Below are 106166 nucleotides of genomic sequence, written 5' to 3'. Positions count from 1 at the left end.
CAAGGAAAAATAAATACTACTCTATATACTCTAGTGAATAAAAAGGCTGAATCAGAGACATGCTTTGACGTATCATTTTGAATAAGTAAACAAGGCAAGAAATAAAGGGTATAAATCTTAGAAATGACTGATGAATAGTAACACCACCAGACTCATGAACAGTTTATTCCCAAAAGCCATCCACTCTCTAAACAATAAACACATCATAAACACCAGCACCAATACTAATATATGCAAAATGAAATACCGTCTCTTTTTAAATTCCTCTCTTTTCTAATATTTTATAGCCATGCACATTTTTACTGATGATTTTTTTTTATTCTGACAGGCTTTTACATTGAGCAGTGGCTATCAATACATAACACGTGTCAATATACCGGCATTCTATCCGTACGCAACACTCCTCATTGGCCAGTTTAGGTAATGTGATGGGTGCACCACGTGACCGAAACTGGCCAATCAGACGCTACACACTTGTACTTCCGTTTGTATTAATACGTCAACTACATTAACCTTAACCCTAAACTACATTATGGACTAACTAACCCGAACCCTAAACTATGTTACGGACTAACTAAACCTAACCCTGACCGTAACCCTAAACTACGTTACGGACTAACTAACCCTAACCCTGACCGTAACCCTAAACTACGTTACGGACTAACTAACCCTAACCCTGACCGTAACCCTAAACTACGTTATGGACTAACTAACCCTAACCCTGACCGTAACCCTAAACTACGTTACGGACTAACTAACCCTAACCCTGACCGTAACCCTAAACTACGTTACGGACTAACTAACCCTAACCTTGACCGTAACCCTAAACTACGTTACGGACTAACTAACCCTAACTGCACGGAATGGTCACCTGACTTCCAATAACGTCATTTTTCATACGGATAGAACGCTGGTATATGGATTTGTATTACGTACTAGGAGATACTTCCTTTACTGTACTTTATGTTGTTTTTATGATGATTGTGTCTGTGTAACTTGAATCTTTGAAGTGTTTTTGAATGTTGTTGGGAGGGGCATGTGCAATTTTGTTGTACTTTGTGCAATGACAATAAAATGATTGTATTAATCATGGGTGGAAAGTTGTTCAAGTCCAAGGAGGAATATTCCTTTAGTTCAGACACATCAGTGCCAGATTGGTATTTTCCAAACCAGAGCTCTGAAACATAAAATGTATGATCCCAAACCAGCCTGGGGTCCAATAGGTCATCATCGGTAGGTCTGGAGTCAATAAGTACGAATAGTGCCGACATGAATGAGTACCCGCTTAGTCCAGCTGTCTGTTGCCACCATTAGGATAAGTCTACATGGAAGTATGGATCAAACATACACAGGTTTAAAGATATACTGTGTAAGAATGAGGGAAGTGACACAATAACCTGTTACTAGGTGTGTAGCGTTAGCAAATCAGGAACAATCTCAGTTTACTTCCTAAACAGCAGACATTCAAATGGAAAAGTTTAAGGCAGACATAGGCAACTGGCGGCCTGGGGGCCACATATGGCCCTCGGTCAATTCCCCAAAAATTGTATTTCAAGAAATTGGAAGGAATATAAACCCCAAAATAATACACAAGATAACTTCTAAAACACACAAATCAACAGCAAATTAAAAAAAAAAACAAAAAAAAAAACACTTAAACAACCAGAGTTACTATGAAAACACACAAAAACAACACATTACAGAATAGCTTCAAAGACACACAAATTGTTAACAAAATTACACAAAATGACATTAAATTACAGAAACACCAAAAAGACAGAAAGTGATCCCAAAAACGCACAAATTGACGACACAAATGCAGAAAATGACAGAAAAACACACAAAATTGCATCAAAAACGCACACAAAAATATATATAATGACTCCAAAACACACAAAATGACTAAAAACTGACAAAACCACAAACAAAGACAAAAAACCCGATAACACCACATTGCACTCTCACCTTAAAACAGTCTACTCCTAACCACCCCTTCTATTCTCCTACCCTGACCCCCTCTTCCCTGTTCCCTTCCCCCTCACCATAGGTGTAACACTGCCCTCTCTTTTCATACTCTCCCTTTCGTAAATGTTACTTACCCTTCCTTAGGGAGCGCTGGTGATGGTCACAATTATGCAATAAAACTAATTCATTTATTTATTTGCAATAACAAAACATGCATGAAAATATTGCGCTACATATATAGTGTTGACCGTCAACAGCATGTGCAGACAAGGTAGGAATAAAACAAAAACATAAAAAATAAATGGAAAAGTACTAAATCCTGCTAAACTGAAGGCAAACAATTAATTTAACAACAGGCAAGGTGACTATGAAATATCTGAAGTCTACATCAGATTGAGGGCTTTGTTGTCCTTCATTGACCCAGCACAGTTTCTAAATAAACTGTCTGGTACACACTGTGCCTTTCTAGAAAAGAAACAGCAAATGTCATAGAATGAAGAAGTATCGAATAGAAACCTTTATCTGAGCAGCAGCGGATACTTGATGTGTTGTAATCACACTATAAACTTATGGATCCCACCCAGTTAACAGGAAAACCGATATCTAACAGTCACCGTTATCTCAGTGACGGTTAAACGTTGAAGTTCCTCTGAATGGGGGCTCGGATTCTCCTGCGTTCATTTACTTTCACTCTTTTCCCGCCTAAAGCAGCCGCCGTGCTGGGCTTAAAGTAATCCAGTAACCATTAACCACCTCACAGACTTTCTTATCAGCCTAATCATGTGTGAAAAACAACACTGGCCTTGCCTGCCGCCTTTCACATAGCATGACCTCAACTCTTTTTTGTCTTTGTCTCCCACTAACACACCTCACTGATCAGCACCAGCAGCAGCCAGTAACTGTCCCTCTCCATGTGAATCAGGCTGATACGGCTGCTTACCAACTGTTGTGTGATACAAATGTGTGCACCAACTGTGCAGCAACAACAACACTGTGTCACCCAATAATCGTACATTCATTCTAGTATCCAACATACTTTGTAGACTTTAACACAACTGATGAAGTTCCTTTGGTCTCGAGTTTTTTGGAGAATGAATCAACTCAGAAAGATCAGGAGAAGCTGCTCCATGCTTTTATAACCAGCGGACTGAACTACTGTGGTCTTCATCGAACATTTACAGCTGGTTCAGAAGACTGCAGCTCAGGTCTGAATCAGAACAAAGAGGTCAAAGAAGTCTTTACACTGGCTCACAGTCAGCCTCAGAATAGACTTTAAAGTTCTGCTGCCTGTGTATAAATGTGTGAATGTGTTTGTTCCAGAATACATCAGTGAGATGTTAGTCAGGTATGAACCCAGCAGGTCTCTCAGATCTATGGACACAGGTCGTCAGTGGTGGACTGGGACCAAAGTTAATCCCTGGCATTTTCTCTTTATGTCTTAATTTTAATTATTATTCCCCCAGAAAACCTTAAAAGGGGAAACTTTAACTCCTTTTTACCCTTTTTCTTTGGCCATTTTGCAACTTCCTTTGTCCCATTTTTGCCCCTTTAGCTACCGTTTGCCAATAAATATATTTTTTTTTTGTCCATTTTTGCAAGTTCTTTTTGACACTTTTATCCAATTTTTGCCCTTTCTTTATTTATTTTTTTGGGAACTTTTCATCTTAATAAGCTACCTTTTGTCCAATAAATACCACTTCTTTCCTTTTTCCCTACATTTTGCCTCTATTTGTTCCACCCTCGTTTCACCCTTTTTCGCTATTGTTTGCCACATTTTACTCTTTTAAGCTATCCTTTGCCATTACATCCCTCTTCATTTGCCCATTTTTTGGCCACTTATAGTATCCTTTCTTGCCACGTTTTTGCCACTTTTGGACCATTTTTGGCTAACTGTTACCATGTCTACCTTCACTCGCTCGTCACAAAAAGCAACAAAAAAATGTGGTGGACCGGACCGGCCAAGTATGGGTGGACGGCCCACCAGGACGATACCCGGTATGTCAGATGGCCTGTCTACCACTGGACACAAGTCAGATAGGAGCCCAGAGCTCACAGTAAACATGGTGATGCTGCTTTTAGTTGTTATGCTGCAAAGAAGTGGAACAAACTTCCAACCGTTCCTTGGAAATATCGAGCACAGATGAGGATCTGAAGAAGTGACGCAAACGTTGATGTCTTTCTGTTGGACAGGGAAGTATTTGCTTTGCTTTTAGGGGGCGTGGCTTTTTTGAAGAAGCCCGGACGGGAGCATACGGGAGGGGGTGGAGCTCAGAGGAGGTTTTGCTAGCTCAGACCTTGCTAGCTATCCAAAGCTGCGGACTGAACCCAGATTGAGGTACCTCACTGTTGAAGCTTGCATTAATAAATTCATTCATTTACAATAAAGATATTTATTTTATGGATAAAGACACACAGAAAGTTAAGTTCACAACACTTGGATCTAATCCCAGCCGTTTCTGGAGCCACCTTCAGCACTTTCCAGCATTTAAGAAACATCTGACTCAACCATCTTTACATTCACTCGTCTTTTTCCTGTAAGTGCACAAAGTCTGTAGTCTTCTCATCCCAACACTAAACCAGTCAAGCTGAAACCAAAGCCAAACCCAACAACGTACAGTACATGTTTCTGGATTGGAAAAAGGGGAACCCTGGAAAAACTAATGCACGTGCAGGAAAAGGTGCAAACTGTGCGGTTAACCCCGCAGAACTCAGGCTCCATTAACTTCTTCCCCAAGCTTCACACACACACACACACACACACACACGATGTGACTAATAATCAATAGGGCCCATTATGCAACTTCTGTGCTTTGGATCCAATATCATACATGCTGCATTTTTTTTTTCACTGTCGTCTGGGAAGAGCGTCACCAGAGTTGATCCATCCTTCAGCTGTGTGAGTGCAAACCAGCAGGATATGTGAGCACTTCTTTAGCCTGTCTCTTTTTTTGCTAACATGTTGAAACACCCGTGAGCTATAACAGCGACCTTTGTTACAAAGGGGTAGAGCCGGGTGTTATGCGAGCGCACACATATGTGCGCACAGCAGCTGCTATTGGTCTACATACCATCTTATGTTTCATTAAGTTACATAACACACTGAAAACATGAACGAGCCATGTGCTGTGGAACATACACACATCTGTTTTACAATGCCTGTAAAAAATGCTCACTCCGAAAGAAAGAAAGAGAGCTTTGTGCAGAAAGAGACGCAGAATCACACCAATGATTTTTTTCTACTTCTTCATAGTCTTTAAAATGAACAATAGCAAGGAGAGCAACACAGGACAGTTGTGCTGTTGTACTGTATGAACTCTCTAATATACATTTGTTCCACATTTTATATATAATACATCTATCTATCTATCTATCTATCTATCTATCTATCTATCTATCTATCTACCTACGTATCTGTCTATCTATCTATCTATCTATCTATCTATCTATCTATCTATCTATCTATCTATCTTTCTATCTATCTATCTATCTAGCTTTCCAGAACAGCTCAATGTTGACAGGTTGTCATGGTAACTCAGACAGGTAGTCAACATATGCAGAGTTTGTGGGGGCAGGGGGGCATTGCCCCCCACCCCCAGTGATCAAAAGTTTTAATTTAAGTTGTCCCAAATTCATTCAAAAAAATACACATCTTAATGTATATAATACATACATAATATTAAAATGTTTGAAGTGCCTAAAACATGGTGACTGGGAAATGATAAAAAAAATCGTGATATAAAATTCAAAGGTTCACAAAATAAAACCAAGTAAAAAACTTTTAAAGGACCAGCAGCCGATGACTGTTGACCCTCCTGCTTCCTGTAGCAGCTACGTGCTTTGTTTACAACATGGAGGACACTGCGGGTGCTCCATAGACTCACTAGTCTGGTGTTTGTAGTGATGCACTTAGAAAACAAGCAAACAGAGAATGAGGAAACCCATGCGCTCAGTGTCTAGATAAAAAGCGGTGGATTGAGCAGTGTTGTGATAATCTACTCGACCACCTCCCCGCGACAAAATCGGCATCCACAGGCCACGGAATCACATAGACAATCGGCGAATGTGGAGTTACGTTGTTAGAGACTTTTAATGCCATAATCTACGTTGTTGGATTTTGAAATGCTTTTAATCCATATGGATCATTTTATTCTCTCCTACCTGTTGTTTAACTTAGTGATTTACAACTGACAGAAAGTCTCTCCCTCCATGTTAAAGTGTGTCTCCCATATTAAAACATATGTATCGAGTGTTGTATGACATATCATGTAAAACATACTAAATTATAACACTGCTTAATTTGAGCAACTGTACTCTCTCATTCTTTAAGTTACAGTGGGGGCTGAACATTTCAAGCATTTCAAGCCATTTTGGATTTATTTTGGCAGATCCATAAAACAGCTTTAGAAATTTATGTTACAGAAATGAAAAATAATAAAAATAAAAACAGTTTGATTGGTACATTTGTTTTAATTCCTTTTTTGTGAAGCGAAACTGGAGACGTTCTATATATTTTATATATTTCTTGGTTTTTTTCTGGTTTTTTTTTTGGCAAGTATCAATGTAACTATGGTGAGTAATAATAATAATTAAAAAAAAAATGTGTGTGTGTAATTCAGAATAACAGGCGGGAAGACGCAGCTCTTTGTTGCTGCTGAGCACGAGCGAAACCCCTCCCACTAAATACTGCACTGGCGGGAAAACTGCCGGCTCCAGCTCTTACAGCTATGACAATGGAGAAACACACACACACACACACACACACACACACACACACACACACACACACACACACACACACACACACACACAAACAGGTATGTCAGCTGATCTGTGATTAGAGCCACATTCCATAAACACACTTGGCATCACACATCAGATGAAGCCATTGTTTAAAATAAGCCCACTGCGTACAATAGGGGGCTGAATAATGATACACCCTGTCTATGTATGTGCATGTGTGTGTCCTGGGAAATGAGTTCACAAGCATGGTGGGAAAAAAAACAGGAAGGCATGTCAGGCAATGAATCCAGGAGGGTGGAAGAAGAAAAGAAGAAAGGTACCAGACGCCCTCGCATTACATAAGCAGACATATGCATGGGAGAGAGAGAGAGAGAGAGAGGAAGGCATATGCATTGCATACACTGCAGCCATGCAACACTCCTCATAGGCTTTTCACTTCTGATCACATCATTTCCGTCTTCTGTCACTTTTCCAACTGCAGCGACCGCAAGAGGAGCCAGACAGTGTGACAAAGAGAGAGAGAGGGAAGCTGCATGAACCCATTGAACCTCATTGTCTTCATCCCCACACACACACACACACACACACCTGCATCAATAAATAATGGCTCTGGATGCGCACAGGACGCAGAAAACATTATCTGTGAATCAGACTGGTTTAGGTTACACCACAGTCATGCTTTCTACTGCACAACTGTGCATGTGTCACAGTCATGGTAAAGAGCAGAGTTACATTTAATTAACAGCAAGTTTTGATTCAGTTTTAATTGTAGTCTTTTTACTAAAATGCAACTTAGTTTTAGTCAAGATTCAGTCATCCGAGGGGTATTCCAGAAAGGAGGTTAAAAGAAACTCTGAGTCCATCCATAAAGTCAACACACAAAGCTCTGAGTATCCGGTTCTATTACAGCTGGTATAAAGTGGGTCAATCAACAACGAGTATGTAAACTTTGAGTTAGGCATGAGCTCAATAAAAAGCCATCATCAATGGAGCAAAGATACCACGAGGTACCATGGCAATGGGCCGGAAGAGAGCGATTTATTTTACTCTGATAAGTGAAATAAGCAGGTGTTTGAAGAATGAGAGCCTGTTCTAAAGGTGAGTTCACACTGAACGTGACTTCAGTGACTACAGTCGCTTAAAATGCCAGTGATGAGTCTCTTGAACATTGTCACACTTTTTGGTCGCTTCATTACTTCTTCCCTATGCTTTCAAGTGCATTTCCTTACCCGTAGCATTCACATTCACATTCACATCAGAGTATTCCCACTTTCTAGAATTCCCTCCAGGACTATTTCAGTTATAGTCATATAGCACAAGAGTTATTTCATTTGTTTTTTGAAGATTCAACTTACATTAATAAACCTGACATGGGATGGTATTAATGTTTGTAAATACAGACAGATTTGTTGTGATCAATGCGTTCAACCATTGATCACGTACTTTACATTCTGGCTGATTTCATCCCAGTACTGCACAGTTTGCAGAGCATCAGCACCCATGTCACTGAAGTTGGTACAACCACAGAAATTCCGGTGGAGGACTCCACCCGGCCACAGAGAACATCAAAGGAAGAGGTCAAAGAGCAGAACTTCAAAGGGAGTAAAAGGTAAAAGGGTACATACTGATTGTGAAGTGGCCAGTTATGGGACGCAAGCTCAGGCTTATTCACCTTGTAGCTGGCCACCTTTGATGAGGGTGTCTAGGGCAGTGGTGGCCTAGGGGTTAAGGAAGTGGGGTTGTAATCAGAGGGCCACTGGTTTGAATCTCACCTGGGCCATCACTGTGGGATGTTGAGCAAGTCCCTTAACCCTAACTGCTTCCTGGGCGCTACGCTGTGGCTGCCCACTGCTCCTCAGGGATGGCTTAAATGCAGAGAACACATTTTGTGTGTGTGTAGCTGTACATATATGATGAAAAGGCTTAATTATTATTCTTAGTTTTAAAAAAGACCGAAACACCCCTTGTTTCACTACTGATGATGCGTCTCCAAATTTACATCCTTCCCATATCTGAGACACAACTCCCACATCACTCTCAAATGGTAAACCTTATGCTACTACCATCTTTTGGCACAAAGGAGGGTTTAACATCATGTCCCGTGTTTATTGCTTCTCATTTGACAATATGATGATTCCATTTTTATTAGTTAACAAAAATATCACTATATTTTTATATAATTTTTGTTCAGGTTTTTTTTTAAAATAATTAAGTCTTATTCTAGTTATTGTCACTTAGTCAACAAAAATAACACTGCTGGGCAAACACACACATGCATAGACTCGGATATGATCCAAATCTGTGTGTTTGTGTCTGTGGTCAACAAACAGGAAAAGACAAACACAGCAACACAATGCTGCTTCATCTGATAACGCACACACCTGCTAGCGTTAATATCTGAACCGTCTTTACTTTAGCGTTAAAAACAATAACCATGAGTGAGTGGAAGAGGATCCTTTGAGGAAAAAGTATGTGAGACCGACGACTCAAACGTGAGCCCTCAGGAAGAGACTCAGACACTCAGCTGTGCCGTTGACCTTTGAGCGCTCATAACATCGTCGCCTTCAGTGACATCTTTACATTCCTCACGCTCAGACGAACGCATTGTGTCTAGCAGTGGAAGCACAGACAAACATTCAGCTGTGTGGTGCGCACAAGAACAGACAACAGCCACAGAGGATACGTTTGCTCATGTACGCGCCATCAAAGTGGGCTCTATCTGATTCGCCCCTCGCACGTCTCAATGTTTGTGTGTGTGAATATTTTCCTGGTCTCGCCAGGACCAGATGGCAGAGAACGTTTAGTCAAATGGGATTAGAGATTAGGATTAAGTGGACTTCAAATTACTGAGACGCACAGTCACTGGATGACACACTACTACAGAGGAGGCCCGACGTGGAGAGCAAGTCCAAACACACAGAAGCAGAAATCCTTTTAGCGTAATTAAATCTGCAAATTGAGACATTTTCGATGAGAAAGTCCGAAACATAAAGAGACCCTGGACCCAATCTGAATGCACACGTTTTTCAGATTGGTGTGGAGAAGGATATCCAAGCTTTTAGTAAAAGAAAACTAATTTCTGAGCTTCTTGCTGGATTTATGTTGACGTTTTATTGCACTTTTTTATAAACTGTATGTGGAAAACAGGAGAATATTGAGCAATCTGCATTTGCTCCTAAATCTGGTGCATTTTGTTCAAATTCTAACAATGCATCCCATGCATTGGAAAAATCTTTGTATTTTTCTCACATTTTCTGCCAGTTGGCCAGGTCTTCATTGCAAAGGAGAATTGGTTCTCAATGATTTACCTGATTAAAAGAAAAGTGTGAACCAGAATTGACATTAATCAGAGGGTTTTCTGTTCATTGATTTAGAAATTTTTAAGTAATGTTTTGGGAATCTTTTTTGACCATTTCTTGGAAATCTTGGAAATGATCACTTTATTGGTGTTACCCAATCACGTTTACCACTTTTGTTTTTGAAAGTGTTTTCACGAGTGTGAGCAGTTTTAGAGAGAAAGTGCGAGTATCTAAGTTTGATTGTCTATGCGCAAGTGTAAGAAAACATAAAGCTACTCATGTGTCTTCCTCTATTTGGCTTCCTGACATGATATTGAAATATTGAAATGGATGAAATGTTAGCTCTCATTACTCTACCTTTCAAAAAAAAAAAAAAAAACATTGCATATACTGTATGTGCATTAAAAAACTATACATTAAATTGCATCTAAGGACATCTAGAAAGCAGATTTATTAGAATAGAAAAGAGTGATTTATTGTCATTGTTCAATAATATGCAATTAAATATACAGTGCTACTACAGTCATGGTGCCAAAAATAGACAAATATGTTTAAGCAATTTTAAAACAATAAACAACCAGCACTGAATTAAAATCGTGAAAAACACCAAGAAGTTTGATGGTAGTGCTAACTAGTGTTAATTTTGATTGCAAATATTTATTTAGTTTTAATCATAGTCTTTGAGTTTTCATTAGATTCAAGATTTTTATTTGTCACATACTCATACAGATGTGTAGTGAAATATAAAGACTGTTTAGTCATCGAGACTATATCAGTTATTGTCCAGTTTTGGTCGACTAAATCATTTACAGATATAGTCGACATAATATAAAGCAGAAGAGTTCATGCATTTTTTAAAACTTCAATTAGTATTGATCAACCTGATATTGGCTGGTATTAATGTTTATAAATACATACAGACAGACTTGATGTGATCAATGCGTACGACCACGAGTCCATTAGTCAACGGCTATTTTTCATCTGTTTATTAGTAGATGAAACTAGAAATACATTTGGATGAAGTTTTTGTGAACATGTATAAAGAAATAAAAATTAGCCATAGTCTAGTTAATGTCACTTTTAAAATTGTAGTCAACAAAAACTATGACAAATATTTAGTTGACAAAATCAACACTGCTGCCAACCCAAGTTATCCTATTTATTTTTATTTGGCAATAACACAGTTGTTATAATTGATTTATTGCTAGATTTAATGATGTGTCCGTTTAAGTGTTTTAGATTTAAAGAAAAGACTACAAAGTGTTTGCAAAGTTGGTGGATTAAAAAACAAGTTCTGATGAACTACGGCCAGGCCCACGGAATGTCTCCGCATCGAATAGCACGTACCACATTCTCGAGAATTCAGTCAAATGACTCAGTTTTACCGAGTAAAACAAATCAAATTGTGCAACGTAAAATCGTAATCTACGTTGATTTGCCTTTGAAACGACATATCACACGACTATGTATGTTCCGATAAATTTAGAAATGACCGCAAAAAGGTTTCCGAGAGGCTCTTGACATCCGCTCATAGAATATCCATGTCAAATTACAGCTTGATTCAACAAGCATTAACAAAGGGGTAGCCATTTGAAATTGGGGCCTCCTGGCACCCCCATGGCACATACGGAGTAATGGGCCCCATTCATATATTGGTATGTGTCAATGATTCGGTACCACCGATTGTCACAATATTTGACTCACAAATAAATAAGAAAACGACTTTCATGGCAATTGCAGAAAAAGGGGGAGTGGACCCCCGGGCCCCTAATCGAATTGTGTGAGGCATAATCGCAATCTACGTTGACTTACCTTTAAAACGATATATCACACGACAATGTTCCCATACGTTTGGAAATTACGGGAAATGGGGGGTGGGCCCCCGGGCCCCATTTCAAGAAAAGGGCACAGAGCGTCTCATCATATTCATGCCTCGATTCTGTCAGTCTGCCCCAGGGCACCCGTGGCTACAATAGTAGCTTACCACCACTAAGTGTGGAATGAAAGAATAATGCCTTAATTTTGTAAAGCACTTTGAGTGTCTACGACAAAGCGCTATATAAAATCTAATGCATTATTATTATTATTATTATTATTATTATTATTATTATTATTATTATTATTATTATTATTATTCATAGAGTATTCATACCAAACTGCATTCCAATCTAACGAGAACTAATGGAGGAGTAGTCATTTGAAAAATTGGGTCCCCCTTGACGGCCCTGTGACAGATGTGGGGTAATGGGCCCCATTTCTATATTGGTATGTGCCAATGATTCGGTAACACCAACTGTCGTAATACTTTTGGTCGATGCGTAAACATCCACAGATGATAGCTACCAAATTTCAGCCGGATCTGTTCATGAATAACAGATAGTAGCCATTTTAACTAGTGTTTTGAATCCAGTAACCTGGTCTCAAAACACCCTGTGTATGTTTCAATCAGATTACCAGTTGCTAGGAAATCTAAAAAAACACTGTTGTCCAGTTCTAACTGGTTTATGCCCAGTACTGACTGGAGATGTTGAATGCAGTGTCAGTTACCACCAACTAAAGCTTTGCATTCAAACAGGGAGCATGTATGGAGCACAGTATGTGTTACATAAGTCAGCCTGCAGCTCCCTGCGCTGGGCCTCAGGCGTAAGACAGTGTGGGCTCTGTAATGGTCCGTAGGCCTGGGTAGACTGGGAATGCTCATATTGGATGAATTAGTCTGTGGTCTGATGCAGCTATACATGCAAACACAGGGGGAGAGTCAGAAAAAGAGACAACGCGCGCACACAGAGCGTGCACAATTCACTGCACAGCTGCGTGAAACCCTAATTAGCCTTTTGACCGAGCACACTGCCCTACTTCTCTACACTGTCGGAGGTTCAAGGAGCTTTATGTCACTGGATTGTGCAAGCTCAGAGTGAGTCAGCAGTGCCTGGAGGTGCCAAGCTACCCAGATAAGAACATACCAACACATCCAGATAGGAAACTATGCAAGGCCCTAAATAGATAGTGATGAGCGGGAACGCCACACCTCTCCTGATGCAATGAAAACTCCCACTGTTCAAAAGGATGGTTCATATATCTGATCCCACACAGTGACCTTTGCTTCCACTGCCTCGTAATAAGCCTCTAGTAAGCCTGAGCTCTGACCCAGTTCGGAAAAGAAGAAAAAAAAAAGAATGTGGGACACACACTTCCAGCTATTATATAGAAGGGAATATTTTTAGTCAAGTGGATGAGGTCAAGCAGTGGGAGCCTGTGAACCTCGTGTGTGGCGAGAGTGGAAGAGTCCAAGGCTCAGAGCATAAAGAAATGAATGATGGGAGTGTTGATCAAAGATACTGGAACTACTGTGCGATCATTAAGAGGTGAGGGAGTATTAAAAGAAAGGAGATTTAAAGGAAGCCGTAGAAGTGGTCTAACAGCTGGATAGAACAAAGCAAATACATGCACACCAGTGTTCATTTTGTTGACTGAATATTTTTGTTGACTACGCTTAAGGTGACAAATAAGTCTATGGCTGTGTTTGTAATGTCATACTAACGTACTACTCATACTAAGTCAAAAAAAGTATGCAGTGCTTTCACATTAGATAGTATGCAAAGATTAAGTGCACAAGAACTATCCGGGTGTTTACTATATCGGCACATTTTTCAATACACTACACACTCAATGAGTATAAACTGTCTACTAGGGATGTAACGATTAATCGTAAGGCAGTTAAAAATCGATTAATAGGTATCACGGTTCACATCGATGCTCTGAAAATTGAATCGCAGTACTTTTTTAAACAGCAGAGGGCGCTGTTTATCCTTCTCGTCTAAAAGTGTAGGCGGCATGCAGAATCTGCTACTACTTTCTTTCTGGCCGCCATCTACTCTTAAACATGTTCATAAATGATTCTTTACCCCTTTAGCACCGAAAGAATACCTGTAACATTACGTGAATATCTGCTAGAATAACTGCATACCACCCGACCACTGGGTTACCAGCGCCCTCTGCTGGTCCAAACAAATATCTGACGTAAATACAGTGCAGACTGTTTTTTTTTTTTTTCTTTTAAAGTCCAATTGTTAAGGCATAAAATACATTTTCAGTTGCACTTTTAAAAAGAAAAGGAACTATTATGTAGTTTTGCATTGTTTACTATAGAACCAGAATATAAATTAATAGGCTTCTTCTTCATTTGTATTATTCCTTTATTTATTTCATTCAATATTTATTTTAAGTTCAATTGCATTGTTTTGAATAGTTTATCATGGGATTCTTTTGACAATTAAATATAAAAGGAAAATAGTAGAGTATTTTTTTCCCAAAAAAATAACAGAATATTTGTCTACAGTCCGATTTTGTAAAATAAATCGTGAGAGAATTGTATCGTGAACCCAGTATCGTGAATCAAATCGTATCGGGAGTTGAGTGAATCATTACATCCCTACTGTCTACTATACACTATTAGCATGGTTAGGATGATGAGCATTCCCACTGAAGTCTACTTCCAAGTTTCCCTAGAACCTAATTTTTATTATTGTTTTTCTTTTTCTTTTTTAAACACAAAAAGCATAAATGTACATCCATTTCACGTGTTTTCAAAGTCTATGAATATAGGGAAAACAAACAACAATCAGCAGAGATATGTTGTGAAGCAATTACACAGGTTATTACTTTATATCCAGTTGCAAGTACAAATTCCAAGTCTCACTGTATTAGTAAAGGCAGCACACGGTTCCAACGTTTTGCAAATATTCCTTTTTGAATCCTCAAGGAATATGTTATTTGCTCCATTTGACAAATATCCCAAACCGTCTGAATCAAAATGCTGCACGACGGTGGGTGTGGTTTGAACCAGTTAATAGTGATGCATTTTTTTGCAGCAGTATGTTTAGCAGGTCATTTCCAGCTCGGTTGATGACACCAGCTGGTATTACTCCCAATAGAGCAGTTTGGAATGTCCCGTTTGAAAATCACCTTCAGAGCATCAAACACCTCTCTCCAGAATAAAGCTAATGGGACATTTCCCAAAAAATGTGCGTATGATTAGCACTAACATCCCCACAGTTTCTCCAGTTTGGTCCCATTTTAGCAGTGATTTCTGTTGTTCTGAAAAACCTGGTTATCATTCTCCATTTGAATTCTCGCCAAGTGTTGGAGTTTGTTTTGAGATGTGCCTCTGTGCAGATCTCTTCCCATACGCATACCTGTCAAGTTTTGGATTTCAAAATAAGGGAAATTTTCTGGCGCCCACTACGAGCCGTCCCACCCGTTCAACCAAGCTCCAGTATCCTTTATATTTTAAGATAGGTATACAATAAATCTAAAATACCCACTTGTCAACCACTTACTAAATACAATTATGTGATTAGAATCTGATTTATTAACATTGAAATGCTGTGAACATTCCTACGAGGACTGGGTGATATGGACCAAAACTCATATCTCAATATATTTTCTCAAAATGGTGATATACGATATAAATCTTGATTTACACATTCCGAGATATCTTTAGCTCTGCAACACTTGAGTCTCTAAATCCTCCAAAATGTCCGTGAGGAGGTTCTGTGTCCAACACCAGCTAAAGCGAAAAGGACACGTTTCAGATGCACAGTTGGAAGCAGCCGAACTGCCGTTAGCATAGCCGTTAGCGTCGGATGAGAGTACACATCCGGGTCACATACTTTGGCCAATCGGCAATGGAGAAAACGAATGAAGGTGTTTGTTTTCTGTACCGAAGCAAAATGAATTGAATTTGAAAAACAAGGCGTTTTCCGTTTTTTCATTTTGGTTTTGGAAACAAATATCAAATAATGAGTGTTTTTTTCGTTTTTCATGTTTTTGTTACATAAGGAAAAATGAATGAACAAATGCTACTCGGATTCATGTGGTCCATGTAATTTATTACAAACATTAATATCATCCCATATAATTGAATTTTTTAATTATTAAGTATATGTGTAACAGATTTAGACTAAAACTAGACTATAACTGAAACAGTCCTGCTGACTAAATGTTTTTCAACTAAAACTAAGTTTCATATTAGCCAAAAGACTATGATTGATGACTAAAACTATAGTTTAAAAATTGCGGTAAAAATTAACACTGACACACACACAACTGGAGCTGTTGGTTATTACTTATGTTAGAGCTGAAATGATTAAAAAAGTGTTTTTGATGAGCTTGAAACAAAGCACAACGCTGTAAAGTGAGCTCTGCCAGATAGAGCTGGATGAGATGAAGGAAAAACCAGTGCTGACGTCATGTGGAAAAGCACTTCTCAGGGTTTTATTTTCTACTTTGTACGCTGCAACTCCCAGGAACTTCTTTATATAAGAAAGAAAAAAAAAAAAAAAACATTAACCTCATTTGGCACTCACTTTAAGGCACATTATGTAAAAAGAGAACAAAATTTCCTTTTCAAAATAAAACTTCAATCAGTTGTTTGGGGTCATGAATCCAAAGACTTTTCCGTATCAAAGCATGGGGGCAGTTCATCATGTTGGAGGGCTGCATAGCACATACAGTATATTCATTGTGAGTCCACATATATATTTAAAATGGTAAAAATAAAAGTGTCCCTAAATAAGTAAAGGCCGACCCTGTAGGGGCTGTAAACATCCAATCATCAGAGCTGGGACATGTCCAAAGTCTGATGCACTTCAGCAGGAACCTCCTCGTGTGCCGTCCTTGTGTTTTCGGAGTGATCCTGAGCTGTTTCCCTGCACCCCGAGGCCACCGGAGCACACAAATGTTTGGAGAGCGTCTCCTCTGTGTCAGTACTCTTAGACTCATCACATGATGGATCATACTTCCTCTTTTTCCTCACATGATGCTGGTGCTTCTTGGACTTTAGGTGAGCTGCAGGGGGGAGGGGCATGCAGAGTTACGTGATGAGAATAATGAGACATTTATCCATTGTGAGGTCATGACACGCGTAATAAACACAATTAAAAACCCTTTTTTTTAAGTTTTTCACTGTGCTTCATTAACTTTGTTAGATATCGTAGAGTGTGTCCAAATAGTCCCTCCTATCATCTTTCCTATCCACTTTTCCTTAAACCCGGAAGTGTTTAAGTGGCGGCCATGATAAGGAGCATTTGAATTCTCTTAAAGTTAAGGAAAGGAGGCTCATGCTTCCTTTATAACCTCCTTTAGCCTAGGAAACACTGATGCATACTTGACCAAAGTAGACCAGATAATTCTGACCCACAATGCCTTGCGGTGACAACATTTAAAGGGACCAAGCTCATCCGAGTGTTCACGGAAACTCACAATGACTGAAAAGAGATGCAGATTATGTAAATTGCCAATGCAATAATGTGCCATGAACAACTTTAAATAATCTAAAACCCATATTTTACATTATACAAGCCATATTATCAAATTATAACTGACATAAAACAGAGCACTCGTTCAAGAAAAAGGGATCAGAGACATGTTTAGCTACATTATGTTTTATTCAACATATTTCATTCACCTAGGAATGCTTTGTGAGGTTGCACATGTGTATGTAGGCCTATATCTTGCATAAATGTAACAATTCCATAAAATCATACTTATTTTGGATTAATGTTGATGTGTGAGTGGAAGGTGAGTGTGAGCATCCATTCTCAATGTGACGTTCTTTTGTTCCTCGTAGCCTGGTAGCCTCTTTTCCTTTGATTTACATTCAAACCTTGTGATATTTGAGATTATATCAGCGGAAAGTGTTATTAATGCACGTTTATTAGTCCATTTTTGGGAATTTGTAGTTTTTTCAGCACGGCAGACGTCGCTAACGTTCACCGCCGTTGGATCATTACGTCACCTAGTGGAAGTGCGGTCAGATTCTCAGAACAGAACAACATAATGACCTTTTCCTAACTCCTTTAGGAAGTCTCTTAACACCTAAAAATCCAAACTTAATTTAAAATGTCCTACTGTACGTTGATGTGTGATGTATTTTACAACCATTTAATGACAAAATACGTAACACATTTATATGCCGCACCCCTTTCCACCTGCACACTTGGTAGCTTCCATCCCCACACACGAAGTCCCGCCTCCTTTCATCCTCACTCAATCACAGGTGCAGGGAGGGGTCAAAAGTTTGCTGTAGCTGTTGCTCAAATTAAGTCGTCGTCAAAATCTCAACCAACCAATTCTAAGTTGTTGGGTGAAAAAAATAAAGGTGTGTGACTTATTATTCTGGAGGTTTGTATTACTGATGTCTGTGTAATGTTAGCTTGGCATTCAGCCTAAATGTGTTGATTTGGTGATTATCGAGTAGCTAGTATTGTAAGACAGTTTGATGTGAATGGAATGAAATAATATTTCATCTTACATGAAATATGCGCTGATTTTTCTGCATTTGTGGCATTAAAATATAGTATTTGGGCATTAAACTTAAAATGGCATTAATAAGCATTACATTTGACTTGCTTCTGCTTGTATCAACCCTGTAATTCTGTGATTTATTTGTTGCAACATGAAATAAAAAGTAAAGAAATACAGTTTGTTTATTCATTACACACTGTTGTGACAGAAGTGTGATTGAGTTCAGTAAGATTGTTGTACTAACGTTTTTATTAAGATTTTTTACTTGTTCATGAGGCTAAAATGCAACAGAATGCAGGAAATTGCACGAATTCTGTGACCCCCAGACCGCCCAGTGGGAATTCATTCTCGACCCCACCAACATTCGCTGTGACGTGATCCACAGGGCTAAGGAAAAGTGGATAGGAAAGGAGATAGGAGGGACTATTCAGACGCAGCCGTATTATTTGTGTGTCCAGCGTCCTCACCTGTCCACTCTAAATCACCGATCACCACTCTGTCACAGGCCTCACAGGTGTGGTAACTCCGTTTGTTTCTCGGGTCACTCCCCTCTGCTCTGATTGGTGCAAAAGCTGGCTCCTCCCCCTGAGAAGTTCAAGCAAAACATTAAGTTAAATTTAAATGTCATTGTTGGAATGGCTGTCAGAAATGATTGGCTTAACTGGTTAACTTTCTAAAGTAATTAGATATTAAAAATATATATATTAGAAAAATAAATATAAATAGTAGTGGGTATTTGATTTTCAGTTTAAAATTCAAAAAGTTTAAGTTCAAGGCATTTTTCTTTCTTCATTCTTTGTTTGTTTTTAAATGTAATGTTAAAAGTCAGAAACAAAAAAACAAAACGCAAGTTGCCGTTTTCAAAGTAAGAGCGCGTTTCTCCAAAGAAATGCATTTGGAGTCATTTATAATTTGGTAGGTTGGCATCCAAATTAGTGCCGACTGGCAGTCCCGTCTCCATTAACCTTTAACTTGTGTGTTAAATTGTAATGTGCTTTACCGTGAGTTATTGTCCAACTTTCTGTGGTGCTTTTTCATCATGATTTATTGTCTTTTGGCCAAGCTTTACCTTATATTTCAGAGGACTTGACAGCCTTATAAGTGTGAGCTCTGATATTCAACCATAGACGATGCACGCTCACGAGGAAGTGAAGCTTTTTTTTTAGAGCACCCCCTGCTGACTGGCTGCAGTAATAGTCATAAACCCCGCCCCCTCAATGATAACGGATGGGATTTTGGTCAAACTGTAAAGTTAGTGTTATGATGCTATTATTGTTTAAGACAGTGTATCTCAAATAGGGGTATGTGTACCCCTAGGGCACTACAGGGGGGTACTAAAGAGAGAGAGAGAGAGAGAGAGAGAGATTATTTTTAAAAAAAAAAAAAGCACAATCTTAAACAACTGAATTTCTATCAAATAACTTAAAGTTAGTTAAGCTAAAATGCTGTAAAAAGGTAAATAAATAAAAAGATTTAAAAAAAAATGAGCTCAAACATTGTCAAAAACTAATTCTAGATTTTTTTTTAAATTTTATTCTTGTTATCAAAATGGGTCAAGATCCAAAAAAGGATGGGAACCCCTGCACTAAATACTGTTTCTTTCCACTAATTTACAAAATGATACTATTTAAAATGTGTTTTATCACTTGTTTATTCCATTATTATGATCTATAGATGTTTTTAAATAGTTTTGTAAGCAAAATGTTGTAGTCGGGCAAAGGGGGTACATGGATTCAGAAATAGGAGAAAGGGGGCACTTGAGCCAAAAATGTTTGAGAACCACTGGTTTAAGATACTAAATTAGTACAAAGAGGGGACTTCTTTCTGACAGTACTGTATTTCAATGAACGTTAAAAATGAAAAATGGTAACAAGACAGTGATCTAAAAGAGGGAGGGGAAAAAGAAAGTGAAGAATGGTAACAGATCAAGAAGGAAGCAAAACTCCAGTAAATAATTGACAAAAGGCAAATGCGAACAAGATGAAAATGGATCAATGATTGAGCCCAGAGGAAGACAAAGGAGGAAGAGCTTTAGAGCCCCACCTTACTGAGGCTGTCCAGTATCTGCAGTGCAGGGTTCAGCACCGTCTCCTCCCATCTCGACACATCCGTCACATCCAGGCCGTACACGGCTGGGATATTATCCCCTGGCCCTGCACACACAGGAAGGTCCAGCACACGTTATACACTTTACAAGGCCAGTACAGTGTTTTAATAAAGGTATTGAAAGCCTTTCAAGGCTGATATTTCTCCACAATAGATGTTTATTGACTGGGTGAAATGGACTGGACCAACCACACTAAGAAAGAAAAAAACAAAACCATTTGCTGTAGACTGACCATTTCTTCTATAATCAGAGTTTGTAACATTCTTAGCATTTCTTCAGTGCTTTGGTTGCACATGAGAAGATGCACGGCCGCGCCCTGAGGCTCCGTCAACCTGCTGACTCACACCCGCTCGATAATGTCTCTCCCACTCTTCCCTCTGTGCACCATCTCTCCTCCTGCGGCCATCACTCACTCGCCCTCTCCCTCATCCCCCCACCCATGTTTCCATTTAGCATCAGTCAGCAGTCTGCAGGCCAGACCTCAGCATTAAACGCGCTCCACGCCCTTTCTGTCTGACCCCCACATCTGCATGGTGATACTGAAATGTCCAGCTATTACTAATAGAGACGTAGCTTCTACACAAAGACAGGATTTCACATATTCAGTAATATGTTAAGCAGGGTTGGGGTCAATTACATTTTCAATTACCCATGTTCGACTACAATTCAATTACAATTGATCACAAATACTGAGCCTGAAATAAACAAGCTATTAAAAGTGAATCTTCCTCTTGTGTTAGCATCTCTTACTGGGTCCTAAATCAGCTGTAAAATACATAAAAAATATTATCTATCATCTAATTTCTTTCCTATCTATTGAATCCATGTAGCCTTTGTTCTTTGGTTATTCCGTTTTAAAACCAAATCAAAATAACAAATAAAGAGTGTGGTTATTTTGTTTGACTGATTTAAAACCAAAACAGAAATACATAGACATCAAAAACCAGATAAACATGCAGCAGTTTTTAAACTTGTTCTGTTTGTGAGATATTTGGATATTTACGGGGAAATTAGAGCGAGAACTGAAGTCTGGTGCACATCGTTTCGTTACCCACCCCAGGTCCTGGACCAGGTTTTCTCAAACAATAAGAGTGTTTAGTATTGATTTCAGCAGTTTTCTTCTCCTGCTTTCATGCAGTCTGTGGATGTTTTAGCTCATAAAAAGCTGCTCACGCTGTACTTTTGTTTTATGGTGTTACAGTCCAAGTAGTATCCAAATAAACTGGTGACTGACTATCAACTGTGAGGCTGGTGTGAGGAACAATAGACGTTAGAACTTCTACGATTTGACACTTTTGCAAAAACAGGTACACAGCTATTTTGAGGGCAGTAAAATGTTTATTTTGCACGTTATAATACCGCTAGCTACTAACAGCAGCCGTCAACACACATGAAAGTTGATCACAAGAAACGAGGAGCATCAATAGACTAATTACACCACATTTGTTTTCTTTAATCATGTGTTATGTAACACCCATTTTTTTGTTTTGATTCATTAATGTGTTAATACATTTTCAATTCACCAGTTCATCAGTAATGTGACTTATCGCTTCTTTTTTTGTCCAGGAGTAAAAGTCTGTGTGTACTCTCTGTGTGGTGAGATTAACATGAAGCAATATTTACGTTTCCCGTAAATATCCAAACATCTCACAAACAGAACAAGATTCAGATTTGATTTTTCTGTATTTCTGTTTTGGTTTTAAGTCAGTAAAACTAAATAATCACACTGTTTTTTTATTAATTTGATTTGGTTTTAAAACGGAATAACCAAAAAACGAAGGGTACTTGGAATCTATTGGTTGCTTTGTTAGTCTTCCTAATCAATGAAGAAATAGGTTTTAATATTTTTGGTGTGGGCGTCTGAGCCTTTTTTGTGTCAGTATTGTTTACTACATATGTGTAGAACTGTACATAGAACTGCAACATGGTTCCCCAGTTTTGTGTTAAATTATAATTGACAATTTTTATAGAATTTTCATGGCAATTACAATTACAAAGTAAATTATCTAAACTCAAACACAGTGTAATTATGATTAAGACAGCAAAAGCTTTTAATTAATGATCAGTTACGTGATTAAAATTATAATTGTCCCCAATGTTAAGGTTTCATTTATTCAGACAACTGTTCCTCAAGAAATCCACTTTGATCTCCAGACATGTTTCTACTGACAACTGCCAGTCTTCGTCAGAGGCGTCTGCTGATTGCTTTGAAGTTTTCTTGAGTCCCGCGTGATAATTCCAGCAAGATTATTTTTGTCTTCTTTTTCAATAATATGTTGTGGTTTAATTTATTCAGACAACTGTAAAAGAAGACTGCTGGAATTATTACACGACTGCTGGAATTATTACACGAAAGTTAAAAAAAAAAACATCAAAGCAATCAGCAGACGCCTCTGACAAAGACTGGCAGTTGTCCGTCGAAACAGGAGTCAGGAGATCAAAGCGGATTTCCTGAGGAACAGTCGTCTGAAAAAATGAAACCTTGACACATTTAGGTTTAATTCATATTTACCAGGAGAGGAAACTGATAAAACAGAAGATATTGCATAGTTATGGCTGGATAACTGTTAACAGTCACCTCTGAACGGACTCATTCCTCTCACGTTAGGCAGTGGATTTAAAGGCAGCACACAGCCTACAGACTGAGGCATTAACTCAGCTGGGAACAGTCTGGGCTTCAATTTTTGGATTTCACTGAGGTACAAAATGTACCCATAATGCAGCTCATCTGCATCACAAACCGAGCTGACTTCATTAGTGGACAGGCCATGAGTGGGAACAATGAGCCACAGCTGATTACTGGCCAATGTGGGCTCCAACAGTCTGCAGAAGTTTCACTTTTAACACCATCATCAAAAAGTACTAAAATGATGAACATTTGTGTGTTTTAGCATCGATTACAGTACTTTGTGAAGTTTGATGTTTAATATAAAGCAGCCATGATGTTTCTATGATGACTCTTTACAGATGTCAGCGTGTCAGTATACATGTAAACATCTGTTGGGACAGTTGGTTATGTGTGGATGATATGGATTAAGTTGTGCGTTCAGCTTAGACTGAACTGAAGTTTGCAGTTGCATGAATCAACAGTTTTTTTTTTGCTTACAAAGTAAAAAAAAATGTGAGTGAGTGGGTAAAAATGGCATCCTTGGGAGAGTTCCAAGGTGAAAACCACTGTTGACAAAAAAGAACAAAGGCTCGTCACAAATAATCCAAGAAACATCTTGATTATGCCTAAGACTTTTGGAGAAATATTCTGTGGACTGATGAAACGAAAATGTTACTTTTTGGAAGTTGTGCGGCTCATTACATCTGGTGTAAAAATAACTGCATTTGCTTGAGGACCGGAGGGGTATTCCAGAAAGGATGTTCAACAATAGAGAGTGAACATACCCCACGATGGGAAACTCTAGAGCATCCGGTTCTATTACAAAGGGTATGAAGTGGGTCAATCAACTCTGAGTATCAAAACCTTGAGTTACTCACGTGCACAAGCACAATAAAAAGCCATCATCAATGGTGCAAAGATAACACGAGCTACCATGGTAACCAGTCGAAAGAGAGTGATTTATTTCTACCCGATGGGTGAAATAAATAGGTGTTTGTATTTGTTCTAAAAATGCGTTCTCACAGAATGCCACTTCAGCGACTATAGTTGCTTAAATCGCTCGCGATGAGTCGCTTGAACATTGTTGCGCTTTTTGTCGCTTCATCACTCCATCACTACAGTGACGTGACGACCGGGGAATGGTATGAATAATATGTGTCAGAGGAGCCGGGGCAGCAGCGCTAACAGGGCTGCTCATTTCTTCTGCGGCCGTACGTTTAAAGCACTTATAGACAGAACACTTGTACTTACGGTTTAAATGATCAACTTACGGAGATACTAAAGGATGAGTTCACTCAAAGTATACTTTGAATTTAAGGAGTATGCCATTTTCATTTGGCCCCAAAAAAGATGACCCAGGTTAGATTCGAACCCCTGACCCTACACTTTCAAGCGCACTTCCTTATCGTTGCGCTAATATCAGTAACATTCATACAGTTAAGTCCATATACAGTATAATTGGACACTGACAATTATTTTCTTATTACTTGTTTATAAAACACATTTCAATTATAGTTATATAATGAACATGGACATTAAGTGCAGACTCTCAGCTTTCATTTGAGGGTATCCACATTCAGATTGAATGAAGGGTTTTAATTTTCAGCTCCTTAACATGTGCTACCCTGTTTTAAAAGGGACTAAAACCTCTGCTCAAATCCAGCCAAATTGATTGGGCGGCATTTCACGATACAAATGGCCAATGACCCAATGGCCAAGTCAGTAGCTTGATCCCAACCCAAGTGAGCGTGGATTTTACCTGTTAAAGACTAAACTTAAGAAAGAAAGCCCCACAAACAAACAGCAACTGAAAGCTGCTGCAGTAAAGGCCTGGCAGAGCATTAAAAAGGTAGAAACCAGTGTCTGGTGATGTCCATGAGTTCAAGACTTCAGGCAGTCATTGGCAACAAAGGGTTTTCACAAACTATTAGAAAAGAACATTTTATCTTCAGTTATTTAGTTTGTCCAATTACTTTTGAGCCCCTGAAAAAAAGGGTGTGTTTAAAAAATGCTTTAGTTCCTCAGATTTTTATGCTATCTTTTTGTTCAACCGCAATTCAACTGCATCTGAATTGTTTAATTTAAAATGAATTTTAGGGACCTAACTGTATATTGCTCTTGGATCTTTATAGGAAGCCTGAAATGTGTATTCCTTTAAAGTGACATATCCCCCTTTTGCCACAGGTTTGTATCCATGGAACTTAACAAAATATGGCAGTATGGTGTTTTAATGCAGTGCAACATTTCTGATTGCTCTGAATCCCCAATGTTGTAAAGAAAACTACCGTTTGCGAATAAACGTAAAGCAGCACACAATATTTGTGATGATTGAGCACACGTCTGTGTCGAGGTAAATTAAAGTGTTCCTTGAGAAGTGGTGTTCGGGTGGGCGGAGCCAGGTAGAAACCCAGGGTTTCTTAGACAAAACCTTCCAGCGAGCAGGTTCAGTTCACGGAGAATGTTACCATGGGAACATACTCTGAGTATAACTTGCCACGCTTTCAGGAATCAGATACTCAGAGTTTGCCTCATTTGAGCCCGAACACACTCAAGAGTTTGAACAAAACCTGCTTTCTGGAATACCACTCTGGACAACTTGCTGTGATTGATAAAAGAGTGAATTGTGCCTTCTAGCACAAAATCCTGAAGGTGAATGTCCGGCCATCAGTTTGTGCCTTAAAGCTTAAGTGCTCTTGGGTTGTGCAGCAGGACAATGGACCAAAACATAGTAGCAAATCCACCTGTCAATGGTTTAAATAAAATTAAATGAAGTTTTTAGAGTGGGCAGGTTAACGTCTGTCTGATCCTTTCTTTTTGTCTCCAGCAGCTTTAATCTGATCATTTTTCCTGTCCAACGGCCTTCTCTTGTGCTCCTTCTCCCTTTAGTTACTGTTTATACGGGTTCACGTTTCACACCCGTCTCTTTGTGTGCGTGGCACAATTGTTGGCAGGTGGAGGCGAGTGCCACCTGGCTGACTCACACCAGCTGCAGAGTTGAAAGAGTTCTGTGAAGAACTCCACCCTTTCGTCCACCATCCTGTACTATCTCGTTGTCATTATCTCTCTCTTTTCTTTTTTTTTTTTAATCTTTCTTTCACCCTCATTCAACACCACGGTTCCTTCCACAGTCACTAACCTCCCACTTGGCAGAGAATAGACGAGGGACGCTGGACGGAGGGTTGCCATATGCTGTTAGCTGGAGCTCCACCTCCCCCCTTTGCAAAGTCTTTTCACCAATCTTTGTTTGGGATCTGGTGAAATTTAACTCTGCTAATCCAGTTTCATTAACGAAGGTTGATCGCTTTGCCAACAAAACTGAGGCTAATCTGTTGCTGGGCAGCAGCCTGCCACTGCTGCGTGTGTGTGTTCAAACAGTGGTGAGCCTGTTACTTTGCTGTTTGTTGTGTTTTTTCACCTGTGTTTGTTTGTGTGCTTTTGTAAGTGGTTCACTTGCAGTTGAGTATAATAGGAGGGTTAATGGCAAAACAGTCCGAAGCCAAAGTGATAAGTTCAATACCTTGATGTTGAAGATCTAAAACCTCTCTGTGGGACATTTTACATGCTCTTCTAATGCCTGAATGGGTTCGTCTCATTGACTAAGTTCACCTGGAGGTTATTTGGAGTCTTTAAATTGCCTGTGGGAGTGTGTGTGTGTGTGTGTGTGAATAGATGATGAATGAAAGTCTCTGTATAAAGCATTTGTATTTTAATTAGCCTTTTATGCATTTATGAGATAATTGCACAGGGAGTTTGCACTTACATTCAGGAAGTAGCAACCCCTTTAATAAGGTGGCATGGAAAACCCTGTCAAATCATATGAAAACTAATAAAAAAATTAGTTTTGGGCGCATCTATTCATTTGTTCTCTCCATTATTTACAGGTTAAGCCATTGCTTTTTCAAATTATAATTGAAACAGAAATAAACGAACTTTGGTAAATGAAAAGGTGATTAGAAATCCCACAAATCCCATATCTGTATCAGTAATACACAATCTTGCTTTAGTTAAGGTTTGGTTTTTTAGTGTGTTGGACAGCTGCCTTTATACTCTCCTCAGTTCCTCGTTTCTTTTTTTTCCGTTAATACTTCCCTTCATTAACTTCCTCATCTCAATGAAATTACACTCCTATAAACTGAGTAATTGATTCTCCATAATTTACAGTTTCTTAACCTTTCTGCCATTTTTATTGAAAGACCATACTTGTAAAATACCAAAAACCTCAAGCAAGCACAAAGATTATTTATTAGTGTTATAAAACGTCATCCATTTATCTTCATATCTGCCTAATGATAATTTAGCTTCAATGTCTGTACAGCTTCATAACTGGCTTCTTCCTATGCAGCTCTACTTCGAGCTCCTCTCAAAGGGATATTTCCAGAGCGATTACAACATTAGCTCATCACTTGAGTCCACAAAATCCACTTAGAACTGAGTAAAAAGACTTTTCCCTGATGCTGCACCTGAATAACATTCACACTACAGCTTTAGTATCCATTTCATGTCTCTGTTTGAATCCAAAACTGCTGACAAACTCTTTCAGAGGAGTCAACTTGGTAATTATTTCACAATGTACATTTTTAATCTATTTGTGCCACTGTGATTTACACTGAAAATTACATTTTATTTTAAGGGACTTCATGGAAAAACCAATGGGAGCTTCTGCAGTGGAAATAGACATTCTCCTGCTAGCAGCTATTTTCCTTCCTTTTAATTTACTTAATTGAAATACTATTCTAGGAAACCACTGGCTTATGTTGTCTGTACTCATTTATGTACGCATTAAAAAAATAAAAAATAAAAACTTGCACCCCCCCCCCGCTTCCTGGACGGACATTCGTCAAAACAGCTGCAGTCATAAGCCACCTGCTTTTATGTTTTAAAAATGCCTTCAATGAGAAAATGTGTTTTTTGGATGCGACAAAAACAGCCCTCGTTTTACACTTCCCAAGGATGAAACAATTCATCGACAATGGTTGGAGTTCATCTTTGGAAATGGCCCTCGTTCCAAAAAGATCTGCTATGTTTGTTCCAGGCACTTTTCAGATGACTGCTTTCAAAACAAGAGCTTATTTGAAAGTGGATTCATAAGTACACTGACACTAAAAAACAATGCAATCCCTACTCTAAAGAGGACTACTTCTTCAGAGCCAGCAGCATGTGTAAGCAATACTGCAACTCAACATTGATGTGTACGTTCACACACGCGACTGTAGCGACTGCAGTCACTTCATTCGCCCGTGACGAGTCGCTTGAACACAGTGGTGCTTTCTACTTTCTACTTCTACATCACTTCAGTGACGTGATGACCAGGGAACTGTGTGTGTGTGTGTGCGTTGTTTGTGTGTGTGCAAAGCCAGTGACAGGGGAGAAATCACTTCTCCTCCGGCCGTACGTTAGCGTTCCTCATTTTGATAACCATTCTAATGTATTGTAGCGATGTAAAAATTTAGAAAGCGGCCAAATACAGCGCACAAAAAGATACAAGTAAACAGCATCCGTGTGTGTTGGGATGATGTACTGAAGGGAGAGTGTTCATGGGCGTGTCAGATCGAAGCATCATGAACAGTGTTGTTACAGAGGGAAATTTCTTTTAGGTTTTTTTTTGCCACATTTCCCAAACAATTTTGGGTAGCATAGTTATTTGAGTATGCTATAGAATGGTACCTGAAATAAACATGATACCCCCTTTAATAGAACTTTGCACAATTAAACACCATACTCCCTGAAGGTCTCTCTTATCTATCCGTGCGCAGTGGGAGGCAGCTGTGGGTCCGTGCATGAGTGAATGTTTTTGCACTTAATCGAAGACAAAAAGTGTAAAGTCGCCTGACACCTGTTCACCCGGCTCGGTCACATTACCCTCAGTGGGTATCCGCCCAGTCTCCATGTGCTGTTCTCCTCTTTCCTGTCTCTGTCCCTCCCTGACTCTGATCCTCTTGGGACTGAGAGTTACCTACACAACTGTTACTTAACACTCACAGGGGCCCGGTTGATCTACACCTGCGAATACTGTTTACAGGTGGAGAAAGGGTGAGTGAGCGCTTATTTATACCTTAGGGGAGTTTATACAAATGATGCACACGTGCACACACACACACACGTACATACACGACTCCCAGACAGAGCTCTCTGATTTAAAATTTAGCTAAAACAGCAGGTGCTAAAACTGTTGAAGGAGCATAGGGCAGAATTTGTGAAAAAAACGGCCGTCGTCTCACTATGGAGTCTTATTTCTTGATCCTGTCCTTTAAGCAACGTATTTCTGATTTTTATCTGAGTATATACATATATAGCAGCACTTCAGTTCTCTCAGCTTCCATTACTGATCTCAATGGGATACCCTTTCAGAATCGGTGACTGTCACTTCAAATTGCTGCTGGTGTTGGTATGCTTGGACTGGTCTGTGTGGAGTTTGTGTGGTCGGGGGAGAACTCCCAGCGGCTCTGTAATGATTCAGGAGATTAGCCCTCTCAGCTGAGGCCTGTTGGCATGTGTGTGAGTGGGACACAAGTGAAATAGAAAAGAGGTCAGCAGTTATAGCAATGAAGAGGTATTTGGAGAGAACGTGGGATGGAAAGTCTTCGTAAGAACGACCGTGAAGGGTGGATACACAAACAAAGCTGTTCTTTGCCAAACCGTTGTTCACTCACAATGTAAGGTTACGGCACTATAACTATAATCCTGATGTGTCCACCTCGGTAGTAGCACTAAGCACACTACTTAATACAATACAATTGTTGGCTGGGAGAATGACCGAGGATTCAAAAAGAGGCAAAATTAACTTGCTGGAATTGTTATGCAGAAGTCTTGGACAATAACTATGTCAAAGCATTGGACACGTCAAAGCAGTCATCAGACACCTTTGAAGAAGACTGGCACATTCGAAACATGTCAGGAGATCAAAGTGAACTTCCTGAAAAAAAGTTGTCTGAATAAATGAAACCTTAACATATTGTGAAACAAATAATTTTTGGTGGTTCCTAAAGGGTTCCTGTGTTAAAGGTGCAGTCCGTGACTTTCAGATCCCTCTCTCAACCTCTCTACCCGCTGCTCTCTTGCCCTGCCTCCAAACTTTCCAGTCCCTCCCTCAGAGGAGCTAACAAGCTAACGTTAGCCAGACAGCAACATCACAGTAATATAACACGCTCTGTTAAAAGCATATTACTGCAGCACTTCTCTCTCTCAATGTGCACACACCTCAGCAGCAGCAGCAACAACAACACAGTGTCACTTACAGCAGCCCACATGGAGGCTGCTGCGCGCACATGAACAACACATGCACTACAGAGTTCTAGTGTAACAATTACAAATCAAACATAATGTAAATCAAGCAGCAGTAATTACCTTTCAAGCAGAAAAATCACCAATTCCATATTCTACTCCTCCAGGCCATACACTGTAAAAAAGACAGTGCTACAGGCCCGGAAAAGGGGCGGGGTATGTGAGCAATAGCTGTCAGACAGTCTATCAAACACAATCCTGGCTCTGATTGGTTCTTTCTGCTCGGTCGCGGTTGCATTCTTGCAATCTGCCAAAGGAGCAGCAGGGAGGACTCAATGAGTCTGTTTTTTTCACACAAACTACTAGTTTGATGTAAAGCTGTCCTTACATAGTGACAGCTTTAGATAATAAGCAAAAAGTCACTTTCATAAGGTGACTTATAAAGACTGCACCTTTAACTAAACATGTTCATGATGACATTGTCACCTATTGCAATTTTTCTTCATTATAAAATAACTATAACTAACAATTATAACTAACAAAAATAACTAACAATAAACATTTTATTGAATAAAGATATATTGGATTTTTAAAATATTTTTAGAAAGCCGCTATTCAAAATATATTTTTAAAAGTCATTTTCATCTTGTTTAAGTTAAACATTTGTTTTTTCACAGGCTGTGCATGATTATTTTCCCCCACCAAAACATATTGGTATTTTGGTTCAAGCTTTACACACTTGTTTTTGTCTAATGTGGTAAGAGTTGTTATTAAATTAACTAGTACAGTGCCCGTCGGAAGTATGTATTCATGTGGGAGCTTAAGTAGAGTTGTCAATTATAACCAAATAAGTATGTGTTTGAAGGTTGGATGTACAAAGAGGTGTACATACTCTGTACTTTGAAGTGTTTTAAAAGGTTATAATTGCGGGTGCAAAGTAAAATAGCATGTGTGATTTCCCTGGTTTAATTCAATGGGACATGTGCATGATGAATTGATGAATAAAGTTTGTCCCAATGCGGCAGTTTAGGTAGAATCTGATAAATGACATAAATTTGTACAAATAATACTATTTATTTAGCATTTAACATTTCTTAGTGCAGGGGTGTTTATCGTGTGTGTGTGTTATTATTGTTAGTGCTGTTTATTGTAGGTGTTAATCTTTCCTCTTTGTTGTGGTACCGCGTAGAAAGAACAGGCCGGCACTCTCACTCTATGTGTATGTGTGTGTGTGTGTGTGTGTGTGTGTGTGTGTGTGTGAGATCATTTGTATAAACTCCCCTAAGGTATAAATAAGCGCTCACTCACCCTTTCTCCACCTGTAAACACACACATGCATCAGCCGCGCGCGCGCACCCACTCCTCACATCAGGTTGAAATGCGTGAGACTTGAGAGCTTTGCCAGTATATCACTGAGAGTGTGCGGCTGCTCAGACAATTTTTGGGAACTATTTGAAACTTCCGGGCACTCTTCCGTTGTTGCAACTCTCTCTCTAAACGGCTCTGTGTGCGTTCAGCATGTATCTGTATATCCAAGGTGCACATTAGATAAGTCCAAAACAACGGATGCACACCCTCAGACCTCGGGCAGGCTGTTAAAAAAGTTTCAGGTCGACCAGACACCGCGTCAGCTCCACAAACACTTCTACTGGTTGTTAGAGGGTGTAAATGAACAGATTGGTGCACTAGCGCCCCCTCACACTGAATAGGTTTCATTTTCTGGTAAACCGTCCGGGCTAATCCACGTGCAAAATAAAATTAAAATGAATGTTTTGCAACACCGAATAAGTCCAGGATTATTGTGTACTGAGTTTGTTGTGTGTTTACTGGTATCAAAGCTGTGTTTAGAATGGTTTGGGTGGGTGTCAGACTCCGTATAGGATGCATTTAAAGTCTGTGTAAAGCAAATTCTGCCATTTTCTTTTGAACACATTAAATAGGTCATAAATGTATTCCTTAAAACATGTGAAAAGCCATTCAAACATTTATAATGTAATGTGGAGCTAGGCTTCACTAACTGTGTTTCAAATTTCTGTGTACAGGATTTAATGAGCGGGTCATAAATCACAGCTGTGTTCATTAGCATGAACCTGACCCTGCTGCTGAAGCACACCAAACTGTAGCAGCCTCCAGCGGGCGCAATTCAACCCCTAGCTGTAAACAAACCACATATTCAGACTCGGGGGGAAATAAAACGTGTCTGTTGGTGCCACAGTTTCCATGAAATTAACACTTTTTTTGCACCGCGATTGTGTTTTTCGCAGTTCTGACTCGGGAGAGATGCACATATTGGGACTTGGGCGGAGCAGACCTTTCCACTGACACCTCATTTGGCCCAATCCGAGAAATTGGAGAACCACTATTGATGCTGGAGCTGCTTTCACACTGCTCTCACCCATGGACACAGTATACAGAGGAGGCGCCCTTCCCGTGTGTGGGCGTGGTTCCAGTGCCTCTAACTGACACGTCCACAGCGTTTCAGAGCAGAGATAAGTGCTTGTTTTTCCATGATTTTGAGACTGAATTTTATATACTTAGCATTTCATATTCTAAATTTGGCTCAGTGGTCAATGACACATGTTTCTGTGGTGTGACAAACTCATTTATTTCTGCTTTACACGGACTTTAACATTTACTCTTGTGTAAAGTTTCCTATGATGGGGTAGAAAGTTTACTCTTCAAAGAGGAGCTCAAAGTAGAGCCAATAGTCCTCTGGATTAGCAGGCACTAGCTGAGGTGGCCAGGAAGCCTCTTCATCACCTTTGTTAGGAAATGCATCAGGAATGACCAACTGGGGTCGGTTCAGGACTCGCTGGAGAGATTAAACCTCAGCTGGCCTTGGAATGGCTGGTTTGAAAATGCAGCAAGGCGCTTGTGTTTTTGCATGAATAGCTGTTATTTACAGCTGATATGTAGAGGGTATTGTAGCAGCTAGAGATCAAAATATGATATCAAATTATGGGAATTAGACTATAGAAATAAAATGATCTAAAATTCAGATTTCAAAGACTTTGGTTTCGCCTGTTGCCATTTTAAAATTCAGACGTAGTATTAACGCATACTTTTTTTCCAAGATGGGTCACAATAAAACATGCATTTGCACAAACATGAGTCAGACTAGGTTGTATAGAAGACATAAGTGACACAGACACAGATCAGTGACATATGGTGTGTGCACTGGTGGAGAGGCAGTCAGAATGAGGGGCAGTGAGGTTTAAGGTCCTGTGGTGGCCTTAAACCATTTGGGCCTAACAGGATTAGGTGGCTGGGTTACTGCCGGGCCGTCTGCAATTGGTGAGACGCACTCTGCCTTACTCACACAGCGGAACTCACAGAGGGTTGAAACCAGACCTGAGAGGGCTTAGAACACAAGCAGGTAAAGGCTTTGAGGTATATATACAGTATGTGTCTGCGATAACTTTCTGTGCAGTACTTAGGCGGTAAGATACTTAGTTACTAGTACAAAGACATTTGGGATGTGTTACTGTAGCAGCACATCACAGATGGACTCGGAAACATTATTTCTATTAGCTAACATTCACATCAGTAGATGGTAAGTGGTCTAAAGCAAACACAGGCAACTGGCCCTCAGCCTGATTTTGTATGACCCCAAAACAAATCCCAGAAAAATGGTAAATCAAGATGTTGGAAGGAACATAAAAGCCCAACGTAATACACCAATTAATTCAAAAAAAAAAAAAAAAAAGATTAAAAAGAAAACATACAAAACAACAACATATATAAAAAAATAATCCAAAGACACACAAATTTCCAACAAAAATGCACAAAACAAAAGCACTCAGAGAGCGCAACCCTTCGCCAAGAGCCAAATCTCCTCTTTGTCAGGTATCTGCAGTTATCTGAATCAGTTATCCTGATCATGGTACCACGATTAAAGGCTTGAAAGACATTTCCAGCCCCATTAATAACCATACAGTAGGTCAAAATGTATGGGCACCCCTTATTTTTCATAAAATTGCAACAAAATGCACAATCGGGAAATGCAAACTCGGTGGAGTAATTGAGGAATCAGTCTGACATACTGTAACTTCAGGGTGGGAACCTCTGGGTACCTCACGATACGTGATACAAAGCTCGCGATAACGATTATCTCACGTTATGACAATACTGCAATTATCAATATATTGGTCAGAAATCAATCTACAATAATCTATAACATAAGAAAAAAAAAGATTAAGTGGAAAAAATACAATTTTTATTTTACATCTCTGAAAGACAATACATTGAAAAAGTGTCCTATGAACAGTGACACTATTTTAGTGCAACATTTCTGTAAATAGGTGTCAACATAGCAATGTAAACCAATAAGTATCTCTAATAGTACTTAGTGTAAACAAAAAATAGGGTTTTTCTTACCAGTGACACCAATAACTATATTGGTGTCACTGGTAAGAACATTCCAGTAAACAATATATTGGATATATTGTCGTATCGAGATATCGTCACACTCCTACTGTAACAGTCATATTTTATAAAAATCGGTCAAAAGATAGGAATTTTTCAAACTGATCCAGAATCAGTATATTGATCAGAATCCTTTACAAAATTGAATAGAATTTTCCATGGTATAAGGTACTTTTGACGTAATCCTGCTAACAGACAAACAAAGATAAATGCCAGTGAAATTATTCTTTGACGTAAAAATGCTCAAAATGACTCAAAACTGAGAAAACAACAAAAATAAAAACAAAGCCCTTTGTTCCTTCCTGTATTAATGCTCGAATTTTTCATTATTCCATTTTGCTTACATGAACGTTTATAATGTGGCCCTCAGATCAGACAATTACATTATTGTGGCCCCTGTTGTGATAAAAGTTGGTCTACAATATGACATATTACAGGGTTTACATTGGCCCCTTCCGAAACCATTCCAGGTTTCCGATGCATTGAATACATTTTGCTAATTGATCACAATCTAACTAAAACTCAACCATATCAAATGGTCAGAAACACAGAGAGGCTCTACAACTTAAACATAGAGGAGCATTTAAGCACTTGGTCCATAAATGTTAATCACATCAACACCATTCATTTACTGCAAAAACGAGTGGTACACAGCACACCCTTTGTTTAACAACACAGTGGATATAAATAAGATGTACCGTCATTTCCTGGCTATAAAGCGCACTGTTTTATTGGCTGCGTTACAATAATTTAGCAATTTTCTAAAAAAAAATCCACACAAATGCCGCCACCCAACATAAGCCGCACCCTATTGGGTGATGAGGGTGCCCTTCAGACAACACGGCCAATCGGAACGGACAGGTAGGCGGGCTGCTGCACTCATGTTAGGTTGCAGGGAAATGTCCGTGTTTCAACTGATAAGCTTCCTTTACTACATGAAGTCTCCTCCTCACTGCCCCACGTCTACACATCAGTCCATTTACAGCTTTTTATGGTCACTTTTTACTGGAACCAGACTGATACACCGCTTCATTCGCTCTTCTTACCATGAACTACAGAGGAGCGATCACAGCGAGTCGGACTCTGAGTCAGAAACGGATGCGATCGCTTCAGAACAAATCCAACGTGGTGATTTGGCAACTTCATGCTGTTATGATACTATTACAAACTGGCTGACTTTTACTGTAGACGGAGCGGAGATCAGAACAGCCTGGATCCAGGCTGTTCTGATGTCCGCTCCGTCTGTCCGTCCTCCTTATGGAAGCGTCTCCATCAGCCTCAGAGTCCAGAGCACTGATCAATGCTGAACAAACCTAACGTGGTGATTTAACAACTTTATGCTGTTTATCTTTCTATTACAAACTGGTTGACTTTTACTTCATCCATGCTGATGCTGCAGCGGGCGCTCGCTCGCTCTCTCTCTCTCTGACAATATTTCTCCACGTCGTTGCTATGACAAGGCTGTGTGCATCATGACAAAATGAGTGATCAGAATGATTCAGTGAGAGCAAGAACGATTTAAATGTTAACAATTTCATTGTTCCACCTGGTCTAATGTGACGGAGCTAATTTTTGAGGCGGCATTAAGATTATAAAACCAAGAAAAATCCACAACTTAGTCACGTCATTGTTTAAACCGAGGATTCAAAGCGTGAGAAAAAAGTAGCGGCTTATAGTGCGGAAATTACGGCAAACTGAAAAAGCAACTAAACCAATAAACACAACCAGACCCTTTTAACACCTGACCCCCTACAGGAAATGTGTGAGTGAATTGGATCTCATCTTATTAAAGTGAGGGCTGATTGGGAGGATGGATGGACGTATGCGCACACATTCACACACTCACGCACACAAGGGTTACTCACGTCTAAGAAAGCGGTTGCGAACCCACTTGTTCTGCTTACGTGCGTAACGTCTCGTGGCGATTTTCAAGGCTTCAATACCTAAACAGAAGGATTTTTTTTTTTTTTTTTTTAAAAGAAAAAAAAAAAGAAAGAGAAAGCTCATTAGAAAATAGAAAATATACTCTTCTTTGGTTGATCAGTCAACCATTTCACCAGCCAGTAAATCCAATTCCATCTGTTTAACTTTGACCAGGTTGACCTCTGACCTTTGTCCCGAAGAGAGTCTTTCTCCTGCTGGGTGGTGCTTTCAGGGGCCGTCAGGTAATCATGAAACTCCTTGAAACCAATGGACTGAAAAATCCCATGTTGATAGTCCTGACTGGGAAAGGAGAGGAGAGGAAGAATCCAAGTTTACTTTTATAGACCTCCATTAGTGACTAATTTCCCTTGCTCTTCTATCTGTGATTCATTCTCCGTGGAAAGGAAAGTCTCTGTCCGAACAGGTGCAAGACTACTTAGGGAATTAGGTGACACATGTACGATAAAAAGAAAAAAAAGAGTGAAACACGTGCAAGTGATGCAACTAGTTAAAGAGCTCATCACAAAAGCCATATAAATTATTTCCTTAAATAGCGCATGCTAGATAAGTAGTTCTTTTGTTAAAGGGGACATATTATGCTATTTTTCACCCATCTCCAACACCAAAAACACAGTACTTGGGGTTTATTTCCTCAAACTCGCCTGATTTCCAGAATTTTAGCCTCTGAAAAGTGACTTTCTGAGCAGTTTTAAAATCGGGCTGTTTAGGGGCCAACTTATGCATATTCATGAGTGTGTCAACACACTGTTATGGTTTTCAGCGGCTATTGTTATTGTGAGTCCATCTCAGCGCTTCAGGGTCTGTGTTTATCTCAGCAGCAGCAGCAGCAGTCATTCAAACTCTCACTGGAGTGTAAAGCTGCTAAGTCACTTTCTCCTCCACTGTTGCTCTCCTAACTACAGGAATAGTGCATTTAAGGTGATAATCATTTGTTTTGTCCAACCGCTGCGTAGCATTGTGTCACAAACACGTCAGATCAGCGATACGAGGTGATATAACAGGTACTAAAAATGTGTTTGCTCCTTGGTGCTAGACCAAACCACAAGATGTGCTGGAAACCACAAGAGCGGAGTACACCTCCACATGAACAAATAGTGCATACACTACAGCAGCGGTTCTCAACTAGTGGGTCGGGACCCAAAAGTGGGTCACGGACCTGTACTGGGTGGGTCGCGGACAGCTGGTCAAAAATAAATAAATATTTAATGTCTCTCATGTTGGAGTTGTATTTTATCTTAAAAGAAACTTTTCTTTTGACAGGCATGCTGTGAAATACATGTTGCACAGAAAAATATGTAGATTTATATTTAAAAAATGATTATATGTGTGTTATCAAATGCTATTTTTGAAAAGCAAAAATTTGTCGGTTGAATTCTGAAAAAAAAAAAAGTGGGTCGCGATTTAATGTCCGTGGGAAAATGTGGGTCCCAGGGTGACCAGTTGAGAACCTCTGCACTACAGTGTATGTTCACTGTGGAGGCGTGGCAGTGGCAGCGGGCAAGTTCTGTATTCAGTTTTACGGGTAGCCATCACTCCTTCGCTAGCAAGAAAAACAATGGCGGACTTTCACAAAAGCTTTCATCAGGTTGGGGGTGGAGTCACTAGTGGAGGGGAGTGTATTTTCTTTACCGATTGCACTTGTGACATCACAAATGTAGAAAATTTGAAACGGAGTACTTTTTTCTGTTTTGTAAGACTTACACAGGCCACAAGCAAAGGATTTATTTCACATTTTGTGTGCCGTGTGGACACTCAAGTTACCTCATTTGTGTTCAAAAAGACTGCAAAAGTGGATTTTTCATAATATGTCCTCTATAAGATATTTTAGGCTAAACTTGGGAAACAAAGACTATATTCATGCCAAAGACCAACATAGACTTTCCACTTGGGTTGCAACACTGATATATAAACAAAAATGCTTTTAATAAAGAATGTTTGTTTCCCAAACTGCATAAAGAGTATTACAATAGCAGTAACGCCAGCCAATTTTTGAGCCCTAATCTAGTGCTTGTAATAGAAACAAGAAGAGGAAACAGCTCAAATAAATCTGGCTAGACGGGCAGAGAGACATTTGAGAGCAGCGGCCGATCACAGGAAATGTAAAGTGAATGGAGGGAGAAAAAGAAAGAGAGGAGGAAGAAAGCAGCAAGAAGGGAGGAAGAGATTTGACCTTGACGTCTGGTCGCAGAAGCCTTGCCATGGATGGAGGCACAGGGTGAGATAGAGGAGAGAGGTGGGGGGAGAGATGTGCATGGGCGATCGGATTGCTGAGAGGGCAAAGGTGGCAGGGATGGAGAGGAGGAAAGAAATCAGCGATGGAAGAAGGGAGCTGGGCACACATCCAGCAATGCATCAACTCCCTGTAGCCACACCCAGGATTACTTATGTCATCATGTAGCTCTCTGTTGGCTCCATAATCTAAGGTTGATGAATAAAATGTGCTACTTTGTTCTTGTCACTTTAAATGGATCTGTGTGTGATCTAGTGTTGTCGTACTCACGACCGGCCTTGGTCTCTAAACCACAATTTGAAGGTCTTGGTCTTATCACGGACTGGTCAGACTGTGGATTTTCGGTCAAGACCAGCCGAGACCAGAACATATTTGCTATTCTTCTATACTTCATTAATGTGATAATCAGAGGTGTAAAGAGTACTGATATATCCTACTCAAATAAAAGTACTGTTACTTGATTGAAATTGCACTGAAGTACAAGCACAAGTAAGTCATACATAAAATACTCAAGTAAACGTAAAAAATAGCTCAATTAAATAGTACTCAAGGTAAACGCTACTAGTTACTTTTACCCCCCACGTTTATTTAAAATAAATGCTGCCACGGTTCCCTTGCATACAGTAAAAATCTCATGTATAAACTTAAAAAGGAAGAAACCAAATATTGCAGAATTGGAACTTAATTTATTTTCCATGAAGGCATCTGTATAAAATAAACAGTTTGTGAAAATGTACAATTCTTTTTAAATAGGCAAAACAGTCAGTCGCCTATAATATACTTCATCCTCCATAGACGAAAACTACACTTCAGACAGAAAAATGCATTTTCCAAAGGAAATCCTCAAACAATCCCCCCAGAAACGTAATTAATAATCATTCAAAATGACCTATAAACATAATGAGTGTGGAAATGTTTGTGATGTGTTTGTCTGTGTCCAGAATGGAGGAGCACTGAACGTGTGTGTGTGTGTGTGTGTGTGTGTGTGTGTGTGTGTGTGTGTGTGTGTGTGTGTGTGTGTGTGTGTGTGTGTGTGTGTGTGTGTGTGTGTGTTCGTTGCCGTGGCGATGTGCCGCTGCAGTCACTGACAGGGCGCCGTCACATCCTATATTTGGTCTTTCTTCCTATGTTTTCCAAGGGATATCCTAAAACTATCCCGGCAGAAACGTCATTAATAATAATTCAAAACAACCCATAATCACACGATCCCACAACCTGCGCTAATGTGCAAGATAAACACAGTTGATGCCGCTCCGTCTCACACCGGTCAGCGCTCAAAGGCATCATGACATCGGCAACTTACCGGTAATGACGTATAATGTGTGAAAATGTGAATGTATGAGCAGGTGAAACATAAAGCAGTCAGGTGTGCAGCCATTTCCGACTATGTGAACAGTTTGAGGAAGAGAGAGAAGTGACATAAATTAATGATGTGGGAGTAATACGGAATGTAGTGAGGAAATGTTTGTGACGTGTTTGTGTGCGGACACAGCGGGTCTGAAAATGGATGGATGGATCATTGATATTTGTGTGTGTGCTGCCTGCGGGAGCACTGGGTTGTGAGTGTGTGCACGTGCCTGTTTCCGCATCGAAAGTCTGTGTGATGGGTGTGTTACGCCGCTGCCCAGTCACTGATGGAGTTGCTCCATCACAATTGCGCTTCAACATAAAGTCCTATATTTGGTCCGGTTTGCTTTCTCACATGGTTAAAAACCGCACAAGACCCACATTTTATAGGGGACCAGAGTAGGGATGTCTCAATACAACTTTGTCATTTCCGATACGATACCGAAACCGATATTGCAGCCTTGAGTACTGGCCGATACCGATATCGATCATACACACTTTTATTACTTATTTTGTACTGTGGAATGTTAGAAAAGACTTGATCAAGTGATGTTACTCAAACAAAGAACAATTGTCAGCAACAGTAAGTATGAGAAAAACTGACCCATTTAATTTTAACCAATTGGTTTCATACATTTTAACATTCAACATAATATCTACAGTATTCTACAATTGAATAAACATAATATAATATATATCGGACATTTTAGATGCAGTCTGATGAAATACGATATTCGTTTTCTGGCTGCAATCGGACCAATGTCCGATATTAATATCAGAACCGGACACCCCTTGACCAGAGTTCGCTTATTTGCTCCGCACCAGAATTTGAGTGACCTTTCACATACAGCAAAAAGACCGGACTATCCGAGCAAGTGAAGCATAGTGCGGATCAAAGAGGCATGCGTGAAAGCACCCTAAGAAGAAAAACATGCATGTATGGATTATGTTCAATGTGCTTACATAAACTTCTGATCTGGAATCAGTACAGTACTGTGGTTTAGGGTACCATTTTGACAATAACAAACTCTTACTACAATGTCAATTGATCATTTTAAAACAAAAAATAATAATTCACTCACTAATGGTTGGGTGTAGAAACCTAATTACAATAAGGTGAGCATTTGTAATCTGTTACTTTCACCTCTGGTGATAATAAAGAGAAGCACTATGAACTGTTACGGATTAATGAATGTTGTAAATTGACTTAAAACATTCAGCGTTTGCTCACTGATCGTCTTGCCTCCTTGGAAATCTGTTCCTGTGCCTCATGTGTCACACCTGCAAAATCTCAGACGTCACACCATCAGAAATACCTCACTTTACTCAAATACTTTGTTGTTGGGTTCTTAGAACAATTGGAGATGGGTGAAAACAGCATTATATTGGACCTTTAAAGCTGATTTTTATGCTCTTGGTCTTGGTGCATTCTGGTCTTGGGATAGTCAAACTAATTTCATAGATAGCCCATCTCCCTTTGTACGTACAGCACCAAATAACTTATCATAGTCATTACTTTGATTAGAGTCGGGCTGTGTGGGACACAATAAAGCCTGATGTTGTGTTTTGACACCAGTATTTGTCCAGATTAACACCGAGGAAAAGAAGGTCAAGCATAAATAAATAAAACCTGCTCCTATGATGGTTGGAGTCTAAGCAAGATAAAGTGCTAGTGTGTGATAAACCAAACTCAGGTCTGTGGATGGAAGCTCACACTGACTACCTCATAGTGCAGCAGGCTGCTAAATGCTACAGCTCATCTGGTTTGTGTTAACGACATGTTCGACAGCAGTTTGTCACTGTGTGAAATACTGCTCAGATTTTAATCTCGACTATCTTTAAATTCCCCAGTCAACCGTCTCTGCTACACCGCGAAGAAGTGCAGGATGTAATTTGTTCCAGTGCCACTGAAATGTCTTCTCAGTGTAGACTAACAGACCTTGAGGTAATAAGCACAGATCAGACTCCCCTGGCAGTGTTAATGTGGTATTGGGGGGGGGGGGGGGCTTATCTCTATAATTATTAATAATCGCTGGGCATCTTCAAGAAATATCAGTCCCATTTGAGCCAAATGTGCAACAGAGTGGGCTGGATCTAAATTGGTCTTCAGGCCGTGGGGAAATGAGTGAGTACGGAGCAGAGTGACCTGTCAGGGTGGGAGGAGGAAGTAAATAACAGGATAGTCGTTTGGCTGCTTCACTTCACTTATTCAGCCTGTGCTCACATTATCCCTGCCTGTTACACAAACATCAGGATAAGTGTCTGAGGATATGTGGTCCAAACACTTTAGCATTTCATAGATTAATAGCTTTAAAAAAAAAAAAAAAAAAAAATCAGATAAAGACATAGTGTAGGCCTCATAGATCAACAAATCAAAGATGCACAATGTTAAAACTGCCATTAAAATGTTTCTTTTGATCTCCACTGTGCATTCCATTGTATTGACACTAGCTGTGTTTCCATTACGAAATTGGAAACACCTGAATTTCGGAAAAACACTCAAATATTGCTGGAAAGTTTTTACGCTTTCACGAGGAGGAATTTCAGGCATTTTGATATTGAACTGTCGGAAAAGCGCCATGGAAACACTTTTTCCGCAAATACACGTCACTGCTCTCCGAGAAAACATGACGCGGTGTGCGTATCTAAAAGAGGATGATTTCTTAGCATTATACCTTAAAATTATTACTGCCAGATTAGACGTGAAACAACAAATGAATACAGTGTTATAAGGAGGTTTGGAGCGTCCATCTTCCTGCAGCGAAGTCTCACGGGAGTTACGAGGCTCCTGCACAAAACAACATTCAAAGCGCAATTATACTTTGTCGACATTTAGAAATATCGTTTTTATTTTGCGAAAACCTGTAATGGAAATCCAGCACTTGTCAAAGAAGTTTCATGCATTGCATTGTGGGATGTGGAGTTCTGTAGACCAGTGTTTCTCAAATGGATACTTGATTGATACTTGATGGCACTACAGGCGACACTTCAGAAAGGGAGAGTGGCAAATTAACAAATGAAAGCATTAAAAATATGCAGTTTTATAATATTTATTTTTAGCTCTATAGTTGTTTTTTTTTTAAATGTAATCTGAGCAAAACGCTGTAGTCGGACAAAAAGGGGGTACTTGGATTCAGGAATACAAAAAAAGGGGTACTTGAACCAAAAGTTTGAGAACCACTGCTGTAGACGGATGCACCGTGATTTCTTACCGGCAGCGTTTTTACATTACATTACAAGTCCTGATTCCAATGTTGAAATGAGTCAACAGTTTGCTAATCATAGGGCTGGGCAAATTTTGCCTACCAAGAAAAATTAAATTTTCAATTTTTTTTAATGCACTTAAAAATTACTGTAGACATCAGATATATTGTCAAAAGTGCAACTTTATTGCTGTGATTGTCCTCAAGAGATAAAATGCATAGAATAATCCCAAAATAAAATGTAAATGAGGCTCTGTCATTCAACAATTTCAAGCTTCAACCCAGGTTTAAGCAAAAGTGCAACAGCGCCTTCACAGTAGCTTCAATTTTCTGAATAACAATTTTTTTTTTTAATTCAACCAACCAAATTTTGTTTTTTTTCAAAGATAGCTGTTGAAAACACGCATATATAATCTTTTTTGAAACAGAAATCTATATATTTTGCTGTGCAACATGCTTTTCACAGCATGCCTGTCAAAAGAAAAGTTTCTTTCAAAATAATATAATATATATATACTGTATATATAATTTATTTATTTTTTTTTTAACTTGAATTTGCAAAATAAAAGTTGTTTTTATCTACAAATTCAATAAATCAATTTTTTGCCCAGCACTAGCTTGTCATACTCCTCATATTAGCTTAACAAAATGTTCACCACAAAATTCCCTTTTAATAATATTAGAAATGTCAACCTCGGAAGAGTTTAAACATGTGATATTCTTTTTTTACTTAAGTAAAGGTACTGCAAAGGCATGAAGGCAGGTCATCCCCTGAGGGGGTTTAAAGTATTGGCGGTGATTTTGTGGAGGAAACTTTCATGAAGAGGATGCAGTCTCAGGTGTGACAAACAGCCTCAGGTGATGTCACCTTTTCAGACTCAAGATGTGAGCATTGTGCTGATTCATTTTATGGTCCAAGTTTAATCTAAACCTTCATTCTTATCAGAAAAACAACAACAACAAACAAAGAAACAGTGAAAATAAATTGTAGGACTAAAATAGACAGTGTGGATGGTTGATAAATGTCTTCTCAAAGAGAAAGCCTGCATTGATTAGAAACATCTAGATAGAAAACTATCAAGGCTGAAGCTAAAAAGGGAAATGTGGACACAGGTGTGGTTAAATTTGGCTGCCCATTATGTTTTTAAGATGATCATTATGAAGAATATTGATTTAGCTACCCTTTCTCTTACCTGTCAGTCTTGATTTTCTGCGCATTATATCGAATGTGGAAGTCCTTCAGCTCTCTGATTAATCCTGCAGACAACATCTCATCTACCCGACCATCCAGCCGCGTGTCTAAAGCTAAGACACAGTGGATGAAGGAAGTAAAAAAAAAAAAAAAATAGAAAAACCTTCCAGGATAATCTCTACCATTATATTTAAAGCTTGTTTATCTTTAGCGTTGTTGTTCTTCTGGAACGTTGCTTACCCTTCATTTCAGCATGCAGCCAGAATATGCAGGGCTCTGGGTATCGCAGAGGTCCTCCAAGCCCGTCACCTCCTTCCTGTTGCCTCTGTTCCTCCAGCCAGCGGCTGTGGGGGACGCCCGTCTCCTCGTGAATTTGAAGACTCCTGCAGGAGACATTCACACAATAGAAATGCATTGTAGCCAGAGGTGGACTGGGACAAAAATTACAACCCTGGCATTTTGTGTCCAGACCAGCCCACTACACTATCAGAGAAACCATTTAGAAGCTGTTATTAAGTCAGTGATGCTCAACATGTGGCTTTTTATTTCTTCATTTCAATTATTATTCCCCTAGAAAAGGTGGAAACTTTTTAACCCCTTTTTACCGATTTCCTTTAGCCATTTTTGTCCCTTTACAAAAGGTTCTGGCACTTTTTTCAGACCTTAATTACCTTTTGCCAATAAATTTCAGTTTTTTTCCAATTTTTAGTCCATTTTTACAAATTAATTTTTATCCAATTTTTGTTCTTTCATGAATTTTTTTTGACCAGTTTTCATCTAAATAAGCTAACTTTTGCCCAATAAATACCACTGGTTACCTTTTTCCCTACATTTTGTCTCTATGTTCCACATTTTTGCCCTTTTTCACTATTGTTTGCCACATTTTGCTCTTTTTCACTATTGTTTGCCACATTTTGCTCTTTTTTTTTTTACTATTGTTGGCCATATTTTGCCCATTTTTACGATTGTTGGCCATATTTTGCACATTTAAGCTAAAATGGGCCAAAAGCACTCTTTTCTTGCAAAATTTTTGTAACTTTTAGACCATTTTTAACCATCTATTAGCTATTATAATGTATGCCTCCACTCGCTAATCAAAAAAGTAGCGGACCGGCCCACTTCATGTTGACGGCCCACCAGGACAATATCCAATGTGCCAGATGGCCATTCCACCCCTGTGTGTATGAAAGCTTTGGAATTGAAATGATTTTTAAATAATTATTTGACATTTTTCTGTAAATCTCGTTCATGAGAGTAAATATTCTTTGTCCTTTTTAAAAACTATTTACAGTCACTTTTCACACTTTTCTTGCCGTGTTTTTGCCACTTTTGGGCACATGTTACCATGTCTGCCTTCACTCGCTCATAAAAAAAACAAACGGAAAAAAAAAACCGTAGCGGACCATATCTGACTGGCCCGGCCCACCGAGACGATTCCCGGCCCACCAGATGGCCAGTCCATCCCTGATTGTAGCATCAGATATTTCAGCATCTTACCTGAGCATACTTATCCCCTCGTTCATTGTAAAGCCCATTTTACAAGCAATTATTTCACAGAATCAATCCCCAATAGCTGAACAGCTGTTTAAACGAAGCTTAACTGTTCAGGCATTCTTTAATCACAATACGCAGCTGAATTATGTTTCTGTGATGTGGAGGAAAAAAAAAAACTGTTTTCACCACTTGTTGAAGAGACTGAAGTGCAGGAAAATGACTTGCTTTAGATGCTGGTTTTAAAACTATTAAAATAATGTATTCATCCAAAGCAACTACAAGACCAAAGCTTTCAATTCTTATAACAGTCTAAAAACAGCATTATCCCATTTTTGGGTAAATTATTCCTAACAAACCTCCAAAAGCACTAAATCTCCTCTTTGCTACATATGTTAACATGATTATTTACACATTAAAGACTTGTAAGAAATTTGTCCTGTCATTAAAAATGATACAGTGTATGGGCACCCCCATTTGTTTGGGAAAAATCACAGTAAAATACACAATCTGGATCTGATCCAGATGAAACTCTGCAAGGTAATTGAGGAACCAACTCAACATAAATGAGTCAAATCTCATAAAGATTGGTCAGTTATAAACAGAGATGAATTTCTGAAATTTTGCCAATGACTATTTAAAAAAACTAAAAAAAAACAATTATTATTAAGATTCAGTATATTGATTTGGATTCCCTCCAAGATTGAATGGAATATTCCATGGCGTAATGTCTATCTTTGGTTAAAATGTCATTACATTTGACAGTTTTGTGTAACAGGTTGTACTGACCTGTACTGACCAACTTGGAACACACTGCAATTCCTTTGTATATCAAAATTCACATTATTTCTGTGTATTTACACTGGTTTTTCTCTATCTTTGTTTACCTGTTTGTCTGATATACTTTTGTTGTTTTGTTATTTTTTATTATTATTTTTGTGTGTACGTATGTGTTAAATATATGTATTGTTTATTTTTTATTGTCACTTGCTTTACATATATATATAAATATATAGTTTTTTGTGTGTGGGTATGTCTATGTTTTTTGGGGGTAGGCTATATAGTGTGTGATGTTTTTGTGTTAAAATAACAATAATGGGTTATTTGTACCTTGAGAAAAATATATGCGAAACCAAATAAAAATACTTACAAAAAATAATAATAATTTAGTTAAAAGTACTTTTCACGTAATCCTGCTAACAAACAAATAAATGTCTGTGAAAATATGACCTAATTGGCGGAGGTAATAAATGAAAAATAAAGCTGTGAAAGTGACTCCTACATAGCATGAATCTACTCTCTATTCCTCTTATTTTAATGTCAAATTTCATTCAACCAGAAAATATAATGATTAAAATGTACCTCCATCCCTACCACCATCAGGCATGCATGTTAATAATATTACTTTAGCAGTTTAGGAGTATGAAATCCAATGCATTTCTCAGACCAGGACAAAATCTAGCCCTTTTTTTTGTTCTGAACACGTCTTTGAGATGCTCCAATCTAAATCCAAATCAGCCATATTAGTCTTGCCTGGCTGCTCGCCGAGGTTATGAGGGAAAGATGATTTCTGTCATCTCCTGTCAAATGAAAGAACAGGGTAACCTAACCTGCTCACACAGGAGACAAGTGTCATACTGTGACTCATCAAGAAATGTGTGCGTGTGTAATGGTTTGTGTCAGCCAAAGACGAGGCCAAACCTCTCCTTGGATATTGCTAGAAAATGTCTCCTCAAACACCAGAACACGTTTCGTGACATACAAAATCATGTCAAATATGTTTTGCAACAATTCATTCTCAAACTCTGACGAGTTCAACACATGCCAGGCAAACATCCTCTGGTGTAATACATTATAGTGCCAGATGTTACACCTCCGTAGATTTTGGATTTCAGGTGGTTCACATTTGTCCTCGGCCACAAGTGTAAAGAAAGCAAACACGTAGCGATGTGGACGACTTTTACACGTTGCATAAGAATACGTCACTCCTATTATTGGTGTGATAAGTCATTTACTTAAATATTCAGAGGTGTGCGAGTGTAATAGATTTTTGGCCATAAAGTCGTCTGCCAGTGTAAAAATCACACAGCTGGGTCACTGGATGCATAAAAGAAATCCACATTTTCTGCATTGTCAGCATATACAGACCACCATACAGTGTGTGGTTTTCAGATTGGCCCACTACCAGTTTGTGGAGTTTACAGAATGGCTTCTATAGCCAAATGCTATTTAAGGCATTGGAGACGAGATGTAAAGCGAAATGTCCTGGAGGTCCAAAGCAGTGCAGATCTGATCTCTAAAGAGCTGAGTCACACTTCTCCGTATGCCAATTAGTTTATTAAATTATGGTTGGACACTATTAGGGTTGAGCGTAGGGACCCCCCTACGGGGCGATGGTGCCCCCTACGCCCAGTTTTCAGCAACTTAGGGGGGATTTTCAGTTGTTTTTTCCTTTTTTTAATCGGTACCGTTGTAATAATTGTTGCACACTTGGACATAAAAGGGACTTTAAGGCGTGCACGGGTTGTTTTAACTCTCTTTTAAATCTGCATAACCGAGAACACATACTTCAGCGGCACGCCCTCCGCGTGTGTGTGTTTGTTCCAATATTACTGCAGGTCCCACATAAAACCTCATTTTAATTTGAAAAACGTGTCTTGGAATCAGTCTTTTGAATCAAATCTTATTTGTTGTCTCTACAGTGTGTGTGAATATTTATTAGTGGAGGACCTATACCAAGCATGAGTAACTCTATAACTACATTCATCATCACCTTCACGTATTCAACAAATAACTTTTAGCTTTAAAATAAGGCTGGAACAAAGATAAAAACAAAAACAAACAAGAAACCCAACTTCAGCTTTCCTCCACTAAATTTGGCTCTCAGAAATTCAAAATGTCCCGCGTCGATGACGCTTGCTCGCATGCCACACGATTCTTCTATGCTGTGAAAAATTCCTGGTGAGAACTTTGATAGAATAGTTCAGGCCTAACTGCATCGTGCACCATGTAAACTTTGGGAGCCAAGCACCATGTACTGTATTTTTTCAAGACGTAGACTCCAATTTCATACCTTAAAATATGCAAGTACAAGGTCATTTGTTCACGAATGAGCACATTTTGTGTGAACTAATATAACTTGACTGAATAGAGTTCTGACCTCCACATGATAGAGTTTTGGGATCATTTTGAGTGCAGATCCCTCTGTCCAAAACCAGTGCCTGAACCAAAATGCCCTTCAGAGGAAACACTCTAAAACCTCCTAAAAACACACTCCTAAACCTTGTGTAAAGCCTTTCTAGAAGAACTGATGCTGTTATAGCTGCAAAGGGCGGGGTCAAGTCCTCAATAAACCCCACAGATTAGGAGCGGAATGTCAGTAGATCTTGTAACATGCATTAATAAATATTACATATATAACTTAGCACAAAAGTAAGGGAATGTGTGTTTGTTGGATTGTTTCTGTGCAACTTTGCTTCTTGGCAATAAATCTTATACTGTTGGAAAGCTGGTTTATTTCCCTTTTAAATTGTGCCACATTGGTAGGAAACATGCATGTGTGGGACGAGCAGCAGAGCTGAGCATGTGGGCTGTACCCATGACAAAATGGCCAAATCCTCTCAGCCAATGTCAATTTATAGCCAAGAAGCATTGTTACAACATAGAAATATTCTACCAACAAATTTTCATATTTTTTGTGCTAGGTTTAGACAATATTGTTTTACTTTTACCAGTTGATCACCAATGTCTTTATCAATCTATATTTTAACAAATGAAACATGGAAACACTTTTTTTTTTTTTTTACTGTAAATAGTTTTATACATTGTAAATTGTATATATTTGTTGACAAATCTGTTATTCATATGAGCTCCCATTGTTTTCTTCCTACTAAATCTCAAAAAATCCATTTCATTTTTGTGTTTTTCTTCATTTTAAACTGATATTACACTGGTAGAACATGCAATAAATTGAAGAAAAAAACCTGCCAATTGTTGGAATTCTAAAGTGTTGTAGGAAAAAGGGTATAATAACTTCCTCAAAGGACAGTCACTGAACATTTTATAGACAAAATAAGCCAAAAACCCCAGGCAGCGGTGTTAAAACTACAGGTGTTAAAGGGTTAAACAGAGATACTTCACCTTTAAATGCGTATATGTACTGCCAGTACACACACAAAATGGGTTCCCTGCTTCTAACCCATCCTTTTAACTCAGCCCCAGTGTAGCACTCGAGGAGGAGTTAGGTTAAAGGCTCAAACATACTCGGGTGGACACCAGCAAAGCGGAGTCTGCGGGGACAATTAAATGCAAAGCTCAGATTTTACTACCGCGTCACACAAAACACTGCTCGGCATTGTACAAACCTACATTAAATGTAACACCAACCTGTATTTCACCCACCTGGTGAAACAGAACAGGAAAAATGAACACGAGCTTAGAGGAGAGACTGGCAGTCAAGCTACAAAAGTACAGACACCTTTAAAACACACCCAAGAGTACAAGGACTACAGAGAAGCGCTAAGAATCATGGGACGTACGATTTTGATGGAAACTACTATGCGGCGGTGCGCCCAAGTATGTAAGCTCTGAGGAAAGCAGACAGTCCACACTGAGTCCGTTGTGCGCGGGGTCCGTCCAAGTATGTTTGAGCCTTAAGGGTGATGCTCAAGGTCCCACAGTCATGGCTCATTTTGGATCCAAAGCAGAGACCCTCGAGTTACGAGCCCGCCCACCACTGCCCATTATCACACGTTGAATAAAATCACCTGGCTATCTTGCGCTTGTCATTAGGATGCAACATGGCAGCCATAGTGGGATCCACCTTAGCCAGTCGTTCATGTAACTCTGCTCCAGCCAGTTTCTCCAGTTCCAACTTCCTGTTTTGAGCCCCGTCGCCTGCATCCCCGGACTCCTTGTTTTCTTTCTGTGAGACACCACGTGTATAATCCTACATTGAGTACTTAAACTTTTCCTCTGCTTAAAGTATTTTTAATACGTTTTATTATAAGGTAGGGGGAGTGTTTCTGTTGGCATCAGAACTACAGAAAACAGTAGCTTTTCATGCTGGGTAGGAAAGATACATTAAAATGATTAACAACATGGAAACAATTAAAATACCTTTGGTTATAGTTGTTAAAGTGTGTTCTGTGGCTCTTTGCATTGCTTTACATTTTCTTGTGGGTCTTAAGGGCGAGCTGGTTAGCTACTCCTTTATCACACCACTGCTTAGAATAATCTCCTTCAAAGACATCAACAACGTTTGAGGAACTAAAACAGCATCCAATAGAATGACATGACACTTACCGCTGTGTCCAGCAGGACTCGCCACAGTAGAGACTCAATGTAGTAGTTTGTTCCTCCTACAACAATTGGCAGTTTGTTACTGCTGTGCATGTCGTCTATGTCGGAGTGTGTTAAGGGGGAAGTCCACAGGTTTGTGCACAGAAAAAAGACCATCATTGAAGGCATGTCAGTGAAAGCAACTGTGATACAACATGTGTGTATTCAAGCTATTCAAACTAAGACTTTGAGTAGCAAACATTTGTCAAACTTTGTAAAGTTTACAGGTTGAGGGAAATGATTAAAGTGAATTTAAAAACACTTTTTACACAAGGACATTCTGAATCATTTTAACATATTTGAGTTGTAAAATGTTAGAGTGACTGCCCTCTAAGGGTTGAACGACGGCTGTTAACATTTAATTTTGCTATTGGCCGAGAGAGATCGTGATGTGTCATCTCAACCATCGTGCGTCAATAACTTTAACTGTTGGCCCCGCCCCTCCTATAAAAGCTGGGAGGAGGGTGGAGGGTTTCATCCTATCACAGCCCTCAGTGAGCATTGATTGACAGCTTCAATTCGGAACTCCTTTCTGCAGTAGTGATGTTTTTGACTCTGTTCTTCTATAAAGAGCAGATTCTGCACTAATCGGAGGGTTCATCAAGTAATGCGTGTATGTTCAGACACATCGTGTGTGTATACCCGTCTGTCTCTGCGTGTGCGCGGACGTGCGTGTACTTCTTGTCGCTGTGTGTGTGTGTTCCTGGTTTATATGTGGTGTTCCAAGGCTCATGGTGGGAGTGCAGGGCTGTTTGTCCCTGAGTGCTATAGTGTCTGTAGGACTTCATGTCATGATAGCACGTGCAGCGCTGAACGACTGCCTGACTGGGGTAACGCCCATAATCAAGGCATTTTTTTACATTTCTCCCCCCCAGTGGCTGGTCAGCAGAAAGCAGGGGTTTAGTTACTCTTTAACCTTTCTTAGGTCCTGTTTACACAACAACATTTCAAAGCGGAAATGCAAAGGTTTTGTTGTTTATTGGCTGTCTGTTTACACAGCAACAGCGTTTTGGTGCTACATGATGAAATTTTTTTAAAAATGGGCTCCAGAGTGAAAGTTTTTCAAAATGCTTCGGTGTCCGTCTCCGTGTAAACCGGGAATCGGCGCTTTGTGTCACGGGCATGCTCACTGCATCTGCAGAGCCTCAGAGTGAGGCAAATAAATAAAGCTGAGTTCTTAAAGCAAATGGCCTTAAATCATTCCACATGCACACACACTACGGTGTTTCACAATATAATGGTCAAAAAAATTATTTCCAAATTTTGCCAGATCGCATTTTGCTCTATTCCTATTGGTATTTTCAACATCTGTGCCTAAGATTGGGTCAATATACTGTAACATCCGTAAAGGGTGGTATACTTTTTCCACAACTTTCACTGATATAGGAAGCTTTAACGATATAAATGAAAGTATGGTCAATAGTTTATCCCTGTATTTATAGTAAAGGACTAAGAACATTACAACAGTTCAAAACACTATTCCAAAAAATAGAAAAAAATTCAAAATTGTGAAAAAGTGTGCCACCCCTAAATGTGCAGCGATTGATTAAATTTTTGGTACAGATGCTTACACTGGCAATTGGAACAAAACAAAAAGTGATCTGGCAAAATTTGGTGAAATTTTATTTTGTGAACCACCCTAGCGCACATGGATGTGAATAGTTTCAGGCTGTAACAGGTTTGGGTTTAAAGACAGATTGGCTTTAATCGGGTTTGGGCCAGATTCTGTCAGGCTTGGGCCGGTTCAGGTCCGATTAAAGCTCTGATCTTACGTGTTTTTGGTCGTGTCTCTGCGCATGTTCTATTTTTGGTTCGTTGCAAAATCACACCGCCATCTATTGGCCTGGCATGTATACTACATCGTTTTTGGTGTTTCCCACGGTCCCATGTAAACGGAGATAATTTTGACAACGTTGCCATTCGAATGCGGAACTTTTTGGAAACAAAAACGGGGAAAAAAACAAAACGTTCTTGTGTAAACGGGGCCTTAGGGTTTCTAAAAATAACCCAATTCACTGTGACATTTCTAAAACCATAGGCTGAGAAGATGACAAAATATAAAAAAATGAATATATGCAAAAATAACTGCATAGCTGTTGTTTAGTGGGTAGGAGTTATAAGACTACGCAAGCCAAGACAGAAAAATAGGAAAATACAAGTTTCAAAGACCAACATACTTTAAATCATACAGAATGGCCTTATTTCCAGCAGAAACTGAAAAGCTTCTATGGTACAGTCTCTTCATGACTACAGGACTTAACACACCATCAGGGTCAATAAACAGGGACTAATTTAAGCCAACGATGAATAGTAACATAATAGAGTAAACCACAACAGCAGTATAAAGGTCACCATATTGACTCACACATAGGAATTCTATTGTTATCGAGACGATGGCTGGAGTGATGATATACCATTATGACAGTCATTTAATAGAACCACTGGTTCCCACTGATCCTTGTTTCTGCCACTGAATACCTTCACATCGAGCGTAGCTTTGTATCATCCATCATTCATTCCCACATGAGGGTATTGATTTCTGTAATTGACCCGTCCTATGCGCAAACACTCAGGCTGGGAGCTGCAAGTCTCAGACAAAGTCCAGTTTGTCAGACAGAGACCGAGTGAACAATTCAGATTAATATTCAAGCTTTTAGTGGGTTGGATGAATCAACAATAAAACATGCAAAGAACATAAAATTAAGAAACAATAATGCTATGCTAACCAATTAGTATAATGTCTGAGGTCTAATTGTTAGATTAGAGCAGACTTGGTTTCGGCCAAAGGTTGGGGCAAACCTTTCTCAGCAGGGCTTTCCTGCTGTCCCAGAGTCCAACAATGTGTGTAGATGTCTCTCTCTAAACTCTTTCTTGGGTGTGTGTGTGTTTTGGTTATTGTTTCTATTTATATCAACACTGTGATATACTGACAACTAGTATAAGGTGTTGACTGACCAAACAATGCTCCCGTTGAGCCCAATCCTAGGCTCAAGACAGAGTGTACATCAAGCTAGGGCTGGGCGATATATCGAATATACTCGATATATCGCAGCTTGTAGCCTGTGCGGTGTTGAAAATGACCATACTGGTGTGATTTTGTGCATCAAAGTGTTAATTCAAGGGTAATGCAAAATATCGTGTATCGTGACATGGCCTAAAAATATCGCGGTATTTATAAAAGGCCATATCGCCCAGCCCTACATCAAGCTAAACATGCCCGCTTCACTTTGTTGCTTAGTACAAGCAACACGAATCAAAAAGCAATTGTCTGTTGGTATAGGACATGCTCGACTTTCTTACCACTCGTCTGGGACAGCAACCTCAGTAAAGAAGCCCAGACAGTCCTCTCCTCTCCTAATCTATAACCTTCAGCTTTCCAAGACATCCCAAAACCACATGAAATCTGACATGAAACGTTTTTGGTAATTGGAAGTTCTGTTTTAAAGCTGCTATCCGGAGTTTCTGAGAAACGTCTCGATGTCACGCCCTAAACAGCTCCACTTCCTCCCACTGCCTCTGCCAATCTACCAGAAGCCATGCCTCTACTTTTCTGCACGCGCATTGCGGAACATAAGGTCGCATCAGGTCGCATTGACATAGGTCTATGGGTCAGGTAAGAGCCAAAATCATATTTACTTGTTTGCTGTTGTGAAGCGCGGCCTTGTTTCCATGCACAGCTCCGCATTCACTTTGATTGACAGACTACGCCACAGGAAGTCGAAGCTTATTGGCTCGGCGATCACGGCGCTCGTTTCCATTTGTATAGGGGTCTATAGGACAAAGGCGGGACTTATATACATGAATTTATATGAATGACCACCGGCAGTAGACCTTAGTAAAAGACTAGTTAGGTATTTTTTGCATTTCAAAAGAATGATACATAAACATACATTTCTCAGAAACTCCGGATAACAGCTTTAAATAAAATAAATAAAAACTTCTCAGCAAGAAGCCAGTATTACTAATCACTAAAAGAGTGGACGATTTATCGTGCGACAAGATCGCGATATTCAAACGTCACAAGATGTGTCGTAGAATGTACGAGTGGTATTGTGACAGATTAAAAAAAATTAAAAAAATAGCGTGTTGTATTTTTGTATATTGAGTTTAAAAGGTCATACCCAGAGTTAGTATATACGTATGTCCAGTCAAATAAAAGCATGTTTTTTTTTCCAATTGCAATTATTTTGTCTTTTTTTGTCTTTTCAAAAACATCATATCGACGTTGTGAGCCCATTATCATCTATCGTATCACATTGTGAAATCTGTGTATCGTCCCACCACTACTAATCACTAATGACAAAGAAATATAAAAAAAAATCTCAAACCGATCAAAGAAACTCAAAGAAAAGAAACTGATTTGGAATTTTTTGAAAAGCAATCTTGAATGAATAAAATTAAAAATGCTACTTAATATGTTTAAGAACAGAAAATTAAGATACAAATGTGTAGCCTATACATTAAAGTAATAAAAATAAGGCAGCCAAAACAAGCCAATCTGAAAGATATATGCAATCCCACAAAAAATACACAGCGAAGGAAAAAGTGGACTACACAAAAAGATAATAACAAACAGGAGAAAGCATATATTTCCAGTATTGACTTCCCTTCGTTGGCTTCCTGTAAAATCTAGAATAGATTTTAAATCTATCCTCTTAGCATACAAAGCTCTACATGTTCAAGCCCCTGTATATCTTAAAGACCTGTTAGTGCCCTATCATCCAGACAGATCACTCCGCTCTCAGTGTCCTGGTTGTCTGGAAGTTCCTAAAGGGTCTAGAAGTAGAACAAGAGGCAGAGCGTTCAGCTACGAGGCTCCTCGCCTTTGGAACCAGCTCCCAGTCTCAGTACGGGAGGCCGCTACCCTCTCCACCTTTAATGCGAAACTCAAAACCTACTTATTTGCTAAAGCGTATACCGTATAATAGCATTAACCTAACCACTAGAGCGGACAGGGTCATGTCTGTAATGGCCACTTCTACCAACAATGGAGATGGTTCTCAGCCACCATCAGAGATAGAGATTTTAATACTAAATTCCAAAAGGAAACTACCAATCTACGAGAAGAGATTAGTCGCCTTTCTAACAAGCATTGACCTAACCACTAGGAACAAAGTCCAAAATCATGCAGGCAGACATGCTAATAGTGTATCATGTTTTTCTGCAGTCTGTGCCTTCTCCTCGCCCCTTCTCGCTCTTTTCTTTTTTCAGGTGTCATGAAGCTAGAGCTGGCAGTCCCTGATCTGTGGTTCATGGATCAACTTGTCTGGGACACTCTGATGTTCTATCTCTCTATCCTGTTCTGTTGGTCCTTCTGTCCACTAACCCCAACCAGTCAGATGGCTGCCACCTCTGGACCTGGTTCTGCTGGAGATTTTTTCCTGTTAAAAGGAGTTGTTTCTTCCCACGATCGCTAATGCTTGTTCATGTGGATTTTTTGGGGGTTTGTTACTTCCTATCAAGAAATTTATATTTTGATAGCGCTTTCAGATGACTTTTGTTGTAATTTGCGCTATATAAAGAAAACTGAATTGAATTGAATTGAATTGAATTAATATTACAGGTATTTCAGTATTTGTATCAAGCTTGAAAATTATCTAAATCAATCAGTTGCAGTCAAAAAGTGTGTTTAGTGCGCAATGTTTGCTTCTTCTTTTGCTTTTGTGTCCCCTTCAGAGCTCCCGTCTCTCCTCTCTCTCTGTTTACTCCCGCCTCCTCAACTCTGGCTTGTCAAATAACTCTTTAAATGACATGAAGACTCACCAGCTGTCACTGCTCCCCTCCATTATTTCTGGATGGATTTCACAGGAAGGGAAAACAAGAGAGTGAGGACGACTGCTGACAAGCCAAGAGGAAAAGAAAGGAAGTGTAATGATGAAGAGAAGGTCATAAAAAGAGGCACAGGTGGGAGGACAAGCCACAATGAGAGTAAAGTGGATGGAGATGTCCATCTGACCAGGACTGCGTTTTTGAACTTCTGTTTCATCTTAATCCCGTGATCTTTCCTGCATTTCGGGTTAAAAACTCCTGCACATCACTTCCATCTCCTCTAATCTGTATTCGTCTCTTCCCATTCCTCCTTTTTCCCATCATCACGCTGCACTGAGCTTATTCCTGGAGCTACCGCATCACCTTCCCGCTCTTGTGTGCATGTGCCATCCTGATCTATTAATACCCCTTCTAGTTATCACCCCCTCTCTCCACATCTGTGTGACGGCCAGTGTCTGTGGGAGGGTGTGTCTGCCCAGAGTGCGAGCACACACACCTAAAAATACCGCCTCTAGCGCGTATCCCGTCCTCTTATTAAACATCTGCAGCGAGACCCACTGACAAAAAGGAGGACACAGCATATCACTGACACCTCCATACACATTCGTAAAAGCCACATGCACTCAAACCCTTCCATGACAGACGCGTATGTTGGAGGAAGTATTGCTCACATGATTTTCAGCAAAAGGATATTAGTTCCACAGCTTTGTTTCTGAAGTCTACCACGGTGTAGCTGCTCACCAACGGGTCCACAAAGCTGATCATGTGATGTCTGCATTGAGCGCGCTCCTCAGCCGTCACCTTATTGGTGATGATGTCCAGACCCTGGTACACCTAAACAGAAAGGGAAGAAGAATACATTAAAACACAGAATAAAGTGTTTGAAAACTATCAAAAGTGTCTTTAGCTGTGTTTCCATTACCCTTGGAAATGCGCAAAATCTAAATATCGTGATAAAAACTGGTAATGGAAACACCCGAATTTCGAAAAAAAAAAATTTTCCCGAGAAAACATGACGCGGTGCGAGTGGACAGAAGAGGAGACAGGGACATTTTTTAGCATTATACTTAACACGATTACTGCCACATTAAATGTGAAACAACAAAGGCATACAGTGTTATAAGGAGGTTTGGAGCGTCCATCTTCCTGCAGTGAAGTCTCGCGGGTTGAAATTTCACAGGAGTTACGAGGCTCCTGCCCAAATTAACCTTCAATAGAAACACGTTCAAAGCGCAATTATACTTTGTTGGCTTTTAGATATCTGTAATGGATATCCAGCTTCTGTTAAATGTACACACCAGATATTACATTATGACCGCCTATTAAAGCTGCTGGACATGAACATTTTATACCAGATAAATCTCCAGTGTTTGCGCCTCATTGATTAATAATATATGAATATGATTTGCCAGAAAAAAATGTGTAAAAGGTTTAAATTGCTGCTTTGAGGTTATTTCATCCCCACCGTAAACACTGTTGATAATTTTGCACATTGCATTGTGGGATGTGGAGTCATGGAGGCAGGTGCGAGAAGAGTTTTTTACTTCTTTCTGATATCACGGGGGAATACTGGGAACAAACCAGAACAAAAATTGTGTGAAGCAAATCACACAAGAAATCACTGTAAGAATGAAGCCTAAACATTTCTAAGCATCCGTTTACGGGACTCCACGTCCCACAATGCAATGCGTGAAAATGTCAGCAAACAAAATGTTTATGGCGAAGAAGAAAACAAACTTTCCAGCAGCAATTTCAACCATTTCCCTTTCTTTTTGGGAGTAAATAATGTTTGATTTATTGATCGATGAGGGATACACTATAATTTTATTTAACAAAAAATTATCGGGGGGGAAGCAGCTTTAAATATCCGCCTTCCGATACTTCCGACCCTTATTGATACCCCACGTCACTAAAATCCAAAAGATCTCTAAAAGTGCACTGTTGTGAGGATGTAGGGATGTCACTGACTCCATTTGAGTTCAGGGGCCACATTATGTTAAATGTTAAAGAAAACAAAAACTGCATAAACATTAGTGTGAGCTTTTATATACAAGTAACTAGAACTAAACTATGATTACTCTGGAGAAGTTAGAAGCCAAGTCCACATTTTAAAGCTGTTGTTTCCCAAACCATTATGTAGCTATTTTGCTTTATTTTTCATGTGACCACACACCACACTGCCTGAGGCTGTCAGGTTTGAGTGGGACCCATAAAGCTATGAAGCAGACCCTGATTGATGGCAGTGTTGACTTGGTTTGGATCGAGCGACTTCTCTCTGTAGGACAACACCGTTAATATATTGCATTTAGGTCAATAAAAATTCAAGATGATTGGCCAGATTTTTCTTTTTGTTTGTCACGACTCTTCGTCTTGCTGAAAGAGGCCACTGCCATCAGGTAATGTTTCCTGTTTCATGAATGATTGAACATGAACTGAACCATGCTCAGGTAGGTAGTACATGGAGAGTGATGTTGCCTTCAATGTCAGGATCCATGAGTGATTGCCTAAAGCACGCGGCAAACCCAAGGCCCTGGGGTCGAATCTGACATGAATTACCAAACTAATTCAGGTGTATAGATATCTTAGTCCTTTCTTTTTTCTCTCTCTTTCTTTCTTTTCACCCTCTTATTTCTTTCTATCTGAATCTTTCCAAATTCAGAAATTCAATATAACCACAATATTTGCAGAACTCACAAATTTCCCTGTGTGTGCCGTATACCACAAGACTCCACTCATTTTCCATGGAAAATTATCCTAAAACTGCAGATTCTCACAAAGAATTCCTCAAATTTACACAAAAATTGGTACAAAATAGAGACATTTTGAAATGAAATTCCTGCAGGGACTGATATTCTCACTTATTGCTTGGATATGTTGTTGCCTTACACACTGTATATAGATCATTACACGTAGAAGTGAAAAGTAGGGCATGTTAAAGGTGCAGTCTGCAACTCTTATAAAAGTGACTTTTTGTCATATTTGCTAAAGTTGTCACTATATAAGGACAGTTTTACATTAAACTAGTAGTTTGTGTGAAAAAAAACAGACTCATTGAGTCCCTCCTGCTGCTCCTGCAGCTTTTGACAGATTGCCAGAATGCACCGCGACCGAGCAAAAAGAACCAATCAGAGCCAAGATTGTGTTTGATGGACCGTCTGAAAGCTGTTGCTCACAGTCCCCGTCCTTTCCCAGACCTGGAGTGCCGTCTTTTATACAGTGTATGGTCTGGAGGAGTAGAAGATGAAATTGGCAACTTTTCTGCTTGAAAGGTAATTACTGCTGCTTGATTTACATTATGTTTGATTTGTAATTGTTACACTAGAACTCTGTAGTGCATGTGTTGTTCATGTGCGCGCAGCAGCCTTCGTGTGGGCTGCTCTAAGTGACACTGTGTTGTTGCTGCTGCTGAGGTGTGTGCACATTGAGAGATAGAAGCGCTGCAGTAATATGCTTTTAACAGTGCATGTTATATTACTGTGATGTTGCTGTCTGGCTAACATTAGCTTGTTAGCTCCTCTGAGGGAGGCACTTTGGAAAGTTTGGAGGCAGGGCAAGAGAGCAGCAGGGAGGGAGGGGGAGAGAGGGATCTGAAAGTTGCGGACTGCACCTTTAATGTTGAAATGACTAAATTTCCCTCCTAAAGTCTGTGGCCCATTTGAGATCAAACTGTTTTTTGGCCATTGACAGAAAACCAGTTTGACCCACATATAGTAACGCATTACAACTTGGCCCAGGCACATAAATATCAAAGTGAGCCATCTTTGCTTTGTGCTGCTTTTTAGCATTAGCAGTTTAGCTACAGTAGGTCGTCTTTTGGATTAGAGCACACAGCCGAGCAAGGCATGGAAAAAAATATTCAACCACCTTTCCATCCTTTTTTGATGGATAATGACCACTGCAGACTGGAAGACTCCTCATACACAGTGGTTTTAAACACCCTATGACCCAGTTGTTGAGTCATCACAATATAGGGGTGCTTTTCAACTTTACTAATATACAAATTCTATTTTATTTTCTTCATACACCAAATTTGAGGACACGTTCAGGTAGGTGCAACTTTTAATTTAAGTTTCAAAAAGCCAGAGAAACAGAAGGTTTGTTATAGAGTTTTAAGCTCTCTGGTGTTGTTACGTTTATAGAGAAAAATGTGTTTAGACCAAATAGGAACGGGTTGAAACATTCCTGTATATTCACGTATAAGCTACCGTTTATTTTTCCTCTATAGTTTGATGCTGTTTCAAGCACCGCTGTGAAAACAGGCCTTTCAAAATAACTGGAAAACTTTAGCCACAAGTTATATAAAATATGCTATTTTCTTTGTAATAGTAATGTTTATTTTACATAATATTAATACAATTATCAAAGCTTCAAGAACAAATTGGAAACATGTCAGGGGTTCAGATTATAGAAAAGGTGACATTTAAGACTGATTATTCCCATTTAGAAACATTGATGATATTATTATTAACAAAGCAGCATTTTCATGACCAATGTCAATGTCAGGAACTTGTTTTCATTACTGTTTCTTTTACCACCAATTTAAAAAAAAATAAAAAATTTTGCCGTCGATTTTGATTCATTGCGACCAAATATTTTCTGTTAATAAATATTGAGTTTTGGGGAAAAAAAATAAATTAAAAAATTGAGGACAAAATGTTCACTTGCTGACCAAGTCAAAAAATCTCAAACCTATCAGTCATAACGATATGATCATTGAATAGCAAAGGAAGACAACAAATCAGGACTGAATTCCATTCGTCCAGAAATGCCTTAAACATCCAATTAAATCCTTTGTCAGTGGTGAAGTCTGTGCGTTTAAAGCAAGTGTGTTTATCAAAGTCAGAAAGTGGTGACAGGGCTATTATGGAGGGAAGGAAAAAAGGCGCTCTCTGTCTGCCAACGAAGCGGCTCAGCCCATCCCTGCAAATTATCACACTCATCTTCATCTTCTGTCGGTTTTACATCAGCCAGCGAGGAGGAGGCGGCCTCATGAAATGTGACAGCTGGGTGTCATACAGCAGTCCGTCATGATTTTCCAGTCTCTCACGCACATCTAGGAGCTGTGGACCTTTCTGTTTTATTAAGTCATTTTCCTTTTGACACCATGGTTGTTTTTTTTTTTTTTTTTTTAAATATGTAAATTTATGCCAACAAGTGTTAGCATTACGTTTCCTCTGTGAAGATGACATGCTCTCCTTTTTAATAAGGCTTTAAATTCATGGAATTCTTGACTTTTGCCACATTATTCGGTTTCTTTTTGCAAAGGTTGAATGTAATACGTGTACCCTTCATTCTTTGAGCGTTGCGTTTTAAAAACAAATCAAAATAACAAATAAACAGCGTGGTTAATTTATTTTACTAACTTCAAACCAAAACAGAAATACAGAAAAATCAAAAAACAGACAAGCAGCGTTTTTCTGTTTTAAAATAAATTCTTCTGTTGATGTGATATTTGGATATTTACAGGGAAACTAGGACAATTATTTGTTATTTTGATTTGGTTTTAAAACGGGAATATCCAAAGAACATGCTGGTTGGTTCTTGGAGTGCGTTTACCTTCATATGAACAATGTCAAGAAGTTTTTTTGTGATAATATGAAGAGACAGACTGTTGAGGGGCGATGACAGCCGGATCAACATGTAAAATGACTGAAAGTGAAGGTGACCTGCTGCCTTCAGCTTGTGTGGATGCCGTCTGTGACTCTGTGGTTCGGGGGGGTTTAGTATGAGCTACTACTGTGTGCGAAGAAAAACATGTCAGAAAGCAACATGCCCCATCAGAAACAACTTCTGAACACATTCGCAAGCTCCATTTCTCACAATTACATTTGGCAAACATACAGTAACGTGCCTGCACTGGAAAACCCTCGGCCTGACATTTGAGAAATCCTCAAAATATTAACTGTCACAAAAAATCATTGACATTGATTTATTGTGACCAAGCTAAGCACTTCAGTGAATTTATTGTTGTAAATCACCAATTATATTTATAATACTGGTGGGAGAATAAAGCATTATTAAATATGATTACTCACCTGTTTGTGCATAGAATTTTATTACGTAGTAGTTTCTGTAACAAACACAAAGATGTAAAAAAATGCTGCCACTTGAGTGAATGTCACCTTACAGTAAGGTATCAATGGTCCATCACCTTCCCTTCTTTAAAATCAGTCCACAACAATGTTTGTTTTAAAAACCATCACTAACGCTGTTTTTTTTCGCCAAAAATTTTCAGATGGGAAAAATTTTAGCACTAATCTATTTTTTGCATATATTAGGTGGTTTTGTAATTATTTTGTTAAAGAATTTCATCAAAGTTTATCGGTGAAAACATAATACTTTTAATATCACGATAAACTGTTTTTGTTCAGAAACAGTAGAACAGGAACGAAACAAATTGTTCCCAAACATTGTTGTGTTGATTTTTACGAGAAACAAATACAAACAAAGTGCAGAAAAAAAATTATAATTTAAGAGCAAATTTTAAAAAACTGTTGAGAAAATGTGATCAGGATTCCCACAGTATTTTCACAATGATTTTTCACAATTTTTCCAAAACTTTTCCAAAATATTTGACCAAATTTCCATGACGTAGTTCTGAAGCGCAAAGATATTTTTTTGCGCATGCCAAATGATCTTACCTACGCAAGGCCGAGAGTGAATTTGTGAGATCTCGTGATTCCCGCACAATTATGCTGCTGGTATGCAGAACTTTCACTTTCAGACAACTCTTAACATTTTTTGCGGTTTAAGATATTTTAAACATTTAAATAAAATGGGCTACATTTCCAAAATAGTTAAAATATTCCATGACTTTTCAAGACTGGAAAATCAGTTTTTCAAATTCCAGGAATTTTCCAGGAAGTCTTGAACTTGTATGTATACATTTAGTGTTTCTTTCACAGGTTAACACAAAAGGGTAATTGTATTATTATTATGTTAACATATTCCTTGTATTGTTTAAACTCTACTTGGCAAATTAAACTTTTCTGATTCTGATATTATATTAAATATATTTGTTTCAATTTCAGTAAATTATTTTGTTTGTACCTCTGTTATGTTATCAGTCTGTACACAGATCATACTTGTATGGTTAACTACATATTTCTTGGACTAAACTAAAGTGTTGTACATAATGTTTTTTTAGTTGCTTGCGGGAAAAAAAAAATTAAACTCGAGTATTCATCTATTTAAAGTAGGGCTCGGGAAAAAAATCGAACTAATCAATTTATCAAATTTGTAGATAAAAAACAATTTTTATTTTGCAAATTCAAGTTTTTTTAAAAAAATATATTTATATATATTTTTTTAGATTGTTTTTTTTCTTCTCCCCACAACAGTTTTTTTGGACTTTTTCACGTTCCGTCCTTGTGGGTCACCGTAGCGCGATGTGAGCCAGCCCCCTCTTTGTTTACATGTGTTTACCCTTAGAGTAGACTATATGTGTGCCACAGGCATGTTTAATGTTTTACTCGCACTATGCTGAGCTGCAAAGGGAAGAGTTTATTATTGTTTTAATTGTAATGTTATATGTTGTAAAATATGGCGTTATCTGATTTCTTAATCAGAAAATTAAAGCTACTGTGAAGGCGCTGTTGCACTTTTGCTTAAACCTGGGTTAAAGCTTGAAATAGTTGAATGACAGAGCCTCATTTACTTTTTATTTTGGGATTGTTCTATGCATTTTATCTCTTGAGGACAATCACAACAATAAAGTTGCACTTTTGACAACATATCTGATGTCAGCAGTCATTTTTAAGCGCATTGCAGAAAAAATAAAAAATAAAAAATTTCATCGAAACTCAAATTTTTCTTTAAATAATTGGAGATTTTTTTTTTTTTTTTTTTTTTTTTTTAAGCAAAATCGCCCAGTACTTATTTAAACTGGTATAATCCAATACTAATAGTGGTTTTGACATAATCAATCATTTTGGATCGATCCGCCCAGCATGGTGAAAGTGTGGATGAATTTGGAACATTTAAGTGCTTTATTATTTAAAGCCTCTATTAGATATATTTCTAATACCAAAATTCATTTCCAAAGTATTTCAATAGTAATAATTTTGATGTTCTAACTTCATGATTTCCCTTATACTCCTTGTATTTGCTAAGATTTACAAATTTAAAGTTTTGTCTATATCACAAGATTGTTTTTATTACCATCATCCCTGTGAATGATCTGACACAGCCCAAGGTGATAATGTGATGACGGCTGTGTGTATTTCACCAAATGTTCACCAGCTCTGTGACAAGCCAAAAGTGTGGAGCGGGGCATAGCAGAACAACTCAGCCTGATTAATTATTCAGCCATTCTCAGCACAACACCACCGTCAGCCAACCGAGGGTCGGACGCGAAGACGGATGGATGGGTGGATGGATGAGTGGGTAAGCAAGAGAAAGAGACGATGATCGAATCAAGAAGGATGAAGATTTGAAGAGGTTTTTTTTTTTCTTTTTTGTAGAGCAAGCCTGTTGGAGCGATGAAAGGAGCTGAGCAGACATACGAGGGGCATGAGAGCGCTGTGTACTTGTTACAGAGAACAGGATGCTCCCTGGAAAATTTGCACACATTATCAGCAATCACTCCCTCCTCTTGTCTTCACTGCTGTCTCTGTTTTTCACACAAAGACCGCAGAGAAAAGACAAGATGATTTCAAAACGAAGGGTAAAAAAATAAGACAAATAAATGCTCATTAAAAGGAACAGCGCAGCAGCTCAAAGCAGGTGCCACATTTATGAACAAGTTATTCATCATCTATAGCTCGAACACTGGAGCGTCTGCAAAAGTATGGCTCACACAGAAACACTTGGGCTGCGTTTGAAATGGCACTCTGTACTATACACTACAAATTCAGTCAGTACATACTGTCAGTGTCTACTATATACTATAAGTATGATTAGTATGGTGACCGTTCCCACTGAAGTATACATAGTTTCCCAAGGTGCATTTTGAACCTACTGTACTACAAAAACCAGAAGCACATTGAGGTTTAATATCTCCGTTGATTCGTCACCTTCGAAAGTTCTGAAAATTTTTTTTGGAAGTTTAAAATATCATTTTTTATTGATCTCATGTAATATTCTAATTTTCCGAGACACTGAATTTTAAAGAAAAGCCATAAAATTTAAAGAAATAAAGGCTTGAAATATTTCACTCTATGTGTCATGAGCCTATATCATATATGAGTGACCAAAAATATTAAACTTTTTCATGATATTCTGATTTTTTTTTAAATGTGTCTGTATCTACAAATGAATTATTTGGTAATTTACACAATGATTCATTTTACTTTCAACTGCGGACCAAAAATGGATGCTCTAAAGGGCTGGATCTGGGCCACGGGCCTTGATTTGTCATGTGTCAAATACGTGAGCAAAGTTGCAGACTTTGTGCACCCTGAGATTAAACAACCATGCACTCATATCACGAGCCGTCCTCTTTCCACAGGACATTTGGCGCTCTCACAAACACATCACTAGTGTAATTAGAAGCTTTAAAACGTTCAAAATCAAAATGCATTCAGGCATTCCTAAGATGCACTAGTATTGCTTTGAAGGATGGAGGTATGACTGAAGGAGAAAATCTGAAACAAATGAGAACTTCCCATGGGTGTGGTAAAAAAAGAGCAAAAAACTTCAATGATGTTTGCGCCAAAATCTGAAGGAGGGGGAGAATAAAAACCAACACAGCTAATTGTATTTACAAGTTTTTGGAAGGCAGCAGACAAAAAGACAAGCAATCACGATTAAGGCAGTGAGTTTTAGGAGCTTTGGTAAAATAAATGGCAGGAATGATGCATAGAATCGGCTATCCGAGAGGCTGGAACGACAATAAACACTGCTCTGGAGACAACGAGTGACAAGAGATTTAAAGAAGAATTGATTAGCTCTGCGGATGTTATTTGCTCTCAGCTAATGATGGTCATATTTCACCCCATCTGAGGACCAAACAAGGAAATCTACTTAGTTTTAGGACAGGGTGTTTCTTAAAGTGAGAGCATGTTAACATCTCTGGGAGCAGGAGCGATACTTGGCATCGAGTCAACTACAGATGAATGAAAGACTTTATCACTCTTGGATGTTTATTTAACGATTGTTCCTTGAGACGGATGTTCTCATTTAAAGAGGGATGACCTTTATAAAGACCATACAAAATTTAAACAGTGTTGTTTTGCTCGTTTTATTCTGGTTTTCTGTATTGTGTTGTGAGCAGTGGGCGCGCACTGTCGCTGTTCCCACACAACGTTCTTAAAGCAAAACACGGCGTTTAAAGGCACTGCCATTTTGCAAATTTGACGTCATTTGGAGCCAGAGCATAAGAACATAAGTATCTTTCCCATCTGGGAATTCTACCAATGGCTTGTTCACATCATAGGTTAGTACAAAATCACAATATATTTCAACTCAAATATCTAGTTAAATGGCGTCTCGGCTTTCCTTCACGACTTAACTGCTATTCACAAAGAGAGCTACGCAAGAGCCATGGCTGTCAATCATTGTCACATACAGTATGACGTAAAATCCCGTTTTTCAACCTCAAATAACTCATTCAAAACAAACTTCACAGAAAACTGAGCATTTGAACACAATGTAGGGTGATAATAACTAATGATCACAGCAGAGTTTAGGTTTGGAAAAAAATTATGTGATGAGTAATTTAACTGTTATCATTGAGGAGGCGGAGTTTATGACCTATAGTGCAGTCAGTCAGCAGGGCAAGCTCTAAAAATAAAAGCTTCACTCCAAAGGAGAGCTTGTCGTGTCCATTCTTTTTAAAGTCTATGATTGTGAGTTAAATAATCAGTCCAGGTTGGGGGTTGCAACATAAAAGCAGACCAGAATTAGTATTGAGGCAAAGGTTTTATCAAAATTATTAGTGGGGATGCTCTTTTTGTCAATCACCTTTAATATTATTTCTAATTCTTCCGTGTCCGATAACCTCATCCCCCCCATACATATGGTCAGATTTTACCAATACACGCACGGGGCAACAAATGACCGTCAAACACAAATTACCTAATCCATGTATCAAAGCTAAGGATAATCCATCTTCTTGAACAGAAAAAAAAATGTATCAAAGGTGGATGGCTTTAAAGCTGTAGTATGTATGTTTTTTTGGCATCATTTGGTCAACAATCTATAATCACATTTGAGCATATTGTAATCCAAAGTGTCCTGAGTGGACAGTGGACCTCTGGACCTTCTCTTGGCTAAACCTAAGAGAACCATATCCAAGGTGGAGAGAAGAGATACAATTAACTCTGAGTCTGAATGTGGAGTGTGTCTGCTCAGCTGGGCTCACTGCGGCAGAGGAGCGGCTGTGAGCCTCTTACTGTCTTCACAGCAGCAAGTACTTCTCTAAAACACTAGAAAACTCTCCAATTACACAAGATAAAGTCCCTACATTTGTCACTAGTCTCTATTGAGAATAAAGTCACTAAGAGCTCCACGGTTGTGCGTATTCATGAGAATACTGGTAAGGGAGGGGGAGAAAGGTTGTTTCTCACGATTCAACATACTTCAGCTTTGAGGCTGTCCTACTTTGCTCGATAGTACTGCCGGCAGCGCTGAAGTTGGCTCACTGCTGCTGGCAGGAATGGCAAGGACACTATGTGACCGAGCCCGACCCAAACCCGACCAGCAGTTCCAAATATCCGTCTGAACCCGACCTGGCCCGTTGGGTACCATCGGGCATCCATCCTCTAGTTTATACGGACTCTGAGGGGTTGTATCAACCATGAGGGCTTATACCGACTCCAAAGGATGTATACACACTGAGGGTTTAGACTGACCCCCAGGGGTTCAGCGTATGCATCCTCACTTGCATTATCTTTGGGAAATTTCATACACAAGGCCATTCAATGTGCTTTACATGATTAAAAAGTGCAATTGAAAACATTTAACAGTTTAAAAAACAAGAGTATTCAAATCAGCAATAAAAACATAAAATCAGCAATAACATGATTAAAAATCTTCCTCTCAATCATACGCAGAAGATGCTGACTTCAGTTTGTTCCACTTCTACGCAGCATAACAACTAAAAGCAGTGTCACCATGTTTACTGTGAACTCTACGCTCCACTATCTGACCTGTGTCCGTAGATCTGAGAGACCTGCTGGGTTCATACCTGACAAACATCTCACTGATGTGTTCTGGACCAAACCCATTCACAGATTTATACACCAGCAGCATAGTTCACAATACTGTATATTCACAACTAAGTATAACCAAAAAAGGAAGGGAACCAGAAAACCATAACCTAATCCCTAACAAATCACACAACTAATCTCACACAGGTTGTGAAAGAAAAGCAATCTTAGGAAAAGCTCAGAGGAAGGTACGGAGAGTCTGAGAGGCTACGAGTTTCATAAATCAGCATTTCTCTAATGTCATACTCGACACTGATGCACTTCAATGGAAACTCCTGTGGGTTCGGCTGCCCACTGCTTCCTGCCTGATTTTTCAATGGATGGAACCATGTGCCTTGTGTACGAGGAAGAGAGCAGTGAGTGTGTGTGAGACAATGATCCCAGTGTTTGAGGTCTGCAGAGCCTGCAGCCGCCCTGCTTGGCCAACCTCACGCCCTGCACGAGACAGCTGTTCTTCTGCCACAGTCAGCAGGGAAAGAAGGGGGCGGGTCAGAGCCATGAGAAGAAAAGGCCACAGAGTACAAACAACCACTGAGATCCAAGATCACCCTGGAGAAAAGAAAGAAAGGAAATCAAAGAACACAAAGCAGGCTTTAATGATGAAAACGTTATCCATTTGTTGCGATTTCATTAACAAAGAAGCTCCCAGTGGATATCACAGAAAGGAAGGCGACTGAATGTTAACATACTTTATTTGGGTTTCTAAAGAAATTATTCAATGAAATGGTAAACTTTTCAACCGTTTATTATAACTGTTGTTAAACAAACAGCAATTACATCATGTGCATTATTCAGTTACAATTGTTTCAAGTTCTGAATTTGTTGTGTTTTGGTAACTTCTCTGTTTCTTGTCTTCTGCCCTTAGCTTTTCTTTTGCAGATTCTACCAGCCAGCAGTCAATTGTTGGGCAATTGAAAAATGTATTAATATTAATTCAGCTTCAAACTACAATTAGCAACTCTCACAAATCTCCGCTGTTTATTCACTAAAATCCCTTTCATTCAAATCCCTGGGGTAAAATAATACGTATGTAGGATTTTGAGTTTGTGTGAGGTTTGATTGGCCAATACTGTTATTTCTCAGGCAGAATAATGATGGGAAACATGTTGACTAAAAGGTATCAAGTCAACAGGATTATTATTTAGTTAATACAGTAAATAAAATACTGACCCTAAGCGGGTTTATGTTGATTTGTTTTGACAAATCATCTGGAAACACTTGTTGGGGGTGCCATCATCATGCACCCATCTTTCTCCTGAGAAATTCTTGGCACTACTTCAAGAAAGTGACTCAGCATATTTTTAACCTAAGCCAGATCTCCAGTGTGACCAATGGATACAGTATATCTAAATTTTCAGTGTCATAAAATAGTACATTGAGCCTGATGGAGCTCCAAAAGCAATCATCAACAAGAAGACAGTCATCAACATCCCCCGCCAGATTGGTTGTCATTATAACTCACAACCGTTTTCCTAAATGTCCTAAATCTAAGAACTTAGATGTATACATAAGAAAATATCATCACATCAGAATATAAAATTACTAACTATCTTAAAACGGTTTCTAAGAAAAGCTGCACCTTTGAAGATACCTCGAAAAGTCCAAAAAACGGAAAAAGGGCAAAAATTCTGGAAAAAATAATTGCACGCTTCTCATTTTCGAACTCCATCAAGGTATTGATACCCTGAAGCCACACAGCAAATTTGGTTATCCTATCTTAAACGATTCCTGAGAAAAGCTTTCCCCTTTGAAGAAACCTCGAACAGAGCAAAAAAAACAGAAAAAGGGCAATAACTCGGGAAAAACCTGACTATTAATGAGACAGCAGACAATGCAAAATAAGAATCAGCGCAAGGATTTTTTTATATGGTCTGAACACAAATGAAGACAATCCAGGAAATTCAGGAAAAAAATGAAGCAAGTGAGCAAGTTGTTAGTCATCTACAATGACGGGTCCTTTTGACTTCTTTTTAACTTTGCATCCAATATCCAGTTAGTGTTCAGAGGGAGGTGGGTTGTTATGATTTTGGAAATATATTAAATGGTAAAACTTAGTTGGGTATCATGGCCAATTTCCTAAATCGATTCGATTAATAAGGTTTTGAATCAATTCATCACGATTCGATTTCGATTCAGTATTGATCTTTCACATTTTTTGAGAGATGAATAAGATGGTTCAAAACTTCTGACTTAAGTTGGGGCAGCTTACCCAGCGGAGCTTCGTCTGCAATGTTTGCACTGAATTGAATGACTCTCACGTTGAACAGGTGCAGTATTTGACTTTGCAAATGACAGACTATAGCGCAAGACTACAGGGGTTAGAGTAAAAAAGAATCCATTTCAACACCTATGAATCAATTTTCTAAAATTTCAATGAAAACAATTCAAGATTGATTAAGTTAATTTTTTTTTTTTACTTGGCTCTACTAAAACTAGAATCATTAACCATCAATGGACAAAAAAAATATTCCAATGATTATAACCTGAAAATGAAGAGTCAGCATCAAAATGTCACCAAGTTAGTGCAAGATCAAATCATGTTGGTGAGATGGCTTGGTCAGAGTTTAGGTGCTGCTGATCTACACTGGTCAGTAAATGGTTAAACGAAGGAGAATCAGGTTTTACTTTACATCATGTGAATGGTGCGGTACATACTTGTATACGTAACTTTGCTTGATAAAACATGCCACTGGGTTCAGAAAGCTAACCAACAGATACCTTCTTGTGATGTTTTGGTCAATGTTCTGTTGGAAGACCTCAAGTCTGGACTTCTATGTGGAGGTTTAGTTATACACATATATATGTGTGTACATGAGTCCAAATCATTCCTACCAAGGCATTGTTACAAATCATGTAAAGCCTTGCCTTTAATCAATAATCCCTTATTCTCAGGTACAGTTCCACTCTAATGAAAGGAAATTAAAAGCTTCAAAGTAATTGCATCTGCTTTAATTGCTTCTCAGTACGTAGGTGTAGATTTCCCATTAAATGACCCATGAGGCATTTTCTTGATGAACAAAAGCAAAGCTGCAAACAGCTAAAGTGATTTAATGAAGCCATATAGATGCACGCAGACATGTTCCAGGAGAAGCATCTGTTGGGCGGTCGTACACAGAGCAGCAAGGCTTATTGGGGAGAGACAAAACCAGTTGGTCCCAATAGCCTCAGCTTTCTTATACTTCACTGTGCTGCTTGTTTCCCTTCAAGTGCTCAATGTCCCCATAAAACAATGTTTTCACACAAGAGATGCATGATTTATTGATCATACTCTACATTGCCTTCTAGGTTTTCAAATGATTTTACCATTCCCATAACGACATAAAGTATTAAATACAAGTGTTGGACAGGTTTGCATGTACACCCCAAAAATAAAAAAAGATAAATTCAACACGCAACAAATCAAATGTTATAACATGCATTAAGATTTCATATAACAAAGGCTCCACAAACAACCTGCGCACACACATGAAGCAGTCCATCCATCAGTGACATTAAGTGGACATTTATTACTGTAGCACTCTGTTAGATGATAGATAAACCCTTATAAATAATAAGTATGAGATAAAACTGCTTCAAAAACAGCATTTCTTTGACAGACAAATGTATAAATAATAAATGTAAAAGCAACAAAAAATCTAAGTCGACAAAATCTACAGTCAGAAGGGGAGTGGTGATGATGATTATGGCAATCTGTAGGATAACACAATTTTCAGGGCTTTAAAACAGTAACTGTTGATATAGATACCAGATATCTATTGCATTTATTAAGGTTAATTGTCAGGGCTTTCTATTTGTTTGATTCATATGTAGAATATTCGCACATTTAAGGTTAAAATGTATAAAATCCATTTGTTCATAATAAAAGGCTAAAAAAATAAATAAATACCTATTGTTGCTGACTATTGTTCTCCGCTTACGTAATATCACTTAATCAAGCCTTTTACAAGTATTATTACAGTATAATTACAGTATCAATAATATGCAAAGCCACAATATCAGTATCATATCGAACGTGAAAAAGTAGCGTTGAAAAAGCTGTGTTGAAAAAGCTGTCATTTCGTTGGATTTTCAGATATTTGGAGATGATGTTTTCGGTAGTTTCTTAATAAAACTTCATAGTTTGTGAGGAAAACTAATAAAACTACAATTAAACTTAGTTTAAATTAAAGTAAAATGTCAAGTTATCCACTAGGGGGGTTTAAAAAAAATTGATTATGCGATATATCACGATATTACGTTGCGCGATTCTCGGATTGATTCAAAATTTATCCATATAGATTTTTTTTTTACATTTTTTACATTTTTTTTTTTTATTTAACTAGGAATGTCTTTTCCACTGCAGGAGACATTTTAATTGCACAAAGAAGTGCACTGAAACCTTGGCATGTTCAGCAGCTTGTGTTTTTTCAATATAATCTAAAAAGAACTAACTTTCTGCATGTGTTTGTTGTTCTAGTCATATACCTCAGTTAAGTTGCACTAAAGTCATTTCGCACGAAAGTCAAAGTTGGTTTAAACGCCACAGGCAGATTGCATGTTATTTTTTTATTTTAAGTTATTGACACATGGCATGTTAAAGCCAATGTTTTGAGTGTAAAATGTGCCAATAAAATATACAGTATTTCATACATAATGTTCTCATGAAGGTGTACAAATTTACAGATTAGTTTTTTCTTAAGTCATAGATTAAAAAAATAAAATTGCAATAATTGCCTTATACTTTAATATCGGGATATATCGCATCATATCGTGACCTATGTATCAGGATACAAATCATATCGCCAGATGCCAGGCAATAGACACCCCATTATCCACACATCCCTGTGTTCTGTTCCTCCTGGGAGGTGTTAACAGAAAACAAGTAAGATTATTCACAAATATCTAGGGATGTAACGATTCACTCAACTCCCGATACGATTCGATTCACGATACTGGTTTCACGATACGATTCTCTCACGATTTATTTTACAAAATGGGATTGTAGACAAATGATGACTGAAAAATATTCTTTTATTTTTTGGGGGGAAAAAAATAGAAAATACTGTACTGTTTTCCTTTTATTTTTCATTGTCAAAAGAATCCCTTGATAAACTATTCAAAACAATGCAATTTAACTAAAAATAAATATTGAATGAAATAAAGGAATAACACAAATGAAGAAGAAGAAGCCTATTCATTTAAATTCTGGTTCTATAGTAAACAATGCAAAACTGCATAATAGTTATTTTTCTTTTTAAAAGTGCAACTGAATATGTATTTTGTGCCTTAACAATTGGACTTAAAAAAAATAAATAAATAAACAGTCATTTCACTGTATTTAGGTCAGATATTTGTTTGGACCAGCAGAGGGCGCTGGTAACCCAGTGGTTGGTTGGCATGCAGATATCTTGCAGTGAAGAAGAGATGCTATGCTAGCAGACAGAGCTAATAGAAAAACATGACTTTTACAGATATTCACGTAATATTACAGATATTTTTTGGTGCTAAAGGGGTAAGGAATCATTTATGAACATGTTTAAAAGTAGAAAGAAAGTATTAGCAGATTCCACCTGCCGCCAACACTTCTGCTGGTTAATAAAAAGTACTGCGATTCAATTTATACAGTATTGATGTGAATTGCGATACCATGAATCGAATTTTAACTGCCTTACGATTAATCGTTACATCCCTACAAATATCTATTCATAATAAATTGTATTACATTTACTGTTGTTTTCACTACAACAACAAATACAATATTATAAATAATAAGGAATAACACAACTTCTGTGAATGCAACCATGTCGGAAATAAACTGAATAAATAAATAAAATAATAATAATAATAATAATAATAATGATAATAATAATAATAATAATGTGCTTGACTGTCTCGAGTACTAAAATACAATAAAGCTAAAACCAACAGATTTCATTCATGGCAAGAGAATCCCTTAATTGCCTTTGGACAGGTGGGACGTGGTCCTGTCCGTCTTCATTGGGTTGATGGAGAGCAACATAATAATCTCATAATCCTCACACTGCGATTAAAAACTGTACATGCCTAAAAGAGACGCTGGCACATGGAACATCCTCACTATGTTCAAAATACACAACTTTAGACTGCATTTTAATATGTATTTAGTCATTCTCAATTTTCCATTCAAAAGAGAAAAAAAACCCTAAGAAGATCCATTCCTAGGTAGCTATAATGGGATGATGGTTCTGCAGGTGCAATGCGTCTTTGCCCTGATGTGGCCCTGCACATACTCCATGCCTGCCTTGCCTTTCCCATTGTTCCTCCTATTCCCTTTAAGGCACCGTGCTTTCCCGATTTATCCTTCCAACTCCCTCTTTTCCTGGCTCTCTGTGGGGATTGGCCCAGTAATGCCAGACTAATAAATCATTCATGGCATAGCCCCACCGCCCCTTCTGCTCCTCCTCCTCTTCCTCATCCTCTCCCATCCTGGTGTCCTCCACTCGCTTGTTGCTTTTCTGAAGCAGTGACCGTGCCTCCAACATTCTCACTCTAGTTTAGATTGCTTACAAAAAACCATCAGAAACGGGATGTGGAGGCAGCAATATCTGACTTACAACACAAACAGATACGCCGAAGCCCAGACAGGTCAAAGCCATGCCAGACAGATTAGGAGATAGTGGGAGGAGGAGAGAGAATGTGTACAACGAGGAATAAAGAGAGAAATGAGGAGGAGGAGAAAGGATGACTGGGAGTGATAGGTTGGCCATCACACATAGCTGCACACATTTTGGTGTAGGGTGTGTTTAATGCGTAGTTAAGCAGCTGATGGTGTTGAGCATTAGGCAGTAGCTACTAATTTACAACCTGGAAGGCAAATCCTCCCTTCACTTTTTAATTTCCACACATAAAAACCCCTGTCTCGTTTTGATATAATGGAAGCTGAAAAGCTACGACGACACATGGCAGCTTTCTCGCAGCCCTGGCCGGTTTCCCACATTCAGCAGGAAATGAACAAGCCCGACACATCACAGCTCATGCTGACCACCAGAGAGTACGGAGCCCATTTTTTCAAAAGTGAAAAAAATTAAGGGTCACTGACGAGTGGGCGTGCACTGTAGCTGTTCCCACTCAATGTTCTTGAGGACAAAATACAGTGCTTGGGGGCGCTGCCATCTTGCAAATTTGACATCATTTGAAGCCAGAGCCTGCGCAGTAGGTTCCGGAGAGAGGATCCCTGGTAACGAGCCCCGCCCATTTTGCGTACTGCCCTGATGAGTTACGCAGCCCAGCTACACCAAGAACTTAAGTATCTTTCCCACTGGAAATTCTACATCTTGTTCAGATGATCAGATCATAGAGGTTAGTACTAATACTAGTAGCTCAAAAAGACAAAAAAACTGAACGGAAAAGTTTAATGGCGTTTTGGCTTTCCTTCACGACGTAACTGCTTATGCTATTCACAAAGAGAACTACGCACGAGCCGTAGCTGTCAATCATCGTCATATATGACGTCAAATCAAATATCTTATTTAAAACAAACTTCACAGAAAAATGAGCACTTGAACACAATGTAGGGTGATAATAACTAATGATCACAGCAGAGTTTAGGTTTGGAAAAAAAATCATGTGACGAGTATTTTAACTTTGATCAACATCCCATCTATTAACATTGAGGAGGCGGGGTTTATGACCTATACTGCAGCCAGTCAGCATTGGGAGCTCTAAAAATAAAATCTTTACTTTCCCGGGAGGATGTACCGTCCATTCTTTTTACAGTCTATGTCACTGACGAACAAAGCCTCCAAGCACAACACAAGATGAAGTAACAGTGAGTGTGCATGACCTGTTGAAATGCTCTTTGAGACCTTTTGGGACCTTTTTGTGTGTGGCCACGCCCACACACAAACTCACACCCTGCCGTGGTAACAATGCAACATCAATCACAGTGCTGTAAATTAGCACATCAAAAATAACGTTGTTCATCACAAAATAAAGTACTGTGATAACATCAAACAATCAATTCTAGTAGTAGTAGCCCCGCCCACATCCTCTACCAGTGACTGTCCACTACAATCATTTATCCACTGACTTTGTTCATTTGTCACTCATCGGCTTATTCATTTTGGCTCTGAACCTTGTCATCTTGTCCAGTGTGGATTGGCCACTCAGTCTAGTGTAGCGTCCGCTATCCATGCTAGCTGCTACATAGTTAGCATTGAGGTGGAAGGCTGGAGGAGGAAGAGCTCCGCTGATCCACAAACTCTTTCTTGTACAATTTGCACAAAACTGGGCTTCAGTTTTCCATCCGCTGTATTTTTTTTTAACTGAAATTAACGCTCATGAAGCACAAGGACTTCTCCTCAGGTTCTACCATTGTAGCCGGTGCATCAGTCTTATGGGTATACCGGAAACACGTGCAATAAGAAAGGTTCCCACGCTGTTTGGGGTGCAAAAAAAGAAGCGATTAACGCAATTCTTTTTTTTTTAGCGCATTATTTTTTTCCTGTAATTAATTAATCGCAATTAAGGCGTTAAAGTGACAGCCCTAGTTTTAATTACATTCAAATGTTTGTGGTTTTAGTTGTGTTTGACTAGATTTCTATACTACTGTCCAAAAAAGCTCATCTTTCACGGTATACTCAAAGCAAACAAAACCTTTATATTCAGCAACTTATTCATGTGTAAATGCTGAAAAACAATGTGCTCAGTTTAGAAAACAAAAGTATCGTCTACTCTATACAGCATTGTTTTATACTGTACCAATATAACAACATTTACTGTTAGATAAACAAAAATTAAAAAAAAAAAAACAGCACATAATTTTATCCATTTTCAAAATAAAAGCCCAGGGTCTTTTTTCCTAACCTTTTTGTTTGTTTGTTTGTTTGCTTTCCTTACTTTAGAAACATATTTGTTTCACTTTTGAAGGATCCTGGGCAATTTAGATTCCTTGCCATGTTTTTGTAGTATGTATTACATTCTTATATAATCATTCAATATGAGAATGTATCAAAAACTATTGAAAAACATAGTTGACAGTATTGTTGCAGTCAAAAGTCACAATTTAGTTGTGGCTTTTTTTTTTTTTTTTTAAATTATATATTTATATATTTATATAATTTTTAAATATATTTTAATATATATAATTTTTCAATTTACAAATGTAAAAATATATATATATTTTTCAAAGAAAATTAAGTAACAAATCTTCCCGAGTGATATGTTCACAGTTGAGTTTTTCTGTATTCTTTTTTGTGTGAAAGCATTTGAGCTTCTAAAAAATTTTTTAGGCTTAAAAAATTACTCATCCACATCTGTCCATCTATCTGTCCATCTATCTATCTATCTATCTATCTATCCATGATTACCGTATTGTTATTCAAGGTCCTGCTTTAGTTACACATGACTTGTTAGAAGAGAAGACACAGCTTGCAGCACTGACTGATACATGAGGAAGCCAGTTATTAGAGTCAACTGCTATCGGCAACATGTGACAGATAATCACAGCTTTTAGCTGAACTGGTGTATTGTTTTTTTGCTCCATGTGGGTCCAATTAAACACAGCACTGCATTGCTTTCTAATACCAACGTCCTGTAAAGTCGTGTCAAAGAGAGACAACTTGATGTGGATGTGATCATTGTTTCTGCTGAGGTGACACTTAATTAACAAATATCAGTCCATTAGGACTTAAATCCACCAGATAAAGCCTGCCCTGCACCATGAGGAACAAACAAGAAAGAAAGTCATCAAAAAAATAAATAGACAGTCATCAACAGCCCCCGCCAGAATGGTTGTCATTATAACTAACTTTTCCTAAATGTCCTAAATCGAAAAACTTAGATGTATACATAAAAAAATATTATGACATCAGAATATACAAATGCAAATTACTATCCATCTTAAACGGTTTGTAAGAAAAGATGTCCCCTTTGAAGATACCTTGAACAGAGAATAAAAAACAGAACAAGGACAATAACTCCGGAAAAAATAATGCAAAATGTCACACAGGCACATTTATTAACTAACAGCTGCACAATATGTGCCACTTTTGGCTTTTTCACGTTTAAGGGACAGCACGTGTGAGTGAGTTATTGTATGTAATTCATTTATTTCCTCACTTGAAATAAAATTATTTAAAAAAAAAAAAGAAAAAAAGCACATTAAAAGCACAAATAACTTCAATAGTGTTTTTACTGCTGATGAAATATAATTAAAAAATATTGTGTTTCACAAATTGGGATGAATGAATTAGTAATTATGCTAATATTTATTTCACACAAATCTGACCACAAACAAGTCGGTGGCTCTCTGCGGTTTTATGACAGTAAGACGTGTTCTTTTTACTTGGTCTATTATTCCTTATATGGAGTGGTTAGCATTAGCTCCTAGCCCAGTCAGTGTGTCGGTGTGTTAGCTTAGCATAGGTGCTACAGGTTCATCTCTGTCCCTGTGTTTGTGGAACTTTGAGTGGATCTGGCGGAGGAACTTGAATCGGTTCCCATTGTTGGATGGTTATCTGGTTTTATTCAAGTAGTGGTCCATGATGTATCGCAGCACAGCAGCATCAGGTAGCTGAGACGAGCACCTCACACACACAGATGACGGTGTGTGCGGGGGGGCGGTGGCGGTGCACACTGTGCAGAGCTTCCGTAAACAACGTTCCGCTCCAGAGAATAAGTTGACAACAAACAGGGACAGTTTTGGCCCGTGGAACACGTTTTTTTTGGCCCGACATGAGAATTTATCGTTTATATCGAGGGATGACAAATTCTTATCGGTGAGAATGTTTTTGACAATAAATCATAAATGATAAAATATCGCACATTCCTAGTGTAGACGCAATCAATCTAACTGTGCTTTTTTGCTGTTCTAAGAGATAGAAAAAATAGTGACTCCTAAAACAGGTCATTTGATATAAAAAAATATATATATATACAGTATATATATATATACCGTATATATATATAGGCAATGTCATTTTTTTAAATCGCCAAAAAAAAATAAACTCGATATATCTTCAATATTAATATATCACCCAGCACTAAATGTGGTCAAAATTATAAATTAAAATAAAGCTTTTTTTCAACTTTAGCAGGAAATCAGAAAAAAACTGCTTTTGATTTCCTAAATCATGCAGTAATAATAATAAATAAATATATAGCAGCACCATGACAGGACCTCTGCAAAGGGTTAGGAATATTACTAAAAGAACATGCTGGGCTATGCTACTAACCTCCTTCTGAGTGAATGTGATTGTAAATATGGGTCACAACAAGTCACTTTTACAGATTCTTAGTACGTCATGGATGGAAAGGGAAAAACCCAAATGCTCTGCCTCTCAATCCTCTCAGTGGAAGATGTGGAGGACCTCTACCTGTTAGGGGTCATGATCATTGGCCTGCTAGAGATGGGGGTATGTGCCTTTCTAATCCTTCGTATGCTAAGAAAACTTTCTGAAGATGTCAAGGTACTTCGAAAGAAGATGAACTTTTCTTTTGAACTGGAGGAAAGCAAACAACGTCTGGGAATGAAATCTGCAGGGAACAAGGCCGACACGAACAACGATAGAGAGGAGGAGGAATAAATAAAGACAACACTGACTACAGATGAGAATAAATCCTACACAAAAAGGACAAAAAAAAAAAAAAATGAAATTGTGATCAGAACAACCTAAGAATGTTTGACCAGAGAGACAAGCTTTGATGTAAATGTTCTGTGTTCAAAACAGGGGATGGGACTTAGATAAGCAAACTGCTTCTCTCGTCTCCTTTTTCGGCATGTACAAAAGAAAAAAAAAACAAAAAAAAAAAAAAAGTGAATGTAACAATGTCGGAAATAAACTGAATAAATAAAAATAAAATTTTAAACACCTTTTTCAGGCACACACACTAGGGCTGCACACTTAATCCAATTTTAATCACCATCACGATTTTGGTTGCCATGATTTAATAAACCTGATCGTCGGCAATATATACATTTATAATACTGACTCTGTACTCTGTAATAATGTATTTATTCTAGGGGTGTCCCAATCCAATATCGATATCGGATATCAGTCCGATATTAGCCTGAAAACGAATATCGGATACCCGATTCATATTTCCGTTTTTTTTTTTTTTGCAATTCATTTTTTATTTATTTTATTCAATTGTAGAATACTGTAGATATTATGTTGAAGGTTAAAGTTTATGCAACCAATTGGTTAATAATAAATGTGTCAGTTTTTCTCATCCCTATTGTTGCTGGCTATTGTTTTCTGTTTGACTAGCATCACTTGATCAAACCTTTTCTAACATTATACACTACAAAATAAGTAATTATTATTTTTTATAATTTAAAAAAAAAAAAAAGTATAACAGTAATAACAGTATGTATGATTCATGCTGATATCGTATCGGATCAATATCGGCCGATACGCACGGCTGCAATATCGGTATTTTTTCGGTCAGCCTTTGGTATATTCTAAATTATTATTTTTTTTTTTTAACTTTAATTCTTATTTAAAGGTTCACTTTCCACTGCAAGCTGTATACATATTGTTTATTTAAATGTAGTAATAAAAAGCGTGTTTTTTTAAACTTTGTTTTTATTTGGAATTTATGACATGCAAACAACTTACAAATGCATCAAACATAAAAACAAAAATAAACATAATCGTGATTATCATTTTTGGCCATAATGGTGCAGCTCTAACACACACAGATGCCTGCCCCCTCCCCCATAAAGGATCCCTGCTGGTCCTTGGCCCCCCACATTGCTGTCCACTATTAGGCCAAGCCTCGCTCACTAACAGTACAGCGAGCCACTTGTGTATCTGCCATAGATAGCATGTTCATTTAACGAGTGGATAATATCCTCCTGCGTGCCCGATGAACTGTGGGATTGGGGGCCGTGGGCCAGGGGCAGAGGGGTGATGCAAACACAATAGGAAAGTTAGGGAGTGTGGGAACGATTCTCCCAGGGACAATGGCTACTTCCCAGTGGCCACAGCGTGCCCATTGACAATCAGCTGCTGGGCCAGCATAGCCCAGCGCTGATTGTGCACCAGCTCAGCACAATGCTGCTTTCTCCCACACAACACTAGGCTGGTTCCTATCCCAAAGACAACACAGGGCCTGCTACATCCCATAATACACACACAGCCCTCATTCTCACATAAGCAGCCTGTCACTAACACACACACACACGCACACACAGAGAGAGGGTGGGGTCAGTTATAATTGTAATTTTTTTTAAAAACACACAATAAAAAAATATATATATGTACTGTATATAATTGTAATTGATCATTAATCGCAATTAAGTCTTAATTATTAGGGGTGTGTCTCAATCTGATATTGATATCGGATATTGGTCCGATATCAGCCAAAAAATGAATATCAGATTTTATTGGATTGCATCTAAAATCTTTGATATATATTATATTTACTCAACTGTAGAATACGGTAGATATTATGTTGAAGGTTAAAATGTATGTAACCAATTGGTTAATAATAAATGGGTCAGTTTTTCTCATACCTCCTGTTGCTGACTATTGTTCTCTGTTTGAGTGAAATCACTTGATCAAACCTTTTCTAACATTCCACACTACAAAATAAGTCATAAAAGTATGTATGATTCATGCTGATATTGTATCGGATCCATATCGGAAGTCAATCAATATCGGTATGGTATCGGAAGTGAAAAAGTTGTATCGGGACATCCCTATTAACTATAATTAAAATGTAATTGAGTTTAGATAATTGACTGTAATTGTAATTGCCATGAAAATTTTATAAAAATCGATTTTATATTATAAATAATGAACAAAAATTATAATTTCACGCAAAACTGGGGAATCATGTTACAGTTCTATGTACAGTTCTACACATATGTAGTTAATAATTATTAAAATATGTTTCATATCAAGCTTTCCCATATTTTACCATTTAAAAAAATACTGAAACAAAAAAGGCTCAGATGCCCACACCAAACTTATTCAAGCCTATATTTTCATTGATTACAAAGTCTAACAAGGTAACCAATAGATAGGAAAGAAACCAGATGATAGATATGAGTTTTTAGTGTATTTTACAGCTGATTTAGGACCCGTTATCATCAGAGATGCCAACAGAAAGCTTAACTTTTAATAGGTTATTTGTTTCAGGCTCAGTAATTGTGATTAATTGTGGTTGAACTTTAGTAATTGAGAACGTAAATGTAATTGACTTTGAGGATAAAAAACAATTGTATTTTAATTGTAAATGGAAAAAATGTACTTAACTGAGCAAGAGCATGGATCATTGAAAACATAATTGTAAGTGAAAAATGTAACTGATGCCAACCTTGGTGGCAACGGGCCCAGTGTGAGAAGAGATGGCGCTCTATCTATCATCTATCTAGGCCACGGATTCTCTCCAACAGAGCTGCAGGTTGTTGAGATATTCTGGGCTGAAGTGTTATTAGCGTAACCCACTTTACCCGACTCCAGGTGACTGCTGGGAGGGAGAGGAGAGGACGCCCCCCATGGGGATGGCACCTCTCCAGGACAATGCACAGTGAGAGAGGAGAGGCAGAAGAAGAAAGACGTGACATCCACAGGTGATGGATGGTCAACAGAGCAGCTTAGAGGGACTGCTTTCTTCTTCTGTTCCTCTTGTCTAAGGCTGACCTAGTGAATGAAAACTGGTACCCAACCCTTTGTGTGTATCCCTTTGGTTGCCCTGGCAATGGAGCCTGAGAACTGAAATGGCAGGAGAGGGAGTTCTGGGTGGGTGGAGCCAAATACCAATGACGCAAATGTTTTTTTTAAATGTTCACACATATGATTCACAGAGGATCATTCTCTAATGTCAATGTAACCATCAACGCACATCATCTATACTTTGCTTTGCTCGCGACCAATTCTTTGTCATTTATTAAGGGCAGTTCTCTCTTAAAAATGGGGTAAATACAATATATAAATAATAGATTTTAAAACACTAAACAAAAATATATATTCATTGGTTTCTCTTACAATCTACTCCATAAATACAAAGATTGTGTTTTTAATATTGAATGTGTGGGTGATGTACACTAGGAATAACTTTTAACTCTTTTAAGGTGCTATTGATTAGGACAGCGTATGCATGCTTGGATTTTGCATTTTATTCCTTGAAATTAGGACAATAAAGCAGATTGTACCACCGTGGAGAACCGATGGATTTCACCCCCATCGGAGACAAAGAGTCTGATCTTCATGGAAAGCACAGGACAGTTCCTGCACTCTGAGCAACTTTATGTAAATAATAACTTTAACTAAACCAGTAGCGAGTAGAGAAAATACACAGTAAACTAAACTAACAAGTAGGCTATCTATCGCTGTGTTTTTATGATATATAATCAATAATTTTGTGTATTTGTGCAATATTTGCAGTGATTCCAATGCTTTCAATGTGTTGCAATGGTTACTTGATGCACTTGATTTTATAATGGCAGTGTGTAATGCCTGCAATATTTATGTATGCACAGGCATTTTATTTTCATATAATCTGTTCAGATCAGCGTTTAAACTGACACAACAGGATAAATTATTTTTTCTTATTTTTGTGCATTATCAGTAACTCAGGGTGCTTTATCCTTAATGTTCTCACTTACAGTGGTTACAATGCCATCATTATGTTTGTAATGGTTACTTTGAGACTTCTACACAGTAGTTTCAGTGAAAAAAAACTTGCACTTTATTTAATGATGGCAGTGTGTAACACTGTATTTTCTTTTTTTCAGTGAAAACGTGCCAAAACACTAATAATAAATGATAAATGTGATGTTTTGAAGCAAATAGTTTTGACTCATTTTGTCCTCTGAATGATCCATATCTTCTGATGAACATATACAGCAACTTGATTTTTCATCTCCATGTTTATTGTTGATATTAACTGGGTAGAATATTGTGAAATCGTATCGTGATACGTATCGTATTGCAACATCCTTGCCAATACTTACCTCTATTCTGTGTACGCCTATATAAACAATAACTAAACCATTAACATGGTATGTATAAATGTGAAACTTTAGGTTAAGTATATAACCCCGCTTCTATGAGTAATATGCGTGAGATGACTCACTATGGGATGCAACCTCTGTCTGCATTCCTCAGAAGCATTTATTTCAATCTGCCAATCCTGATTGGCCGGTGACGCGAGTCCGTCTGCTAGGGGGTCACCCACCTCCTATAAAAGGAAGACACGGACAGATGTGTACTATTCAAAATAAGCATCTCTTCTCCTCATTCGAGCAAGAAGGGTAGTCTGGTGAGACATCTCTCTCATATTACTCATAGAACCAGGGTTATATACATAACCTAAAGTTCTAGTTCATAATATTTTGTGAGATGTCTCACTATGGGATATAGAAACTCCCATAGTGCAGACATGATTATCGAGTGGTACCAGCCTCCAGGGTAGAAGTCTGATCACATCAGGACAGTAAAACCGCCCCAGCAAAACGTCCAGCATGTAAAAGTGGACAAACGTGAGGGACGAGGTCCAACTCTCCGCTGCACAGATGTCCTGAACAGACACTCCCCTGAACAAAGCCCAGGATGTGGCAAGACCCCGAGTGTGCGCGCAGACCCGTAGGCGGCTGCAGACCCTGACACGAGTAAGCCAAAGCAATAGCCTCCACCACCCAGTGTGACAGGCGTTGCTTAGTAACAGGTTTCCCCTTGCGGGGATTGGAACAGGCGACGAACAGCTGATCGCTCCTCGTCATATCCATATAAGTGCGAATCGCATAAACTGGACATAACACATTCGGCTCACCCTGTGAGGCAGAAAATGCCAAAAGGTCAATGGGAGAACACGAACCCACAACCTTCACCACAAAAGCCAGGTTGGGTCTCAGGCTGATCCTCGCATCACCTGGGAAAAGCTGAGCGCACAACGGATGAACTGAGAGAGCATGGATGTCACTGACCCTCTTGGCCGAAGCCAGTAACAAGACAGCCTTAAGAGAGGCGAACTTTAGGTCCGCCTCCTCCAGTGGTTCGAAAGGAGGATGTTTAAGTCCCTCCAAAAACACCACCAGATCCCACGGTGGTACCAGTGGACTGGACAAGGGGAGTAGCCTACGTGCTCCCCTCTTAAACCGGCAGATCAGCAGGTGCTGACTGGCCGACTTATCCCCAAAGCCAACGTGACTGTGAAAATATACTTTCACAGTGGAAAAGGCTTTGTTTTTGTCAATCAGGTCCTGCAGAAATGAAAAAAAATCACTCCCACCGGGCACTGAAACCACGTGCGGGCACCAGGTCGCCCGTAAGGACCAGATGAGTCGCCCGCTGGCCTGTTCTAAAAACAGCTCAAATAGCAACACTTATCAGTGAGCTTTTATATTGTGGCGATCGATGCGGAGGCACGAAACACTGACTACTAATTACTTTTCACAAACACCCAAACCTGCAGGTGGTGCTATTTTTAATTAAGCTTCTATACATGCACAGTGTGCAGAGTCACTGCTGCGCACACAGACCTGACACACGGTGCAAACACAACGCACCTTCTTCATTACATAACATGAAGACACAACTTATATTTAACAGCCACTTCAGAACATGGCTAAACAAAGTGCACAATTCCACTCTAAAGTGCTAAAACAGAACACCATTGTGCACTCCCACAATCCTTTGCAGACGGCTTCCCCTCCATGGCTGCCACAATATATATAGATTTATTTATTTAGCTATTCTTGTTTAAATCACACTTACATGTAACTTAGAAATGACAATACATATATATAAACACTTAAAATGTAAAGTGTTTTTTGTGTTTAATACATACTTGCCAACCCTCCCGATTTTCTCCTGATTTCTGCCCGACATTGTCCGGGCGGACCATCCTTCACTGAGCGTCGTTTCCAGCCGGACAATAATATAATTAATTAATTAATTAATTATATTATTGTAATAATAATATTGTTGTAATAATAATGACGATTACACCGCATAAGAAGAGGTGTAATCGGTATAGGCTATGTTTAATTTTCCTTTTGTTGATTATTTTTATTTCAAGCATACATTGCATAGATTGATGGATAATTTATGCAATGTATGCCTTTTTTGTTTAATTTTATGTTATTTATTTTATTTATTCTACTACTACCACCATTTACCATTTGCACGGGTACTGTGGAATTTGTTCTTTACTTTACATGTGTTTTTCAAATAAAAGAACACTGTGAAATTGAATTATTTCATTTTCTCTTTAAAAAGCAAACTACCCCCCCCCCCCCCCCCCCCCGCTCTTTTGAAAATCTCCCTAATTATTATTTAAGTGTGTATCAAACTGGTAGCCCTTCGCATCAATCAGTACCCAAGAAGTAGCTCTTGGTTTCAAAAAGGTTGGTGACCCCTGCTCCAGAGGCACCACCCCTCAAACAGCCTCCACCTAGAATCATAAAGAGACCTAGTGGATTTTTTTCACAACAAATGTACATGTTTTTTTCTTCTTATACTTTGCATAAAGTCGTATATAATTAATAAGTGCAAATTGGTTTGTATCATCAAGTGGTCGGTCTTATTTTTCTGTTGTATATTTAAAACTAAGCTTTAATTTAGCAAAAATCATATTTTATCCAATTACCTGATTCGATGAAAAAAAATCATGATATGTATTTATATACCGGCAGTTTAGCCGTACGAAAGATGACGTTGCCGGCCGAGTGGTCTAAGGGGCCTGACTCAAGGATTTTTCCTTCCTCTGCCATGAGTTCGATTCCACGTTTGACAAATATATTTTTTCATTTTAACATATTTAACACAGAAAATTCCACTTTTAAAAATACATATAAGAAAAAATTTACATTTTAAGGTTAGGGCTAAAATAAATGGCTAGCGGGGTAGCTAAAAATAAATATAAGCTAAAATAAAACTGACAGAACTTTAAGTCACGTGGTGCACCTATCACGTGATCTAAATTGGCCAATGAGGGGCGTTGCATACGGGTAGACTGCGGTCGACTGACACGTATTACGTACTGATAGCCACTGCCTAAACTAAAAATATTCGGAAGCTCAAGCCCCACTAACAACAAATGTCAAACTCTCTAAAACACCTTTACAGTTAGACTAAAAGAAGCTAGATATATAGTAAATATAGAGATTAGATTAGATGCACTATTGATGCCCAAATGGGAAGTTCAGATGACACAGCAGTCCACATTGAGAATAAAACGGACAACAGGATTACTAAATATTTCAAACATAAAATTCATTATAATAGAGCAGTCGGACAAAGACGGTTTAACATCCAGCAGGCACAACGATATCAGTCCACGTCAGCACAGATATAAGCAGCTAGAATGTACACTACACACCTGACATGAGTTGAAATCAGCAGTAATGAAAGTAGCTCGTGCATCCCAAACTTGACATAAAGCAGCTTTCTGACGTGCAGAAATATGTTTTACCTTCATTGTTACTGTTGGATCTCACAACCCTTATTGTAAGAAGTAAACACACACACTCCAGCTATCGTGTGAACCCTCGGTGACATGTCAAGGACTCTGTATTTTCTGGTTCTAACCGTGTTCTACCTGCATGGAGTCAGCGCTGATTATCTCTCCTCCAAGCCGTTTTCCGATCTCTATCGCCAGCTTGGATTTACCGACACCGGTCGCTCCTAAAATCACCACCAAGGACGGAACCATCGCTCTCCGCACAGATACTCGCACACCAGCAGTGGACGCCGCCATGTTGCTACTTCCTCGCACACCAGCGCGCATGCGTGGCTGAGTGGAAATGACGCCACATGGACTGTTGCCAAGCAACGGCATCTGTTACCTGGAAACGCTTATTGAAACGTCTTTACGCAGAAGATTGTCAGTACATTAATTTAATGTGATTTCATTATATTTTGCACAGCTTATTTATACAGTTTTCACTAAAGCATTGCAAAGAATACAAATAATATTTCAGATCAGCCTTGACAATATTATGTTAGTGGTTACTTACTTCTATCATGTTTTTTTTTTCTTTCTTTCTTTCTAAACCCGCAACATGGTGGTTGCTATGGAAAAAGTTCTGAAGCGGAGCCAGGAGGCTTGTTGCCATGGTAAAGATGCTAGTTATCTACGTTGCCTTGGAGACTACTGAAAACAAATCGGCAAGAAGATTGTGGTGAAAGAGATGTGGTCACAATAGGAAATGTTATGCATAGTATATAATATCTGCATTTTAGCATTTAAGTTAAAGAAAAAAATGGGGGCTACAGTATCATAACCACATCTACTGGGAAAATGAGTTGAAAACAAACAAGTCCTTTATGTCAAATTGTGAAATTTATTCAATGTCACATGAACTGTTTTTAGAGGCTTATGAGGTACAGAAGAAAAAGTGTCGATACAAGGCTTCCAAATCAACAAGTGGAACTCTCAAAGTGAATAATGTCCTGCTCAGATGACTGTGCAAAAGCAAAGACTGGTACAAATAGAAACTCAGTGCAAGCTACCATCATAAATGCAACTTGTAGAGGACAGAAACAAAAAAAAAAAAGGAAAAAGCCAGGGCTACTGGAGCTTTGTGTTGAATTAAATTGCATAACTTTAAGTCTTTCTTCCATTGAATCTATGATGAATATTTTCTTTAAAGTAATGCTGAGGTTAAGATGAGATGTACAGCAGCTTATGGCCCTAATGCTAAAGTTATAGGCGTGTAGATTTTCCTGAGAGCTGGAAAAGCAGAGTATCATGTCATGTAACCTTTCAATCACATACAGTACTAGTTTTTTGGGGGGGGATTACAGTCTTTTTATGGCTTATGATAACAATGGGCACGAAGGTTGAGTAAAATGGATATATTTTAAAGCACCACCAAATTTAATGAAGCCATGAAAATTGGTTGGTACATTCCTCACTGTCTTATCTTCATTGCAACACCCTATATGGATGTTAAACGCTACAGGCCAATCCAGGTGCTTGTTCCCTTTGGAGAGCCAACCACAAATACATTATTAGCACATAAATCAGTAAAGCCCCGCCCACTACAACAGAGAACTCACACTGAAACCACTCAGTGATAAAACAAAGTTTAACTGAAAATATATGTAAAAAAAAAAAAAAACCCCAAACAAGAAACAATTAGAACAAATACAAAGTGTCAAGTGTGATAAACGTTCAAAAGTGTTTTTGTTTCAACTCTTTAATAATCATTTTATTAACAAAAATAGAAGCTTTGAGTCATCTTTGAAAAAGCCAGCAAGCAACAGCCCTGCTTTCAGACGCAGGGCCCAAAACAAACCAAGGATGAGAAAAGGAGGCAGCTCCAGTTTTGGTTTGGATGGGACTGTACAGTTCAGGTTCTATACACACACGTTTACATACATATAAAAGGCTTCTAATGGCATTACCTTAAACGCAACAATGCAAATTCACCAGACAAGAGTTAAATATACAGTTTAAACCCAGTGGGCTTCATTTGAAAGCAAAGAACAGCATTTTCGATGCAAACAGTTTTAAGCCATTAACTTTAAAAGCTTAACAGAAGCCAACATTCACATTTAGGCTGGTCTCCATGGCACAAAAAGTTCAGAGGGAATTCTTGGTTAATGTGCCCTTATGCAGACAAATGTAAAAAAAAGAAAAAAAAGAAAAAAAAAACAATTTGGCTGCCTGCTGATTTTCAAAAAGGAAAAAAAAAATGTTTGGGCTGCTACAGTTCTCAAAATATTAAGGAATGTGGAATTATGAAAAAGCACCACCAGCATGAAAAGTTACAATTAACCCCATGTATCATGCAGCAGCAGAGTAGGGCCCTCATGAGGGTTGGATTTATACCACTGAGTATAAAGAAAAGGGAAACAGATCAAATGGTTTCAGAGGAACACAATCAAAGGAAATACTGACAGGAAAGGTGTTCAATGTAGAATGAATGAGAGCAACAGCAGATGTGTAACAGTTAACCAAATGAAAACTGCTGTAGTTCAGACAGACTCGCCTAAAGCAAGCCACTGTTTTTAAAATATTACAGCAAAAAAAAAAAAAAAAAAAAAGAAATGGGTGTCTACCAAACAGCCATGGGCTTATCAATCTGTTGGAAAAGAAACATGGGTCCCTGGGCTGCTGTGGGGACAGCTCGTGGCCTCGTCGATCACTCAGAAGCTAATGTGCAAACAACAAATGCAGGTAAAGTAAAGACAAAGAAACAAAATAATAATTCACCCACACTATTCCAACGTGACCAACTCAAAGTAAGTTAGTCCATTTCACTTCCGAGTCTACATGTATATTCGCCAACTGATTTTGTCAAGATTGTTTGAGCAGCGCCAGCCTCTGCAGCAGCTGCAGCCGTCTGGCCTTCAGCTGCTTCCTCTCCTGAGCCTTCTGCCTCTCGCTGGCGTGCAGCTGCTGCAGGTACTCCATGGCTCCGGTCAGGATTGCTACCTTGGGGGTCTTGGGGCAGTCTGCCAACCCTGGGATCTCGTCCCGCAGCGACAGGAACCGAGAGCGCAGATCGTTACGGCGCTTGCGCTCCAGGAAATTGTGGGCCTTGCGTTTGTCAGAGTCTTCACAGTCGGACGACTGAGGGCTGGAATGGTGGGAGAGGGACTTTAAGGGGGGACTATGTGAGCATGAGTGGGAGGATGATGAAGGGGATGAAGGTGATGAGGAAGAGGTAGGAGACAAGGCGCTGAGAGTGGGCGACTCTGATCGCACTCTGCTGTCTAAGTTCAGAGGGGCGTGGCCAGGTCGGGGCTGGTGGTTTTGAAAGTTCTGCTGAGGCTGAACGGTGTGGGGGGACACCTCCTGGCGCACTCGTTTGCGGGCCGGCTCAGGGGGCGTCGGCAAAGTGTCCGGGGAGGGAGCGGCGTAGTTGTGTTGCTGTTGGTGGATGGAGATGTGGAAACGTTTCGTGCCGGGGTCCAGAGGGTCCGCTCGCACAGTTATGGTCACCGGCTTACGGGTGTTGACGAATCGACGAGGCTTTCGCTGCTGACTGTGCTCCACTGTCACCACATCAATCTCCTCCTCGTCATCATCTTTGTCATCTTCATCGTCTGATGAGAGAGGAAACAATACAATCAAAATAAATACAACAAAATAAAATGCATTTGATTGGTCTTTTCTGCTGACGTGTCGAGTGTCAAAGTAATTGACCTGAGTAGCCGCTCTCACCCTGGCCTCCTGCCTGCTTAAGCCAATTAAATGCTTCGGTAAAAATCAACTCCTCACAAACTCCTAAAACACACTTCTCTTCACACATTCAGTCATGCTCTGAATCACTGCTGCACTCCAGAAAATTCCCCCTCTTCATTCATGTGGACAGAGTGAGGCGGAGACATGCTGTATTAACAAAAAAAAAATGTTTGCTAAAATATGAATGGAAAGTTTAAATCCATTGATCCATGAAAACATACATTTATGAGGAAAAAAAACCCACTTTGGAGTCAGTATCAACAGTATGTAAAAAGTGCTTGTATTGTTGATGAATGAAATGCCTCAAGTAACCTAATAATAGTTTTCATTGATACATTTTTCCTATAATTGCTTATTGTAGCCGTATGAGCGCCTATTGTACCTGAAATAGTGTGAAATACTCTCTTGAACCAGCATGAAAAGATAGTGCCTGACCTTCTAAACGGCTAATCCTGCTGTATTCACAGCCCGGGCTGGATCAGACCCAGATCCACCCACTAACACAATTGGCGCTGCAGCCTGTTGAGTGGAAGAATGCAACAACAAGTTTCCCTTTGTGACATTCCGCGCACCATTATGCATGGTCCCAGCTCAGCGTCACATGGCAGCCTACATACCAGACCCATTCATATAGGCTCAGCCTGTGGAAAGTGAACAAGTGGGTCTTAAGTTAGGGTGGAATTAGACTATAAATAACTGTCAGGAACCACTCTTTTACCATTGATGTCACAAAAAAAAACCATATCTCACTAAAAAGAAGCGTAGAATGAAAGGAATTACTTAGAAGTCCGAGTGGGAGAGCTGGGAGAAGAAGCAGCTGGTCTGCTGGAAGACTGCCAGGCAGCAGATGTTTCAATGGGCGTGTCACTGAGGACTCCAAGCATGTGTTGCATGCACCAAGGTAACGCAATGCAGTCCTGTGCCATGCGATGCTGCGTCTACTGCCACACAACGCTTTAACGTCTCCACATATTATATGCAATGATTGATTAAAAAAAAAAAAAATTTAAATTAAAAAAAGACTGCCCAACAAATTGAACATTTAACCTCCTTGTGTAGAAAACTCTAGATTAGATCAAACACAAAGCATTGTAATCACAGAGTTTCCTATTTTGGCAATATAGAAAATGACAATATTGCCCAAATCAATACATTTTACAGCTTATTTTGTATTTAAATACTTGTTTTAGGGGTTACTGCTTTCATTACGTCTCAGAACAGCCTTAAAAGAAGTTAGATGGATTTCTGATTGGATCTTAACCCAGACCTTCCCCTAAACAAGCCACAATACAGAACTCACTCACACGTGCTGTCCCTTAAAAGAGAAAAAGCCAAAAGTTGCACATATTGTGCAGAGGTTTGTTAATAAATGTGCACATGTGGCATTTTTCATCAACAAATGTAACCTAGAATTGTCTTTCTGGTAAGATTTTCACGTTGAGTTAAAAAATATAGAGATCTATATTGTAGATCACTATTTTGAGAAAACTATAGAGATATGAATGTTGGTCCATATCACCCAGCCCTGGTTACATCCATTAAAGAGAATTCAGGACTGACCTGATGAGTCTGTGTGCGACTCTGAACCAGAGAACACTTGTTTCTTATATCCAGACATTGGGAAAGCGAGCACGGCTGCAGGATCCACACAGTCCACAGCCACGCCGCTGAGGCCCGTGGCGTCCGTCGCTGCACTGGCTGCCCTCCCTGGGGACGTCACAGCAGACCCCGCTGCAAGCTTTGCAGCAGCAGCAACACCCGTCCCGGGACAGGAGGCGCAGCGGTCTGCTACCACTCTCTCCAGCTGCTGCCCTGCTGAAAAGCCACTCCACATGCAGTCCTGGATGATAATGGAGCTCAGGTTGTTGAAGTTGTCATTGGCTAAAGTCAGCCTGCAGGGCAGCTCCTGGTGAGGCTGATGATGCTGCTGCTGCTGCTCGTCCTCCTGGCCTAAAAACTGGGACACCAACTCTAGTTTATCCCCCAAGGATGGACACAGCAGCCCGACCCTCCCTGGTCCCTCCACCGCCCGGATTGGCGACATGGGCGGGGTCGGTACCAGCTCAAATTTCTTCCATATGTCCTCACTGGGTGCAGTGGACTTGAAAAAATCCTCATCTGGATCGTGATCGTCGTAGAAATAATGCTGATAGTGGTCAAGGTGGTCCATGTCCCAGTTTTCATAACGGGGCGCAGTAGAGCTGATACCCGGCATGGGGGTCACAGGCATGTGAAGGGGGGAGAATCACTCCCTGTTGCCTCCGTCTGCAAAAAGACACCACAGAGCAAACCGTTTAAAAAGAGCTTTATTATCTCCATAATAACCACCTGCTGTCTGAAGCCTCTGAGCTGTGATTGGCTGATTGATGTGGACAATTAATGGAGTTTATCTGTGGAAAGCACCACAACTATAGGCGCAACAAAGACAGTGGGTCAAACATCACAGAGGGGAGGACACAACTGGACAGTCAAATTCCACTTAGAAGGCTTTGTAAAGTTAAAATGGACAAAATATACATATTACATTTAACTATATACTAGAAGCAGCCCATTGCAGTTGATGGACTACATACACAACTTAATGTGTTAAGTGTCAAGAAAGGTGCTGATAATCAAATAAAATGTAGTATTGTTACTAGATCAAATGCACATTAGCAAAAATTGCATAGGAAATGTATGCATGTAAAGTAAACTAAACCTTTGATTTTATTTAATGTAAGATTTACTAATGTGCAGCAAAATGATTGTTAAAATGACTTCTGATCTGGTGGTATTATGTAGTAATGGATCATTTTAATTAATGTATTTATTTATTTATTTATTGTTTGCGAGAAAATCTTCAGTGCAAGTAAACGCATCACCAAGCACTACCAGCTTACAATATTTGAAAATACTTCACATCAGCTGCTCGATGTGACATAATATCGTTACTCAAAAGTGCAGGTTTCGCAACAGTGTCAGTGTCTCATTGCATAACACTGGTTTACTAGTGTCAGTAAAGGGGGTGTGGAGGGAGGAAATAGAGAGATTAAATTAAAAAGAAATTGATTAATTGGATAGACAGTAAGTAGCAGTGAACAGGCGTATGTAAAGTAGTTTATCAGGCCCCGCCTTATCAAGCTCAGAGAATTCAGCTGCGACCCAAACGTGTCCATTACTTAATTAAGACACAGACGCGCTGAAAGCTGCGCATTAAGAGACAAACTATACATGTGTAGCGAGTTCATCCTCTAACAAACTAACTCATGTCCATAAATGGAGGTTGCCGTAAGGACATAAATCAATTTCAAGAGTTTTACCTGATGTTAAGAGTAAAACACCGCTCTTCATAGATCCGCCGTGCGTAATTGTTATTAAAGAGTCCAAAACGTGGCACCCACACCAGGGTTAATATTCTCCAGCTGAACCGCTACGAGTCTCCTTTAAGTGGGAAACAGAAGCAACAACAAAAAAAGGTGAGTGAGTCCGTTCGCCTCCACTCCCAGTGCTCAAAGTGCCGGGCAGGCTCCGTTTGTCCTCACTTTCTTTGCAGACTACCGCACTATAAGATCCAGGAGAGGGAGAGGCGGCTGTTATGCATAATAGGCGGGTTGTAGTACGATGGCCACGCCCACCTCTTAAAGGCGCAGTACACACAAAACACACAAAGCCGAGCAGAGGGAAATCTTATAAAAAGTGTGTGTGTGTGTGTGTGTGTGTGTGTGTGTGTGTGTGTGTGTGTGTGTGTGTGTGTGTGTGTGTGTGTGTGTGTGTGTGTGTGTGTGTGTGTGTGTGTGTGTGTGTGTGTGTGCGTGCGTGTGTGTGTGTGTGTGTGTGCGTGCGTGCGTGTGCGTGTGTGTGTGTGCGCGCGATTTGTCTTTAATATTCAATTAAAAAAAAACACTTTTCAATAAATACATTTAAAAAATCACTTCAATACGGTGGCTGAGAAGTGCAAAAACACATTTACAAATTATTGCAACACTTTCACAAATGCCACAACAAATTTACAATTTTTAAAGCAAATATACATAATTATCTAAAAAAGTAAATAAATACAAACAGCAAAACACTTTTTTAAATGTTGAGATAGATTTACAAATTGTAAAAGTTTGCCCATATTTGTTAATTATTTTTTTTTACCTTTTGCAAAAGTGTTGCAGTAATTTGTAAATGTGTTTTGCACTTCTCAGTCACCATACTCCAATAAAAAAATAAAAAAAACATTTTCAATCATATGCAAAAAAATATTTGACACACAAAAAATTGCATTTGAACTCTTAAATAATATTCACTTTTGAGTGAAGTAAACTTTTTTTTCCGACTGAAAAAGTTTTTTTTTTTTTTAAATATTAAAGTGATTTTTTTTTTTTTTCATCAAAAGGTTTTTTTTTTTTTTTTTAATTATTATTATTATTAAATAATAAAGACACAATTGTACCTCTATAGTGCACCAAATCGGTGCAGATCCATGCTCTCCTTAAATAGAAAGCCTCGTGCTCAAGTTTGTAGTATATGTACTCAATTTTGGTTTACTAGTGCGCGAGTAAGTGTAATAGTGAATTAAAAAGTGTTGCTAGTACTACTAGTGAAGCAAAAATTTGTAATTAGAGACTTTGAAATCAATTATTCTCGATTAATCTCAATTAATTGAATGAGCATAGGGCAGGATTTGTGAAAAAATAAACAAAATAAACATTCATTTTAAGGCTTTTAATGCTAATGGGTGATGAAGAGTTCAAAACCAAAAATAATAATCCCACACACATATATCTACGTATGTATTGCCTTGAACAAGCTGTGTGTATGATGCGTTATGTACTGCAATTCCAGGTACACACAAAAGAAAAACAATCTACTAGTACTACTACTGTGATTTTGAGTGTATTGGTAGTACTAGTAATCAAATATGTTGTTCTATTGGTAAAGGTTTTTGGTGCACAACTGCGCAAGTACACTTTACTAATAATGGAAAACCCTGTACTATAGTTGGTCATTTTGTGTTACAAGTAGTACCAGTAAAACTTTGACTTTTTAAGTCTGCGAATTTATGTATTACTAGACACACAAAATTGTCTACAACTAGAAAATGTAGCTTTACTACTAGGGGTGTGTATTGCCTGGCATCTGGCGATATGATTCGTATCCCGATACATATGATACGATATATCCTGATAATAAAGTACAAGGTGATTATTGAGATTTTTTTATATATGTGACTTAAGAAACAACTAATCTGCAAATTTGTACACCTTCATGAGAACATTATGTATGAAATGTATTTTATTGGCATATTTTTCACTCATAATGTTGGCATCAACATGCCATGTGCCAACAACTTAAAATAATAAAATAACATAAAATCTCCCTGTGGCTTTTAAACCAACTTTGACTTCAGTGCAACATGACTTTAGTGCAACTTAACTGAGGTATATGCCTAGAACAACAAATAAATGCAGAAAGTTAGTACTTTCTTTTTTGATTTTATTGAAAAAACACAAGCTGGTCAACATGCCCAGGTTTCAGCACTTTTTTTATTGCGTGCTCACGTAAAGATTCCACGTGAGCACGTGAAACGTATATTTTTTTCATTGCGTACTCACGTAACAGTAGTATTGCGTAAGCGAGTACGTAAAGGTAACCCTAATTCTAGCCCTAAGGCTGAAATAAAGCTTTACTAGATCCTCTAACATGTTTAACTCCGAGCAGAGCACGCCGCCTGATGACTGACGTTTATAAGCGCGCATGTAAAACATTTTACGTGCGTGGTTAAAACTATTACGTGCTGCCTGAGAACTACTTATACGCGCTCACGTAATAGTTTCACACGCGAGCGTGTGGAACCTTTACGTGAGCACTCAATAATAAAAAATATATCCGAGTCCATTTAGGGGCTCAGTACATTTTGAATCGATCCGAGAATCACGCAACGTAATATCGCAATATATCGCCGAATCGGAATTGTGTTTACCAATACTACTAGTACACACAAAATCTCACTTGTGACGTCAAGTAGGAGGGATTATAACCAAATCCAGCCCTCTGATTGGTTGTAATATTTTCAAAACCCAATGGCAAGCCTGAATTTGCTTTTCCCCACCCCCTATTAGCATATAATGCTTACTAGCAGTGGCATGTTTTCTTTCGCAAGTGACACTCTTTACTTCACTTGTTTATTAGAAAACCAAAATTGAGTATATTCACTATAAATGTGAGCATTATTAGAGCTAAACTATGGTTGTGATACCAAATTTATAGTCAAACGGCTTTCCATTACCTAATCATCAGATGTGCATAAGATGTAGGAAAGGGTATTTTCCTCAAAAGGCAAAGATAATCATTTTCCCGTGTGGGTGTGCCAGTCGCCGTAATTCCACAAGGACATATGGCTGCAGTATCTGGTGTCACCCAAGCATCTGATGCTCTCTGTAATCAATATCAAACCTATGATGTGAGGCCCTCCCCCCTATTCACAGTCAATATGGGAAAGAAATGCCCTGTCCTTGCTGTCATTTGTGTGTGTGTGTGTGTGTGTGAGAGAGTCCTCGACAGCTGCCCACGCTGCAACAATTGCTGACACTTGTTTTTGTTGCCACATGAAACCAGCCCGCCTATCTATCCTATCTCATGAAAACTGTGCTGTTGCAGCTTGAGCATATATTTAATGAGTTGGTTGGGAAACATCCTTTCTACATGTTGCGCTGACAATGCGTTTTATCTCGGCATGGTGATGGTGAAATCCTGGTTTGCATCTCATTTTCTCAGCAAACTTTAGACACTTCCTCGACTCTTCTGTAATTCACCTTTTATTCCATCTTCAGGCTCACTCTGCAACGCCTTCCTCCCAACCCCTACCCCCCCTTTCATCTTCTTCTTCTTGAGCTTCTATCCTCAGGCACCCTGGATCAAATAGATCTTGACCCTCTGAAGCCGGAAGAGCTCCATCATTTTCCCAAGAGACGCCCTACAAAGACTCACAGCTAACAGACGAGAAACCAAACCTGAAGCTTCTCGTTTTCCCAACCCTTCAGTGTCACTTTCCCTTTCATCTTTGTCCTGATTTCTCCCTCTCATTTGACTTTCATCTCATTCTTCTGCCTTGATTTGTTCTTTGAAAACCCTAATCCACCTCCCCAGTTTGAATAATACATCAAAAGGGGGTAAATGCCTCTTTTATTGGTTAAAATGTACAAAATCTTGCCATTTTTTTGTGTAACAACTCAGATGAACATGGATGTTAGATTAGATTAGATTTACACATACAGTCCACAACATGACGTTAAAAGTATACAAATAAAAACGTTAAAAGAAATAGATAAAATGCAGTAAAAATGCCATTGACATGATTTAGAGCTTCCACAGACATGACATACTGTAGCAACCGTTCACAGATGTTCATTAAAATAACAGGTTGCTGCCAGAATAAAAGCAGAAAGGGTTGACACTCAGATTGGGAGGTAATTGTTAAATTCAATTAGTTTACCGTGTTTCTACAATCCCTTGTGATTCAGAAAGCTCTCCAAACTGTCTACAAATATTGTTCTATAAAATGAGTCACGCATAGAAAGAGAAATGTCTCATCCATTCAAACAGTCACTTATTCCAACTATAACCTGAAGGTAAAACTAGGCATTATCTTTAGCAGCAGGAAGTAAAAATATGATAAATCTGGCTGCATAGCAGTGGAATGCCAGTGCCTGAATCCAAATGTTGAAGAAAAAAAGTCTTGAACAAGTGCTACGACTGTTGAAAAGCGAAGCATATGGAGGCACATGATGAGTGAGAAAGACAGGACTGTGAATGATAGATAAACGCATGAGGTCATTTCTTTATTATGTTCCTTTTTGCTCGGTTTTCTAAGGTTCACGATACATAAAAAAGAAACACAAATTTTGAGTTCAACTTGTGAAAAAAACAATTTTTCACAATAAAGTATCAGCATTCCATTTCTTCTGCGTACTCCGTACCGAATCTTCCCTGCACAATACTCCACAGGTAAACTAACCTGACGTTTTATTTGGATTTCATTTGTATGCTTTAATCATTACATTAGAATGGATCGCATTGCACGTTTATATCTCCCAGACAGGGCTTAATGGCATCAATGATCATTGTAATTTAATCACCAAGGGCCTATGTTACAAATCTAGATTGGATTAATCTCCGTTAGCTGGCTTCAACTAACCAAACATTCCCTGTCAGACAGGAGCTGTCCTACGACCTATGATCACAACACACTAATTAAAACCAAGTGATTACAGCCTCGTTAGGTGCGCGTGCACATGAAAGGGGTGGAGACTGCAGCGACTGACCAATCAGTGGAGAGAACTGGCAGACTTAGCGTCTTTACAATGAATGGATGAACAGCTTATGATCTTAAACAAATATAATGAATATAAATCCATAATGACAGTGAATAGCAGCAGTGAATTAGTGCAGCGCACAGCAGGAGGCGGAGCTTATATACTCGCTCAGATCTGATCCACTTCATAACTTGGTACTGTAGCGACCCTGCAGGACTTTGGGGGGGATTGATGGGAAGTTGTGGGGGAAGGAGTTGCCCTAGTTAGCCGGATAGGACAGTTTTTGTTGGGAGCGGAAGGATCAGGGTAGTGTGGGGGAAGAAGGCGGAAGAGGAACTAAAAAAAGGGGGGAACTAAAAAAAGGGGGAAGAGAAAAAGACACACCTCGACGAGTTGCTAGTAGAGTTAGCTGTCCGTTTTTGTTATTTTTCGGCACTCCTCCAACCCAGTATTAGCCTGTTCTTGAGGGTAATAAAACCCGGTTCATCCGGTTAAACGGCAGCCACTTTGTGTCCTCGTCTTTCGGCTAGTTAGCCCCGTAGTGTCGGGCCGCAAACGCCACAGTACTGACTAGGTTGCTTAAGTTTCAAATGATGAATATTTAAAATCCATAATTCAGACCAAAGACAACATGGTTGTCACAGAAAAGGCAGGAATGAGAGAACTCAGGCAGGAAGTTGTTGACACTATGAATGCGTAAATGCGCGAGATTATTCATTATATGAATCCATTGGATGATAAAAGCACAGCGCTCTGCAGTTAAACTTTATTACAGCACACACATGTTTCTATTCAAGTAGACCTCTATCACACACACTGGGATGAGAGCACTGTGTATGTTCCTGCTGATAATGTCAGACCCAGCATATGAATTAATTACTGAATTAATTAATGACTTCAGTTGTCTGCGCAGACAGGCTTCATCAGCTGACTGTAAATCAGTTCATTAGATATAAAACTATATCTTTAAACTCAGCTGTCAGGATCATCTAACAATGGGCAGGTCATTTTCTAAGAGATCTGATTGGTCAGGAGGCTTTAGGACTTGCTAACATTGAAGCCCAAGCCAACCCTGATAGCGAGCAGGTTAGCTGTTCAGCATTAATTGCCATAGTGATTAAGCTCCAGCGAGCTTCGCAGTCCAGCACACACTGATTAAATCCCAGAAGTTAGCGTGAAAAGAGGTCATCTTTCCTGTATTATTGCTCAAAATTGTCATTTTTAAAAATGCTAACATGATTGTTGATATTGTGGCCCCCACTGTGATGACATTTACCCATTTCTGTACTAATAGACACTATAGCAGACACGCTCCCCTCGGTCTAATTTTGTGCTGCCCCCCAAAATTTGAGAAAAACACAAAAAACAACAGCAAAAAACACAACAATGCTTCAAAAACGTAAAAATGGCAGTAAAAATACACTAAATATGCGTGATAATAAAACAATAAAATAATAATACCCAAAATGAATATAAAAACACATAAAATGACACTAAAAACCTTTAATCTTACTTGGATTATTGCTCAAAAAGCTAACATGAATGTTAATTTTGTGGCCTCCACTGTGATGACAGTTACATATTTCTAAACTATAGAAATGATCAAACACACTTAGCACAGAGAAAGATTAAAAAGAGTACAAATCAAAAGGAATCATGCATTCTTTTCATCCATCTTTAAATACCTGCTTTTCCTTTCTGAGCTGACTATACGTTGAGAGCGAGTGTGTACACACAACTGTTTCAGATGTGGAAGCAACAGACGTAAATGAATCTGTAACTGGACAAAGGAATGATGATGGCTGAGGGAGAGAGTGAATGATAGGTACGACCTCCACCCTCCTCCCTCGGTCCGTGTTCTAGTCATACCTCTGACCTCTCCCCTCCTCACCCTGACCTCCCAGACTGATCAATGAACAGTCCGTCTGGGACCCGCCCATCTGCCGGCGTTAGTGGCGTCTGGGTGGCCAGGTTAGCTGCTTGTAATCTGGGAGACAGGAGAGAAGAAGCGACAGCTGGTACCAACTGGATGGTGATGACCTCCCGCTGACACACACACACACGGAAAGTGAGACGATTGCCTTTCAGTCCAGATGCTCATTTCCTGGAGCTATCACACACAGAGCAGTGCATTCATACTTATCCACACAGCACTATGTATTCTGACATGTACTTATCAGAATCAGGAATAATGTCTCCATCAAAATGAGCTTTTCGTCCCTCATCGGTTGGATTGGATCATAAAGATCCATCTATACCCTTAATGTCCATCATTAGGCTTTTGGAAGCTGATGATTTGTCATCATTTCACTGCATTTTTGCCCATTTATTGCTTTTTTAAAGATACGTCTGTAGACCCAATGCTGCAATTTTGAAGATGCTTTAACCCACCAACTTTTTTCACAACTGGGGGCCTCAAAATGTAGTGATTGTCTAAACCGAGGGCCATATCATCAACATTCATGTCAGCTTTTAGAATAATAACCTGATCTGAGCACTATTACAGAAAATGACAAATGTTTTTTGTCTTTGTTAGCTTTTTTGTGTAGTTCTATTGTTTTGTGAGTTTTTAGTGGGATTTTTGTGCATGTGTCATGTTGTGTCATTTTGTGTGTTTAATTGGTATCTATTGTCATTTTGTGTGTTTTTGTTGTTGCTTTGTATAATAAATTTGATATTGTGTGCATTTTTCCATCGTTTTGTGTGTTTTAGTTATTTTCTGTATTGTCTGTTCATGGATGCACGGTGACTTAGTGGTTAGCACGTCTGCCTCACAGCAAGATTCTAGCCTTGGGGTGGACACTAGGGTCCTTTCTGTGTGAAGTTTGCATGTTCTCCCTGTGTTCTCCGGGTACTCTGGCTTCCTCCCACATTCCAAAAACATGACTGTAAGGTTGCTTTGGAGTCTTTAACTTGCCTGTCAGAGTGAATGTGAGTGGTTGTCTGTGTGTGTGTTGCCCTACGATGGACTGGTGCCCTGTCCAGGGTGTACCCCAGCCTTGCGCCCCGTGTGAGCCGGAGATGGACACCGGCAGACCCTCGCGAGCCTGAAAACAGGAACAAGCGGGTCTGAAAATGGATGGATGGATGGATGTTGATATTTTTTCCAACTTCGTGAATTACACATTTTGGGAAATTTGTTTCGGGGTTGCACAAACAGCCTGTTGCCCATGTCTGCGCTAACTCATTAGTTTAGCTTCCACAATCTGGCTTTACATTTGTCAATTTGTTTTCGAGTTCTTAAATATTACTGACTTCCGATCACAGATAAACCTTGTACATCTACAATCTAATTTAGGATGTTGGATTGATATCCATGAACAGATGATGAAAACAGAGGACAAAGCACTTGTTATCTGAAGGTTTTGTGGCTTTAGTATAAATTAATCATGCTTCTTTTCTTTACATTGCCTGAGTTGTTTGGATAAGCTACTATTCACAGGGCATGTTTTAAGGTGTTACTACTGTATCTCTTATTACGCTATGAAACATACAGATTTTCATATTTTTTCAATGTGTGGCATTATAATAAACATCATAATGTTGATATTTTCTCATTTAGACAGTCTGATCTAATCTCATTTTTCAAATAATTGTCTATTTGAGGGGTTGGTGTGTACCACCTGCAGGAAACTAATGTGTCATTCTCCTTCACTGACTGTTAAAGTAAATGATGTGTTCCAAATCATGTCATGTATGTCTATTAGACATCGTCTAAAGGCTGCTGCCACTGGATTTGGCAGAGCTGAGGATGTTGAGGTTTTCACTGGGATTTGAGGAAGATAATCACCCGTAAAATGCTGAAAGGAGAAAAAAAGATCTGACTGTTGATGATGCAACTTAGTCAGACCCACATGCTACTTATTCCGTTAAAAAGTGTCTTATTACCGTTGGATCATAACCACAGATGTAACATCGTTTGGCCTTTTGATATTCTTTTTTGGAGAAATTCCCTGTGGTACCTCAGGAACATTTTTTCAACCATTCATAGAAAACTAAGTTCCCAAAGGCGAAGAGAAAATACACACTCCTCGTAAAGAGAAACTGAGACTTAGACTGCATTGTAGCCAAGAGACAGTTTTGCAAACTGCTGTGAATCTAAGCAGTAAAAAGTTGAATGAAAGACAGAAGGAAAAGCTCATTAAAGTACTAGAAGAAACATTTTGAAGCAATACAAGAATTGCTTTGCTTTAGTCTGTTGTTAAAATAGGGGCTTTTATGACTTTTTAGTCCTTTTTGTTTTTTCCTCAAAATTCTTACAGCTTTTTTCTTTTAGGCATCGTCCCATTGGATCATCTTCCTCCAATTCCCTTTCTGTCCTGTGTCACACCAATGGTCTGGATGTCCTCCCTCACTGCATCCATCAACCTTCACTGGAATTTGTCTGCTCCTCTGGCCTGGAAGCTCCAGCCTTAGCCTCATTTCCCATACATAGTTATCATCTCTCTTACATAATGTTATCACCTTGGTTTGGCTTGGTTTGCATTCAGAGCGCAACATCTGATCCACTCCAAACAGCCTGTGATAACCGCTTGAGAGGGCTGTTACTGGAATAGAGACTTTTCTAGGTAGACCTGAAGAAAAAGCTCTCAACAACAGGTCAAAGTGAGGGCTTAAGAGTGCGCAGAGACTTCTGCCTTCTCCGTTTGTACTTTCACAACATGGCTTTAAATCAGAACTAAGAAACTTTCACTTATGCTGCGTTCACACCGGATGCGTCACGAACCGGGACCAGACTAGGAAGGATTTGGCGTGGAGGAGAATCAGCGAAGAGGTGGTAGTAGCAGGTAAATGTTCTCTTTGTAGTTTTCATCTTTGAAAGTCGCTACTGAGCTAGGATAGCATTAGCTGCTGATCAGACCGGCTTTTTTCACTGGTGGTTTATAATTTATGAGAGGAGAAAAAGTAGCGCAGCTTCTCGCTTCAGCAGACAGTGAAACTCACTGAGTTGGATGTGTCGCTGGTGGGCGTATGAAGCGAATTGGGGACATTTTTTGATTCTGCAGACCCTTCGGTGCGTTTCGTGCGGCAGATGCGTCCGGTGCCGCAGAAGACGCATTCGGTGTGAACGCGGCATTAGCGCTCCCCCTAAAGGTCCCTTTTGGTTATGCCACTGTCGTAAACACCCCCGAGGCAGCCGCTCCTCCCTCCCACTTCAGTGAAACGGGCAGCGGGAGGCTTCCTAAATGTACCGGGGCAAAAATAAAGTGGTTAATCTTGAATAAGCCTACATTCTGAGTGAAGTCATCCTTTAGTAACTAAGTAAGTTGATGTTTTATACTGTAAAAACGGCGCTGTCTCCCCTGTCACCCTGCTGCACACACACACGCACACACGCACACACACACACACACACACACACACACACACACACACACACACACACACACACACATACACACACACACACACTCTCTCTCTCTCTCGTAATGACGTCACTG

At 39.0% G+C, this 106166-nt stretch overlaps 2 protein-coding genes across 3 annotated transcripts; both read right to left on the bottom strand.

The window, feature by feature from the left end:
• Positions 1–15874: 15874 nt before the first annotated feature.
• On the bottom strand, positions 15875–89047 carry trit1 (tRNA isopentenyltransferase 1). Of its 2 annotated transcripts, none has more exons than XM_028461873.1 (11): positions 88847–89047; positions 57882–58022; positions 51384–51482; positions 50846–51003; positions 44829–44971; positions 44590–44701; positions 36783–36895; positions 36538–36615; positions 20355–20464; positions 18779–18896; positions 15875–16853 (listed from the first exon to the last, which is right to left on the bottom strand). In XM_028461873.1, the coding sequence occupies exons 1-11, from the start codon at positions 89033–89035 to the stop codon at positions 16621–16623; spliced, it is 1494 nt and encodes a 497-aa protein (XP_028317674.1). In that variant the 5' UTR covers positions 89036–89047; the 3' UTR covers positions 15875–16620. The 2 variants fall into 2 exon arrangements, 1 of the variants encoding a protein (XP_028317674.1); XR_003675143.1 differs by having other exon boundaries at positions 16722–16853; positions 20360–20464.
• A 530-nt stretch (positions 89048–89577) lies between these two features.
• myclb (MYCL proto-oncogene, bHLH transcription factor b) lies at positions 89578–95970 on the bottom strand. The gene is made up of 3 exons (XM_028461199.1): positions 95743–95970; positions 94004–94708; positions 89578–92304 (listed from the first exon to the last, which is right to left on the bottom strand). The coding sequence occupies exons 2-3, from the start codon at positions 94671–94673 to the stop codon at positions 91553–91555; spliced, it is 1422 nt and encodes a 473-aa protein (XP_028317000.1). The 5' UTR covers positions 94674–94708; positions 95743–95970; the 3' UTR covers positions 89578–91552.
• Positions 95971–106166: the final 10196 nt, after the last annotated feature.

Source organism: Gouania willdenowi, chromosome 11 (assembly GCF_900634775.1).
Source record: "Gouania willdenowi chromosome 11, fGouWil2.1, whole genome shotgun sequence".
Taxonomy (NCBI): domain Eukaryota; kingdom Metazoa; phylum Chordata; class Actinopteri; order Blenniiformes; family Gobiesocidae; genus Gouania; species Gouania willdenowi.
This window is presented reverse-complemented; position numbering and strand designations above follow the sequence as displayed.

What these genes read in the sequence shown, in the direction of transcription:
- trit1 (XM_028461873.1), bottom strand. Translation starts at nt 89,035, where the DNA reads ATGCGCGCTGGTGTGCGAGGAAGTAGCAACATGGCGGCGTCCACTGCT. An exon ending in GAAACAAAGCTGTGGAACTA is followed by an intron (nt 51,483 to 57,881) that starts ATATCCTTTTGC and finishes ACACACTCCGAC; the next exon opens with ATAGACGACATGCACAGCAG. An exon ending in CGGTGATTTAGAGTGGACAG is followed by an intron (nt 16,854 to 18,778) that starts GTGAGGACGCTG and finishes TCCCCCCTGCAG; the next exon opens with CTCACCTAAAGTCCAAGAAG.
- myclb (XM_028461199.1), bottom strand. Translation starts at nt 94,673, where the DNA reads ATGCCTGTGACCCCCATGCCGGGTATCAGCTCTACTGCGCCCCGTTAT. An exon ending in GTCGCACACAGACTCATCAG is followed by an intron (nt 92,305 to 94,003) that starts GTCAGTCCTGAA and finishes CTCTCTCATCAG; the next exon opens with ACGATGAAGATGACAAAGAT.